Source organism: Schistocerca americana, chromosome X (assembly GCF_021461395.2).
Source record: "Schistocerca americana isolate TAMUIC-IGC-003095 chromosome X, iqSchAmer2.1, whole genome shotgun sequence".
Classification (NCBI taxonomy): domain Eukaryota; kingdom Metazoa; phylum Arthropoda; class Insecta; order Orthoptera; family Acrididae; genus Schistocerca; species Schistocerca americana.
Genome location: NC_060130.1, coordinates 386,502,535 through 386,617,359, shown reverse-complemented (window position 1 = coordinate 386,617,359; position 114,825 = coordinate 386,502,535). Strand labels below are relative to the sequence as shown.

Here is a 114,825-nt window from a genome sequence, read left to right as displayed (position 1 = left end):
ATTGCCATTAGGGAGATACCAAATTTCTGTGGTTGTCATCTAGGCACATGTATGTAATAATTATCACTGGTGCGTCTCAGTGGGCTTCACTTAATATTGACAATTTCTGGGTTTCACCCACACAAACAGACAATTAAATCCGCATTGGTTGAAAGTTGATACTTCTCTAACGCCCCTGAAGAGATCAAGTATCACATTCGAAGTTCTGATGTAGTTTTAGGAGATCTTTCCCATGCAGTCTTTGAATTACGAACCCAATATTCCTGCAAAACAGTTCACGTTCTCATTGCATCACACAATGTTACACAACTGACCTTTTCTTAGGAGCGTTCTCATTTTTATAAAGAATGCACGATATGGATTATCGTAGTTCGTATTTCGGTATCCTGTCGTGTGTTGTCCACTGCCGCGTGGTTTACTTGTTCTAGCGCTAGTGCGCTACAGTTTCGTTATACGCAGTGACCAGCTACAAATAAGCATTAGCCGCTTTTGTGACGAAAATAAAAGTGGGGCCTAATTACATCTTACACAGCTGTCTAACATCCACGCTGTATTGACTAGAAATGTGATAGTTGCCGGATGTGTGCGCTCGTGTGTGGGAAAGTGAAAGTAACGCAAAGAAAATGCGACATGACACGGAAAAGAAATATAGTATTGTGCTTGGGTGGTGCTCTATCGTTTTCAGCAGGGCTACATACATTCGAGTGATTTGTTTCAAATGAGTGAAACATCTGAAAAAATGACAGTTGCATGTGCTAAAGCTACGAAGCGGGTTATGCAGTACAGTGAAATAACTTAATATATAGTGTACGCGTTGCTCCAAGCATGGCTATTTACGATAATAAACACTGGCTACTGTCTCATATACGAAACTCCTTCATAATATCCGATGATACAGGTATGTAATCAGCAGCCTGTTTCTTTAGTATGAGTTCGCAATTATTGCGACAGAATAGGCAACGATTTTGCCCTCTAGCCTTTCGCTCCTGACTTTCGGGTACCGGCTTGGTTGTGAAATTTATATTGAAACTGAGTTCCTCTAAGTATGTTAAAAGTGGAAATGTCAGAGTATGCTATGTCTGAACATTGATCGATAAAATTTACTGCAAACAAATGTCTGAAGTATATGAAATTGCTGATTGTGTGACAAGCCATATGCACTGCTGTAAAGTTCAAAAATTCAACTTTTAAAGACGGTTGTACTTAATAACTGAAGGGAATGTTTCCAGTTTAATATCGTAATTATTTGTCATTCATAGTCCTGAAAAAGCAGCAGCCCAGGCAGATGAGGGAGAACAAAAAAAAGAAAAAAAAAAAAAAAACACCATTGTATGTAGTTAACGGTTGGTTTGCTGTGATGAGTTTACACAATTGTGTATGTTATACTACTTCCAAGTGTTTTTGTGTAATTAAAGTGCTGTGTAAATTAGTAAAAGAACACACAGTAGATATGACTTCATTGGTAGAGCGACTGTCATTTCAGTAAGAAGAAACTATGGGGAAGGGCAGTAATTTTGACTGATTCTTGAAGACAATTATATGTTGATGTTGAAATAGGAACCTTTATATTTGAATGTTGTTATCCATCCTTGGGCAATATAAATCGGGTGTATGAGTAAAATATGTACACCTAGTTTAAATACATAAAAATACATTGATACAAATTTTATTTTGTTGTGTAGATAATTTACCAAAGCAAATATTCGTCTAGGTAGGTAACATATGATTTTTGGCTAATCCTCAACAGTAATTTGAGATCTTTTTCAATAAATAGTCTTTTCCACAAGTACACAGCTCAAAAGTATACATATACAATGTGTACATATGATATAGATATTCATCAGTGGGCCTGTATACATACAATATTTCTTGAGTAGTATTAAATATTTGTATAGTTCCTATTTCTATTGTTCTCTGTGGGAGCTCTTGGCCATAACAATTTATTTTCTAACATTTACATTTGTCTAAATAATTTGCATGTCATTTTATGTAATTGTCAACAGTGTAATAGCCCTCATTTGATAAATAATTTTGCATATTTCCTAAAGGCATGCAGTTTTTTGTCTTTGGCCTGTTGTAGAAGGGTGTCATAAATTTATTCCACTGTATAAACTATTTTGGGTTTTAACTGTTTTTTTCATTTGAACATGATGACTGTAAGTGTTCCCACATTCATGTACTTGCTTGTTTGATGGGTACTGGTTATTGTTTTTACTTACATAAGTTTCTGATTTATAAATAAGGAACTGTGGGGATTCCCAAAATAATGAACAAGTCAGTGCAGTGATGAACTCTCCTCATTTTTGTTATGAATCCCCATAGCTGTTTTTACAATTTGGTTGAGCCTGTTTATCTAATGGAAAAGTGTGTGCATGGTTGAGCACAGATTTTTTTTTCTGTGTGCCTTGAACCCAGCCTTCACCTTTCAGTGATGAGAAGATTCACTAGGAACGACATGTGGTTTGGATTCCACATTTAACTTTAGGTCCTTTATCCCTTAAGATTACTGAGGTTGGTGAAGGACATGTAACACTCCGAAGTGGCATTCAGTTGAAAGAATTGCATCAGGCCACTGAGTCACACACAATTATTATTATTGTAACTTTATGATCGATTGGATGTTCTGAGCATTTATTCCCCCACAAGATTATGCCATAAGTCTCTGCAGCATACTGAAAAATGCAAGGTTGGGGGAGGGAGGAGGGGGGCGGGGCAGTTCCAAAATGTAACTTTTACCAAATGGACATCCGGGCTACTGCGTGACAGTGTCTTGTTGTCCCACCCCCCTCCAACCCCTGCAAACGTGGTTGTGGGGATGTGTTGATGGATTGACAGACTGATAGGCCCTATGTAGCATAGCCCAAGGTGTGCCTTAGAATGGAAGATGATAAATTTTTTTGTGTGTGAATTTGAAATAAAGGTTGCGGTAACAGACCTATAACATAGCCTGATGAATACATTTGCACCAGTTTAACGTACTTTTGGCTATAAAACTCCAAAATACATTTAGAAGCCATATACTAAAATTCTGACAAGTCTCGGAACTAGTATTTTGGTGCACATGGTGTATATATCTCGTACAGAAACCATGAAATCTTCAATATTTGGAGGGGGGGGGGGGGCAGGAGGTCTACTAAATAAGTCACTCTTGTATGCAAAAAGTGGGTATACATTGTTCTTGCACATGCGATGCTTCACACGGACTTTATTATTTGGAGTGTGTATCATACTGTTGCAATTTGCTTTCCCATTATTGTAATATATTCCTAGAAATTTTGATTTACATGCTATAACATCATCATTCTCTCTTTAATTGCTATTCTTTGACATTCTGTTTATATAGAAATTAATGCCGTTTTTTAGAGGCAGCTTATTGTTTTGTGTCCACCTGCACATTTGCATGAGTGAGTTTCATAGGCCGTAGGCTTAAATATGTCCATTAACTTGTTGTTGATCAGAATATTACTGTGATCAGCAAATAGTGTTATTTCTTTGTGCTTTACACTTAAAGTAAAATAGTTCAGGGTTACAACAGTGTTCTATAATGTGGTGCATTTTGCTTGAGAAATCTCGATCCATTGTACTCTTACTTTTTGGGTGTATATGAAATCATTTACTTCTTACTCCCCTTATTCCAAATGTTTTAATTCTGTTTAATACCTCTTTGTGGTCTACTGTGTCAAAGGCTCTGTCAGAGCAAGGAAGATGCCAGTTGCATGATAGCCTTTGCCCAGTGTCTCAAAAACATTCTTGAATTGAGATATTGATGATCCTACACTTTTCTTAGGCTTAAATCCAAACTTTTCTTTGCCTAGAAGATTGTTCTTCTTTAAAAAGCTAATGAGTATATTTTTCATCGTAGTTTCCAATACTATGAAATATGATATGAGTAATGAGATGGAAAATGATGTAATGTGATGGATCTACGTTTTTATACATTTTCTGGGTCACCTTTCTTATGAAGAAACACAACTTTAGCATGTTTTAGGAACGCTAGGAAGCAAGCTGTGGTGAAAGATTCATTCCTAATGTGCACCAAGGATTTGTTATAACATCTATACACCTTAACAAGTGCACAAACACATTAGCTAAATCTGCTGATGTGTTATGTTTAGCTTACACACAACATTGCCAAGCCAAGTTCTTCCATGGTGAAGATGTGCAAAAACATTAAGTTAGCTGTGTAGTTTAGTGTTACTACAGGCTGTAGTTTCACACACTTCCATTGTAGCTTAGTAATTATTGTGATGAAGGATTTGTTTACAAAATTTTCAAGTTTATTTTGATAACACATTGTGCTTCCATTATGCTTAATTCGTATGTCTACATGTGCTTTTAATTTGGGTTATTAAATTCTGCCTTCTGCAAAAAAATAATGTATTTCTGTTTACCCAAACATGTTTTGATACCCATGTGTCATCTGTGGATCTTGGTAACAAAAATTTTGTGTTTTGGTTTATTGCATTTTGTGGTCCATCTAGTAATGTCTCGAGCTGCTCCCATTTTGTTTTCAGCATTTTGTATAATTCTGTTGTTTACAGTCATTTTTGCAGTTATTAATATTTCCTTTTTTTTATATGTGAGAGAAGTTCAAGAAATTTGGATCTCAGTGGGTGTTTTTTGTGCTGTTGAAGTGCTTTGGCATTTAGGATTTTGAATGAGAAGTTCTCATTTGTGTTGGTTTCTAAAATCACACCTTCCCACATTTCATTGAATAAATGTTTAGCATATTCAAACCTTTTTTGTCTCGGAGAAAATACTTCCATATGTCAGCCATTTAGTTGCATTTCCTCCTGGTAGTTAAGGGTGGTAAGCTGCCTCGAGTGGCCTGACAGACCCAGGTTATGTATAACTGCATTGCAACTTTCTTTCTCTAGCCTACATCATTTAATATATGGTCAGTGATTAATGCAGTGCATTTGGTTATCTGTGGGGTGGTGTAAATCATTCAATAACAGTCTAGGATATTGAAGAAAGTGTTCCAAAATCAGCTGGATTTGTTGTGTTAATGTCTCCATAAACAAAAATTTTGCCCTTTCAATTAGCAATTATGTCCAGGATCTAGATTAATTTATCAATGAAATTACTGATATCAACACTAAGACAACAATAAATACATATTATTGTTAATATTTTTCTGAGATCTGCAGCTGGTATCTCATATTTTTCACTTATTGAAATTACAAGAACTAAGATTTCAGAATACTCTGCTTGATGTGACACCATGTAGAAGAAACATTTCTTACCTAATTGTAATATCATGTTATTGCATTATATTTGGGAGAAAGAAGGATAAGGCAAGTTTCACATTACACTGCTGTAATCAGATCCAAAGTAACTGTCTCCTTTGTAGTGGTAGAGGACCATCTTTCACTGTCATCTTAGCAAGAAATAAGTCACCATTCTCTCTCTCTCTCTCTCTCTCTCTCTCTCTCTCTCTCTCTCTCTCTCTCTCTCTCTCTCTCTCTCTCAGTGTAAAGTTTTTTTTGTTATTATGTATCTAGTTTAATATATGTGGACTCAAATCCATTTACACCTTATGTCAATAGTTAATGAATTACTCGTCATTTTAGGATACTTATCAGAAAGTAACTCGTGTGTCATATCTGGGTAAAGTAGCAACTCTTCCCATGTGCCTTGAAAATGAAACTTGAATGATTAATTTTGCTAACTGCTTTTATAAATTCCACAGAAAATAGATGGCTTGATATTTTGTATTCTGCAGCAAATGGAAATGGTAGGCCAAATTATTATAATGGCACAGGGATAAGCAGACACTGAAGCTATGTTATAGGTGCCCAAGTTTCTTTGCCAACATAATTTCACTTCTGTTCACACATAAAATGTGTAATTTTCTTTTCCAAGGTAGGAGACATATTTAGGTAACTAGGAAAAATGTTGTAAGCACATTTCGTTACTTCGCATCTGATAGCTTAAAATCTCATGTCAATTGAATCTTCTGTTGTTATTTGGTACAACAATTTCATATTTATAAATAAAAAGCACAAAACACGGATGTTCTATAGTATTTGACTTTTCCCTTACAGACAACAACAACAATAATGGAGGAGGATACAGTACTCCTGGACATGGTAGCATTTACTTTGTTTTTGCATCTCACTTTCCATGTATACTATCTTTTTCAGTAACCATGTATTGTCTGGTGATAGCATTGCAAGCTGAAAACTAGCTAAATAAATAAATACTGTAGAACATCCAAATATATGCTTATCATTTGTAAAAATTAATGTTTTATTACAAACTGTCAGTATTTTATAGTTAGAAAAAGAAAATTTAGTATTTTCTTAGTTTTATATGGTTTAAAAATGTAGTAGACCTGAAGTAATATTTAATGACATTACAATCCACTAAATAACAAAACATTCCTGACAGATTAAAATTGTGTATTGGATTGTGGCTTGAATCAGGACCCTGGCAAGTTATGGGCTAAGGGCAGTTTTCTTACTGACTAACATATCCAGACATGATGCACAATCTGCTAGTTCTATCTCCACTTTTCTCTTGTTACCAAATTTTAAGGAATCTCGCATCCACATGTTGTTGTACTATCCCTCCCAGGGTTAACCACAGAGCACTATGGGAGACCAATATTGTACTTAGTGCGCCTGACCTGCATATTGTTTACTTGGAGCATCAAATGAAATTCAAAGTGTGAGGTAATGAAGTCACACATATTGTTAAACATTAACAGCAACAACAAGAAATGGTAAACCGAGCGAGGTGGCGCAGTGGTTAGACACTGGACTCGCATTCGGGAGGACGACGATTCAATCCCGCGTCTGGCCATCCAGATTTAGGTTTTCCGTGATTTCCCTAAATCGGTCCAGGCAAATGCCGGGATGGTTCCTCTGAAAGGGCACGGCCGACTTCCTTCTCCATCCTTCCCTAATCCGATGAGACCAATGACCTCGCTGTCTGGTCTCCTTCCCCAAAACAACCCCTAACAAGAAATGGTGACTTGGAAAATTACTATCTTTAAATCATACATGGTGAGACAGCTAAGACATGCCATCCAAAATGTATGAAGAGTGAGCAAATATAGTGAGGTGCACCTTTTGCTCTGTTATAATGTACAATGTGACAAATTTGTTGATTTGCACAAGTGAATTGTAAGGTTCATAGCTGCTAAAATATGACAAGGATATTTCCTTAATTTTTTGGTAATTTTTTGGCATTTGAAAGAGTCTTCCAAGTGGACTTCAGTGACACAACATGTGAGGAACTTGATTGAATACTAACAAGATAACAGCACCCCAAACCAGTAGATCCCATAAGTGTCTGCCCTACCATTCTAAATGTTAGCAAACATTTGTTTCGGGTATTACACAGACACTTAAACATTGCAGTTTCAGATGGGGAGGGGGCAATTGTTTGGAAGGGGGGGGGTTGGTATGAGCTTTGGTTGTATAAGGTACTGGTAAAAGTTGGATCTGAACTGTCATATTTAAGACACTGCTAATCTTAGCTAAAATTGCGCTGTAACCATTACTGAAAGCTATGTGTACTCAATTAATTTTGCTTTGTGTTGCTCATTGTTTTCTTATTTTGAAATGAGTGAAGAGACTAATTCTAGTCCATGATGAGGTTTTAGTATGACCCTAACAACACCAGAAGGGGTTGATGATCTCTATGACCATTATGTATGTCTTGCCTTTGCAGGAGTACAGAACACAGACGTACGCTGTCAACCCTATGAGAGGGAGATAGGGCTTGTTGCCCTGCTCCACACGTCTCCCTTCCATTGGTCTTGGTTATCATTCAATTATATTGGCAGATGATTACCACAGTATAGTGTTTGCATTCTATGGTTTGTGTATTTATTGTTATGATTGTCATATGAAGTGGTCAGTATATTGACTTGTGCATTGAACACACTATAAATCGTTCCCAGGTAGACAATCGTGTAATTTAATTTCTGCTGGACAGGTGCATTTTATGCAACATTTCATGTAAGTAGGACTCATCATTGTTTCCTTGTATTACCCAGCAAAATTAACTGGTTATCAGGCCAGGGTGACAACACCATCATGTTTCTTGTAGTTTGGTCTCTTTATGCCCCAAACAAACCAACCAACCAACACATTTAAGCCCAAGATGGAAGGAGGGGAAGTAGTAATAGCATATACTCCAGTATTCTTGGAGGTGGAATGCTTTCACGTGCTACATGTCTGTAGTGAAGGAAGTGCCCATGTAGGTAAAGAACAGAAACAGCAAATACATTATCTCTCACCTTAGCTGCTCGCAATGCTTTGTGGCAGTATCCATAAAACTACTGTCCCTAGTGGTGTCACTATTCACCACAGCTATATCTGTTGATTTGTCATCTGCTGTTTCAGTCACCGGTAATAAATAATGCTTACTCTTTGTCCAAATCCATGCCAACTGATTTTATTATATTTTCCTTGTCTGTCAAAGTATCTGCCCTCTAGCCATAATTCACACATTTTCAGCATGATGCACAGTCTTTCTAGTCGTATAATGTCACAACTGTGAACGTAATGTCACAGCAGCAGAATCAAACTGTGCGTGTGTTCTAGAGATTAGAGTTTTCAGCTAGTAATGCCGAGATACTGTGTCTGGTTTGCAGTAACCACCTAAAATTTGTCTGTGCTGGAAAGGACAGGAAGTAAGTTTCCACAGCCCTATGAGACAAATGGAAAAGCTGCTTGGATATATAAGCAACAAAGTTGACACATAAGTTGCTGAAGTAGCATTTTACATTGAAAAGCTTGCACTAGGGCTAAATGGCACACGACAGTTAATTATTAGCAACAAAACTGTCAGCCATCATATTTTTGGGCTACAGAGCTAGATGCCTGACATATTATGACTATAGATCTTATTCTGTGCAAGACTGACTATGATCTAATTCTCCACAAGACTCCAGACCTGTTCTATAAGATTCAGGTCTGCGTGGTATGGCTCGAGCAGCAGGGGAACCGTTTTTGTGGAAAATTTTGTCAGTGGAATAAAGAGGGGAAGGTCGATGCTCCTTAATTAATGTCAGAAGTTTGGCAGTCCTTGCCTGTAAATGTTTTTAATTTTTCTCTGTCCATTTCTACACGATAGTCTGAAGTTTTCCTCTTATGGGCAGAACACGGAATGAAATTCTGTATCCGCAACAGTGATGTGTTGCTTGTTGTTTGACAGTACACTTCACATGGGTCACCTTGCAACATTTATTCACTGTATAGTGTGTATGAGTCCACAGTTCATCCAAATAAACTGCTGGCCACTTTCATTAATTTTCCAAAAAAAAAAAAAAAAAAAAAACCCTTAATGTAGTATATGTTTTCTTTGAGTGCGTTCTCTTGTCCACACATTATGACTTGTTCATTCTGTGCGACAAAAGGTTTGAAGCTTTTGCAAATTTGGTATTTCGTTGTATTGTTCATAATACTGCAGAAATTTCTGTATAATAACACATTTATCTATATCGTCAATGAAATGTTTATTGTGTGCATTTCATTTATTCTGCTTCGGAGCAGATAGGTCCTACTTGGATTTTGCTTCGCTCAGCATTTCCTCTCTCCTTCCATAATTTGCACACCATTGACTTACATTTGCCTGCACATCCTGTTGTCTTCTTTTCTGACACCATCACGCCTTTCTCCTTCTCATTCCGTCAGTGAAATTAACGACATTTACAAGAGATTCTCACAGCTTCCTGAGAAAGTATGTTACCTTATCCGTTTCCTTGATCACTTTTTGTGCTCACTCTGGGTGGAGAAATGAGTGGTAGTGTCAATTGGAACATGACTGTACCCCTTCGTACGAACCAAGTTAGTTCTCACAAGTTCATTATGCCGAGTAATGGATTGTGTGTATTTCTGTGTTGGTGAATTTTTGTGTGTAAACAGTGCTCTTCATATATTGTGGTGTGGCACAGAGAACATACGGTTACATTTTGATTTTGTGTGCCACTAATTTGGTCAATATGAAAATAGAGAATAGTGGTTTTGGAGTTATGGCACACCATGAGTGGTTTTTGTATAATGTATGCAGCTGAGTGGTGATAGGCTGAGGCAGAGTAATAAGAGTTTGGTACAATTTTTTCAGTTCAGGAGGAAAGTACATTTGGCTATCTGAAATAAATACTTATTAATTGCATTCACAGTGATTGCACCACAAGTCAACAATCATATAGTCAACTGCCTACATAGAGCATTGTTTTCAGTCAATAAGCTGTACATTTGAAAGGGACAAGGAGTGATAAATTAGTATGTATGTGACCAAGACCAGGCTGATGCTAACTTGGGGGTTTAGTAAAATTAAGCACTTTATCCAAACAGCAGCTCCCTGTGTGGTGTATCTGCCAGAACAATGCTACTTTGGTGTCAGTACAGCCTGTGGGTAAAGCAGAGGGTAGATTTTTGGTCAATCATGGAGGTAGCTCGCACTTGGAATCCCTTTATTTAAATTTGCAGGGCTACATAACAAGATTGTTGAATAATTACTGTGAACTTTTTGACTGGATGAATTATTATGTATGTCTGTGAGTGTGGTGCAGCATGAACAATACACTGGATGGTAGAAGGAGAACATATGTGGCATATGGGTAAAGGAAATGAAGCAAGAACCATCACAACATTTAATTTAAATAATGTGGAAGAAAGAAGACTGGGTGAAGGATTTGGGTCAAATCTAAGGAAAGAAGACAACATAGTGGGATATGCATAGAGAGAGAGAGAAAGAGAGAGAGTGTGTGTGTGTGTGTGTGTGTGTGTGTGTGTGTGTAGAGGTCTGGAGCTAGATGCATGGATAAGGTGCCTACCAGATGCAGAATCATTGCATCAAAATAGCAGCAATGGGAGGGATCGAAGTAGGCACTGGTGCAGAGAAGTAACATTTGACTAAGTAAACCAGTCATTGTTAGATTAATATCTAATACAACAAATTTGTACTTCTTTAAAATTGAAAGGTTTTGCCAACAATATGTTTAACTCTAAAAGAATTAAGGAAATTGAAGAAAATAATTGAGAAAAATCTGGAATTTCTAATGAGCCATGGGGAAGTGAGAGAGTAGGTATGTGCTGTAAATGTTGTGACGTTGGAGTAAAATGAGGAAGACAGTGCAGAGGGTAGTGTAGCTTCTGATGATACTGAAACAAATTTGCAGTGAAAATATATTGGTAATAGAGACCATGGAAAATAACAGTATGAAATTATTGTTGATTGCAGTGTGTGGAGAATTTAGAGAAAATTTTATTAAAGTTCACAGAGGCAGGAAGTTGTAAAGGGAATGTAGATAGTTTCACTAAAATTTATAGAGAGGAAGAGTACCAGATATTGACAAAGGGTAGCAGGAAATGAGCAGAAAGACAGAAGACATTCTCAGTCTGCATGAGAAGTAGTAACATGATCACAGCAAGGAAGTGACTAATGTAATGTCTCTTGTACCAGAAGAGGCGGAATGTTTGGATTTAAAAAGAAACAGAAAACCTAATGCGGTAGTTAACCATAAGTCCTTAAAACTAGATAAGGAAATTATAAATATTGAAAAGTCGCATGATGATTTAACTGTAAAACCTAATGGTGAAAATTCTGTCATCAAACAGTGAATGAGGTGCCTAACATGAAAGGTGCTATCAACCTGAGTTTAACAAATAAATAGATCAGAACAATAAATGTTTATGTTTAAGAAATTAATTGGTTAGTTATTTACATGTTCCATCATCCATAATTTCTAATTCTTGCCATGATATGGAATAAGTCAGTTTTACCATTCTAGTACTCATTCTCAGCAGAAAATATGGTAACCATTTACATAACACATTATTTTTTTATCCTCCAAATTTCAGGGTTTTTTAAGGAAGGAAAGAAGTAAATTGGAGAAAGCTGGTGGTGATGGTGAAGGCCGTTGTTTAAAGATGAGCAAATTACATAATTTGTTGACAAAGGGAATGTGTTCGCTAATTTGTTGCTTTGTGTATAAGGCTACTGAAGTATCACTGTATAGTGACAGCAGTTTACAAACTGATCACAATGTAGTAGATTGTTGTGAGGTAAAATACGATCCATGACAGAACAAGGCGATGGTAGTAAAATAGATATATGGGAAAATGCTGAGAAAGCTCTCCAGGTAAAGGTGAAACTTTAGGTGCATGTATGTAGAGTAAGATGCCCTGAGACTTCATTTTTTAGTGTGCATGCGTGTGCATGTGCGCACGCGCAACAAAGGTCTTAACAGCTGAAAGCTATAATTGTTAGACTCGATTTTGTTGTGGCTATTTTTGATTCAGCATCTCTGCTATATGATGAGTAGCAACTTTCCTTCTCATAAGAGGATGAGCATTGTTGTTGATGGCATAGTAAGGGATTTGTGGAGCAAAGTAATTTGACAAGAGGTATTTTGATGCAGCGAGTAGAACGTGTAGAGGAAAATAAAGGTATTTTGAGTATCGTTTATTTCAAAGTATGCATTGGTGGTAAAATTTGTAGATGTCTCTTTGTTGTTTGTAATGAGTGTCTTTGTGATGGTTTGTTTAGCATTGTAAATCCGCAGTTTTAGATAAAATATATGTTTTGTAATGTTATTTGGAACTTTATATTTCACAAAGACTTATTGATTGGCATGTGACCAGATCTGTGATTAGTAGCTGTAAAAGGTTAAGAAAAATGTACAGTATTTAAAATGAGATAAAATTAAATTGTTCCAATGAAATTGCATAGAAAATTTGAAAAAATAGATGCATTATAAAAAACTACCAAATCTGGTAAATGTTGTTTGACCAGAGAGTGCTGCCAATACGTTTAATTTGCAAAGTAACTTAGAAGATTTTACATGGCATTGAGTGGTGAAGTGAGTGATGTTTAAGTAGTCTGTGTAAGATTCTAATTTATTTTACTTATTTATCGAGTTCCTCCTCCAGGGGACTTCAGCTAGAAGTACATGGGTGGCATCTGCGAGGACCTGAGCTGAGCCTGACATTGCTTCCACTTACTTTTGTCAGGCTCCTTCTTTATCCCTCTCTGTCGGCCTCCCTTGGCCAACTCTTGCTTTTTCGACCCCAACGGTATTAGGTTTGAGGCCCGAGGGTGTCTTCCCAATTCCCTTATTCCTACTTCTAACCCAACTCCTGTGGGGAGCCCACTCCTTAATAAAAGCCAGCAATCCTGGAAGCTGTGAGGGTAACACCACAGATTGGATGAGAGGCCAGCACCCTCTCTTCGTAAAAAATTAAGCATGCTTCCAAGACCACAAGTAAGCCTCGGAACATTACTGACAAAAATAGATTATGTCAGTGGCAAAGAAACAGTATACGATTTGGAACGTGGAATGTAAGGAGTCTGTACAACACAGGAGCTGCAATCAGTGTTGTCAAAGAAATTCAGAGGTACGAACTAGACCTAGTTGCACTGCAAGAAATCCGGTGGGAGGATGCTGGCAACATTGATGTTGAAAACTGTACTATTCTTTATGGAGCCTGTGAACAAGGTCATCTGTTAGGCACTGGTTTTTGCATCAGTAAGACTTTGGCCACTAATGTTTCAGAGTTCGTTTCAGTCAGCCCAAGAATACCTGTTCTAACACTGGACGTAAAGCATATTAAGGCAGACTTTTGTGAACTGTCACGCTCCCACAGAGGAGAGCAAAAGTGAAGTGAAAGATGAGTTCTATGCACAGCTAGAGGCAGTGATGGATGCTATACCAAATGGTCACCTGAGGATCCTCCTTGGTGATATGAATACCAAGGTTGGGAAAGAACAAATATCAAGACACAACAGGAAGGCACAGTCTATACAACCTAAGCAATGACAATGGGGTTAGGTTCATCAGCTTCGCTACATCATTAGGGTTGTTCATATCCAGCACAAACTTCCAGCGGAAAAACGTACATAGAGGCCCTGGGTGTCACCAGATGGGAGAACTATAAATCAAATAGACCATGTTACCATTGATCTCAGAGCCAAGAGATGGGTGTTCGACATTAAGACAATGCGGGGTGCCGAAGGTGGGAATGATCATTTCCTGGTCAGAGGCCTTTTAAACATACAGTGTAAAGGAAGAACGGGTCCTAAGTTAAAAAGATTGGAAAGGTACCATGTGGAGAAACTAAAAGATGAAGCAACAAAGACCGGATACCAGGTGCAACTTAGCAACCACTTTGAAGCACTCAGTGAAATGGACGAGAATCAGGACCTTGAACTAATATGGAGAAACATCCAGAGCTCAGTTAGGGATAGAGCAAAGGAAACACTAATGGGAAACACAGTGGGAAAGATGATCTGGTTTGGAAAGGAATGTGCAGATGCCCTGTAAAGGAGGAAGGAAGCCAGGAGCAAGTTGCTGAAGGGGACAAATCTGGCACAGGGCAAAGCACAATTTGAGGAGATCCGAAAGACTACACAAGCAACTCTGAGAAGAGCAAAGAGGAAATACATAAGGGATATCATCATTGAAGCAGAAACAGACTTCAGAGGACCAAAGACTAAGGAAATGTTTCTGTAGGTGAAGTACCTCTGCAAATGTCACCAGGTCAAGCAGAAATTTGTCAAAGATTCCCATGATAAGATCCTGACGAACGATAGTGACATAGCTGAGAGATGGAAAGAGCACTTTTGGCAGCTGCTAAATTGTGATGAACCCGAACTGCAATTTGATTTCCAGTACCCAATTACAGCCAATGCAGATTATCCCCCACCTACTCTGGATGAGGTAAAAACCAGAATCAGACACCTTAAGCAGAATAAGAGTCCAGGTGAACATGGAATACAGGCTGAAATGATCCTGTCAAGAGGAGAAAAACTTGCAGAAAGAATACACCAACTGATACAGGCAATATGGACCAAAGAAGAACTAACAGCAGAATGGTAAACAGCTCTGATTTGTCCAATACATAAGAAGGGCGACAAACTGAAATGTGGCAACTATTGAGGAATCGTCCTCCTTAACATCTGCTATAAGATCCTGTCCAATTGACTCATACATAGAATTCAGACAGTGGCAGAATCGGTGATTGAGGAGTACCAGGGAGGTTTCTGGCCAGGACGGTCAACAGTAGATCACATATTCAGCTTCTGGCAGCTCACTGAGAAACTGGGTGAATATGGTAAAGATTTGCATAATTTATGTGTTGATTTTAAGAAGGCCTATAATTGCATACATCGCAAGAGCCTGCTCAGCTGTTTTAAGGGAGTTTGGCATGGTAGAGAAGCTCATCAATCTGATAAAGATCTGTCTGAGCGAAACACGTGCAAAGGTGAAGATGGTAAATCGCGTAACTGAGGAATTTGAAATTGTGACAGGACTCAGGCAAGGAGATGGGTTGTCCCCTATCCTGTTCAACTTTGCCCTTGAGAAGATTGTACATGAGACCTTTCAAGAGAATGAAGGGATTGAAATTGAAGGAAAGAGGCTGGCATACTTAGCCTATGCAGACATCTGTTTTCTCTGTAGGTCAGAAGAGGAGTTGGAGCAAATGTCCAAAGCACTAAGGAGGCTGCCAGCAGATTTGAGCTAAACATAAATGAAGCCAAGACAGAGTACCTCATTATGATGCGTGGTCATTGTCAGACTGCTGTTCATCTACAATCACTGGAGGTTGGGGACCAGTCCTGCAAGAGAGTGCATGAATTCAAATACCTAGGGGCACTTTTCACTGAGAACTCATCATGTGAGGCAGAGATCAGTACCAGAATTGAAGCAGGAAACCGATCTTACCACAGCCTAGCACAACTGCTTCGGTCCAGATATCTCTCCAGACATTTAAAGATTCGACTGTACAGAATCCTGATCCAGCCTGTTGTTCTATATGGTTGTGAGACATGGAGTATCCGTAAACAGGACTTCCATAAGCTCCTCATTTTTGAGAGAAAAGTGCTTCAGAAGCTCTTCGGTCCAGTTCTGGATGCAGATACAGGGGAATGGAGGATCAGATACAACCAAGAGCTTGAGGAACTATACCACCAGCCCAACATAGCAGGAACTGTCAAAGCCAAACAAATACAGTGGCCAGCCGTGTGGCCCGGATGGAGGATCACAAATGGCCTCGGAAGCTCCTGGATTTTACACCTACAGGGAAGAGACCCCCAGGGAGACCCAAGAAGCATTGGAGGGATGGCCTCCATGAAGATTTAAACCACCAACTATCAATAGATGTGAATAGATGGCGGATAGCTGCAATGGACAGAATACAGTACAGGAGGAAACTTGTAGAAGCTTGCGGTCCACTGGGTCTGATCATGTAGTAGTAGTAGTAGTAGTAGTAGTAGTATTTATCAAGTTCCATGGAACTGTACAACTCAAACCTACTTAATTATGGAATGATTCAGTGCATGGTTTACTGAGGGCTGATTAGAAAATTTATAAACAAAAGTATTAAATAATGAGTTAAACTCAAAAATAGAGCATCTATGAATAAATAACACATTACAGAGAAAAGCTGTAAACTACTGCAGTGAAATCCTGCACGTAATTGAAGGAGTGTGCCACAAAGCAAACCTGTCAACTTGGATTGGAGTACTTGAGGTTTATCACTTAGTGTTTTTTCCCCCACCAGTTCTGTTAGAAGCAGCTTAAGGAAATGTTATCCAAGTGTGTATTGTAATTTCCATCCAGTGTTAATTGAATGTGTATTGCTCTTTATTCTGAACAACTCAATATTGTCTACAACAAATCCCATCATGGAATATATAATTACAGGGATGATGGATTTAGGATTGTGACACACTTGAACAATGGCCTACATGAAGTTCATGAACTGACACCGCAAATCAGTCTGTTGATTAATGTGTGTTTAGCAGTGTGCTAAAATAATGTGTACATTCTAAAGTACATTAAAGACTATAGATACCAAAATATAAAGGTGTTGTATGGTGCTTATTGTTGAGTAGCTCATTGTGGCAATGTGGCAGGGTCAGTTGGCCACGGTATTTGAAAATTGTTTTCCCAAGAAAATAGTTAAACATAATTCCAAGAAAACATATAAAAAACCTTGGCTAACTAAAGGAATAAGAATATCTTGCAACCGTAAAAGAGAACTGTATCTAACAGCAAGAGGGAGTACTGACCCCGAAATTGTTCAATATTATAAAAACTATTGTGCGGTACTAAGAAAAGTTATTAAAAAGTCCAGAAGCATGTGTATCATGTCTGAGATCAGTAACTCTGATAATAAAATTAAAGCAATTTGGAATATTATTGAAAGGGAAACAGGCAATGAAGAGCACAGGAAGACTTTAGTGCCATAAAACTGAATGACAAGTGTACTAACAAACAATCAGAAATTGAAAATATTTTCAATAATGTTGTGGAGAAAATAGGATCTAGATCTTCACTACAAGAGGCAAGGCTACTAATAGAAGAGGCCATACCTGTGCAGTTTGAAACACCTGTAATTCCACCAACCTCTCCCTCTGAAATCAGTAAAACAATAAACTCACTGACAAGTAAAAGCTCTTACGGAATCAATGGCATTTCCAGCAAGGTACTTAAAGCTTGTTCCCCACAGATAAGTAGGATTCTCAGCCACGTACATAATAGCTCTTGGGAACAGGGTGTTTTCCCCAATAGACTGAAATATGCCATTGTAAAACCATTGCATAAAAAGGCGGTACATCGGATGTCAACAACTACCGCCCAATCACTCTTCTGACAGCTCTATCACAAAATATTTGAGAAAGTAATGTATTCAAGAGTAGCCTCCCATATTTGTAAAAATAAAGTACTAACAAAATGTCAGTTTGGTTATTAGAAAGGCTTTTCAACAGAAAATGCTATATACACTTTCACTGATCAAATATTAAATGCTCTGAATTGCTGGACATCACCCATTGGTATTTTTTGTGATCTCTCAAAGGCCTTTGATTGTGTAAATCGTGGAATTCTTTTAGATAAGCTAAATCATTATGGTTTGAGTGGGGCAGTGCACAAATGGTTTAATTCATACTTAACTGGAAGAATGCAGAAAGTTGAAATAAGTGGTTCATGTAATGTTAAAACAACAGCTGATTCCTCAACCTGGGGGCTATCAAGTACGGGGTCCCACAGGGTTCGGTCTTAGGTCCGTTACTGTTCTTGATATACATTAATGATTTACCATTCCACATTGATGAAGATGCAAAGTTAGTTCTTTTTGCTGATGACACAAGTATAGTAATAACATCCAAAAACCAAGAACTAAGTGATGTAATTGTAAATGATGTTTTTCACAAAATTATTAAGTGGTTCTCAGCAAACGGACTCTCTTTAAATTTTGATAAAACACAGTATATACAGTTCTGTACAGTAAATGGCACAACTCCAGTAATAAATATAGACTTTGAACAGAAGTCTGTAGCTAAGGTAGAATTTTCAAAATTTTTAGGTGTGTCCATTGATGAGAGGTTAAATTGGAAGCAACACATTGATGGTCTGCTGAAACGTCTGAGTTCAGCTACGTATGCTATTAGGGTTATTGCAAATTTCGGTGATAAGAATCTCAGTAAATTATCTTACTATGCCTACTTTCATTCACTGCTTTTGTATGGCATCATATTCTGGGGTAATTCATCGTTGAGTAGAAAAGTATTCATTGCTCAAGAACGTGTAATCAGATTAATTGCTGGAGCCCACCCACGGTCATCCTGCAGACATCTATTTAAGGATCTAGGGATCCTCACAGTAACCTCACAGGATATATATTCACTTATGAAATTTGTTGTTAATAATCCAACCCAGTTCAAAAGTGATAGCAGTGTGCATAGCTATAACACCAGGAGAAAGGATGATCTTCACTATGCAGGTTTAAATCTGACTTTGGCACAGAAAGGGGTAAATTATGCTGCCACAAAAGTCTTTGGTCACTTACCAAACAGCATCAAAAGCCTGACAGCTAGCCAACCAACATTTAAAAATAAATTAAAAGAATTTCTAGATGACAACTCCTACTCATTGGCTGAATTTTTAGATATAAATTAAGGGGGGGGGGGGGGGGGAGAGACTTAAACGTTAGTGTCATGCAATATTTTGTGTAATGTAATATCTTGTACAGACATCTTTTATTAACCTGACACGTTCCACATCATTACGAAGTGTCATATTCATTATCTATGGAACAAGTATTAATCTAATCTAGATGGAGCTAGAAACGAGTGATGCCAGTGGTTAATGACCTGTGGCTGTGATGTGTAAACAAAACTGCGTGAGCTTAGTAAGAGACTACTGGGAATATGAGAATTGTTTATGTAGAGATAAAACTGATAACTTATATGATTTTACAGATGTACTTCAAAATCAGGTTGTACAACAAATGTTTCAGTCTAATATATAATGCAATATGTTTTGTGTCAAACCTACATATGATGAACATTGAATTCATACAGAGAGGAATTTCCCAGTCTTAAACAGCCACCAAACCAAACGTAATCAGCTGAGAGGTGGCTTCAAGGGACGATGTACTGCAGCTGGAATGCAGTCAACCATAGCACCCTACACTAAAAGATGATTTAATTGTGCATTTTGTGATTCAATTAGCTACACGGGAAAGAATGAAGTAAACATTATGTTGTCCAGAGTGTTATCATGTAACAAATAGTTTGAGGTTGATGTGTGTGTATATATATATTTTGCAGTATCTATGGAATTCTGAATGACAACTATCAAACTAATACCTCATTATGTAAGTGTACTTAAAATGAGTAATTTTGATTTGCGTATATGAAATGTTACTTAAATGGTATTGTCTATTATGGCAGCCCCAAAATAAGTTAATTTGGAAGTTAGGTAGTGAAATGATTCCTTTGCAGAGGAATTTAGGATCATTGGAAGCTTGTTTAGTGTGAAGTAAAAGATTATATTTGTTGCTGTATTGGTGTGTTTTTGTGCACTGATATATATAAACAGTAGATTTCATATATCATGGTGTGGCATGGATATTATAAATATTAATTCAATTGTTCAGTTACTTAACTAGAAACAAGAAGTGTTAGTGGAATGCTTTTTTTTAGATTAGATTCCAATTGATCTGTAGTGAGGTGGTCCTCCAGGATGTAATTCCAATTGATCCGTAGTGAGGAGGTCCTCCAGGATGTAGAACATGCCAGAAAAACAATAATACATGACAAATATTTACAACTGAAACAAATAAACTAATGTACCTTCCACAGGTCCCAAGTGGAATGATCGTCTTTTTTTTTATTTTTATTTTTTTATTTTTTTAAATGAGCGCTGTATGAAAGAATCATTGTGCAAACACTCATTTACTAAGATCACATTAATGCACTGATTTTAAAATTAAAAAAAAAATGTTTTTATATAAGGTAATAAATATATAACTACTACAATACTTATTTACAATAAACACATTACTGCACTGAAATGGTGCAGAAGTTAGATCGTACTTTTTTTTACACGCGCGCGCGCGCACGCGCACTCACACACACACACACACACACACACACACACACACACACACAGAGAGAGACAGAGAGAGAGAGAGAGAGAGAGAGAGAGAGAGAATCTGTTGGTTCTACTGAGAAATTCATCAATGGAGTAGAAGGAGTTGACCATCAATGAATCCTTTAGGCTTCTCTTAAGCTGAATTTCATTGGTTTTTATGGCTGCTGGCAAGTTATTGAAAATGTATGTTCCTGAATAATGCACACCTTTTTGTACGAGAGTAAGTGACTTTAAATCGTTGTGAAGATTATTCTTATTTCTAGTATTGACTCCATGAATTGAGCTGTTCGTTAGAAAAAGTGATATATTTTTAATGACAAATTTCATTAAGGAATAAATATATTGGGAAGCAGTAGTTAGTATCCCTAGTTCCCTAAACAGGCTTCTGCAGGATGTTCTTGAGTTCACACCACATACTGCGCGTTTTTGTGCCCAGAAAACTTTAGCTTGGCTTGATGAATTACCCCAAAAAATAATCCCATATGACATCATGGAATGAAAGTAAGCATAGTATGCCAGCTTTTTCATTTTTATATCCCCCATTTCTGACACAATTCACATTGCAAATAGAGATTTGTTAAGACACTTCAACAGTTCTGTGGTGTGCTTCTCCCAGTTGAATTTATTATCAAGCTGTAATCCCAAGAATTTAACACTGTCCACTTCTTCTATCTGCTGGTCATGGTATGCTAGGCATGTACTCGTGGGACACCCTTTGCAAGTTCTGAACTGCGTGTAGTGTGTTTTATCAAACTTTAGTGACAAAGAATTGGCTAGGAACCAGTGATTAATGTCCACAAATATTTTATTAGCCGATCTTTCTAAGACTACACTTGACTTGCTGTTTATTGCAATGTTTGTATCATCAGCAAACAAAACAAGCTTGGCATCTAGTAATGTTACTGATGAAAGGTCATTGATATACACAAGAAAAAGTAAGGACCCTGAGATGGAACCTTGTGGGACTCCACATATAATTAGTTCCCAGTAGGATGATGCCTGATAGCTTAATACATGTCTCTTTCCTAATAACATCCTTTGTTTCCTGCCAGATATATAAGATTTGAATCATTTTGCAGTATTTCCTATTACACCATAATATTCTAATTTACTTAAAAGGATATTGTGATTTACACAGTCAAATACCTTTGACAGATCACAAAATATACCAGTTGCCTGCAGTTTTTTGTCTAATGAATTAAGTACATTTACACTGTAAGTGTAGATAGCCTTCTCAATATCAGAACTCTTTAGAAATCTGGACTGCAACTTTAGCAGTATGTCATTTGTGATAAGATGGTTATAAAGCCGATTGTACATTACCTTTTCTAAAATTTTTGAGAATGCTGGCAAAAGTGAAATTGGACAGAAATTTAATGCTATTTTTTTATTTCCCTTCTTAAACAGTTGCTTAACTTTAGCATATTTCAACCATTCAGGAAATATTCCACTGATAAATTACTAGTTACACAAATAGCTTAATATGTTACTTAATTTGGGATCACACTCTTTAATTAACTTTGTTGATGTTTCATCATACCCACTAGATGGTTTTGATTTTAAAGATTTTATGATGGACATTACTTCTGCTGGAGTAGTGAGGGTCAAATTCATATTATGGAAGTTGCTTGCAATGTCTGGTCTGAGGTATTCCATAACAGCATCTACAGAACCTGAGAACCCCATCTTTTCAGTGACAGTTATAAAATGTCTGATAAAAAGTTCTGCAACACTATACACATCTGTCACCAATGTATCATATACTCTTAATGCTATTTGTCCCTCTTCATGTCTGGTTCTACTGTCTCCTCCTTCACTATATCTCATATTGTCTTTATTTTGTTATATGATATGACTATCTTTTCCTTGTAATATATTTACTTTGATGTCCATATTACAGTCTTCATTATTTTGCAGTATTTCTTGTAATGTGCTGTAGCATCAACATCAGAACTGTTTCGGGTTGACAGATACAGTTTTCTTTTTGTTTTACAAGATACCCCTATTCCTGGAGTAATCCATGGCTTCTTTGCAGACTGCTCTAACCTTGGTTAGTTTTGGGATAAAACAGTGTTCAAATAAGGTAAGCACTTTATTAGCAAAAGTGTTATATTTTTCATTTGTGCCATGAGCACTGTAAACATCACTCAAGTGAATGTCTCTTAGGAGTGCCCTAAAATAATTAATTTTTGGCTTATTACACTTCTACTTATTACACTTCTACTCTTCAGTATTAACATTTAACAAAAGGAACTGCATGTCATGGTATGAGGGTTCATTGACTATTGGTTTTGTAATATAATTTTTTTTCATTGGACTTTCCTATAAAGATATTACTAATTGCTGTTGGTGAGCAATTGGCTACCCTAGTGGGAAACTTTACAGTGGGAATTAAGTTGAATGATAGTGTTACTCACGCAAATAAGTTCTTATTGGAGAGTCTTTAAGGAAATCTACATTGAAGTCACAAGCAACCACTATTTCTTTGTTTTGGGTTGTTAAATGGACCAGTACAGCTTCAAGGTGGTTTATGAACAGATTAAAGTTACCTGCAGGTGCTTGATATACACTTAATATTATGAAGGATTTTTTTGTGAAATTCTATTTCTGTTACACATGCTTCCATATGCTGTTCTATGCAAAATTTATGAATGCCTATGTTCTTAAATTTATGACAGTTCCTGATGAATGTGGCAACTCCTCCTTTCTCTATTTCTGCTCTAGAAAAGTGAGATGCTAAGCAAAATCCTGTAACACTTAAAAGTTCTGTACCAGTGGCCACATGATGTTCAGAGAGGCAGATTATGTCAGCTGAGTTTGAGGACTCTAATTCATCTATGCAGATAATTAATTCATTAATTTTATTTCTCAGTCCTCAAATATTTTGATGCAATAAAGATAGCTGCCACTTCGCATTGACTGAGTTAAAATTGGGTAAAGTTGAAAATTCTGCTGAGTGTTGAAAATTCTTAACCAGTAGCTGTTTATGCTGATGTGATAAGCTGGAATTATGTTTTCTTGGTTTCTTTCTCAAACTGAAGGTTTGTGTCAATCCTAACCTCTCTTAAAATTTGGTTTCTTTCTGTCCTCCCTACCCTGAAAAAGGGTGTTTTCTGAACCCTATAACCACTCGTATTTTATCACTCATGACAGTGCCTCCCCCCTTTAACTTTCCTGCTATTTTCCGAGCCAGTTTACCCTTCCCTTTCCTGTTGAGGTAAAGGCCATGCCTGGTATAATCCCACCTGTTGAGAGAATCAACAGGAACCACACCAATTGTTGACCCTGCACCCTACATAAGCAGCTGTTCCAACTCCAAATTAACTCGCTTGACAGAAGAATTCAAATGAGGTCAGTCATGGTGCCCAAGAACAGATACAAACTCAACACTACTATGCTTTGATGCTGATGCAATCTTTGCCAGGTCACACTCTATACTGAACCCAGGATCTCTCTTACCTGGCCCACCCACTGTAACTACTGTGTCTTCCTTAGTGAAATATTTGCAGAGTGATCCTAAATCCTCTGTCACCTGCTCCAGACCAGCACTAAGTTTAAAGAAATTGGTGATGTGGTATTCTGATCCTAGTTCATCCTGCAAAAGTTAGCCAACACCTCTTCCATGGGAGCTACCTAACAACAACACTTTCTTTCTCTTTACTGATTTCCCTACATTCTTACTTCTCAATTTGCTGCTGAAAGTTTGTTGTGGGAGACCTTGATGTATATATTCAGCTGTTTAGTTAAAAGGATTTCCTTCTTTACACACTGTACCACCTCAGTTTTTTGAAGTATACATGTTGTCTGAAGTGTAATTTTTTAGTGTAGATGACTGTGATAAGTGATTGGAGTGTAGTCTCATGTTGGTGTTGTCAAGGACTGTGAAAGTCTGAATAGGTTCACGAGGGTGAGGGTGAAATCTCTCCATCAGCTAATAGCCTATTCATTTGATTGGTCCCGTATATCATGGTCATATAATATTTGTATATATGATGGGGGATAAGTCAATATAATTAAGAAGTGGTGGATGACTTATGAAACAATGAGTGAACACTGCAATTTTCACAGTAATGAGATACTGTTTTATAAAGAACATTTATGCACTATATTAATCTGTGCTATGATTTGATTTACCAGAATTTAAGCAGTTAATGCAGTAATTGTTGTCTAAATGGTTAAATTAACAGAATTTGTTAACAGTTAACTCATAGGTGTAAGGAGAGTTCATTATTAATTCAAGCTACCTCGGGAGATGGATTATGTGTTACCACTGCCAAAATGTTAGTTGCATTTCTTTCATCAGTTGCTGTTCTTTTTCGTTGGTGTATTTTATTCTTCATACTTCTGATTTCATGGGAAAAAATTTACAATATTTGCAAAGACAAATGGAGGTCTTGGCACAGTCATGATATCCTTAAGCATACAACTGCACTGTTGCTCTAACACTTGACATTTTCCATAAACAAAAGCCATATCCACTTTTTGGAATGTCTATACCATTGTGAAAGTCTGAATAGGTTCACGAGCAATTTTCCTGATTGCTACAACAGCGGAGCACAGGCGGCTAGGCTTAATGCTCACAGATACACACAAAAATTGTATCAGAGTTACGTATATGCTTACATTTGATATAGTATGGCAGATATTTGTTGGTCCTCTTTTTCCTGATGAGGATCGTGCTATTATGATGTTACTATCTGATGGATTCTAGACTGATGATGTCCTGTTCAAGTCCTATTTAAAGTACCACAGAAAAAGTATATAGTTTCTTCAAACAAAAAAACAAAAGTAGGTTATCATCATTCAGCAACAACAAATTTTAAAAATAATTTTGAGAAAACAGCACCTTGATGCATTTACTCTGTACAAATATATTTGGGATGGCTGCTTACCCTGTACATATACCAAACTGCTTATATGGGTTGTGTAGCACAAGGATGCTTCTTTGTGTGTTGGAAAATCACAGGACGCTTGTTACCATGCCTTCTGTAAGCTGATCAAATTATTGATTGTCTAGCCTGACCTACTTTACTAGAGTGACTTCCCTTAGATTGGATGGAATGTGTGGATGAGCTTTGGTTGTGTATTGCCACACATTTCTGTATATGGGAATTTTAACTGCAACCTCGCAGTGCAGTTCTTTGATGGGAAAGTTGCTGACAATAAGCCAGTCCAGTTTTAGTGGAATAGAGATATCTGCAAATACACTCCTGGAAATTGAAATAAGAACACCGTGAATTCATTGTCCCAGGAAGGGGAAACTTTATTGACACATTCCTGGGGTCAGATACATCACATGATCACACTGACAGAACCACAGGCACATGGACACAGGCAACAGAGCATGCACAATGTCGGCACTAGTACAGTGTATATCCACCTTTCGCAGCAATGCAGGCTGCTATTCTCCCATGGAGACGATCGTAGAGATGCTGGATGTAGTCCTGTGGAACGGCTTGCCATGCCATTTCCACCTGGCGCCTCAGTTGGACCAGCGTTCGTGCTGTACGTGCAGACCGCGTGAGACGACGCTTCATCCAGTCCCAAACATGCTCAATGGGGGACAGATTCGAAGATCTTGCTGGCCAGGGTAGTTGACTTACACCTTCTAGAGCACGTTGAGTGGCACGGGATACATGCGGACGTGCATAGTCCTGTTGGAACAGCAAGTTCCCTTGCCGGTCTAGGAATGGTAGAACGATGGGTTCGATGACGGTTTGGATGTACCGTGCACTATTCAGTGTCCCCTCGACGATCACCAGTGGTGTACGGCCAGTGTAGGAGATCGCTCCCCACACCATGATGCCGGGTGTTGGCCCTGTGTGCCTCGGTCGTATGCAGTCCTGATTGTGGCGCTCACCTGCACGGCGCCAAACACGCATACGACCATCATTGGCACCAAGGCAGAAGCGACTCTCATCGCTGAAGACGACACGTCTCCATTCGTCCCTCCATTCACGCCTGTCGCGACACCACTGGAGGCGGGCTGCACGATGTTGGGGCGTGAGCGGAAGACGGCCTAACGGTGTGCGGGACCATAGCCCAGCTTCATGGAGACGGTTGCGAATGGTCCTCGCCGATACCCCAGGAGCAACAGTGTCCCTAATTTGCTGGGAAGTGGCGGTGCGGTCCCCTACGGCACTGCGTAGGATCCTACGGTCTTGGCGTGCATCCGTGCGTCGCTGCGGTCCGGTCCCAGGTCGACGGGCACGTGCACCTTCCGCCGACCACTGGCGACCACATCGATGTACTGTGGAGACCTCACGCCCCACGTGTTGAGCAATTCGGCGGTACGTCCACCCGGCCTCCCGCATACTCACTATACGCCCTCGCTCAAAGTCCGTCAACTGCACATACGGTTCACGTCCACGCTGTCGCAGCATGCTACCAGTGTTAAAGACTGCGATGGATCTCCGTATGCCATGGCAAACTGGCTGACACTGACGGCGGCGGTGCACAAATGCTGCGCAGCTAGCGCCATTCGACGGCCAACACCGCGGTTCCTGGTGTGTCCGCTGTGCCGTGCGTGTGATCATTGCTTGTACAGCCCTCTCGCAGTGTCCGGAGCAAGTATGGTGGGTCTGACACACCGGTGTCAATGTGTTCTTTTTTCCATTTCCAGGAGTGTACAATAATAGAAGGATAAATGGTCTGCATTTCCTAGTAGTGAATGTAACATTGCCACATCCTGTTATACAAAGAAAAAGCAGGCTGTTGGACCTTGGAGAAGGGGAAATAATGCTGTTACAAATTAAATTCATTACTCTCAGATGTCATACTTATATTAACTAAAAAGGCACCAGAAACTATAATTGTTTCTAATATGCTTTTACAGTGTGAATAAGATGCACCTCATAAAGCTCAAAATGTAATCTGAGTTCTCTGTCAAAATAAACATTCTATGTAATTTTTTTACACACACACACACACACACACACACACACACACACACACACACACACCACCACCACTACTACTACTACTGTTCTCTCTCTCTCTCTCTCTCTCTCTCTCTCTTGCTTACTCTCTCCAACAGCCCATGGTAAACAGCACGTGTTTAGCATAACTATATGTTTAGCAGCCTCAAGCATTATTCTGTTTCCTTATCATAGCTGGGCATAATAATTCAGTTAGGTCTTTTGTTAAATTAATAGTAAATTAACTTCAAAACATATGATCTGATAGATTAAGTTAAGGGAATTATTCCTTGCATCTTTCACTGCCATCTATTTTATGTTTAAAATCATTAATACAGTCACAGACAATTTCGAACATTTTGCATAACTTTTTTTCACTGGTGATCTGTGGTTCTCCTCCATCTGTGCTTAGTTAGGAGCATAGCTTCCCACTTAGTTACTCAGAGTTCGCTTTACTGATGGACATCTGTCGTTATTAATCATCTGTGTCTCTGAAGCATGTTGCGAGCACCATATAATTGTTGCTTCTGTCACCAGATTGATCTGGTGGTGATTGTAGACCATTAACAAAATCTCTAAAATTCCATTAAGTGGTGTGTGCAGTGTAACTGGTCTTGTCACAACAGTAGAAGCATTTCCAAACACAGGTTAAAGTTTTCACCTTAACAGCTCCTTATTTACAATACAGGAATTCTTACATAGAAATCAGTAAGTAGTTACAAACTGGTAAATCACCAGCATGTGCCCATGTAAGTACTTTTTAAACTTCGTGACTTCAGTCTTTTGTTCAACTGACATATTGCACTTAATGTTAATCAGAGATATGGATCTGTAGAATATGGAATTAACTACCCTAAACTGTCCCAAGCATTTTCGATGGGGTCCATGTATGAAGACATCCCAGACTATTATACTCCATAACTTTCAGGTTTGTAGAGGGAGATACATGTTCGAACGTATGCACATACCCACTTAAAAATTAGTTTCATAGCTAATACTTTTCCCGTAACAGAGAAACATTAAGTTCAGTGTGTTCGTTTCCAGTTCATAGTGCCACCAACTCAATGTGGTTCATTGTGTTTGATGGAAACAAGCACAGTAGTATGAAATGAGGGAGGGAGGGAGCTCAGAGAGATGTATGCAAGTTAACCAACCATAGATCTGCGACCCTTTTTCACAATTTGGTAACATATTTTCCTCAAATGGAAATCATATACCAGGATTTTTTTTTTTAGTTGTGTCCATTATTGATAAATATTTTCCTTTAAAACTATATTCGCTTCAGTGTAGCTCGTTTACTAGTTTATGCACCACCTACATTTAGCCTTGTGCTGAATGTGTATGCATGTGAATGAACAAGCAAGCACCTATAATAGCCTTTTATATAGTTGTCAAAACAGATCAGCTAACATATTTTCGTATGTCTTGGGAAGATGTTTGTTTGGCCTGTTTAGAATAAAAATGTTGACACTATTGCTTTCGGAGAGCAAAAATCCCCCCTTTAGGAATCTAAATTGTTTCTGCAAGAAGAGGTTTTCTGGTGTTGTGTTAGCTCTGTTCTTCTGTGAGATGCAGAAGGCAGTATATAAGAGAACACAGATGTCTGCTGTGTTGTTGACTTGTGTTCTGTTGCCTATTGAATAAAATAACAACTTATAGAATATTGATTTGACTGTAGATTTTGTAACAAGCGGAATTCATTTTGTAAAACATTGTTTTTATCTTAGTGGAAATGATAAGTATAATTGATATATAATTTTAAAAATACTTATTTGTGGGCATAACTGCATAATTGTTTCACATAATATGAGCAGTTTCAGCTGACATCAGTCATCTTCAGATCGTGATTTGCAGCAGTGGTATACTTGCATGCACAGTTAAAACACTTGCTTCTCATCATGATCTGCAGATGGTCAAAGTCATCTCAAACCAATTATTTTTGTGAGATATTCATTGACAGTGACAATAAACAAAAATTTCTAAAGTGGAATTCTATAAGTCATTATTAATAAGTATAAAATGGGTATATCACATGAGAGTTACTACACTACACATGGAGGCCATTTGTGGATGATGCTGTTGTATATAGCAAAGTAGAAACCCTAAAAAAATTGTAGCAAAATTCAGGAAGATCTGCAGATGTTTGACATACAGTTTGAGGACTGACAGATGACTTTCAACATGAACAAATGCAGCATAACATACAAAAATAGTGGAAAGTGCTATTATTCTTTGGTTACATAATTGATAATTAACCACTGGAAACAGTCATAACCATCAAATATCTGGAGTGATTTGAAACTGAAAGGCCACAAGGAACTAATTATAAGAAAGGCAGTCATCAGACTGAGGTTCATTGGAATAGTCTTATAAAAATTTAATTCATCCATGAAAAGAATATTGCTCAACAGTTTAAGAAGTGTCCAAAGTATGGTTAACAGAGGCACTCCAAACAAGCTGTGCATTTCACAAGTTTGTTTAGTAAGTGTGTGAGTGTCGTGAAGAGTGATGAGAGTATCTCTAGTGGCAGACACTAAAACAAAAGCATTGTGCTCCAGTGAGAGGTTTGTTTTTAAAAGTTCTTATTATGCGTTCCCAGAAGAGTAGTCAAGATACTACTATTTCCCACTTATGACTCTTGAAATGACCATGGTAGTAAAATCAGAAGACTAAATCAGTTTTTAAGTATTTGGGAGGAATGGTTATGTAAGATATTACCAACAGAGGTAAAGGCAAGACCAGCTACAGATAACAGGTGCTATTACAGCTTCCATAACATGTTGCAGTCCTCCAACATTTCAAGACAGTTGAAGTCAACAGTTTACAAAAGTGAGGGCAATGTATGAAAATGGTGCTTGGAAAATTAGGACCAATGCAGGACTGCATGTACTCAATAAAAGTCCACCAATCCCTGTGGATGTAAAGGCATGAAGGTTGCTTGTGCAGAGAGTGGAAGGACAGCAAGTGCTGAAGAAGGTGGTAACTGCAAAGCCAGAGGGTAGCTGCCCAGTGGGGTGACAAAGATGCAATGGCTTACGATGTAGAGACAGATTTGAGAAAGTTAGGAGTATGGAAGTGGGGAAGGCAGGCCAAGTCGAGAGAGGATTGGAGCAGGTAGGTGGTCGACAAGGCCCAGACCCATCATGGTCTGTAGTGCCAGAAAAGAAGAAAAAGAAGATGAAGAAGACCAAGGAGAAGTAGTAAAATCAGTGAAGTTTGAATTTATTTAGAGGCTTATTGGTAATTGTGCTTTCTGTAAACAATACACATTGGAAACAAGGAAAAATAAAACAGTACAAGGAAGGAGTTGACACATTATATGGGGGCTTGGAGAGTATAGACGTAGACATATTAATGTTCCACAGATCAGTTTATACTGTGGTGAAATTACAAAGAGAGATGGAGGATGACCCAAAACTACAGAAACATTTATTATTGACGTAGACAACTTAAATTAACGTACACCTACGGTAACTTCTTCATCAGTCAAAAAAGTTTTGAGACTGGATTAATTAAAAAAAAAAACAGAGGAGAGTTAATATGATGGTTTAATGCTTCAAGTGTTCTACATAGTCTCCTCCCACTTGAGTACAATGCACAGAATGTTAATGCAACAGTGTGAAATTGACTGAAAAATCCTTCTTTGGGACATTGTTCAACTCTGTGTTTGTGTGTTGGTGGGGAGGGGGTGGGGCACATTAGGGGTGATCAACCTAGAGTGACACTAAGGTATCACAAAATTCTGAAGCATGTTTGTCACAGTCAAAAGAGGTAGATTCCACCAAAAAGTTGCAAACAATTTTTATCTGTTTTTGAGTGTAGGTTGTGATGGAAGATTGAATTGTAGTTTAGCGTGAGGCATAGATTAGACTGAATGGTGACAATTTGGTTTTGAGCTGGTGAAGAGATGTCAAAGGCTTCAGTTAATCTGATTAGAAGTATTCTCAGTAAGTCAGTGAAACAGTTGGTCCCATGGTGCTGATGCACTTGTACGTATGCATTGATATCAGTTCAGTTTATATATATATATATATATATATATATATAAAAACTTGTTTTATGTATGTTAAGGAGGAATATTGTAATTTGTAATGCATTCAGTGTAAGCCAGAATAACCATCTATGAACATCACTGTGAGTTTCGAAATCTGACTCTAGCACAAAGATAAAAAAAAAAATACCTAGATTATTTCTTATGTATTTGCATGTTCGTAAAATAGAGAACATCTGAAGACATGACTCAGAATTTCTCTGCACTTCAGCAAATCGTGACAAGTCTTTCACTTACTGCCAAAAACTTCCCTCTGCTCAAGAAGTTCTGTACTGTATTTATGAACTATATAGTAAACAGATTTCTTTCTTTCTCCTGCAGTTACAGTTGTATTGGACTGTATTTACCTTTATCCCACTGAGCGAGGTGGCGCAGTGGTTAGCACACTGGACTCGCATTCAGGAGGACGACGGTTCAATCCCGTCTCCAGCCATCCTGATTTAGGTTTTCCGTGATTTCCCTAAGTCGTTTCAGGCAAATGCCGGGATGGTTCCTTTGAAAGGGCACATCCGATTTCCTTCCCAGTTCTTCCCTAACCTGAGCTTGCGCTCCGTCTCTAATGACCTCGTTGTCGACAGAACGTTAAACGCTAACCACCATCACCACCTTTATCCCAGTGTAAGATAGAAGTGTAGGTTTTGAAAGGAATTATGCGAGGGTTGCAGTTGTTACAGCTAATTCTTTCTGCTTGTTTTCAAGGGATAAGTGAAATGGCAATGCTTGGTGAAGATATTCCAAAAACCATGGCTGAACTGTCAAGGCTTGAGTGTTATCCAGGACTGGACATGAGTGATGAGGAAGATGATATGGATTCATTTGGACAGTCTTTCGACATCAAATCAGGTATGATGAGAACTTATTGATGTAACTGAAACAGTTGTATCAGCTGTCATGATAAAAATTTGCATGACCTACTGTAATAAATCGAACTGTATTGGCCGGCCGCGGTGGCTGTGCGGTTCTGGCACTGCAGTCCGGAACCGCGAGGCTGCTACGGTCGCAGGTTCGAATCCTGCCTCGGGCATGGGTGTGTGTGATGCCCTTAGGTTAGTTAGATTTAAGTAGTTCTAAGTTCTAGGGGACTTATGACCTAAGATGTTGAGTCCCATAGTGCTCAGATCAATTTTGAACTGTATTGTGTGAGTAACTACATCTAAACTAAGTTAGAACTGTACACATACAGTACAAATATTCTCTCACACATTGTTTTTAGACATTTAAGAAAATTTTGTGTCCAACAACATGTTTGCTTCTGAAATTGAGTTCACAGTCTATTAAGTGGAATACACCACATAGAGTTACTAGGTTTTATCCCCAAAGCTTACACTAACTGTTCTATCAGTTCCAGTTTACCATTATTTGAACTGAAAGTCTCATATGGCTTTGCAAAAATTAAGTGGAGTATTCTTTTAAACTTCCTAAGAACTTTGTGGTGCCTTGCAACTTTTCACATGTCAGAATCATAATTATAATAAACACAAGTTTCACAGATGAAACATAAGATCTTAGTTCATGGTGGTAATGGTAACAATTTACCCTTATAATCTACAAAGAAATAGTTTTGGTCTGCTTTTGTTTCCTCCATAATTTTATCATTTTACTTACAGTCCATGATATAACATTTGCTATACACAGACATGGTGTATTTTTTAGGTCAGGTGTATGACAACTTGCTCTGTCAGTTTCCGCTTCTGGTCACTTTTCCCAAGAGTAAATATATTTGGTTCTATGATGTTTCAACTTTGACATTGAGGGATATTTGTGTTTTGTTTAATTTTAGAGTTGATAAGCTTCTTCCATTCCTTGAATACAACAGATCTCTGTGTGAGTTTGTTTGCCAATGACTTTTGGCATATGAAATTGCTTGCTAAAAATTCATGACCTAAGTATAATTTTCTTAGTACTCTGCATATTCTGTTTGAGAGAATTTTCTTCCCAGCTATGACAATGATGTACTATAATGTGTAAAAATATCCAAACGATGTGAATTGCATTTTGCACGATTTGTATGCAACTCGCATAACATAACTGTCTTGCAGGTTCTTTGCTCTCTTGTCAATACAGTTGTTTGACTATACAAAATGGTTACTTCAAGAGGCCACACGAGATAACAGCTCTGTATGGCTATCATTCCAGATTCAAATATGACAAAAATTCAAATAGCAAAAGACACATTATTAGATGTGACACAACCATTACACATGTAAGCTCAAATTTATTGCATTAAATGACATTTCAAAATGTAAGTTTCAACTTAAAATTATATTATGAACATTTTTGTACTGCACTGGGACATGGCACTCCAATCCAGTAACTATTTTTCCTGTCAACTAAATGCAAAAGATCTTAAATATGATTTCAGTCACAAGTAACAAAGTGTGTGAAGGTTTAAACTTGAAATGACAAAGTATGAAGTTTTGTGTTGGGTGGAGATTTGAACCCACTGTGGTGTCACCGCCAGACGCCACACTTGCTAGGTGGTAGCCTTTAAATCGGCCGCGGTCCGTTAGTATACGTCGGACCCGCGTGGAGCCACTGTCAGTGATTGCAGACCGAGCGCCACCACACGGCAGGTCTAGAGAGACTTACTAGCACTCGCCCCAGTTGTACAGCCGACGTTAATAGCAATGGTTCACTGACAAATACACTCTCATTTGCCGAGACGATAGTTAGCATAGCCTTCAGCTACGTCATTTGCTACGACCTAGCAAGGCACCATTACCAGTTTATATTCAGTGTAATAATGTCTAAACAAGAGCGATGTTCTCCAATTGTGGATTAAAGTTAAGTAGTCCAAGAACTACGTTCTTTTCTTTATAGGATAATTACTTTACCTTGTTCCAGACCTCACGCCAATCTGCGTGAGCTTAACGCGTGCCTTTCGGCTACCTCCGAGTGGCTTGGCTGTCTTGCCATGCCACTACACCCACCATCTATCGTCCCTGACTTCTACTCAAGAATAGACATTAAAAATTGGTTTAGTTCACCAGTATCAATATGTACACATCAACTGGAAATAACATGACATAAAGTTCTGTGGTGACTGGGAGTCAAACCCTGGACTTATCATTCTCATTAACTAAACACAAAGAGATGTTGACTATTGAATTCTTTTTCACTAGTAAAGAAGAGTGATGTGTTTAAACCTAAGTTGATATGATCAGTGGAAGTCAAAACTGGTACCAACTGTTATTGTTGAAAATGCACAGAATTGTGTTAAAAATCATAACCATTTGTCACCTGTAGTTTGGTGTGCACATGCTACAACTTGAAATGACCTTGAATGACCTTTGTGCTAGATCAGGATTAAACCAAGACATGCATTTTTCATGGAGACCTTGAGGAATTTGGAATAATGGGGAAACAGTGGAATTGCAACATTTCAAAGGCATCAGACCTAGCAAAAGGAGAGATCTGAGTTTGAATCCCAGTCCAGCATCAATATTTTTAATATCTCAAGTTCAGATACAACAAGAAATAAGTGCCTGTTAACCTTACATGCCAAGTCACTCATTAATCAAAAGACTCGTGTAAGAAAGCAAACTTGTGACGTAGTTAGTTTCCACCTGGTGTAACTACCACTTCTGTCATGCTCGAACCTTGACTGGCTCTCCTAAGTAGATAGCACAGGGACATGTTTAATGTGGCTTTGGGACCATGGTGCAACTCTACATTCTTCAACTTCCATTATCAGAGGTGAAGAGGGTCTGTTTGTGCTTTGTAAAAATGTGTGAATCGAACCTGGACCATAGGCATGTGTAGCTAGAATCATTCCAACAGATCACCAGCCTACACAGAGAATTGGTTCCTGATTGTGTTGTGAAGAAGGATGCTCCACTTGGAAAGAGAATTCTTATACTCTGGACATTGACTACTGGCTGCTTGGTAAAGTCATTTCCTTGTTTGTCCACATCAGTATTCACTAGCTGTGTACCTAGTGTGCTTTTTTGACTTGATTCTTTAATCACTGATATGGTATCACGTAACAGCCAGCTACATGAACTGACAACATGGTAGGATGCAGAAATTTCTATTGGAAGTGTGGCTTTCCACTTGCGGTTGTGTGGTGATAGATGTATTTATGGTCCGCTCATAGCTATGGTGCACTGTAAACACAAAGACTAGCTATTGAGCACACTCTCATCTTTATGTTTTTAAACTGCATTTCATCTGATATAATTATATTGCTAAGGGCATAGTGACCTTTTCTCATGCAGCATATTATTTGAAGAGTATTAATGTATGTAATCCACCAAGGCAAATTTTACCTATAAAACTGGACAAGTGTGACTAGGACTTGCTTTTTGTGGAATCTGTTCAAACATAATTAAGTTTATACCTAATAATAATAATAATAATAATAATAATAATAATAATAATAATAATACCCTGTGGAGGCCCGGGAAAAGAATAGGCCTCCGGTAGGTTCTGCCAGTCGTAAAAGGTGACGAAAAGAACAAACCACTAATAGGGCTAACCCCCCTTTTAGTGTGATTAGTTGGTTCAGGACAGAACTAAAGAAGCCTCGGACAAGCGCCGTCATGGTCGGGGACGACGCTTGAACCCTATGCCCGCCCACAATGGTAACGACACTGCTAGCCAACTGGAAAATGATTTAAATCCAAATAGAGGTGTTTTGCAGGATATGCTTCCTGCAACCACCCTAGAAGGAAAACAAAGACAGAGGATGAGATGGTCAGATGAAGTTAATCGACACCTCATGTTCTGTTATTACCAAGCAACAAACCTAGGAACCAACACAACTGGATACAGATCACAAGTATACACAACATTTATTACCAGATACCCAGAATTAAAATTCTTAACAGAACGACGACTAGCTGATCAGATCCGTGTAATAATCAAAATAACAGGATACCCCAGTCAGAATTAGAAAACATCAAACAACAAGTACAACAAATACTGCAACAAAATAATGTGCAATCAGAAGAAGAAGAAAATACAGTAATGGACTCAAACATCCCAGAGCAAACAAACAAAGAACATCACGCATCAATTAAACAGTTAGAGGAAAACGAAATCTTAAGACAGCCACCAGAACAAGCACAAATAGAACACGAAGTGACACACATGTTAGATATAGAAGAAAAATTTCAGCTGACATATATAGAATACAAAGACACAAATACAGACATTAGACCATTCTTGCATAGACCGCCAAATAACCCACAAGTCGAAACAACAATAAAAACTATAAACACAATCGTACACAACAAAATAAATGAAAACACAACTATGGAAGAGTTACAACTGCTGGTTTATATAGGAGCACTCACTACACTAAATATACACACTAGGCAGAGATCAGAACCAACCAACACACAGAAGAAACCCACAAAACCAGCATGGCAACACAGGCTACAGATCAGAATAGAAAAACTGAGAAAAGACATCGGACAGCTAACACAATTTACAAGAAATGAAATGTCAGAAAAAAAAAACGAAAAAGGTTAGGTAAAATCTCACACCAAGAAGCGATAGAGCAGTTAGATGAAAAGAAGCAGAAATTACAAGCATTGGCCAAATGCCTTAGAAGATACAAAAAAAAAAAAAAAAAAAAAAAAAAAATGAAAATAGAAGGAAACAAAACCAAACATTCAACACAAACCAAAACAAATTTTACCAGACAATAGATAACACACACATTAAAACAGACAATCCACCAAACATAACAGACATGGAACACTTCTGGAGCAACATATGGTCAAATCCGGTACAACATAACAGGCATGCACGGTGGATACAAGCAGAAACAGATACGTACAAGATGATACCACAAATGCCTGAAGTGATAATTTTGCAACATGAAGTCACCCAAGCAATTAATTCTACTCACAATTGGAAAGCCCCTCGAAAAGATAAAATAGCAAATTTTTGGCTAAAGAAATTCACCTCAACACCTGCACATCAAACTAAATTATTTAACAGTTACATTGCAGCCCCATACACATTCCCTGATACACTTACACATGGAATAACTTATCTGAAACCTAAAGATCAAGCAGAAACAGCAAACCCAGCTAAATATCGCCCCATAACATGCCTACCAACAATATACAAAATATTAACTTCAGTCATTACACAGAAATTAATGACACATACAACACAGAACAAAATTATAAACAAATATTGGAAATATACTAAGTAGATCCGAAATTGATACAGTTCCTAAACATAGTAATGAAAAATTGGAAAACCACACTTAATATCCAAACAAATTGAAATAATGTCACATCACAGCCAATACAGATTAAGCGTGGAATATACCAAGGAGACTCATTAAGTCCTTTCTGGTTCTGCCTTGCTCTGAACCCACTATCCAACATACTAAATAATAAAAATTATGGATACAATATTACTGGAACATACCCACACAAAATCACACATTTGCTATACATGGATGATCTAAAACTACTGGCAGCAACAAATCAACAACTCAACCAATTACTAAAGATAACAGAAGTGTTCAGCAATGATATAAATATGGGTTTTGGAACAGACAAATGTAAGAAAAATAGCATAGTCAAGGGAAAACACACTAAACAAGAAGATTACATATTGGATAACCACAGCGACTGCATAGAAGCGATGGAAAAAACAGATGCCTATAAATATCTAGGATACAGACAAAAAATAGGAATAGATAATACAAATATTACAGAGGAACTAAAAGAAAAATATAGACAAAGACTAACAAAAATACTGAAAACAGAATTGACAGCAAGAAACAAGACAAAAGCTATAAATACTTATGTTATACCAATATTGACCTACTCATCTGGAGTAGTGAAATGGAGTAACACAGACCTAGAAGCACTCAATACACTTACACGATCACAATGCCACAAATATAGAATACATCACATACATTCAGCAACTGAAAGATTCACATTAAGCAGAAAGGAAGGTGGAAGGGGATTTATCGACATAAAAAACCTACATTATGGACAGGTAGACAATTTAAGAAAATTCTTTATAGAACGAGCAGAAACTAGCAAAATACACAAAGCAATCACTCATATAAATACATTGGCTACACCACTGCAATTTCATAACCACTTCTACAACCCTTTAGATCACATAACATCAACAGATACGAAGAAAGTAAATTGGAAAAAGAAAACACTACATGGCAAGCACCCGTATCATCTAACCCAGCCACACATCGATCAAGACGCATTCAACACATGGCTAAGAAAAGGCAATATATACAGTGAGACGGAAGGATTCATGATTGCAAAACAGGATCAAACAATAAACACCAGATATTACAGCAAGCATATTATTAAAGATCCCAATACCACAACAGATAAATGCAGACTTTGCAAACAACAAATAGAAACAGTAGATCACATCACAAGCGGATGTACAATACTAGCAAATACAGAATACCCCAGAAAACGTGAAAATGTAGCAAAAATAATACAACAACAGCTTCCCTTACAACATAAACTTATAAAACAACATGTTCCCACATACAAGTATGCACCACAAAATGTACTGGAGAATGATGAATACAAATTATACTGGAACAGAACCATTATAACAGATAAAAGAACACCACATAACAAACCTGACATCATACTCGCCAATAAAAAGAAGAAATTAACACAACTAATCGAAATATCCATACCCAATACAACAAATATACAAAAGAAAACAGGAGAAAAAATTGAAAAATACATCCAACTGGCTGAGGAAGTCAAGGACATGTGGCATCAGGATAAAGTTGACATTATACCAATTATACTATCAACTACATGAGTCATACCACACAATGTCCACCACTATATCAATGCGATACAGCTACATCCAAACTTATATATACAACTACAGAAATATGTAATTATTGACGCTTGTTCAATTACCCGAAAGTTCCTAAATGCAATGTAACATATACCGTACAGTTACAAGGAAGTCACGCTTGATCAAGGTCCGCGCCACCTTCCATTTTTAACCAGACATAACGTCTGAGACAAGAAAGAAATAATAATAATAAATGTGGCTCATTGCCCTGGTGAAAGTCTTTCTATTGGGTGCTGCTTTTTTTTTCATTAGTGTTTTTTTCCTCCCTCTCCTCATGAGGCGTTCCTTACACTCACCATAAGTGCCTTTTTCATCGTGGCTTTGTCACCCCTATTATACATGTTTCCATAACAGAAACGTCGTGAAAGAAGTAAGTAAATACTGTCTTCTTCGCATAAATAATAATTTCTTCGTTGTAGAGAGCAAAAAAATAAATGCGTACTACATGAGCAAAATGTTGTAGGTAGTGAGAAAGCAAATAAAAATCTATTCTTTGAGAATAAAAGGCAGTGTTCTTCATAAAATAATAAATATTTATTGAAAACAGAATTGATGATACTTTTTCAGCGTCACTTGCATGTCCCTCACCTACCCCAGTTATCAAGTCGGGCAGAGGGGACCTTCAGCTTTATGTGCAATCTTTACATCATTGAGAGGTGAATGTTAGGTGAAACCAAGAATTGATCCCGCCATCTTTCTCTTACCACACATGCTCTTTACTGCTAGACTATCAGGACTAACATCACTGTGCTTCCTTCATCTATAATATTTGATGATTGTGTTTGCAAGTGTCAAAATATGTGACATATACGGTTGTATCTTTTGACTGTGTTGACTTAGAAGCTTAAATTATTTTCACCTGCAAGGGACTGTAGACATCTTTGCAGAAGGCTGTGTTTTTTTAATTGCACTGAATTAGAACCTGTGAGTCCTCAAAATATAACTGTATGCGTCTAGTGGCACAAAAAAGATGTTTTGTGTTAATAACCACATCCCAGAGGTGTGTCCATCAGCACATGGCATTTGTTTCAACTGAGGCACCTTGCAGTTACAACATACAAAAAGTGACCTAGGAAACTGCAGCTAGTGCTGCTATTGTATGAGGTCACAATTTCTTTAATTTTCCATCTTTAAATCGATGGGGTACTAAATTGAAATTGTGGTACGAATTATGATGGTGAAGTTAAGATTTTCTTAATGATTTTTGATCTGGAAGCTTATAGCTCTGTAAGAGAAGATGTAAATAGCAGATAAAATGTGCAGCTCTCTTAAGAGGTTAGAATGTAGGGCCAACACAGTGTTCCTCTTCACAAATTGGCAAGGTACGACTTTGCTATTGACAGTGCTGCTAAGAGTCTGCTCTCACTGTGGAATTGTTGATTAACGGAGATAATGGGTAATGTTAAATGTGATATTAGTTACAGATTGTGTGTGGAATGATGTTCCTGGAATCAAATAATAAATGACACCCCAATGTTGCACCTTAAGTGAGAATCATTCAGACTACTTGTCGGGAATGACAATGAAATATCAATTGAATTTAGCAGGCAGCTCTGGATCACACTAGGAAGTAAACTGATGATCATGTAGTTGCCAAATGTATTTTACAATGTTGCCAGTTACCCTTTAGACTAGTGATAGCCAATGTGCTGGGCTGGCTAGCAGTTGTAAATCTCTCCTTTTGAAGATGCTGTGAAGACTGCTGCTACTGTATTGACTGGTAGCCAAAATATCTGAACCATAGCCCAATGAGTTCTATTTGCATTTCTGTAACTATGATTTTGATCTAAAGCATAGTTGCAAATAATGTGCATACTCACTGTCTGTAACTCAAACATCATAAATAAAGAGCATAGGGAATTATTTGGATGGCCCTACTCTTCAGTAGCTGCCATAGCTATTTTTGTTTTTTGTGTGTTATGTGTATTGTAGACTTGAATCTCATTCACCGCAGAAGATTAGTGTTATCATCACATGATTCAGTTAACATTATGAGTAAAAATTATTCTTTTTAATATTATTCACATAAAGCAGTTTTCCTTCAGCACATTTTCATTGGCACAATCTCTAACATGTAATAGCACAAATGAAAAGACAACATAACACTGGTTACAAAACACTAACATTCAAAAAGTATTTGATAAGATGCAAATAACACACAGTTTCATATCAGAAAAACAAGCAGTGCAAAGAAATCTTCCTTAATGGCCAAAACCCAGTAGTCAAAAATCAATGAAGAAAATGAAACAAGTTAATGAGACAGTGCAAGTTTGATAATGTTAGATAATGTGGGAGACTACATTGCTGATGGTTAACTTATTCTATATGTTTATCTGTTGTGTTCAATAAACTAATACAAAAACACTATAAAGTGAAGACTGTACTAATACAAATGAATTAAAATTTACCATGGTAACCTTACAACAGAAGTTTTCTATAATAAAACAAAGTACCTGCAACACAGTCATCCCCAAATTGTCACAAATTAGCAACATATTATGCACTTTTGGCATAAAATCTGTCTGTGACCGTGCAGTTCATGATAATACTGAAGTAGCATTACAGGACTACCCTGCAAGTATGGAAATGTAGCAGTGCATGCAGACACATAACAAAATACAGTTATGAAACTATTCAGTGCCCCAGTTAAGTCACTACAATTGTCTCTTCATAAAAAACTAAAAAATAGTTCAGCAGAAGCAGAAAAAGTAGCAACAGTGAGTGTATAAATCTGTAAGTTTTTCATTTTTAAATCTACTGGGTACCGAATCAGGGTACCAAAAAAAGTAAGAGGGAGAGGTTTTCTAAAGATTTCTTTATGATTGTTGATCTGCGTGACTGTAACTTTGTGACAGAAGTAGTACAAATAATGTCTTCCATGAGACTGACAGACAGCTACCACAGTCTTCCCTTTGATGGATGAACACTTCACCATTAAGGTAGCGGACAACTGTCCCATTGAGGTTTCCTTCGCCCTAGTGATGGACAAGATGGATAGCTTGCAATTTAAAAGACGAGAGTGGCTGTAGTTTCAACTTGGAATGAGTTTTTTGGACTCCAAAAACATAAATTTTCTAACTTTATGTCTCCTGCAAGTGAACATATTAAAAATATGTAATCAAAATGACAAGAAAATATAAGTTAAGTATAGAAGGATATTCTCTTCCCCACAGGAAGTAAGTTGGAGGTCACAGTGTTGCCATATATATTGTGGGAGATCATGTCTCTAGCTTGTGACAGCTAAACTGTATCTTGTGCATCTCCCAATAGCTTTTTAAAGACATGGAGCAGGCAGTTGCACAGATAACCAAATGAATAGGCCAAGGAATATTATTTACATTTCTGGAACCAGGGATCGAAGCTAAATCATAGTTATAAATAGTTTTCATATTCACCAACTGCAGCTGACACATTACAAATTAAGATTAGGGGAATTATTTGGGTGGCCCAATTCTTCAGTAGCTGTTTTAATTTTTTTTTAATCTTATGTGTACTGCAAACTGGAAAGTTCATTTGCTGGACACAACTCAACAGCAGCTGTTTGTGCATCATTATAGCTCGTACTTAATCTTGGACAGGTAAAAGCTGTTAAACTGTGTGTTAATTGCATGACACCCGACTACTCTTACACACTACACATGCACATTGTCATGGTTGGTAAATAAATTATGTACACTGCCTATTGTTTGTTTACGTGAATGTAAATTCCTGTTTGGCTAAGAATTATGGCTCCAAGTCTTAATACTGACAGTAGCTTTAGTGATAAGTAAACAAAGTTGTTGAATAACAGTTGAGATATTGAACTGAATTGACAGAGCACTGAATCACGTAAGTCAAAACAAGGCATCTGGAGTAGGCAACATTCCCTCATTTTTTTTGGACAAAATACCATGACAGAACTATTCTATTGGATATACAAGGTATACACTATAGGAAAATACCATCAGATGTCAATAACAACATAATAATTCCAATGCCACAGTAGGCAGTTACTGACTGACGAGCAAACTATTGGCCTAATAAGACATTATTCCAAAAAACTGACACAATTTATTTACAGATGTATCAAAGACAATAGCTAGAGAAAGCCAGGCTCAGGGAAGATCAGTTGGATTCCGAAGAAATGTAGGTAATACTGATCCTATATTAGAAAGCAGGTTGAAAAAAGGTAAACTTATGTTTCTAATGTTCTTCAATTTTAAGAAAACATTTGACGATCAACTGGAGTACACAATGATATTCTGTTGTCAGTAGTGATAAAATACAGGGAGCCTAAGGTTATTTACAACTTGTATAAAAAAACAAACTGTAGTTGAAGGGTAGCAGTTATTGAGAAGGCAGTGAGAAAGTGTTGTAGTCTAATCCCAATGTTATTCTACCCCCAGGAGGCCTACAGTCCTTTTGTGGGTACATGTGTGGCGCGCACGGGGCCCCGAGCTATTGCAGTCTCCTTTCCTTTCCAGGCTGCATTACCATCCCTGTTCCTCTCCCTCCCTATCCTTGATCCTTTGTACCTGCCCCTCTTTTCCCTCTTAGTGAACTTCTTTATGTCGACCTGGTATCCTCCTGGCTTTGTTTTGGTCTGTGCTATTGTTTAGTTTCCTGTTTCCATCTCCTTTTCATAATTTTTGGTCCCCTTGGGGTTTGACCGCTGTTTCCAAAATTTTCCGTTCAGTATGAGCCATTTGGGGATCCTACCAAGCTTCCATGGTGCAGATTCCTCTCCCTCTCCCCCTCCCCTCCCCTTTCCCTTTGCACCCTGCGCCCCCCCCCCCCCCCCCTCCTGCTAGGTCACCAGCACGGTAGCCAGTCTGTGTGGTGGAGCTGTTAAGTACCCACTTGGCTGAGCATCCTGAAACCACAGGGACCACACTACTAGTACCTGAGCTGTTAATGCCTCATGTATACCCAGGAGTTGATGCTCATCACTTTGGGGCACCAGAACTCTTGGCAATGGCCGCCAATGCCAGATGGCCCTTGCTGTGGCTGGGTGGCATCCATAGGGCGAGCCCCTGATCATAGTGAGTGGTACTAGGGTGGACACCTTGCGCATGAAGCGACAAAAGCTTCACCATCCTGGCCATTCTGTGGCCGTCTCTAAGAGTGGTAGCAGATGTGACACTCCTTCTTCTGATCCTTCGACCTTCCCCTCCCTGGCCACCCCCTGGGAGGAGGGTTAAGGTTGCCGGCTTGGGTTGAAACCTTTCCCTCGGTACCTGTCTCTCAGTACCAGGTTTGTACCAGGATGGATGACGGAAGTTTTGTCACGACTGAGCCTTTGTTTTTCATGGAGACACTTGAAGATAAGTATGGCAAAATGGAATCGATGCGTAAAATGTGGTCCGGTGCTTTGCTCATAAAGACATCTTCTGCTGCCCAATCTGATGCCCTGTGTGCTTGTGACCATCTTGGTGACATCCCAGTCTCTGTCACGCCCCACCAATCTTTGAACTCGGTACAGGACATTATTTTCCACCGAGATCTTCTTCTCCAAACTGACGAGCAACTCCATGCTAACCTCGAGTGGCGAGGGGTTCATTTTATTCGCCATGTCCAGCAAGGCCCTCCAAACAATCACACCACAATGGGTGCCTTTATCCTGGCCTTCGAGGGGGATGACCTCCCAGAGAAGGTCAAGGTCATGGTGTATCGGTGTGATGTAAAACCTTATATTCCACCACCAATGAGATGCTTTAAATGCTTATGGTTTGGACACGTCTTCCAGCTGCACCTCTGATCCCCTCTGTGGTGACTGTGGGTGTCCCCTCCATGAGGGGAGTGCCTGTGCTCCTCCGCCAGTGTGTGTAAATTGTCATGGAAAGTGTTCTGCATGCTCGCCTGCATGCTCGATGTTTGTGAAAGAAAGAAGGATTCAAGAGTACAAAACCTTAGATCGGCTCACCTACACTGAGACTCGACAAAAGTACGACTGGCTCCATCCTGTGTCTATGACTTTTACTGTTTCTTCAGTTACGTCCATTCCCCCTCCTACACCCTCCTCTTCCCAGCCCCACCCCATTTGTCCCATGCCTTCAGCCTCCTCCTCAGTCTCCCACTCCCCCTCCCTGTCAGTACCTCTACCCACCCCTCCGGCTGCTGCTCTCCCTCTCCCGTCGGAGAAGTACTCCCCTCCTTCGGCAACTGCCGGTACTGGAGCTCCCTCCTGGGACTCCTCTTCCCAGCACTCCCCTGAAAGGCAATCTGCTGCTCCCCATCAGCAGCGCGATCCGTGGCCAGTGGGCGCTGAGATTGCCCGGTGTAATTCCGTGCCCGCCCTCGCTGAAGTCTGCCCTTCTCTTCCTTCCCAAGAGAAGAAGCAAAAATGAAAGAATAAGGGCAAGGTCCCTCTGGTACCCCCTGAGGTGCAGCTTTCCCCTCCTCCAGTCAATGAACCAGCAGAGTCTGACCCCACCCATATGGATATTACCCATCCTTATCGGTGACGGATGGCGACTCGGGGACGTGACCGACTCTGATCCGTTCGCTTCCCATTTGGACTCCTGCTTGAGAATCCTCCAGTGGAATTGTAATGGATATTTGCATCACCTTCCAGAGTTGCAGCCCCTTCTTTCCTTCTACTCTGCCACTTGTATTGTGGTACAGGAGACCCATTTTGTCAGTTCTTACTCACCTGCCCTTCATGGGTTCCATGCTTTGTCGGAACCGAATTGGCTCCTTGTGGGCTCCTGGTGGTGTTTGCACCTTGGTCCACATGGACATTGTTAGTAAATGGGTTCCCCTCCATACCAGTCTGGAAGCCATTGCTGTTGAGGGTCCATGTGGCCACTCCAATCACAGTCTGTAATCTCCACCTCCCACCTGACAGGCCACCCACATCCCTTTCCATAACCACCCTTCTTCAACAATTCCCTTCTCCCTTCCTGCTACTAGGGGACTTTAATGCCCACAACCCTCTTTGAGGTAGTCATATGACTACTGCCCTGGGCAGGACAGTTGAAGCTGTTCTGGCAGGGCTTGACCTCTGTTTACTAAACACAGACACTCTCACATGATTTAGTATGGTACACACCACTTTCTCTACCACTGACTTCTCCATCTGCAGTCCCAGCCTTCTTCCCTCCATTCAGTGGGGTGTCAACGATGACTTATGTGACGGCGACCATTATCCGATTGTTTTGACCTTCCTTCAGTGTCTCTCATTCCGTCACCCTCTCAGGTGGGCCATCTCTAAGGCTGATTGGGGTGCCTTCTCCTCTGCTCCCATCTCCACTGTATTGCCACTCAACAGTGTTGGTGAATCTACACAGGCTTTGACTGCTGCCATCCTTTCAGCAATCCCTTCTTCCTCAGGTTCTGCCCCACCCCCCACTGGAAGATGGTCCGATCCCTTGGTGGACTCCGGAAATTGCTGCAGCCATAAAAGACTGCCGCCGTGCTGTTCAACACTTCAAGCGGCAGCCTTCTACTGCTCTTCTTCTGGTCTTTAAATGACTCCACACCCAGGCCCACTACCTAATCAAATTTCAGAAACAGATCTGCTGGGAACGATATGTAGCTGCCATAGGACCACACACCCCCCTCTTCACAAGTCTGGGTGAAACTCGGGCAAATTTTTGGCCACCATCCTCCCACCTGGGTTGTAGGAATTTCTGTGCATGGTGTTGTACTTACCAATCCGGACTTTGTAGCAAAAAATTTCGCTCAACACTTTGCTTAAGCTTCGGCATCGGCTCAGTATCTGCCCACGTTCCTTGTACTGAAAGAGCGCTCAGAACGACTGCCTTTGTCTTTTGTTTCTCACTGTTCAGAGCCATATAATGCCCCATTCACCGAGTGGGAATTTGCCAGCGCCCTGGACTTTGTCCTGACATGGTTTCTGGACCAGATTGGATACATAACCAAATGCTCTAACACTTATCGGTGGCTGGCCATCGTCGTATACTGACTCTCCCAGTGTCAGGAAAGCATTGTTGTTCCGGTGTTGAAGCCAGGGAAGCCACCTTTTCAGTTGGATAGCTACCATCCAATTAGCCTTACTGACATCCTCTGCAAGCTCCTTGAATGCATGGTGAGTTGGCGGCTGTTTTGGAGCCTTGAATCCCACAACCTTTTGCCATCGACTCAAAGGGGTTTTCACTGTGGCCACTCTACAGTGGATAACTTGGTCCACCTGGAGTCTGCTATCCGGTCAGCTTTTGCCCATCGGTAACACCTCCACAGTCTTCTTTGATCTGTATAAAGCCTATGACACTACCTGGCACCACCACATCCTCACCACCCTTCACGAATGGATCCTTCGTGGCACTTTGCCTGTTTTTATCCGTTCCTCTTTTGCCGCTCTTTTTGGATCAAAGTTCGCTCCTCCGACAGCACTCCCCATTGGCAAGAAAATGGGGTTGCACAGGGTTCCGTGCTGAGCGTCCCTCTCTTTCTCGTAGCCATTAATGGTCTGGTGACAGCTGTTGGATGGACAGTGTCCCCCTCTTTGTATGCTGACGATTTTTGTGTCTACATCACTTCCTCCATAATGGGTGCTGCAGAACACTATCTCCAGGGGGCAGTCTGCTGGGCGCACTCATGGGCTCTCTCCCATGGCTTTCAGTTTTCGCAAGCCAAGTTGTGTGACATGCATTTCTGCCATCACCGTACAGTCCATCCCCATCCGGAACTGTTCTTAGATGGCCAGCCCATCGAGGTGGTGGACACTCATCACTTCTTGGGTCTGGTCTTCGATGCCCGGTTGACATGGCTCCCTCATCTTCGCCAACTAAAGAGGATGTGCTGGTCCCATCTCAATGTTGTTAGGTGTCTGTGCAATACCACCTGGGGTACCGACCGCTCTGTTCTCCTGTGATTGTATCAAGCGTTAGTCCAGTTTCATTTAGACTATAGAAGTCCTGTCCATAGTTTTTAATCGCTTTCAACGTTGCAGATACTAGACCCCATCCACCACTGGTGCCTTCCAGACTAGCCCCGAATTTAGCCTTCTTGCAGAGGTGGGGATTCCACCACTGTGAGTTTTTCACCAACAACAGCTGATATCTTATGCACTCCGCATTCGCTGCACCCCAAAGCACCCTAATTATGGTCTCCTTTATCCAGACACGGAGATCACCCTACCACAGCGGCTTCCACGCTGTGGGCTTACCATGGCTGTCTGCATTCAGTTGCTCTTTTCTGAGCCCCAGCAATTCCATTTACCACCTCTTTTCTCCGCTCACGCACGTACCACTCCATGGTGCATCTCTCGGCCGCAGCTCTGTCTTGATCTGTCAATCGATTCAAAGGATTCTGTCCCTCCAGTGGCTCTTCGCCACCTGTTCTACTGTCTCCTTAGTTCTTTTCAGGGTTCAGGAGTGATCTATACCAATGACTCCATGGTTGCTGTTCGCACTGGTTTTGCTTACACCTATGTGCGATGTACGGAACTTCATTCCCTGCCAGATGGCTGTAGTGTCCTTACTGCAGAATTAGTAGCCATCTTGCGTGCACTGGACCATATCTGCTCCTGCTCAGGACTATGCTTCACTATCTGTAGTGACTCATTGAGCAGTTTGCACGCTATCAGCCAGTGCTTCCCCCGCCACCCATTGGTCATTGCTATCCAGGATTCCCTTTCTCTCCTTGCTCAACATGGATGCTCGGTGGTTTTCATTTGCACCCCAGGCCATGTTGGGATTCCTGGCAATGAACTTGCTGATCGTCTGGCTAAATTAGCTACTACCAGGCCATCTCTTGCTTTTTCACATTCCAGAAATAATCCTTTGCTCAGCATTACATCGTCAGGTTTTGGGCCTTTGGGATGCAGAATGGCACACTCTTTCTTCGCCAAACAAGCCCAGGGCAATTAAGGATTATACAACTCCATGGCAGTCCTCCTCCTGAGCCTCTCGTAAGGCCTCTTTTGTCCTGTGCCAGCCAACTTAGCCACCCTGTGACGGATTTTTAGCCTTTCAGACTCGCTACCCCTGGTGTTGGCTGACAATGCCTCAGCGATGGATCTCGTTTTACGTATAATTTGTGATGGGGGTTTTTATCACTTTATTTAAGGGAGGGATCTTGGACCTTATCGGTGAGTGGAGGGGCTGGCGGGCCCTCTTGCTCCCCCCCTTTGCCCTGACTGGATTGGCTTCAACTGGGTTTGGTGGTTCACCCTGGCCCTCTGCCTTCCCACTCCTTTCCTTATGGGGTCTGTTATGTCTTGAGCGTCTCACTTGTCTCCTGTGCTTCTTCCTTCATGCCCCTGTCATTAGTCACATTCTTTCCCTCACATTTTCTTCCGCCCTTTTCCTTCCTTCCCTGTCAATAGTTTATCAATTTATGGACATTGTAGTTCCCTCTTCTAATGTGGGATTTTATCAGTTTTAGTTAATCCAAGGTCGGAGGGACTGATGACTGCATAGTTTGGGCCCTTCTGCACTCAAGCAACCAGCCAACCGGCTGATGGTATTCTATCCACATATTGAGCAACCAGCCAAGAATGCCAGGGGGGAATTTGTAAAGGAAATTGAAATTTAGGGTAGAAAATAAAAACATTAGGTTTTGCCAATGGCATTGTAATTATGTTGCTAATGGAAAAAGACTTACATGAACAGCTGAATCGTACGATAGCATAATGAAAAAAGGTGGTATGATAAATAGCAACAGAATTAGAACAAGTACAATGAATTGTAGTCGAATTAAAGCAGGTGATACTGAGGGAATTAGATTAGGAAATAGGATACTTAAAGTAGTAGATAAGTTTTGTTACTTAGGCAGCATAAGAAGTGCAGATGCTGAAGCAGAGATGATAGAAAAAGCAGGGTAACATTTCTGAATATTAGAAACTAGTTTACGTCCAATATAAATTTAAATGTGGGAATGTCTTTTTGGAAGATATTTGTCCGAAGTGTAACCTGGAGTGAAAATGAAACGTGATTCAGACAAAAAGAAAATAGAAGCTTTTGAAGTGTGGGATTTCAGAAGAATGCTGAAGATCAGAAGGGTAGATCAGACAATGAGAAGCTATTGAATTGATTTAGGGAGGGAAGATAATTATTTCACAGCTTGACTAAAAGTTGATAGTAAATGTCCTGAGGTATCAAGGAATTGTACTTTGGTAATGAATGGAGTTGTTTGTGGGAAGGGGGAGCCAGAGAACAGTTGAGGAAGACTACAGTTTGAATATGGTAAGAAGGTCCAAGTGGCAGTAGGTTGGATCTGTTATGTAGAGGTAATGGATGTGTTGAATTAGCATACAGAACTGCATCAAACTAGTCTTCAGACTGGAGACCAGAACTGCAACAACATATACATAATTCTCTAATGAAGTGTTTTGTTTCCTTTGGTCTTGACTGATCTGATGCAGCTCATCATTCCTTCCTCTCCTTTGCCAACCTCTCCATTTGCAGCAAACATTTTCAGTTATGTGTTGCATGTATTTCAACATCTTTCTTCCCCTACAGGGCCCTCTACAGACCTCTCTAGTAACGTGGATGTTTTCTCCTACTATCTTAACACTTGTTCTGTCACCCTGTTTTGGTTATGGCGCCTTCCATGACCACCAGCGGCATATGTTGGCCACACAGAATGCCACCTCAAAACAGCAGGGAACCTCGACCTTGCTACACTCACTGTACAGTGTGTCTGAGGCATTCAGCCTGACCAGGTTGCCTCCAAACACGTTTCCAATGATTGTCTGGTTGAAGGCATATGCGGCACTCATAGGTGAAGAGAACGAGTTGCCAATCCTGAGTGTTCCATTTGGCATGTTGTTGGACCCATCTGTACCGTGCTGCATGGTGTCGTGGTTGCAAAGATGGACCTTTTCATGGATGTCGGAAGTGAAGTTGCGCATCATGCAGCCTATTTCACACAGTTTGAGTCATAACACGATGTCCTGTGGCTGCACAAAAAGTATTATTCAACATGGTGGTGTTGCTGTCAGGGTTCCTCCAAGCCATAATCGATAGATAGTGGTCGAGGCCCTAGCAACAGAAGCTGCCTTTTGGGGCGCCAAGGTGAGAGGGGTGCCAGAAGTGCCACAGCAGTGAGGTTCATGCACAGGACTATTACAGTCAGTAGTGGCCACTTGCAGTGCCCCGGGCTCCTAAATGCAGGATTTGTATATTGTGCATATTGCAGTTGGTAGCAAAAACTGACAAAACAGGGGGGGGGGGGGGGGGGGGGGGCTTTATGATAAGTCACTAGTGTGAAAAAGTTTTCTTGAATCGGGCCTGTGAGTTAACACAATAACTATAGCAAGGAACGAATTAAAGCAGACAGCAACACATTGCTAAGAAGAGAGAATTCCATGCAACAATGTTTGATGCATGTGTGTAACCAGCTCTGATTGACAGCTGTTAAAACACTCTCTTTGAGCTTTCAGAAGGCAGGCAATACTACTTTCAGAGCAGTTCAGACTCAGTCTGCATGTCATCAAGTAGAGAGTAGTATTTAATGGAGCAGTCTATTTTAACAATTACACTATGTTAATTCTCATATGAAGTTTACGATACCATATAGGTTTCCCTAGTATGAAAAATCAGGAACTAATTGTAAAGCAAACATTGCCAATTGCAAGCACTGCATAGAAACTTCACCCCAAACCCAGACTGAGGGACCTCTTACTGGTATTTTGGTTTCTCTTCATATGAAGTGCACTGCTTGTTGACACAGCCATTCATCAGATGCATTTCACTTTCACTGGCAAAGTGGTATCAGCTATTATATTTCAGTTAATAAAAGTACATGATACTATTCATTATTTTGCTTATTGCAGGGAGAATTGCTGTATCGTGTAATAAAGAAATATTTCCCACAATAGAGACAATATTGTCAGCATTTTATGTTCCTTTTTAAATGCGCTGACAACAGCTGCTTTTCCTTTCGTGTTAGCAGAAATACAAATCAGATTTGCTCCACACACACTCACAGGGCTCATTTCTTTGCGAGTTTTTGAGCCCACTTTGCTTCTTTGATTTTAAATCTTATGTCAGTGAAAGTATTCTTAAGAAAATTTGTTTGTAATTTCATAATAAGAAGAATAGTAAGTCACATTTCCTCATAATCTTTACAGGATAATGATGGTGAAGCTGGAAAATAAAAAGAACTGAATCGCGTCTGGTGAATAAGTTTCACAGTTCAGCGGAAAAAATAATTAAGACAGCTACTGAAGAGGAGGGCCATCTAAGTATTTGCCCTTGCTCTTTATTTATGATTTTTGAGCTACAGTTATTGAGGCTGGATATTATTTGTAGCTATGCATTAGGTCATCATTGGGCTATGCTTCAGAATTTCGGCTGCCAGTAAACATTGTAGCAGCCAGTGTCGCCACGTCTGCAATAGGCGAGCTTCACAAATGCTAGCTGGCTTAACACTCAGCTGAGCAAACATATTCCTCCTGTCACTAGTCTAATGGAGAGTTGGCAACATTGTAGAATACAGTTTGCAACCATGTGACATTGATTTACTCCCTGGTGTGGTTCAAAATTGGCCTGCTACATTCACTTGATATGTTGTTGTCATTTCCAATAAATAATCTGAAAGATTTCTTACTTATGGTGTAACACTGGCTTGTTATATTTATTATTTGATTCCAGGAGGTCTATTCCATGTTGAATCAATAACTAATCCCATATTAAACATTACTAATTATCTCTGTTAATCAACAATACCACAGTGAAATAGGTTTTAACAGTACTGGCTCACTATCTCAGTGATAAAGTGGCCACCTTGTGAAGGGGAATGCTGCGTTAACCCTTGGTTCTAGTTGCGCAAGAGGTCTAAACATTTTACATTTTGTCTGCTTTTTAAATCTTCTCCTTCTGACCTATAAGCTTCCAGATCAAAAACCATTAGAGAAGTCTTAATTTCACCATTTTAAGACTCGTTGCAGAAGTAGTAGTACAATAGGGGTTGCTTTCCAGCTAAGCTCCTGAACAGGTTCCTTTTTGAAATCAGCAGAGTGTAGAAGGATGTTCTTGTACAGTAGCAACACTAGTTGCAGTTTCCTAGGTTGCTTTTCGTATGTTGTGGCTGCAGGGACCTCTGTTGTTGAAACACATGCCAACTGCAATGGACACACCTCTGTGGTGCTGTTATTAACATAAAGCATCTTGTTTGTGCCACTAGATGTATAAAGTTATATTTTGTGGACTCGCGCTGACGTATGTTCCTGTGTTTTTTTAGGACCAACCATTATTTTCTTTTTATAAACGTAATCTGCAGTGGTTTGAATTCCCATCTGACCATCCTGATAATTATGTAGGTTTTCTGTCATTTCCGTAAATAAACTTTACTGATGATTATGAATGTTTCCTATTATTTCCTTAAATCAACTTTTTCGCCATTTGTTGCTCGTCTGTGTATCTGCCCAACTGTGGAGACCTCTTTTTCTCAGGAACAGGTAGAGGTATTGAGTTGGAATTTATTTCAAACACTAATGTCTAAGGTCCCTTATCAATGTAAAAAATTTAAAAGTTCCAATTCAATGCAATCAAGAGAGATGGCTGTCTGCAAAGATCCCTTTTTCTCAATAACAGGTAGAAGTATCGAGTTGAAATTGATGTTAGATACTAAGGTCTATGGTCCCTTAGGGGGGTGTCAATAATTTAAGCTTCTAAGTCAGTGCAGTCAAAATATATGGAAATATACGTCACATAGTTCGAAACTCACAAACTCACGCAACAAATTTAATAGCTGGAAGAATGTAGAGGTACGATGGTCCTGGTGGTCTAGCGGTAAAGAGCAATCTTGGAAGCTGAAAAGTCACACAGTCAATTCTCAGTTGAAACACCAATTTCTGAGACTTCGCTGTAACGTGGCCTTCACCTCTCAGTGATATAAGGAGTCCACACTAAACTGCAGATCCCCCTTGCCCGACTGGATAACTGGAGTTGGTGAGGGACACGCCAGTCACCAAAGTGCTGTTCAATAGAATCATCATCATCATCATCATCATCATCATCATCATTGTCATTATCTGTGGACATAATTAAGTTTGTATGGAATCCTTAGAATGTGAGTCCTTTCTGTACTTGTCGGGTTTCTTAGGTAAACTTTGAGCTGGTGGATTACGTACATCAATACTCTTCAAATTGTATGCTGCAGCAGTAAAGGTTAATACATGTTTACCTAAATAATTATATCAGACAAAATGTGGTTTAAAATCGTGAAGACTGAAGTTTGCTATACTGCTGGCCTAGACTGCATTATATTTACAAGTACACTACAAAATAGCTACATTAGCACAGAATCAAAAGTGTAAAGCAAATCTTCCTGCAGAAACTTTCGCATCCTGCCATGTTGCCAGTTCATGCAGCTGTCTGTTACGTGATTTCATTTCAGTGATTAAAAACTCTAGTTAAAAATATGCATTGGAAAAACAGCTAGTGAATATTGATGTGGACGAATAAGGATATGAATGTATCTTTATGAAATAATCATGAACCAGTTCTTCGTGTAGGGTGGTGTTATGTTGGAATGATTCTAGCAACATATGCCTAGGATCCAGATTCAATTCACACATCAGGCAACCATTTTTACAAAGCACACACACTCTGGTAATGGAAGTTGAAGAATGTAGGGTTGCACTGTGGTTGTAAAGCCCCATTAAACATGTCCCTGTGCTACCTACTTTAGGAGAGTCAGTCAAGGTTGGGACATGACAGAGGCAGTAATTGCACCAGGTGGAAAGTATGTCATGAGTTTGCTTTCTTACTAGTTTTTTTTATTAATGAGTGAAGTAAGGTCAACAGGCACTTATTTTTGTTGTATCTGAAGTTGAGATATTGAAAATATTGATGCTGGAGTGGGATTCAAACTGAGATTTCTCCTTTTGCTGGGTCTGGTGCCTTTGAAATGATGCAATTCTGTCATTTCAGTGGTTCCCCAAGATTCCAAACTCCTCGAGGTTTCCATGAAAAGTGCTTGTCTCTGTTCGAATCCTGATCTGGCATAAAGGTTTCCATCATGTCATCAAACTACAGGTGACAAATGGCTATGATTTTTAACACCTTTATCTGTGTTACAACAATAACAGTTGTTACCGGTTTTGCCTCCCAGTCAGACATTGAAGTTTTCATTGTATCATTTCAGGTTCAAACATGCCACTCTTAGTTACTAGTGAAAAAGAATTACATAGTAAATGTCTCTTTGTGTGTAGTCAGTGACAATGGTAGGTCCAGAGTTCTAATCCCAGTCATTACGGAACTTTATACAATGTTATTTCTTGTTCGGATATATGTACATCTCACTACTGGTGAAATAAACCAATTTTTAATGTCTATTCATGACTTGAAGTCAATTACGATCAGTACTGGGTTCAAATCTCAGTAGGTGAAAAACTTTTCATCTCGTCGTTTCAGTTTCATTCAGCTCGCTATGGATGCAAAATTATGATTTTTGACATTTGATTGTGCTTAGTTAATAATCTGATTAGATGCTGGATTTGTCTGCCCAAAACAAAATTTCATGCCTCGGTCATTTCAAGTTTAAACCTGTGCATATTTCATTACTCACGACAGAAACCATATTTAAGATCCTTTGTAGTTAGCTAACAGGAAAAATAATTACTGGATCAGAGTGCCAGATCCCAGTCCAGTGCAAAAAATTTTGTAATGTAATTTAAATAGACTTGCTTTTTGAAATGTCATTTACTGTAATAAATTTGAGTTTACAAGCATAATGGTTGTGTCACATCTAATAATGTGTTGGATAATAATAATAATAATGTGTTGGATAATTGTGATATTAATTTGTATCTGGAGTGATAACCATTCAAAGCAATTATATCTTGTGGCCTCTCGAAGTAATCATTTTGTATAGTCAAATGATTGTAGCGGAAAGAGAGCAGAGGACCTCCAAGACAGTTAAGTTACATAAGTTGCATATAAATTGGGTGAAATGCAGTTCAGGTCATTCGGATACATTTGAGCATGATAGTTCACTTAAGATGAACAGCATTATGCTGATACAGCAACTACAGCCAGAGTTGCCTTCACAGTTCTAAATGGAGTAAAGTTGCTAATATGTGACATGTGAAGAGCATCACTTATTTATCTGTAAAGAGAGAGAAAATGATGGCTAGTCAGGTTTTTGAAGCAATTGTACACTGAAGCGCAAAACAAACTGGTATGGGCATGCATATTCAAATGCAGAGATATGTAAACAGGCAGAATTCGGCACTGCAGTTGGCAATGCTTGTATGAGACAACAAGTGTCTGGTGCAGTTGTGAGATCGGTTGCTGCTGCTACAATGCCAGGTTGTCAAGATTTGAGTGAGTATGGACATGGTGATATATTCGGTGCATGAGCAATGGGACACAGCACCTCCGAGGTAGCAATGAAGTGGGGATTTTCCTGTATGACCATTTCACGAGTATACCGTGAATATGAGGAATCTGGTAAAACATCAAACCTCTGACATCACTGCCGTCTGAAAAAGATCCTGCAAGAACGGGACCAACGATAACTCAAGAGAATCGTTCACCATGACAGAAGTGCAACCCTTCTGCAAATTGCTCTAGATGGAGACAATCTCATAAATACATGGTCACTGATGTCAGCAGGGGACTGTTCAAGCTGGTGGAGGCTGTGTAATGGTGTGGGATGTGTGCAATTGGAGTGATGTGGGACCCCTGATACATCTAGTTATGACTCTGACAGGTGACATGTACGTAACCATCTTGTCTGATCACCTGCCTCCATTCATGTCCATTGTGCATTCTGACAGACTTGGCCAATTCCACCAGGACAATGCGACACCCCCACACATCCAAAATTGCTACATAGTTGCTCCAGGAACTCTCTTCTGGATTTAAACACTTGTGCTGCCCACCAAACTCTCCAGACATGAACATTATTGAGCATATCTGGGATGCCTTGCAACATACTGTTCAAAAGAGATCTCTACCCCCTTACACTCTTACGTATTCATAGACAGCCCTGCAGCATTCATGGTGCAGTTCCCTCCAGCTGTACTTCAGATGTTAGTCGAGTCAATGCCATGTCATGTTGCGACCCTTTTGGGTTCTCTTGGAGGCCCTATACGATATTAGTCAGGTGTACCAGTTCCTTTTGCTCTTCATTGTATATGGGGCAGTCAAATGAAACTGAACACCTGTCACAACAGGACCACAGGATGTTTCCATTCAAAAGTAATCATCACAAGCATTTAGACATTTGTCGCACTGATAGACAAGATAATCAATTCGTGTTTCATAGAATATGGGCAGCTGCTGGCAGACCCACAACCGCACTCACTCTTTCACTTCTTCATCCTACTGAAATCGATGTCTTAAGCTTAGCTTTCTTGAGGTCATGAAAGATGTGAAAATCGCATGGTGAAATATCCGGGCTGTATGAAGTATGTTGCAGTATTTCCCAACCAAATCACTTTTGTGTAGCCTTCATTCTGTTGACAGTGTGGGCATTATCATCCAACAGGATGATTCTGTCCAACAGCACTCCTGGGCATTTTGATTTTATGGTGCATCATAGTTTCTGCAAAGTGTTTTCATAGCACTGTGCATTGATTGTGGTTCTACACTCAATGAACTCAACAAGCAGAGGGCCCCTGCAGTCAAAGGAGGTGGTCATAAGAGTCTTACTGTAACTTGTGTGAACAACTTTGGATTTCTTTGATGGGAGAGAATTGGGAAGTTTACACTATTGGATTTGCCATTTGCTCTTGGACTGTGAGAATTATGTTGGATGGAATCATTGTGTTGCATGATGACACCCACCCCCACACTGCCAATTGGACAAAGGCTATGCATGAGTAATTTGGTTGGGAAACACTGCAATATTGTCTGTACAGCCCAGATATTTCCCAGATCTTTCACTGTGTGATTTTCACATCTGTGACAAAAACACATGGACATCGGCTCCAGTTGGACGAGGAAGTGCAAGAGTGGGTATGATTGTGGCTCTGTCAGTGGCCAACCACATTCTACTTAACAGGAATTGATCATCTCGTCTCCCAGTGTGATAAATGTCTTACCATGTGTGGTGATTATTCTTGAATGGAACCTTTACATGGCCCTGTTGTGGTGAGTGCTTGGTTTTCATTTGACTGCCACTATATCATTGCCAAAACTGACTTCTACAGGCAATCTTCTCTGATGGCCTGTTGTTATATACTTAACGGGTTTTACTGGAAATGCATCTACATTCACTGAAAATGTTTGAAGAATCCCTGCTTGCTTCCCTTTTTAAGTAATATATATTTATATTTTATTTAATGGTGTAATTTTTTTAAGATTATTTTTGTTTGTGACAGTCTTGTGATTTTCACATTCACTAGCTTAACAAATTCTGAAGTTCTTTGAAATAAAAAAATGTTAAATTGTAACATTTTTGAGCCGTTATATTTGCAGATGAGATATAAAGCCTGAATTTTTTAAGTATTTCCTATGTTGCTTGTAACAAGTTTTACAGTTCATAAAAACTAAATACACCTAATTTTCAGATATTGGGTTTGGAATTCATCGGCAGCGCTCGAACACGGCGCAGCACTTAGAGAGAATGAATCAGGAGAGGAAAAGGGCTGCAGGAATAAAGCACATTAAGTGGGAATCAAACCCAAATGTGTTATCAAGTATGTTTTGTTTTTAAGTGCTTCTAATTAATTCATAATTAATAAGTTAGTGGAGAAGAATATATAGTATGAAATGTAACTTATTTTAAATTTTATAAGTAAAGAGATTGTCATCAGTAACTTCACAAATTGAAGCAGCTAGATCTTAGTCAATATGACAATAAGCCGTTTAAGAGTGATGTGCAGCTTTTGGAATAAACGAGGCTAATAGAAAAGTAGGAGAAGAGAAACATGAAAGCAGCAGTGGGATTAAATCAGCTGTAACTTTGTCAAAAAAAGTTGGCAGAGAAGTCTGCTCTGTGACTGGTGAATGGGTATGTTTAAGTGAGCAAGATAAACTTGGTAACTTTCTGTTGTCACTCCGTTACAAATCGTAGTGTAGTACCTACTAAAATAATATATTGTTAGTATTTATTTTGTTAGTAAAATCATGTGAATAGCCACTGTTAAAACATTTATTGGGAGTAGTAATTGTGTTTCAGTTCTTCGGCCATTGTGATGGTTACTTCGCACTAGTGCTAATGCCCTGCTTAGTACAAGTACATTTACATTGTATTGTTAATTAGAGTTACAGTACTGAGTATTGTTGTGTTTACTCAACTATAAGACAAGGTATTTTCCCCTTAATTCATAATATAAAAAATATGGGAATAGCACAACTTGTGAAACAGCTATTGAAGTGGCATATATTGTGCTCACCAGTGTTTCCTGCCACTGGATTGTCATCTCTTCTTTTAGCCATAAATTGGTGATGACCATTTATGTGGTTGATGTGCTGCTAAGAAGCAGTCCCCTCATTGCCCAGTATCAACCCCAACTTGATCAACTTAACCACATCCTTTGCCAAAGCTTCAACTACCTATCAAGATGCCCTAAAACAAGGAACATCCTACTCACAGTTCTTCCCGCCTTTTGCCAAATGGAATTTTGTCATCTACCTAAATTTCAAAATATTGTGTAATCCACCCTTATGCCACAACTATTCCCAACCCTTTGCCAGATGTGTCATAGCTTTGTGGAAGACTCAGTTGATGGATGTGTTCTGTGCACCCACACAGCAAATCTTATTTCACTTCAAGTCCCGTCACAGGTATATTCTATCCAATCAGAGGTAGGACCGTCTGTGAAAGGGGTCATGTTGTATGTCACCTCTGCTGCAATGTCTGCACTGCCTTTCATATAATGGTGACCACTAACCAGCTATCTATCCTGTAGTATTGGATTAAACAACATTATTAGTTATAAATGTTGAAGGTTTGGCAGCAGTATGTCTTACACACTTTAAACCATTCACAATTAGATACTGTCAACAGAGTCTCCCACTATCAGCCATTTTTACAAGTTACTTTGTTTACAGCAGCAGTAGTAAATGGAATATTCTAAAGGAAGGAAGGGAGGAAAGAACATTGGGGTATAACATCCTGCTGGCAACAAGGTTATTAGAGATGGAGCACAAGCTTGGATTGTGGGAGTATAGGGAAAGAAATTGACTATGCTCTTAAAAGGAACATCCTGGCATTTGCCCTAAGAGATTTTGGGCGCTGAAGACCTCGACGTTGAGCGCCCATAAGCCCCAGCACACACACCTAAGAGATTTGCAGAAATTGTGGAAAACCTAAGTGTCCATGACCGAACAGGGATTTGAACCATTCCCCCCCTTCCCTGCCACCCCAAATAAGAGTTAAGAATCCTACCACTGGGCCACCTCACTCAGTTAAGACAAAAAAAGTCTCATTGAACTGTTATAAATCATCTCAGATATACAACTAGGGAAATTATTCTTATAATGAATAATATCAGTGACCTGATATTTTTAGCAGATGGTGCTGTAGTGTTATGGTTACATGCTGTAACTGTGTGGAAGGAACATCATGTGATACAGTAAAACCCCATTTTTAAGTTCCCGCATTTTATGTTTTCCTACTTTTTATATTCATTTTTGTCAGTCCCAGCAGAAGTCCTATTCTCCCAAAACAATTCCATGTTATAACATATCCTGCATTTTAAGTTTTCTTTGATGTTATCATGACCCTTAACTGCTTAATACCTGAATAAATTTCGAGCTGAAAGATAAAAATCACAAATCGTGGTGCTTTAGAGGTACCCAATGCACTCATGAGACCGCAGCACTTACCAGAAGTTTTGGTAGCTTCATGTTGAATCAGCACCTACCAGCAGTGGTGCTCAAAAACAGTTGTATTATATTCCTGTTCAAAGTCAGCCTTGGAAGAAAGCAGAAAACATAGACTATACACGAAGTTATTGATGATGTAACGTAGTGTTAGTGCAGTAAGCAAGATTTTAATTGTAGGTGTGTTGGGTTGTGGCCACCTTTGTTATAGGCTTGCAGTGTTTGGAAGGGTGGAAAAATGTGTTGAGTCACTGCCTTAATGATAATCATGATCCGATGACACTGGCTTTAGTAGCAACCACTCTTCTGCTCATTGTTTTGTATTACAATGGCTTTAATTTAATTTCACAGTCATTTATACAAATAAATACCACTTTTGAAGACAGCAGTCTCTATGATGGACTTTCATGAATCAGTGTTACTTCCACCTGAAATATACTAATCCGTAGTAGGCATGCAGTCTTCGTTTGGAATGACCTGATGTCACATGTAAAAATTCGTGCACAAGATACTCCATAAAATAATGGCAATTTCCTAGGACATCCCTGAGCAGAGTGACCTTGTCAGCAACAAGCTATAGATTTTGTGCCTATTGTTCTCTGTTAATGAAGACTGCCAGCTTTAGTGTTTTTACCAATATTGTGTTAAAAGTTTTATTTAGCGTAATTTATAATGATTATCAATACTTAGTCTCAGAGTAGAAAGTAAATATCTTTTTAACATGCATTCATGAAGGACATTATTTACACCATTGGACATGATCAGAATGAGGAGGAAAACGAGGAAAACCCACTTGCACATTTTCGTGTGTCAGTACTTAGCCACAACTGTGTTTGTGATTATAATGAAGGCAGTGACTGAGTGTTAACACACACAAACATGCATTTTCTTCTCCTTACTTTCATTCTATTATGTTATATGGGATCATATTCTGGGGCAACTTGTCAAACTGAGCAAAAGTTTTTAGTGTATAAAAGACTCATTGTGGTATAAATTCAAGAACATCATTAGAAACCTGTCCAAGGAACTTGTTATTCTAACCATTGCTTCTCAGTATATTTATTCCTTAATGAAATTTTAAAAACTTGGTGTCAGATAAAGCACAGTTTAAACAAAGTTTGAAAGACTATTTGATTGGCAACTCCTTCTACTCTGTAGGTGAATATCTTAACAGAGACTGTTAGATCAGTTTAAGTAAAAATGTCAGTTAGATCTCAGTTGTGGCAGCACTTGGTCAGAATAGTCAAGATTAGGTATTTTGTGGATGGTAAATTTAGCATAGCCTTCAGCTACGTCATTTGCTACGACCTAGCAAGGCGCCATTATCAATTGCTATTTATCTTGTGATGCATGTACCATCAGACCGATGTTCACAAATTATGGATTAAAGTTAAATATTCCAGCAGCTACGTACTTTTCTTGCAAGTATAATTACTTTACCTGTTCCAGACCTCACACCATCCTGCGTGAGCTTTACGCGTGCTTTTCGGCTACCTCCTAGTGGCTTGGCTGTCTTGCCAAGTCACAACAAAATTTATTAAAAGTGCATAACTGTTTCATTTTGACAGTGTATTAATTCCGTAAATATTTGCAGGTCCAGTTTACTGTAATGTATTGACACATTTTGACAAACTCCTGATAAATTATCAGGATAGTGAGTATTATATTCAAATATTTTATGTTTTTTATGTTATACTCTCAGTATAACTTGGTCCACACCCACAAGAATCATCTCATTTTTGGGTATTTGGAATGAAAACTGAATCAATCTTCATTCCGATGTCCAGTGGTGTAAACAAAAGACTTTTGTGAAGCCACATTAAAAAGATATTCATGTTCTAATTTGAGACTTATTATTGATAATCATTATACAGTCATGGTAAATACAACTTGTAAGACAGTGTTGGTTAAAATGCTATTTTTGGCAGTCTTTGTAAACAGAGGACAATAAGCATGAAATCTTACAGCTTGTTGCCGACAAGGAAGTCACTCAGCTCAGGGATGTCCTGGGCAAAAATTGTCATTGTGTTATGGAGCATCTTGTGGAGGAATATTTACGGGTGACATGCAGTCATACCAACCTAAGACTGCACGCCTAGTACGGATTAGTGTACTTCATGCAAAAGTAACAATGTTTCGTGAAAGCCCATTATAGAGACAACTGTCTCCAAAAGCGGTGTTTATTTGTATAAATGACTGTGAAATTAAATTAAAGCTGAGCAGAAGGAAGGTTGCTACTAGAGTCATTACCGTCAGATCGTTTTAAGTTGCTGCAATTAAAAACAGAAGACAGTCAACAGGAGATGTTCTGATTGTGCCAACAGGTCACGAAAAGAAATAGGCAAGGAGTCTTCTTATTGCTAAAAATAAACATGATTATTGCTTATTTACTTAAGAATTCTGAAACAAAATTCGCCATAAGATTAAACTTTACTAACAGTAGTCAGTAAAGTCTAACTTTTCCATATAGTGACTGCTTCTTTGACTGAATAAGGGAGCTATAATACTAACAATGATCCAGAAAAAAAATAGTACTGTACTAGTAACAATAAGCAAACAAACACCAGTGTAATAGCCATGTTCTGTAGTAACTTGAATCAGTGCCTATAAGTAAATGATGATAAAAGATAGGAAATGTATTTCTGTGGAAGAAAAAAATGATGATTCTACAATGCATAGATTTTAATGTTGGATCATGGGTTTAATTAGCAAAGGACCTAGGACTTTCCGTTTCCACCCTGAATGTGATTGTGAGAAATCAGCTTAACATTGATGCCAATGCGGGACAGTCTGGTTCTGTAGCAAAAAAAGCATAAATACATTCAGCCATCAGCATATGATTATTTGGATAAACTCGTTGCTGAGTGGTTTGTTATCACTAGAGCATCAGGAATTTCACTTGGTGGAGGGACCGATGGCCTTTGTAGTCTGGTCCCTTCGACCCCCACAAACCGGCTATCCACTTGGTGGCAACTTAGTGAGAGAAAAGGCGCATCAGTTTGCTGTAAAAATGGGTATCACCAATTTCACAGCATTGAATGTTTGGATCAGTCAATTTAAAACTCATCATAACATTGTTTACAACCAACTGCATGATGAAAGCGTAAGTATTGGAAGTGGAACTGTGGACCAATGGAAAAAGAACTGAAAATATTATGATTTAAAAGATATTTTTAATGTTGACAAAACTGATCTTTTATATAAAATATTACCAGGTAAGACCTTATATTTTAAAGGTGAAAAAATCCATGGTGGGAAACTGAGTGATCCGATGATAACTGTTTTACTTAGGGCTAGTGATGATGGGTCTGAAAAATTATCTTCTTTAGTAATTGGTAAATTTAAAAAGCCAAGGTGATTAAAAAATGTGGTAACTTTGCCAATTAATTCTATTCCCAACAGCACTGCATGGATGACCAGTTCCATCTTCGCACTCATTTCATGCAGGTCCAGGCATGCACTGGATACTAAAATGGGGGCGCAAAAAAAAGGGGGGGGGGGAATAATGGTGCTACTTGGCAGATGTACAGCACATCCTGACAGTCTGCAGCTCAGAAATATTAAGTTAGTGTTCCTGCCTCCTAATTGCACAAGGGAGCTTCAACTGTGAAATGTGGGAATCATCCATTCGTTTACATGGAAATATATAAGGAAGCTTGTCCAGAAGGCTGTATTTATGCACAATAATGGCAAGGATCTAAAATCTATGACCATATCACTTTTGGATTGGATGCTATGCATTATAAAGCCAAAGTGTGAATGGATGTGGACTCCTTTAATTGTTTGTGACTGTTTCATGAAATCAGGATTTAAGGTCACAGAAAACACACAGGAAACACTGGAAGAAGATTTGTCTAAGATGATTTGTCTGAGCATACAAATTTTTCTGTGATATGTCTATTGTCTTCATTTCAAGAATATGTCAGTGTTGATGCTTCAGTCATCACTTCAGGGATGCTAACAGTAGATAAAATCATTACGAAACACTTTGAAGAATCAGAGAGAGAGGTGATTGGTGAAGAGGATGATTGAGGTGGTGGCAGAGAACCAGTTGTGTCAAGCAGCAGACAAGGTGTGGAAGCTATTAACATTTGAGGTAGTACACTGGTATTGTACCTGTTGTAGCCGCGAGTGACAGCCAGCGGTGCATGGCAGAGAAAGGAGACATGAAGCCACCAAGCAGGGGAGCTGCTGGAGGTATCGCTAACAACGAACAGACAGGATAGGTGAACAAGGAGGGGATGACAGACACTACGGTCAACCAGTACACAACATGAGGCAAGCAAGCCAGAACTGAGGCGATAAACATGATGATAAAGCAACAACGCAGGAACACTCCAAACAACAACAGTATGTATCTCAACACTCTCAACACATGGAACTGGATTGCAGTACGGCCGAGATGCACATGTGAACTACGGCGCATAACAGACTGCTGGGATAGCACCGTGTGGCTGCCTAGATACATGAATGTGGAAATGCAATTGGCCGTGGACTTCACATGGTATGGAGTGTGGTGCACTGGCACGGCGAGGCTTGCGACGCAAGCGTGCTCGAGCACAGAGACTCACTAGTGGGTATCCAGGTCCGTACCGTATGGTGCGCATTCAACTTCCCCTGGGCCAACACCAAATCCCTCCCCTCCCCCCATCCAAAACCTGTACATAGGGGGTGGTAATGCCCCGGATGGTGCCGTGGTGGGCGGAAGGAGGAATGGAGGGAGACCCTGTGTCATCAACTACCATTGGTTGGTTGGGAGGGCAGTCCATGGAATCCATCAAAACGGCACCAGAGGGCAGGGCATCGCATGTCGCCTCGGATCCTTGTGGATACAGAAAGGAGTGCCAGTGTACGTGCAGGGAGCTAGCGGCCGTCGACAGTGGGGCCAACTCGAAGACCTTGTGCACACCAGGAGGCGGCAGGGGATTGGGGGAAGTGAGGTGCCACGAAGGGGTACGAGGCCACAGTTGGCTATGGTGGGGGCACTCGAGCCCCTTATGTGCCTGTACTGACGTCACAAGCTGCCTGTGGGTCACAACTACTGTGATGGGAGTCGAAGCAGCCTTGCCCCCATATGAGGGGGCCCACATGGCCACGTCAAGGGTGTAGCGGTGAGAGGCTTGGAAGCGCGGCTTGGAAGGTGATGGCATCAGCAGGTGGAGCAGGGTCTTTGGTTGCCGCTGATGGAAGAGTTCGGCTGGACTATGACCATCAATCGGCATGGTGTAATAAGTGCTCAGGAATAAGGTGAGGGCCGACATGGCGACAGAGGATTGAACTGCTGTTTTCAGCTGTTGTTTAAACGTCCTGACCAGTTGTTTTGCTGTGCCATTGGAGGACAGATGCAATGGATGGGAGTGGATGTGTTTGATACCATTGGTCTCACAGAATGCTTGGAAGGAGGCTGCTGTCAGTTGGGGGCCAAGGTATGAGGCAGTCCTTCGATGGTGAGAACGTGAGCCAAGGCCGTGAGTGTAGCATCAGCCATGGTGAACGCCATGCGCACCACATACAGGTATCTGGAGTATGCATCCACAATGAGCAACCACATCAATCCCAAGAATGGGCCCGCAAAATCAAGACGGATGTGGTCCCGAGGCTGGCAAAGTGTGGGCTAGGGTGCAAATGATTGCAAATGGCTGGCCTGGTGACGTTCACACATAGTGCACCCACAGACCAAGCATTCAGTGTTGCTATCGATGCCTGGCCAATAAACGTGCTGGTGTGCCAATGCCTTCATATGGGAAATCCCCCAGTGTCCATGGTGTAGCAAGCATAGAACACAGTGGTGCAAATCTGGTGGGATGATCACCTGATGGGTGCACCCTCTGCGGCCAACAGAAGGACACCTGCCACAACCAAGAGCTTGTGTGAGAGGTGCCGCCAGGGACTGAATTCAGTTTTCAAACGGCGAGTCAGATAGGTGGGACAATCATGGGTCACATAGTGGAGAACCTGACCCAGGATGGGAGTCCTGGCGTGACCTGTGCAACCGTGATGGGAAATCCATCCAGTGTATCTTGGCGGGCCATATCATTGTGAAAGCAGAGGACTTCCTGCTGGTCAAACTTGGGATCAAGGCCCAAGGGAAAACTCGACAAGGCATCGGTGTTGGAGTGTTGAAAGGTGGGCTTACATCGGATAACGTAAGTGTAATTGCTTAAGAACAACACCCAGTGCTGAAGACATTGAGCAGTTTGCTCTGGGAGGTGTGTGTGGGAGAGGGGGGCGGGGGGAGGGGGGGGGGGCAAAACATGGTAATCAAAGGCTTGTGATCAGTGAGGAGAGTGAACTTTGTCCCAGCCAGGTAGATGTGAAACTTTTGAACGGCAAACACAACTGCAAGAGACTCTTTCTCAATCTGAGAATAGTTCCTCTGTGCTGGGGATAGCATCTTGGATGCATGCACAATGTGCTGTTCTGAGCCATCCAGGACTGTCCCAATACCACAGGTCAAAGCAGAGAGGACTCTACTGCTGCCACCTGTGGCTTCGCCATGAGGCGTTTGTTTGCCGCTTGTGTGATTTCAAAGGAGTGGGCTATGCACAGACTGTCTTCCAGCAAGGGGATATTGAGTTTCAGCACAGCCGTGCGGCCTCTGGACCAGGTGCCAGTTGAGCGACAATATTGCGAATCAAGGGCATCTCGTGCTGTGACTTTGTCCAGCAGCAACTACAAGGATTGCTGTAAGGCTTCTAACTGTCACTGCTGCTGCTGCTGCTGCTGCTGCTGCTGCATGAACTACTCCAGGAGACAGACCAATTTAGCCTCCATGCTACCCACCCTTTTACCTCATCGCCAGTGTTATAGCTGTGAGCAACCAGCGAACAGTGTGCAGGCGAGAATGGAGACGCAAAGCCACCAGGCAGGGGAGCAGCTGGAGGTATCACTAACAATGAACAGACAAGACAGATGATGTAGTAGGGGACGACAGACACTAAGACTGACCAGGACACAACACAAGGCAAGCAAGAACTGAGGTGATTAACATGGCAAGACAACACTGCAGGAACACTCCAAATGACGACAGTATGTATCTCAGTGCACAGAACTGGAACACAGTACAGCCGAGCTGCACGTGCGAACTACGGTGAATACCAGACTGCCGGGGTAGTGCCACACGGCCGCTTAAATACATGACCGTGGGAAACGCGATTGGCTGTGGACTTCACTTGGTACGGAGAGTGGCACATTTGCACAGTGAGGTTCGTGGCACAGGCGCGCGCCAGAGCACACAGACCCCTAGTGGGTATCCAGGTCCGTACCCTCTGGCATGCATTCAACTTCCTCACCTTCCAACACCAGAGTATCAGGAGGTGATAAATTTGTTTGATGCTTTGTATACTGTGGAGAGACAAGTAGAGCTAATTGTTTTTAGACTCAAACAAAAACAATTCATTATTTCAGATTTTTTTTAAATAGGAAAAATTTTAATTGTTTGAATGTCATATTTTGAACAATGTAAAGAGAATTATAGAAAAGTAATTTATTCATTTTCACTTGCTGTGTTTCCTTTGCTTTCCTGTATTTTACACTTTCCTGTGTTTTACACTATTGGTAGTCTGTCACTGAAAAGTGTAGGAAGGGGGTTTTACTGTAGTTAAATGCCAGAATTATTTCTTGGTCTTTTGTGTACTATGTATCCTGTTACTGAAGGAAAAATTGGTGAGCCTGTGAAAGTTTACTGTAGCAGCAAAGATTTTTAAGTGCTGACAAAGAGGATACAGGTATAAGTGTAAAATTGGGATAGGATTTTTGATTTGACAAAGCTTTTGTAATGTCACATTAGACATAACTATGGAACATTAGTACAAAACCAAGTAGAATGTTGAATTTGAAACTGCTTGTTCTGGAAGGATTTAAGTTCCTTAGTTGTAATACACTATGTGTTTGAACAAATCATCTTAATTTTGGTTGAATTTATTCCTTCTGCAGGTGAAGAGAGAGCAGCCCTTTTTGAAAGAAAGGATTTTCGAAGGAGGAATACCATTCCTAGTGGCAAAATCCAGTCTCTGTTAGCTGATCAATTGGAGAAGTATCCCAATCTGCCACCAAATCCTTTCCAAGACTATGCCAAATATGATGGAACAGTAAGTTCTTCCAATCTATGCCTAGTTAAAAATACTTTATTTAGAATTGTTATACTGTTTTGGGAATTTGTTAATTCATAAATGTGAAGTATGTAAATGAACTGTGTTAAGACATAAATTCAATATCTTACTTCAACAGAATCACCAGAAAATAACATTAAAAGAGTTAAAATTAAACAGTGACACAGTCTCACAGTGCATGCATTACTCATTAATCAGCTAGTCAGTTAATTCAATATTCCCTTAACATAAATAATCACTACCTCTATCAAAATTATGTGCAATTCAGATTATTCTCTGAGAGATAATCAGGACTGATTGATGTGTTTCCTGTTTATGAAAAGAAGACGATACTGGATGAAATTAATGTCCCTCACAAAAGAAAATGTTTGTTTGAAAAGCAGAAAGTTGCAGAAAACCTGACTGACTACAAACCTCCCAAAGCAACAGATTCGAGATTCTGTTGCTAATGAGACAGGCATAGTTTTAAAAACTGAAAACTAAATTGCATTTAATGGAAAAAGAAGTGTGAGCAACAAAATTAGTAATAAAAATTCGGCAATAACTCTTGAAGGAGATTCAGACAGTCCAATGTGTCGGTATAGGAAATACACTCAGGTGACAAAAAGTCATTCAATAGCGATATTCACATATACAGATGATCGTAATATCATGTGAAAAGGTTTCCGACGTGATTATGACCACATGATGGGAATTAACAGACTTTAAACACGGAATAGTAATTGGAGCCAAATTCATGGGACATCCCATTTTTGAAATCATTAAGGAATTCAACATTTAGAGATCCACAGTTTCAAGAGTGTGCTGAACATACCAAATTTAAGGCATCATTCTCACCACAGACAACACAGTGGCTGACGCCCTTCACTTATGACCAAAAGCAGCGGCATTTGCGTAGAGTTGTGAATATCAACAAAAACATTGCATGAAATAATTGCAGGAATCAATATGGGACATATGACAAATGTGTCTGTTCAGACATTGCAGCGAAATTTGGCATTAATGGGCTTGGCAACTGAGGACCTACACAACTGCTTTTGCTTACAGCATGACATCACCTGCACGACCTCTCGTGGGCTGATTACCATATTGGTTGGAAACTAGACAAATAGAAAACCATTGCCTGATCAGATAAGTCCCAATTTCTGTTGGTAAGAGCTGACAGTAGGATTAGAGTGTAGCACAGACCCCATGAAGCCATGGAACCAGATTGTCAACAAGTCACTGTGGCTCCATAATGATGTGGGCTGTGTTGATATGGAATGGATTGGGTCGTGTGGTCCAACTGAACTAATCATTGACAGGAAATGGTTAAGTCTGGATACTTGGAGACCATTTGGAACCATTGGTGGATTTCATGTTCCCAAACAACAATGAAATTTTTATGGATGACAATGTGTCACATCACCAGGTCACAATTGTTTGCGATTGGTTTGAAGAACATTCTGGACAATTCGAGCAAACGATTTGGCTACCCAGATTGCCCAACGTGAATCCCATTGAATTGAAAGATCAATTTGTGCACAAAATCCTGCACCAGTGACACTTTTGTAACTGTGGATGGGTGTAGAAGGAGCATGGCTCAATATTCTGCAGGGTACTTCTAACAACTTTTTGAATCCATGCCACAAGTTGGTGCACTGTGTCAGGCAAAAGGAAGTCCAACATGATACAAGAAGTATCCCATGACTTCTTTTTTTTGTCACCTCAGTGTAAATTGCTGTTGGTGAAACCTGCAACACCATGGAAGGGCTCTTGAAACTGTTATGAAACTTAAATGGTATTGTATGCAAGGGTTTGAAGGTGAGCCACATTATTGGCACATTTTTAACACTGGTATGTGTGGGTGGTATAGTACTAGATAGGCATGTATGCAGTACTCTGTGTTAAAGTCTGGCCACCTCGCTTTATGCTGAAGCTTATTAGTCACACCCTTAATGCTGGATCATTGCCCTGTTTTTCAAAAGGTTTTCCATCTGGCTGAGGATTATATGAGATGGATTTTCTTCTTACAAGCCATGTACCAGAGAATCGCTGTATTAATCTGTGTTAGTTGACTCTTATGGACATTCTATGCACGTGGTTGTGCTTTCCTTTTATGGAAAATAAAAATGTATTACAATTGTAGTGGGTGTTATCAATCATGAATGATATTTAAACACTTGTGGATATCTCATCGAGAGAAACATCATTATCACAGTCAGTATTTCCTTTAGTATTTTTGAGCTGCTGTAAGTTTTTGAATGTTATGGACCAAGTTAGAGATTTTACCTGTCTGCTAGGTTGACTGCTGGTGGATGAATTGTTACGTATCCTTACCATACAGTCTGTCTTCTTGTTGAGAAGGCTTGAAAATTCAGGTCAGCTGTGGGTAAACATTGTGTTATTGAAATATGGCACTAGAAGGGTGACAGTTGAGGGAGGAGTGTGTAGGATTCATAGAATGCCATTTGGGCCTGAGACTTTGAAAAACATAGCATCTAGTTTTGTTGAAATTAGCATTTTTTGTGTAAACAATTAGACAGATAAATTTAAAAGACTGTAAACTCTCCTTGTTAGTAGTGTGTATTTTCGTTTTGTAACAATATAATGAAAAGACTGTCATACTATTAGCTTTCAGCCAACAAGACCTTTGTCAATATTAGACAACATGGGCGCGCGCGCGTACACACACACACACACACACACACACACACACACACACACACACACACACACATGACCAGTCTCTGGCAGCTGGAGCCAGACTGCTAGCTGCAGGGCATTATGGGAGAGGCAACTGTGTGGGTATAAGGAGGAGGCTGGGGTGAGGAGAGTGAAGTGCTGCTGGGATTGTGCAGGGATGAGTTGGGGAGTGGGGCAGCTAGATGATGCAGTCGGGAAGTTAGACAAGGGACAGAGGAGGGGGGGGGGGGGGGAGAGAGAGAGAGAGAGAGAGAGAGAGAGAGAGAGAGAGAGAGAGAGAGAGAGAGAGAGAGGGGGGGGGGGGGTGAAAGGGAGGAGGGGGGGTGAGGGGGTAGCAGAAATGGAGAGAAGTAAAAAGACTGGGTGCATTGGTGGAATAGTGGAATAGAGAGCTGTGTAGTGCTCGAATAGGAACAGTGAAAGGGCTAGACGGGTAAGGACAATGACTAACGAAGGTTGAGACCAGGAGGCAGTTGGGAGTTGGTTTGTTAAATACTATTGTTTCGTCACTTCTTTTAAGAAAGAAATCAAACTGACATCTTAAAATTATAATACTGGCAAATTTGAAAGTGATTCTAGTTACAGATGTTTTAAGTGTACTCTGTAAATGAGGAATAGCTTGTGCGAGTTCTGTATAAGCAGGGCCAGTTGAACAGTTTTGCACAGAAATGACTACCACGTGACATCCTCCCCTATTTTCCCTCATACATTTTCAGCCATGCCAGTTTTTGCTAGTAATTTTGATAAGCACTGTATAAAAGTCTTGCACTTGAGTGCTCAGGGTGCCCCTCTGAACTTTGCACTCCAAATGGCCGCTGTTAATTATGATAAGTCTTGTCTAGAAATTTTACAGTTATGGCTTTCCAACCTGCAGCTTATGTCACTTGTGCCTTAACTTGCACTGTGCATAAGTAGACTTGCAAAATTTTCACATTTGCTGGCATGTATTGAACAAGATACATCAGTAACGATTAAATTTTTGTACGTTAACACTAAGGTAAATCTACCACAGTGGTGCAGCACCTGATACATATGACACATAAGATGAGATGATACTGTAAGAAAAACACTTGATAGTGGGAATAATTACTGGAAATCTCTCGTGCATAACATAGATTAAATAAAAATTGCAATTAGCACCAGCAAATATACATACATTAAAAAATTTTGAAATAGACTACAGAGTGGATGTGTCAACTGTACATCCAGAATACATGCTTTTTATTCATTGCAAGAGTACATTATTTTACAGGCCTTTTATGCTGAATTGTAGTGCAGTGTGTGACAAGAGTTGGTTAAATGTGAGAAACTAATATGGTGCAGTAAAAATCCAGAACCTGATTTCAAAAGGTACCTGCACTTAACGAATGTTTCCTTCTGTTCTGGTGCAACTGTCACAAGAACAATGACCCCTCTCACCTAATGATGCTTTCCTTGTATTAAGCTGACAGATCTTTTATCATTATAAAATCATCCTGGAACAAACACATTACTGATACTGGTTAATGTACTTGTCTATAGACATTTATCTTTCTGGCTTCTAGATTAGTCTGTGTGAGTGTAATTGTTTGGAAATGTTTTGCCAATGTGACTAATTTGATGTTTTTTCAGAATGTTTTCGGTGTGAAATTAAATTATTGCCTTTTTGTCAGTCTCAAGTCCTGAATGTCTATTAATAACTGTCTCATTTTTCTCTCTGCAGGCTCAGGTTGGGATGTCCAAAAGATCGTATGGTATCTTTTTAACTATGTTACCAGAAGAGCAAAGGAATTATCCAATGCATGTTGTTGTACTGGCAAATGCAAAAGTGCAAGACCTTATTGGGCTGATATGCTGGAAAGTGACACAAGAATATGGCGTGAACAAGCTGAAGTATGTCTTACATTAACAGATGTAGAATGTTAATTTTGCATTGCAAATTGTTTTACAGAACCTTTTGTCAGCAATTTTTTTAGTTGTGCAGGTAGCATGCTATGTTCAAATAGACGTAGGTGTCTGACTTTGTATCTTAATGCCACATGGTGCTTCAGAGCAGATAATGTTTCAACATTTTCTCTTAGAGCTCAAGCATTCAAGGCAAGAGTAACCTCCAGCTACCATAGCAGTGTTTCTTTGTACACCGTGTTAAGTCCTTTTTTATGTACTTCTATGAAGAACTGCACGGTACCTGTATATTTGTCTGTCTTGAATAGTGTTTATTAAGGTTTTTCAAAGTATTTTTCAAGGATTAGTGTCACATGAGCTGATTTTGTTGCACAGCGATAGCCAGAAACAGTGTTGCAGCAGTATGTAGATTATAGACACTATTTTGGTTAATGTTATATTCCTTGTGTAGATGAAATGTAGGTTAAAGATGGACAGGGACTGCACTTCTTGTGTATGGAGGTAGGGGGAATGCCCTCGAGATCTCTGATATTTGCAGCACCTTCCAGTGCACTCAACCTTGCCAGTCCACATACACCAGAGTGTGAATTGAGAGTTGTGATGGAGTTGTGAATCTGTGGGCAGACAGTGAAAGTGACACTGATTGCATAATTTTCCACTCTAACAGGTTCCATGGCCTGGTTATCATTGAAAATACTTCTGAAGCAGGGTGATACATATTGTGATCTTGTGTTTTGGGTCTGGAGCTGATCTTCCTGAAAGGTCTGGACAGGCACAAAGGGTGGGTTTGCTGGTCATTGGAAGGTTTAGCATTGGGTTGTTGATGGGGACCACTGGGAAAATAAAAGGCAGGTCAGGAAAGTTGGCCAGTATCAACTTTGTGTGCTTGCCATGCAGTCTAATCAGAGATGTGGAAGCAGTTATGGATCTCACTGGGTGCAACCAGCTCATTTCAGTTCATATGATATCTGCTGCCCATATTCAGAGCCCATTCTACAGTTTCTACAATAGCTCACTACACTGATGAAGACAGCTGACCTTGCATGCAGGGTGGAAGCTGAGGTAGTGGTTTGCAGCTTTGTTCCCAGAACTGTCTTTTTATGACTGAAAGAACATAGACGCAGTCCCTGACATGCTTATTACACAAACACCATGAAAATAGAAGTCCAATTCACAAGCCAAAGTCCATTCCAATAAACAGTGTCCAGTTAGTTTGGCCAAGTGTAGGCAGTGAATGATAGACTATACCAAAATGTTAGTACAGAATTCAAAGTGCTGTCATAACTTTCGATCGCTGGCATAGGTAACAGCATAGAGAAGTGAGATGAACTGACTGCAGTGGTCTGTGTGCTCATTTAAATAAGGCCGCGCATAGTGTCTGCACCTGCGTGAGTACAGTGGTAGTGCTGTGGCTAGTGTTTTGTTGTTGTTAATCTCTTTGGTGGATCGACCAAGGTAGCCATAGCAGGACATGGTGCTGCCACTTCTTGGATTTTTTGCTTTTCATATCTGGCTACGATGTAAAGTGGCAGTCATTGCAGATTGTGGTCCTCTGGTTTGGAGCCAAGTTCAGGATTTAGACCAGTGGTTTAAATAATTCAGAGACAATCTTTTCTACATATTTCTTGAGCTATACTGTCAAGTGGGGAATTGTGGACCCCTCATAATAGGTCGTATGTGCATTCCACACAGAAAGCAGCTGTAGAGATGTTGGGTTTTACAACCATACTGGTGAGGTGGGGAGCCATTTTTCTGTGTCATGATCGTGTCCACTGCTCCCTACCCAGGCATTTTGGGTTCAAATAGCAGTCGTGAGAAAGATGCCAAAAGATGGGTAGTACTTTTCTTATAGTATTTCAAATATGTTTACCAGAGAAGAATAAGTGACCATGTCTTGCAGGCATCTTCAGCGCTCCCTCTCTGGCTCATGTAAAGTGAGGTTGTACTGTAACACTTGGCAGTCCTGGGCTTGGTGGTAGCTGATACACTACTGCCCTTAGCTGAGCTGGAGCTGAATCAGCAGCAGCAGAAATGACTGGTGGTCAAGGGCTCTCAACTCACCTTATGCTGCAGTCTGTGGCCAAAGCACTGGGGCAGAGTAAAGTTATGAACCATCAGGTAAAAGTGACAGCTGACGATGAAGGGTGGCTGCCCAGTGGGTGCTGGACAGATGGAGGGTTCAATCGTCGGCACAATTGGACAGTGTGTGGTTTCCATCTGATTACTGTGGCTGCTGGGTCAGTGCCCATGTGGCTCGATGCACATGTCTAAATGACACCTCAGAGACCATTTGTTTGGCTGCAGCTGGCAGTAGTTCCACAACAATGACGCAATGCTGAAGTGACACCCTGTGTCTCTGGTTGCTGCAGGGTCATTGTAATATGAATGACAGCTAGTGGTCAGGTGTTGTCATCATCTGTGAAGTAATTCACACAGTACGTGCTAAAAAATGTTTTGCGCCTGGTTGTAAAATGGACCAAAGACATGGAAACAGCTATTTGGGATTGCTGAAGAGCTGTGCAATATCTCGGGAGATATCCTTCACGGACTCCCCTGCTCACTTTCAAGAGAATTCACAGTAAGACTCAACATCTAATTAAATGCAGAAAGAAGGAATACTATGTCACCTCCCTGGGAATGTACACCTCTTCATCCCAGATGCAGACAAAATTTTGTATTCTTCTGGGCCACCAGAGGTCAGCAACTGTTCCAAGTCTTTTCCTTTAGACTGGTTTTTTTACTGATGTTTTTGATCTTGGTGAACGCCTTGTGAAATACTTTGCAACAATGCTGGCATACTCTTCTTAACTGGTTGCCTTTTGAATGCATAAACAATAAGTTCAAAGGAGTTTATAGGTGTCTTTTTATTTTATTTTATTTTTATTTTTATTTTATTTTATTTTATTTTATTTTTTTTTTTTTGCATTGTCAAGATAGTATTATCATCCCAATCTTTAAACCAAGCAAAAACCTGCGCCCATTCCATTTAAAGCTACTGATTGATTAGCCACACCAGTGTGCCCTGAAAACTGCTTGAAAGGAAGGTCACTTATCGGTTGTGGTAGGTCCTTGAATCTATCTGTCTCTGGCCATCCAGATTTAGGTTTTCTGGGATTTCCCTGAATCACACCAGGCAAATGACAGGACAGTTCCTTGGAAAGGTTCCTTCTCCATCCTTAAGAAAACAATCTGAGCTAATACTCAGTCTCTAATGATCCCATTTACAACTGGACATTAAATCCTAATCTTCATTACTTCGAATCTTGGGACATTTCCTCCACCTATCATGGTGATTTCTGGGGGGATAATCCCAACTGACCATCTGGTTAGGATTGAAACTGCAATCTGACAGCTGTTTTGACCTACATAAGGCATACACCACCACTTGTTACCATCACATTTAGCGTACCTGTCATGACTGGGGTTTTGAGGCTGCCTACCAATTTTTATTCATCAGTTTTTATCACAGTGGTTGTTTTGGATTAGAGTTGGTACTACACTCAGTTCCTCATGGATCCGAGAGAATGGTATCCTGCAGTGCTCCATGCTGAGTTGTTACACTCTTCCTCATTGCCCTCGATGGGCTACTGGTTACCCTCATTCTACATGTTGGCAACTTTAGCATTTGATAAAGCTCTCACTCTGTAGTCTTGACTGAAGACCAGCTCTGAGATGCCATCCAGAGGGGCTCCAATTGGAATCTTTCCTGTGGTTTCCCCTGCAAAAACACGAGTCATGCATTTCTGTCATACCTCGGTCCAGCTTGATCCAGAACTCTACTTTGGTACCCACTGCTTGGACATTATTGTGCAGTCCCAGTTTTTTTTGGTCCCTTGATCCTACCTCTTTTGTCAGCTGTCTTTGTCATCTCCTTGTTACTCTTGTATCGCCTTCTGCCACAGCCTGTTTCCCATTTTAGGGGTAGCAGTTAGTTGAATAGTGTGTTGTGTTCCCTTCTTCAATGCCTTGACTATAATGGATTGGGGTTGGAATAGTTGTGAGAACGATGGCTCCTGTTGCATACAGAGTTGCAGCGATCACTCACCTGTTCCCACTCACTGGCTGCCTTGACCATTTCTCTCACTTTGTTTTATTATTGATAGGTCAAGTGATGTCCATTACCACCAGAAGGCATTCTTTACTCTGTAACTGTCATTGCTCTTAACCAGGTTGGTGAGGTGGTTGGATACGGTTGGGGTTTCTCTTGACACAGATGAGCTGTGGGAGGCCCCTTGTCTGCTGTTCCTGAACCAGTCCATACATTTTTACTTCTTAAATTATTTCTCAGCTCGGGCATCACTATTGCCTTCGGTGCCTTGATTTTGCCACTCAAACATACTTTCATTATCTGATCACATTTCTGATGGTCATCACTGGCACCAGATTAACTACTTCTTGACTGAGAGGCTGATGACTCTGCTGTTTAGTCCGTGAACCCTCCAGCTGATGAATGAATGAATTATGAATGAATGAACAAACAAACGAATGAACTTGTTTGACCACACTAGAAGTGTTTATGCCACAAAACCATTGTGTGATATGATTGTGCTTTGTTGTCATACAGTTACACCAACTCAGAATGGGTTATTGGAGCATTGTTCTCTTTAGGATGTAGAAAACAAAATATTGCATGATACTGCACTTCATCACTGGTCTGCACTATTTTGCTTTGGCTCTTGATGTGGCTTGGTATGGTACTGTGGTACAGGAATTTCAGTGATTACCAAGACTGGATATATGTACCTATGAACAAACTAAAAATTAATTATATAACTTAATTTTTTTTGTGGGAGTGATAGTTAAAAATTTGTTACTAGATATGATAGAGGAGATCCATAGGAGAGCAATGCATCTCTCCTCAGGTTCATCTAGTAAACTAAAAAGTGTCACAGACGATAGTAATTCAACTCTAGTGGCAGAGATTACAAAATAGGTTGTTGTGCATCAGAGCATAGTTTATTTTTAAAGTTTGTAGAGTTTCCATCCCTAGTAGAATCAACCAATATATTGCCTTCTCGTACACGTCTCACGAAAGGACCATGAAGGTAAAAATTAGAGAGAGTTGAGCTCACACAGAGGCTAACCAATAGTCGTTCTTTCTGCACACCATTTGCAACTGGAACATTAAATGGGGAAGTGCTGTTGTTACACAAAGTGCACTCCACCGCATACAATAAGGTGGCTTGTGGAGTAAAGATGTATGTATAGGTGCACCTGTAATGTAACCTGTATTGCAGATTATGACATGAAGGAGATTGGTAGTAATTTAAATAGAGATTAATGTAAACTATTTGCAGGAAATTAATACTTTTCCTCTTAACAGGGACAATGTTGCTTACTATGGCCTTTATATTGCTGAAGATGATGGAGAAGTTGATTGGTACTTCCCTTGTATTGATCCACGAGAGACTGTTGGAAAGTTTACATTTGCATACTTGGCCCTTGTTGAACTCAAAGAAGCAGTGAAGCAAGTAGACAACTCCAAAGATGAGAGGTGAGTGACATTTACACTGGATGTAATTTCACAGAGAAATCTGAAATAAGATATTATGATTAAATCTATGTTGGAACAACAAAACTTAACGCTTCTGTTACTCAACAGAAGAAAATCCAGGGACTGAATGAGCTATGCTGAGTAAAGATTCTGCCAGTAGTTTGGTACCATATGTTTCATGGGTAGATGCGTAATTCATGCTGTGTGAAGTAATGCAAGAAAAAAAAATTGTGGTAGAAAAGTGGATGTCATCATAGATAATAGCATGTCCACTTTTTGACAAGCAATTTCAATCATGATTATTGAAAGTCTATATTTAAAACTGATACAGCTTTCCACTTTCTTTCAAACAAAGAATGATTTGTTGCTTGAGGCTGAGAATTAAGCTTTGTGTAGAAGACTATTATGTAGGTCCTTTTTCACATGGGTAATAACTGATATCATTTCTGTTGAAAGAACAGTGCATGCCTCGGACAGTATAAGTAATGTTATCAAAAGATATGATATACCTTTACCAGTTACATATTATTTGAGAAAATGTGATAAGATTGTAAACTTGCATTATGGTTCTATTTTTGTTTCTTTTGCCTCTGTAAACAGAATTGTAAATTTTGTTTTGTTTGGATCAGCAAATCTGCACAAGTATCTGTTTACATGGAATTGCATAAAGACCAAATTTTTGTTAGCATGTGCAACTATTTCTCATTAATGTAATTAACTTATTCTTCTAAAATCATTATTTCCCATGACTGGAAACCGCTGCACTTCCGGTGGAATTATAATTTCCAGAGTATGGTGTAATGGATGCTTTAGGTTTTTTATTTTATTTTATTTTTTTTCTTTTTTTTTTTTCTTTCTCCAATGGGGTGACTGTAGTGACATGGGAGCTGGGGAAGTAAATGAGGCTCTTCAACAATTTTACGATAAGAGATAGGAAGAAAATGGAACAGGGGGGAGAGCTGTTGACCTTCAGATTGAACTAGGTATGAGTAGGAAAGATCTGGGTGTGTTTAAGAGACTGAAGGTTAAACAGAGGTGGGAAGTGATAACAGGCAGTAGAAGGTGTAGACATAGGACTTCTTCTTACAGCTTTGTGGTAAATGTGGAAAAATAAGTTTTACCTTTTCCTGCAGTTGGAAATTGGTGAGCCTCAGATAGATGCAGGTGTAGAGGACATCAAACTTTCAGCAAGAAATCGAAAAGTAAGTGATGTTCACATAAGAAGGGTGCTCTGTGATGCATTCTGCATAGAGAGAGGTGGAGAATACTTTGCAGTCTTGTCTGTGTGCAATTTGTCTCTGTCCCACTGCACATGCTTCAGCTGTTGCCCACCATGGCAACTGGCAACACTGGGGTAAGTGCTGTACTGGACCACTGATACTGCTTCTGACTCTCTCTTGTAGAATTTATGTACTCATAAAACTACATCATTTATTACCATAATACTTGTCATGTTTGCTTAAGGCCACCCATAATGAACACTATAATGGCTAAGTAACATCACCAAATGCAAAAGCAGAGAAAAAGCAAAGCTCTGTACTGTGGCCCTGATGGAACAGTTGGAGTGAACTAACTGCCGTGTCATCCTCTGGATGTGGTATGGAGCAGTGTGGGGGGTCAGCACACCACTCTCCCAGCTGTTGTCAGCTTCCTTGACCTTGGAGCTGTTACTTCTCATTCAAGTAGCTCCTCAATTGGCCTCACAAGACTGAGTGCACCCTGTACCAGTTCTCGCCCACCAAGGAAAAATCCGTGACAGTACTTGGAATTGAGCCCAGATCCTTAGTATAGCCACCAGACACATTAACCACTGAGATACAGATGCAGACTCACCATACTCAGGCTTGTACCAAAATCAACAATAAAAGTTCTATGTGCACATGGAAGTGCACGATACAGGCTGATGTGGCAGAATGGTGCTGTCGACTGGAGTGTCATGTGGTACACTGATCCTTGCCACTGTGCATTGCCTCACCACCTGCTGTCTTGATGTGCACACCACTGTAGTGGAAAATTTTCAACACTCTGTTGCTAACACTTGATTAATTACACCTTGCATTAGTGGTCCACGCAGATTTCTAAAAGGGGAGGAACAAAGGTTTAATTACTACTCAGGGTTATAGCATAAACACTCTTTTGCACTGTAAAATTATGCAAGTACATAAAATGTACAATGGGGAAAGGCAAAGGAAGTGAGTGTGAGAGACTGAGAGACTCAAAAGTTGACTTACAGGCAATGCCAAAAGACAGGTAACAGGTAGTGGCTTTATTGCTCTGACGGTATGGTTCAAATGGCTCTGAGCACTATGGGACTCAACTGCTGAGGTCATAAGACCCCTAGAACTTAGAACTACCTAACTAACCTAAGGATGACACATACATCCATGCCCGAGGCAGGATTCGAACCTGCGACCGTAGAGATCGCGCGGTTCCAGACTGTATCGCCTAGAACCGCTTGGCCACTCCGGCCGGCTTCTGACGGTATGGTGAGCATCATTGTCTAATAATGCATTTTCACATCTTGGGCTCCTTTTTGCATGGTGAAGTTTTCTTGACATTGCTGTTCTTCCATTGTCTTGTTGATGACACTCAACAGCATTCTTAGACCCAGGCACAGTGAGCTCATAATTTGCAATGTCTTTCTGATATGCTGGTGGTTGTGGCGTGTGTCCTGTGGGTGAACTCTTTCCTGTACACCAGTGGTTACTAGATGTGACCCTGGTGACTGCAGTGCACAGGAAAGCTTCAGTGTTGTCCAGTAGTGGTACTGCTGCTCCTGCTGAAAACTGACAGTGCTGTTGATGTGAGCTCCTCTAGGCAGTGATGCGGAAAGTGTCAGATCTGCCACATGGTGCTACTAGCTCTTAGTTTGTCAAAGTGAGATTGCTCTCCAGCTGTGTCAGTTGTCCATATATGGCAATGATATTTATTGGTTTTTGAGTCAGTCAGCCTTCCATCTGCAGGCAGACTCTAGTTCCATAGCCTTAAAATCAACTACACAGGCATAGCTTTCTTGTGTCAATGAACAGCGTGGAGTGACATTGTTCTTCACATAATGGAGCGATTCTCATTCTTCAGGTATCACGTACAAATTACATTACTGTCCAGCTGTGACTGTAAACTGTGGCAAAGCTGGATAACCTTCTGGTTGCAGTTGTACCCCATATGTTATCCTGTTGGCTAATTTTGAGCAGCATATTTGCAAAAATGATTGTCATGGATAACTTTGTGAGTTTACCTCCTTCATACTGCTCTTCATTCAAAATCTTGCTGTCTTGAAAGTGCCCATGTGCTAACTGGTGTAAGCAATGCAGTTGGTTCTTTAGTTATCTGGTGTAGCTATGATATCTGAATTGCTGTTCAGTAGGTTCTGTCTGCAATTCCATTGGAGGGTTGCATTTTCATCTGTAGAATGACTCTTGAGATGTGCGCTTTCAGGTAATACACAATGTAATATTGAGCACAAAAGCAGTATTTAAAATAGAATGGTTTGACATGTGCTCGATGTGTTCCTTCAAGTGATCCATTCCTTACTGCACAGTGTGTTTGTGAATGTATTCTGTTCCCATGTAGTCATTAAAATGTGGTATACATGGTTTTGTTGAGGAAATAACTTCCTTTCTCATGGGACATTGTAGAGGGTATTTAATATCTCAGAATAATTCTTACCACTAGAACATAGACTATTATGTCAGCATTCTGCTGTGGTATGGGTCCCCAGTGGTGTACATATACTGAAAGGTGATGAATTGATTTCCATATTCAGTGAGCAGTAGTAGTTCAGAACGTCAATCAGTATTAGATTGTTTGTCAAATACATGCCCAGATTTACTAACAAAAATGAGTATTATTTGCACACTTGATTGTGTACTCTTGTTCTACTAGTAACTCTCACAAAGTAGTTTTAATATGTTATGTCTGCAGTCTGTATCTCATAAATGAACAGAGCTGACTGCAGGATCTGTGTTCATTTCTACAGACTAAATTTTTGTTCTGTAAGGCGGTCATATGGCAGTATTAAATTAGTTTCATAATGCCACAACTGAGTGACATCAGTCAAATAGATCTATAATTAAGTGGATATTTCCAGTAACCCATTCTGAAAACAGGAATGAGCTGCATGTTTTTCTAATTGCTGAGAATGCTTCATTGCTCCAGCAGCTTACAGTGAACAGCTACTAGAAGGGAAGCTAGTTCTTTTACATAATTTGTATCTAATTGTATGGGTATCACATTGGGGCCAGCTGCCTTTATTCTTTTGAGTGATTCTAGTTTATTTTCTATTCTGCAATCATTTACGTAAATATCTGACATTTCAGCATTTGTGCAATGACTGAAAAGGGGAACTGTTGTACAATGTTCCACAGTGAAACAATTTTGGAAAAGTTCAGTATTTTGATTCTCTCTCCATTTCAGTGACAGTACAATTACTGAGAGCCTGTGTAGATGCTTTTTTATCAATTTACTGCTTCTTGTAACACACTGGCTTTTCAGGAATTTCTTGTTGAATAGTCAATGAACTGACAAAATCGTCAACGCAGGTATTGAGTGATTGTACTTCCTAAGAAATGTTCGTATCACGTTCATTAAATGCTTCTTGCATTGGTCTCTTTTGACTCATTTCAACTTTTTTTTTTAGTTGTTCTTTGCCAGCAATGCTATTATTACTTCATTGAAATCTATGATGAAGCTCTCTTTGCTTTTGTAGCAATTTCCTAAGATGTCTTTTTCCCTCCTTCACAACCTTGTTTGGCACATGCATGTCTATAGCATATTGTACAATACTTTGGAGTTTTATCCATTTGTGCTCCACATTTTTATCCACATTGATGAGTGTTTGGTCTTGACTGCTCGGGTAATCTTCATGGTCACTGATTTCCTTTCCTACTTTAATGAAATTAAAAAGTTGGGCTGTCTTAGTTACCAAGAGATCTTGGATGTTGCTACCATGGAGTTGGTTCTCTAACTGTGAAAAGTGATTTTCAGAAAGAACATTCAGGACAGTCTCACAAATTCCTGTGCCTAACATCCGTTTTAATCATATTAGTCTCCCATTCTAGAAGTGGCTAATTGAAATCTGTCCCCATCACTATAACACTATCAGGAAATCTAAGCACAATATTTTCCAAGTTTTTCTGAGAATATTGTCTCTTAAGACATATGGTCTATAAAAGCATCTAGTTACCATTTTAGACTTGGCTGTATGCTTATCTTCACACAGAATGTTTCACATTTGGAATCCTAATAACAACATTAGGTAGTATAGAGTAGTATAGAGTTCTGTACAGCATTACATACACACCATGGCAGTGCTAGTGTCAAGCCTATATGGGTGATTGCCCTTTATTTGTTATTAATGTGGGTGAACTATTCCTCCCTCTAATTATGGCATATAAGTCATCAACAAGCCTATGGAGAGGATCCTCCAACCGAAAAATTTCCCATATACATGCCACACATACTCTACCACCCAAATACCTATTTCCTGCATGCAGTACACACCTGATGTGTTGAGAGGGGCGCTCCTATGCTCCATCTGAAAGCATAAAGAAACCTACATCAGAAATAATTACAGAATTAACTGTGCCTCTCTTTCAAGCCCTCCAATGGGCTCCAAAAAGGGGGACTGCAATTGCTTCTGGATACATTGCAGCAAAGCAATGCTTTCTGGAGTCATCAGTTCATCTAGCAATGTAGAGCAATTGAGGATGGCCTGTGAACACAGGTGGCAGATGTAATTTCTACCAACATGAGCTGCAGTTTGCAGCTGGCTGCACCCGATGTGTTCAGTAAATGTTAACGGAGCTTTCTCCACATCACAGATAGACACATCCCTCTCAAATAAACACACAAATTGTGTATTGACCTTCTTTTCTAACCTGACAGCTATTTCCCTGAAAGGGCTTTGCAGGCAGTGCAGTCACAGGCTTAGCAGACAAAGATTTCTTTGCAGGTTCAGATCTGGTGTCAGCTGTGGGTAGCACCTTGTATCTGTCACTAAAGTTTAGAGGACAGCTGTGTGGCCAGTATGCACTTCTGCTTTCTGCCCAGAGCATAAGGAACTCACAACTGTTTAGCATTCATCTAGATTGAGGACTAACTGGTCAGGATATGCATATCAGAAGGCACAAAGACATCAGGGAATTCTGTCAGCACAAAAGGTGGCCTGAAGTTGGTGCAATCGAGGCCATCAGCCTAAAGTCTGTAGTGTGTGCATGATAGCCAGTGTAGCTTCTAGCTGTCTCTGAACAGCAGCCAATTCTTCTTGCATCCATATTTAAGCAGTAAGGTCCCTATCCATCTCTCACTATGTAGAGCCATAGTGATATTTCTCCATTAACAAGACATGCTGTTTCTTCTGGCAAGTACAGTCCTAGGTGTATTTCACACTTATGTTCTACTCTTTCTCTGCAGGTAGAGCTCATGATGTTTATTCTAAAAGATTTTTCTGCATGAAGCCACATTGTTGTTGCTATCTTCATGTGCCTTCTCTTGAGAGTACTTCATGTATAACTCTTTCAGCTTGCATTAGGCACTTCAGTGTGTAACTGTGATTCCAGCTTGTGTCAGCAGTGCATCCCAGCATTTGCTTTACAGCCATTGTCCATATATTGTACAACTCCAAACATCTGTGAGATCCTGCATTCTGTTTGTAATGGCAGGTTACATTCCCTCATTTGAAACATGCCATTGACAGGGTCACTTATTATGAAGAATTAAGAAGCCCTCCGGTACTAGAATTCCAACATGGGGCAGGACAGTATCCTATCTTACAATGTGTAAAGGCTACTTTGCTATGGTACAACTGTTTGCTTGCAAGTACAGTTTGGTAATTCCATGCAATGTGAATATTATCTGAAATTCCTTTTATTTGTACCTCTTTAACTGTAATCAACTTCACTTCTTTAAACTCTGCTTTTGTTATCAGGCTAAACTGTGCACCACAAATGAAAAAAAAATTAAGTGCTCCTGTTCTGTTCTTCGGGCAGGTGATCACAATAAACTCATTCTCCCAGTCTACTATCTAAGTGCTTCTTTCTCTTGTGCAAATGGACTACAGGGTTGCTCTGTTAAACAGTTACCAAGTGTTGAGTTTCCTTGTTTTTGTGAATCTACATTTCTTTACGATTTATTGATTTACTGTTGCTTCACTACATGCTCTTCTTTCTTCTCCTTCTCCCCTCCCCCCACCCCCAAACCCCACCCACACCCCCTACCACCTACCCCTCACACTGCCAAGCTTCTGCTGGGATTTAGTCTTACTCAGTCACACAGCACTGTGTGCTCTTGTACATTACATTTTATACATGTAACCAGAGTTACGGACTCTTGTGTTGTCCATTTCCATGGTAATCCTGCATGTCTGTTGGTTCTAGATGTTTTGAAGTGGTGCTGGAATTCACTTCTCTTCTCAGCACATTGTGGAATACCCTCAGTTCACCTGCTTCTACTGTACACTGTTCATCAGAGACTTCACTAGCTTCAGAGTGACTGATCTTTGTAATTGAATCTTGCATGTGCCCCCCTTCTCCCCCCCCCCCCCCCCCCCCCCCCACACACACACACACACACACACACACACACACAAACCCAGATGTACACACCTATAGGGACACTTATTGTCTGAGTGATTGCTTAGTTTGATAGAAGTGGTAGAGTAGAGGAAAGGAACATACTAAATGGAGAGCGAAATGTGTAGCTGGCAGTAAGGGAGTGGAGTGGGGTGGGGTGGGGTGGGTTATTGGAAGATATGAGAGGAAAGACAGATGGCTCTCAATATCTGCAGCAAAATGTTGACCGGAAAAGGTGGCAGTCATAAAAGAGAGCTGGTGGTAAGGTAAATAAAAGTTCTGGATGCAGGATCAGTGGTGTGGAAAACAATACAACCAAAAAGGAAAACAGTAAGGGATTCAGAAGGGGACCAGGGGAGTTTAAGGCCAAAAGGATTGCAAGAATTAAAGTTATGCTGAAATGGTGGGTACCATGTGTATAGTTAAGTTGGGGAAGGGAGGAGGTAGGAAACTAAATGGCATGGGTACTGAAGCAGCTGTTGAAATTATTGATGCTGTGGTGTGCAGCATGTTCAGTAATTGGGTGGTAGAGTTTTTAGTCAGATATAGTGTATCAGTCATCATTACTGTAGAGAGAAATACTGTAATTTCCATCTGCACACAGGATGCTGCACATCAGTTGCAGCACCCCATCTATACAGTATTGCTGTACTCCCAATCTCATTGGCTTAAATATCCACTCCTCCCAGTCCGACTCCTCTTCCCACCTTCACCCTCCATCTGACTTCTACCTGTCCTGCCTTTTTAACATTACACCTCCCTTATCCAGACTTTGCACCCACCACTTCCCTCTGTTTCTCTCTCCCACATATGCATTTCCCTCAACAACAAACTCCCAAGAAACACCCCCACCCCCCTCCCCATCCCAGTGCTTTAAGAAAATGTTTTCTTCATTTATCAAACATCCTGTGATGATGATTCAAAAGAGAATTTTTCTCTGCTTGTCTTTGTCATGCACTCTTTTAGTTGACAGTTCATAAATACTATGAATGGCAAATGAGTGACTGCTTTAACAGGAGAGAATTGTTAGGTTGTTAGCCCTTCTGTGTTGATACAAACACAAGAAAAGTTCTTTTAAGTATTTAAAGTGTGTTTCTTTCTCTTGTCTGTTTATTTAAACAAGTTGTTTCAATAAAATTGTGCTCAAAATTGTCTTGTTATTAACATTAAAATATTCATTATTGATTGCAGATTGATATTACACCAGGTTGGTAATTCTTGTGAAAGAATTAAAACTTAACTTATTATGCAACTGTGCACATGGAATATTTTAAGGTGTATAGGATATTGTTTAATGAGGGTTATAGTGATTTATGAATGATTAATGTTTCAGGTATTCTGCTGAAATTTCAGGAACCACAGAGAGTGGGACAAGGCCTAAAGGTTGGTAATATTTTGATTATTTGTTTAGAATATCTAAGTCACGAGGAGGAGGATAACATTTTTGAACACTCCTCTCCTGTCCCCTGGTGTGTGTGTGTGTGTGTGTGTGTGTGTGTGTGTGTGTGTGTGTGTGTGTGTTAGGGGGAATTACAATTATTTCATTATTAACAACTGTTGTATTATATTGTTCGCCTTACCAGCATATTGGTATTGTTTCTAATCTGTATATATGAATAGTCAATCTTACAGTGTATGTTTAGTATATTTTCTTCATTATCCAGTAGTAGAGTTGTAAAAATCGACAGTGTTCTTTGTATTGTAGTCACCTAACAGTAAATTCTCTTGAGGTGGTTTTGTGCCTGATACACTTTGTGCACATAAGAGAAATGATCTTTATTTATGCAGATATTCATGGCAATTTTGCTAGTTTTATTGCCTGTTTCTGATCTGTACCCATCCATTTGACAGGTATGAGACACATCTCTTGTAATAAAGAACTTACTGGTTATAAACATCCCAAGTGAATGACCTCGTGGTAGTATCCAGTAGGCAGAACGTATTTGTGACTATATCTGGGGTCCACTTATGAAAGAAATCCTCAAGAGAGTAGTAGTCCCTTTTAGCCTCTGACTACTTCTCTGAAATCCAAAATGGATATGCAGATATTGTTTCTCAAATTTCTATCGTGGGCCACATTGATTTTTTTGTCTTTTTTAATTTTGTTGTTGTTATGTTTAGTTCAGTATAGAGAGATCCATTTATGGCTGTTCCTTTGTTTAGACAAAGGAAGGATAATATTCATCAACTCTATAGCATTTGTAATCTACACGTGCCCTGTCGGTGGTGGTAAATGGAAAGTGCTGTCCAGAAATCTCTCTGCAGTGACAGGGTTTAGGTCTTATGAACTTTGGGTTTCAATAAGTGAGAACTGATCAGCACTGCTAACTCACAAACTCTAATCATCCTGGAACACCTTCAGAACTGCACTGCAGAGAGGAAAGTGTGTGTAATCTTTGAGGAAGATAAATCCATTAAGCAAATTGAAATCTGTTTGAGTAACATGTCTGATCCAGTCAGTTGTCCCTCTTTAGATTTTTATTCTCTACCCCAAATGAAGGAAAGATTAAAGAACAAACTTTTATGATAAATGGCTTTTTTAAAACAGTGGAGGAACTTAGTTTTTATAGAAGAAAGATAGCTGTTTTTTTGTCGACAGTAGATACATTTCTGACATATCACTGCTTCTGCCCTTTGAGGACAAAACCTTCAGTGAAATGGTGATCTCTTTATGGACAGGACCAGTGGTTCCCTGGCTGTCAGTCTGAATGACAAATGCCACTCTGCTCCCATTCCTCTAACTGATCTTTTAGCAATTCCAGTGTTACACAGTGTAACATTTAATTTGCTCCTCTAGAAACCTTTGACAGAGAGGCTTTGATTGCAAATATCCCCAAAATTTTCATAACTCTTTTTGGGCTATACATTAAGCAGTGTCCATTACTGTTGGATGTTGATGCACAGGGGAGACATTCCTATTCAGACAATACTGAGAATGCTATCTCCTGTTCTACCATCCTTTCCTTAAGATAACCTGTGATGCTCATTTGAAGCATAATATCTTTGGTACCTCCACAAATGAAGCTTCTGGGGAAACATTCTGATTGGGTACAGTCTTTAATTCTGGATGACTTTTCATATATCGTAGCAGTGAATTTGTTAGACAAAATTAACAAAAAAGTGGTGTCTCCCAAATACCTGCTTTCATTTTCACTCTTTAATTGCAACTGACATGATATTTCAGCAGTTATTGATAAATCACCTTCAGTATGGAGTCAGTTAAATGCACATTGTTTTTGGATGTTTTGCTGTTTTTTTTTTGTTGTTATTATTATTATTATTATTATTTTTTACTGTTCTGCCAATCTTGTAACACCTACCACCCCTTTACAACTGTAGGGCAACTGGGTATGTTGCAGAAACCAAGATAATTTATTACTTGTTTAAACTGATTACAATATATTGGCCTAGCAAGACTGCAGTCCTTCTTATTCCAACAGGGAAGATATTTGAATATTATGGTTCCCATTTACAGCTCATATAGGTTCTCCATATGAGAAAGATTTCTTCCCTTTATGCTTGGTGCAATTTTTTTAAAATTAGCAAACAAAGAAACATTACACGGGGAATAATTTGTGTGTGTGTGTGTGTGTGTGTGTGTGTGTGTGTGTGTGTGTGGGTGCGTGGGTGCGTAGGTGGGTGGATGGGTGGGGGGGCAGGGAGAGGGGGGGGGGGGGAGGGGGCTGTTTGCATGTTGCTGCTTCACCATTACCAAACACAAATGGGTCCTTTCTTGATTATCAGTTCTTTCTTCAAAAGGAACCTCAGTTTGTCATCCTGACTCAGTTTTATGCTTGTTCAAAGAACTTTAAATTTATTTGTTCAGTTATGGTTTTGTGTGCTGGCATCCATATGAACGCCCTTAAATTTACTTCGTATCTGGTCATAAGCTCTCATTTTAAAATAAACATGTTTTATGACTGCATAATATTTTATCCATTTTGTAGTTCTGAATAGCATGTTACATTGACAACTTAAGATAGCTGTCAACATATAACTACCCTTTACTTTTGTCTGAAAGTTGGAAAAAATGTGCTATGAATATCACATGTACAAACAGCTATGCCATTCACAAAAATTTCTCACTATTTCATTGACATTCATACCGAGCGAGGTGGCGCAGTGGTTAGCACACTGGACTCACATTCGGGAGGACGACAGTTCAATCCTGCGTCCGGCCATCCTGATTTAGGTTTTCCGTGATTTCCCTAAATCGCTCCAGGCAAATGCCAGGATGGTTCCTTTGAAAGGGCACGGGCGACTTCCTTCCCTAATCCGATGAGACCGATGACCTCGCTGTTTGGTCTCTTTCCCCCAAACAACCCAACCCCATTGACATTCATCAGATTTTGCAATCCATTTCCACACTTTCAAATGATGAATACAGTTCTCTGTTTTAAAAATCAGTGAGGTTTCTTCTTCTCACTTTTGATGAAAAGCTTACTGATTGGTAACCAAATCGCATAATGCAGCAAAATTTTGCATGCTGAGGCTAAAGTGTCAATGCTTGCCACACGGTGGCAGCTGCTTATAGTGCGTCAAGTTTATGGCGTGCTGTGTGTTCCACACATGCTTTGTTCCATTACCTTTGCTTGTGCTGTATCAACTAGCATTTAACATCAAAAGTATTTGAGATCCACAAGAAAACAGATCATAGTGGCACTTGGTGCAACAAGATGCAGCTCATGATTTTCATACTGTGGAAGGTTGGAAATTGTTACCAATGTGTTCAGATCCTCAAGTGGTGGAGAGTCCTGCCAATTTTCTGGTCCCCTTCTATTATATCTCAAAATACATGGTTTTGACTGTTCTATCTGATGCACACATTGCATAAAATTTATTTTAAATAATGCGGTTTCTCAAGCAAATAGTGTTAACAAGCATCAATCTTATTAACATCTGAAAGTGACAGCACTTGTTCATGCCCTAATTTCATCTAATTATTTGTGAAACTCGATAGGTAATGTTGCACGATACCTCACGCTAACCTCCCTCACCTTGCATGCTCTGTCGCAGCTAGCAAACCGCTACTGCTCTTACTACTGTCGCAGAGGTTTTTTTTTCCCTTGGCGCTGGCCTTGGCACTTTTTTTTCCTCTGCTCTTACAACCGCTACCCTTCGATCGTTTTCGACCACTTCTATCTCCTGATGGACCATGTTAATGAGTAGTCTTACCCAGACACATGGATAACATCACAGCCTGCATCCTGTGACGCCTGATTCAAAACTAACATGCATACGGAGGTGACAGTAGAACTTTTGTGTTGGTCACCACGTTGGTGCGGGCGTGGAGGGGCCCCATCCTTTGTTGTTGTGAAACTCGTGCTAGGTGGAGACTCCGGCGACTACTATGTTGTAGCAAGAAATTTACAATCTTGGTGTTCCTTTACTACAATTGGCAGACTTGCCAATGCCAGAAACAGAAAGTATTGGTAACAGTATCAAAATATAATATTATATGTTGATTAATAAAACATCAAAGCATAATAGAGAGCTGCAGAGACAGATTCAAAAGGGAAGTAGTGGATTGTGAAAATCATTTTGAGGATGGTATGACTCCCTAGACTTCACTGTCGTAGTAACTGTACTTCATAGAACTGCATCGATAAACCTACGATACACAGATTTGGGAGAGAAACAGTTCAAATCCCTGTCTGGCCATCCAGATTTTGGTTTTCCATAATTTCCCTAAATCAGTTAAGACAAGTGCCAGGATTGTTTTTTTGAAAAAAGCACAGCCAATTTCCTTTCCCCATCCTTCCCTAATCTGAGCCAGTGCTTGGTCTGTAATGATCTCATTGTTGACAGGACATTAAATTTTAATCTTTCTTCCTTCCTTCAATAAATGGAGTTAACTGACATTTCAAAGTGCAGCATAAAGGCTAGCTACTACGCGTTCAAAAAAGTCACTTGGTATCAACAGATAAAAAGAAGTTGAGTGTCATTATTTGAATCCAGGTTGAAATTATTGCTTTCTGCTAATTTAAATTATGTACCATATTATTGAAAACTATATTTTAATATATCTTTTGGGGCACTCTGCTCCAGAACCTTTAACTATGGGCTGCCACTGGTCCAGATTTAATTACTGTTATCAGCTGTGTGAGTAGAGGTTTTCTGTCTTGCATAATAGAGAGACTCAGTATTATTCTAGATTTACTGGGAAACAGAACGAAATGTGGACCAAACTACATTTTTAAATCTGTTTTATCATCGTAAGGCATAATCAAAGTGTACACTGATGGATGTATGCAAAGGCAAATGGAAAATGTTGGACAACATAATATACTCACATACAGCGACTGGGAAGCAATAAAAAGAAATGAAACTGCATAAAAATAAATTGAATATAATCTACAAAGAGAAATAAAAAACAACAGCATCGTATTTTTGTGGTTGATTTTTACATTTACTCAAATCACCTATAGGGTCAGTTTGGTTAAAAGGCATTCTACTCACACACACAACGATGTTTATTCGCAGCACGAGATACATCTACAAGATGTTTCTGGAACAGTGTAAGCTAGATTAGGTCTGTATTCTCAAGCAAAGTCTGGTCCAAGTCATGCCAGAGTTCCATATATTAAAGCTATAGTTCACCATAATAACACTATAGCCAGTACAGTAACACTCACAGTGCGCATTTCATTACCTGCCTCATAACACATGGAGAACAGATAGTGAAACTGGCCCTGCACCAGCTTATATACTGAAATCTGGCATAATCCTGTCAGTGGGTGTGTGTGGGGATCAGCAATAGTTGAGTAGTGACACCACATCCATCAAAGGTAATGTTGCACCAACTACTCTGTTTCTGTGGTAATGTTGGATAGTGCCAATACAGTCTGTGGTATTCGAAATGCAGGTCTGCAACTTGGAGATGTACATTTCATTGCCAGAAATGGCTACATGGTTTCTATAACACTGGAAGAGACCATATTTTTTCACAATATAGGGGTGTGATCTTATTTTGTGGTGTAGTGTTTGTGATTTATTATATGTGTATTTTGCTGGCTAAGTTAGTCAGCAGAGGTTATTTATCTGTTAAGAAAAATGTTAATGTTAGTGAGGGGACCAAGTTTGTGCAATGACATAACATTAAAAAAGTAAAGGATTGAAACTAGAGGTAGAAATATCAAAATGAATGCAATGCTGAACTTCATCAGGCAACAACACTCAAGAGTTAATATGAAATTGTGTGTATGCTATTTCCTTATTGAAATAAAGGCTTGCATGCAGATAATAGTGTGGATAATGTGATAGGGGTTGGCGTATATGACTTAGTCTTTTCGTGCTTTTATTCTGCATGCTGACTATCCAGTCACCCTAAAGTTGTTCCAGCAAGTTCCCTGAATCACTTGGTGGTTTCTTAAACAAGGCCATAACTGATTTCTTTCCTTTTTCTCCTCCTCATTATCATCTAACCAAAAATTGTGCATCACTGCTAATGGAGTCACTATTTATGTCCTTGAATATATTTTTCTTTTGCCATGCATAATCAAATGAAGTTAACACATAAAAAAGCACCTGTTTCATGACTTGAGATGGAGCTTCACATGACAACATCAACATTATGTTTCACTAACATCTGCTTAAGTGGTTGGGGGTTTATTTTCACAGGAAATGTGTAGGCACTATGATGGGCAGGAAAATAAGAAATACAGTTTACAACAGAATGTGATTTCACTACACCTTCACATGGAATCTTCTAATAAATTTCTCTTCTTCTTCTGCCTTTGTCCAACATCAGCACAGAGTCGACATGATTATTAATGGCTTCGCATGGTTAATTTAAGTGGTGGCTGGATGCCCTGCCTGTTGCCACCCAGTTACTCCCCAGTGATGGAATATCTGTACCTCAACTGTCTGCAAATAGTGTTATTCATGTTAAAGTGAGTGGAAGTTTTGTAAATGTTTGTGAATCATGTAACTGAGGCAGGACTTTGGTACCAGGCTGGTATTCACGTAGTGAGATTTGGGAAATCATGTTGGCCTTCACACTGACGCTCATCATTAATCTTCCAGGCAGATTTGATCTGGGGCCAGCACACTTCCCTGGTGCGAAAGTGACATTTTAACACAAATGGCTATCCGGCTGGGTCTCGTGATACATCTGTTTGGACATTTAAAAATGTTGTACATTACTTTCTGTTAATGTGTAGACCTTTAAATAATTCCTTTTATCATAGATCTGGTCACCTGTGTTTTTGTTCCTTTGATTATTATAGACTTAAAGTTTTATCTACTTTTAATATTTAAAGTGGACCACTGGCAATGTTTTGTAGGTATATAAAAAAATCTCATGAATGAATTTTCCAATTAAGATAAAAAATTAAAATAATTACAACAGCTTCTGCAGAAGAGGACCGTTCAAGCCTCCTGCTTATAAAATTACGATGTAGATTACCATCAATACACCTCAACATTATTTCTGGCTGTGCTTTATCTTCTGGCCGTAGTTACAATAAAGCTCACTGGGATATTTATTTAGCTTTTTTATTTTATTTTATTTTATTTTAGCACTTAGCCACCCTGCATATCTGAAGGCTGACTAAGCAGTTTCTGTAGCAGTGTGATGTGTCCAGATCCATTCAAGCAGTGTATTGTATTAGTTGTGAAATGCATTGTTAATGCTGCTTGTGTTGATCAGACTTTGCTACATCACAGGCAATATTTGGTAACTCCATAATCATTCACTGGTTCATGGGTGTGGCACTTGTAATGACCGATTCGTCAAGGGGTGCCAGGAAAAAAGCCTAGGTATGAATATTAACAGTAAAGCCTGGTAACTTAGATGGCGAGACAGTGGGAGTAGCATTCATCAGTTCAGTAGGAGGTCATACACCTTAAGAAACCATTGGTTTCACACTCGCTGATTGTGAACTGAATACAAAAGTGGGGCACAATCTGTAAGCAAGCAGCTCCAAATGCAGACTTTATAGGTCACCATATGTCAAACAAGACAGAGTTCCAACCAGCAGTGAAGTTTGACCCACCCAGTGCCTTAGATGACCAGCAGGCAACACCAGAAACTGTGCGAGTTGAGAATTATACTCTGTTAAGTTTGTCACTAAAAAGTAATTGTATAACTTTCCTGTATATGCCTGATCTGCCTCAGAATGGGTCCAACATCTGACGTCTGTTTATATGTTGTAACCCGATGTGGGTCACAACATACTTACTTTGAAGCTCATGGCCAGTTGAGAGGTGGTGCGGGATTTGAGGTCACCCATCTCCGGCCTGCATGCATGTGTAAGGAATGAGGTGGCGATTGGCTCAAGCTAAAAAAGAGTGTGTGGAACGGCAAAGAAATAGTCTTAAGGTGGTTTGAAGAATGCTCTGCCAGTCACTTAAAGGTGAATTGCAGAGTAATCATGTAGATGTAGATTATTAACCAGTTACAAGAACAAACAGCCACATGACTCTCACACTACTGTATTTGGGATAGTGTACAAGCAGAACTATATGGTATTTCATACTGCAAATCATGGAACGGATCCAGTTTTTATGTCTCTCATTGGTCCCTTAGGTTTAGTTGCATGTTGGAATGGAAGTGACAAACAGAAACAGATATGTGTATGCAGATGTACAAAAGAAACCACTAAACACAGTCCAGAGGTACATACAGGCAAGTTTTACAAATCCTTTTTAGTCTACAAGCTGAATTGAGCATATTTCTTAACTCACTTAGTTTCTGCTGTTGGCTGTTGCTCATCCGAGGTGCTGGCTGGGTGAAACTTTGCTGTAATTTGGAACTCTGCCTTGCTTGACATTTGATGGCCTCAATGTACTGCATTTGGAGCTGTATGACTGACACATGAATGTGTCGCTTTTTTGCGTTCAATTCTCAATCAGTGAGCATGAAATCATTGGTCTCTTAATGCGTGTGACCTCCTACTGAACTGATGAAAGTGACTAGCACTGTGCCTCTTTCTAAGTTATCAGGGTTTACTGTTACTTTTCATACCTAGGTGATTTTTTTTAAATTTTTCGGGCAGCCCTTCATGATTCGGTCGTTACACATTTCTTGATATCTTCTTGTCATCTTGAAGATATAATCTATATGAAAGCTAAAGAGCACTGTTGACGAGGGAAGTGGCCTTTCCTGGAAGAATGGTATAACTGTTGTACAGGGTGACTAAGAATCCGTTTCCATCTAGCAGTGCGCAGTGGGTGTTGCTTCATAAAACAGGGACTTACTTCCTTGCTCTTGAGTTTGTAGATTGACTATATGTTCTGAATAATTCTCACTTGAAGTTTAAGTGAATTTAATTTTGTGTGTGTGTGTGTGTGTGTGTGTGTGTGTGTGTGTGTGTGAGTGTGAGTGTGGTTTTTTTTTGGGGGGGGGGGGAGGGTTGAGTGTATGCTCAGGTGTGTGTTTGTTTTATTATTATTTTAATAATAACTGATTGGATATTAGAAACTACATTTTTGCTACTTATTTCATTGATTATTTATTTTTGCTTACTGGGTTTTGGGTTATTATACTAAACAATGGGCTAATGAACTGAAACCTTGGTTGCAAAAATAGATGGTCAAACAAGTGGAAAATAATGTGTTTTTTCCATGTAATAATGTTTTTCTGAGTATCCATAATGAATTGTCAACAGTCAAATGATTTCTTGGAGAAAATGTTTATAGTGACAGTATTATGAGAATTTTTTACAATAATGCATCATCATTACACACATTTATTCAAGATACTTCATACTCTTTCCAAAACAAGCACCATGTCTGTTCAATATATATGGGACAGAACAGCCCCTTCTCTTTTATAACACAAAGTCATTCAATGCAAAAGTTACAACAGCTTTCATTTTTCATGTTGCAAGCTATCTACCTTCCAACTACAAATATGGTTATGTGAGAGTTTTTAATTTGGCAAAGGCTCATTCACTTAAAGATAATGTGTTCATCTTCTGAACAGGATGCTGCTTCAGAAGTTAGTTCAGTTTTTTCTTGTGAATGGTCAGTTTGATGAACTGTTGTGTGGCATTGAACAATTTATTAATTGAGTTTCTTGTGTATACTCTACCACCATCATCTTTCCAAATTTTCATCGTAGTTCTGAAATACTACGTTCTACTTGTCTATGTCATGAGATCACATGTGGCCACCATTCATATCAAGGTCAATAGAGCATTGTATTTTCCTTTTTTGTGATGTTTTGTGCAAGCTTCATTTGCAGTTAATTTTACTTTTATTAATATAAAATTTTATAATAAGGATCTAATTAATTTATATTTTCATGTAAATTTTAATAAGTGTGATAGATTATATACTTCAGTATCACTCTTCATGTATGTTAGACTTGTTGCTCAAAACTATTTGTATTAGGTTGGTGCATAAGTTCATAGCTGTTTTGTTTGTTGGTACTCCTGCTGCTATGGGTTTATTTTTGACTGTCATTTTTTATTTGTAGAGTGACATTGCTATTTTAGAGTACATGTTGTCATTTGAAGATAGTTAGTGGCGGTACGGCCACTAGAAAATGGAGTGTCACATGGAGAAACCACAACATTTCCAACGTATTTTTCTGTTTGAGTTCACTAGAGGTATGACAGCAGTGGAGATAGCAAAAATCATTTGCACCCTGTATGGGGATAATGCCACTGGACAGAGCATGGCAAGAAACTGGTTTTCCCATTTTAAGGAGAATTGTTTTGATGTTAGTGACACTCTGTGTTCAGAAAGACCTTTGGGGTTTGAGGAGTATCACTTAAATGCATTAATCCACAATGATCAACATCAGTATACTCAAGAACTTGAAAATGTGATGAACTTTGATCCTTCCACCATTGTGCGACATTTGTATGCAATGGGGAGGAATGTTCAAGAATTGGGTGTATGAGTACTGCACGCTCTAAGCCAAAATCACAAAAATCAATGGGTGGTCGTATGTGCATCTCTGCTTGCTCATCATCAATGGGTTTGTGAACAACACTGACCATTTCTATCTTATTTCATTACTTGTGACAAGAAATGGTTGTTTATGCTAGCAAAAGGAAAAGAAAGGAATGGCAGGGCCCAAACAAAGCAGCAGCTCCTCATACCAAGACTTATGGCTAAAGACCTGTGCACAAATGATGATGTCACACATCTGGTGGAAGAGCGATGTCGTGATGTACTACAAATTGCTTCCCTGTGGTGTAACCGTCACTGTCAATAGCCGAGATATCTTGCAGAAATTGAAGACTGTGTGAAGCACTGCTACTCCACGATAATATCTGCCCGCATTCTGCTAGACTGACAAAAAACACTGTACATAATTTGGGTTGAGAAATCATTCCACACCCACCTTATTCACCTGATGTATCACCCTCAGTGTTTCATTTTTTCCACTCTGTCTCATACAACATTTCAAGAGGAAAATGCACTTTAAATGTGGCTTGGTGAGTTCTTCACCTGAAAACCACGAGATTTCGAAAGTCGTGGAACTGAAAAGTAACTCCAGCATTTGCGGACTGTTGTAAATAGTGGAGATTATTATTGATGATGAAAGTCTGTGTTATGTGTATGTGTTGTGTTTATTAAACTTATGGAAAAATGCTATGAACTTATGTACCATCCCAATAGCTTAAAGAATGGGCAGTTAAGGATAAAATCTAGTCGAATATCTATTGTTAGTCCAACTTTTGTTGTCATACTGCTCAAGAGTCTAACAATAATTTTGTTTTCAAAAAATTAAAATGTAGCACTGAATTTTCGGACCTATTATAGGATTCTTTCAAGTGGCCTATGTGTTTAGGTAATTTTCTTTTATTTATGAGTCACTGGATAGTAATTAATTTGAAGTTCTCTGTTTTCTAGTATTGTCACAAGATGCTGAAGATTGTCAGAGAATGAGAAACCATATGACAGCTATGGAAGCACCATTGTATCAATCATATCGTTTGTACATCATCAACAAACTGACAAAAACAGAAATACTTCTAGGTATGTTTGTCTTTGTTAACATGTTGTCCATATAACTAATAATCTCTTACAGAGTTATACAGCCTGGGAAAGTTCCATCCATAAGCTCACAGTTGATTTGTTATGAATACTTGTTAAAACTGGTATAGCTTTTTAATAATTTTCAGATTTTTATCATCTTGTTTCAGTACCATCCATCCATAGGTCAGTAGGTGCACAACTTAAACTAAGTCATAGGATTTTGTTTGAACCTACGTTTATTTACAAAATTGTGTATAATTTTATTGGAACTAATTATGTTGTTGCTGTTCATTTACAGTTTTGTCCTCTTTGTATCATATAATGTTAAGCTAAATGTTATCTGTTTAAAATGGTGCTATAGTAGCAGGCTCTTTCTAACAGTTGACACGCTATTTCAAAAGTTCAGTCTTCCACTTTCTGAAGCAGTTTATAGTTATGCCAGAGTTATATAAACCCACTCAATGATCCTGACATGGCCCCCCTTCTAACAGCCGTGTACCGCAAGTCTCTAGAGGAACGGAGGGTTCCAAATGATTGGAAAAGAGCACAGATAGTCCCAGTCTTCAAGAAGGGTCGTCGAGCAGATGCGCAAAACTATAGACCTATATCTCTGACGTCGATCTGTTGTAGAATTTTAGAACATGTTTTTTGCTCGAGTATCATGTCGTTTCTTTATTTGTTCATGAGACCCAGAAAATATTAGATACAGGCTCCCAGGTAGATGCTATTTTTCTTGACTTCCGGAAGGCGTTCGATACAGTTCTGCACTGTCGCCTGATAAAGTAAGAGCCTACGGAATATCAGACCAGCTGTGTGGCTGGATTGAAGAGTTTTTAGCAAACAGAACACAGCATGTTGTTATCAATGGAGAGACGTCTACAGACGTTTAAGTAACATCTGGCGTGCCACAGGGGAGTGTTATGGGACCATTGATTTCACAGTATATATAAATGACCTAGTAGATAGTGTCGGAAGTTCCATGCGGCTTTTCGGGGATGATGCTGTAGTATACAGAGAAGTTGCAGCATTAGAAAATTGTAGCAAAATGCAGGAAGATCTGCAGCAGATAGGCGCTTGGTGCAGGGAGTGGCAACTGACCCTTAACATAGACAAATGTAATGTATTGCGAATACATAGAAAGAAGGATCCTTTATTGTATGATTATATGATAGCGGAACAAACACTGGTAGCAGTTACTTCTGTAAAATATCTGGGAGTATGCGTGCGGAGCGATTTGAAGTGGAATGATCATATAAAATTAATTGTTGGTAAGGCGGGTACCAGGTTGAGATTCATTGGGAGAGTGCTTAGAAAATGTAGTCCATCAATAAAGGAGGTGGCTTACAAAACACTCGTTCGACCTATACTTGAGTATTGCTCATCAGTGTGGGATCTGTACCAGATCGGTTTGACGGAGGACCGAGCGAGGTGGCGCAGTGGTTAGCACACTGGACTCGCATTCGGAAGGACGACGGTTCAATCCCGCGTCCGGCCATCCTGATTTAGGTTTTCCGTGATTTCCCTAAATCTCTCCAGGCAAATGCCGGGATGGTTCCTTTGAAAGGGCACGGCCGACTTCCTTACCTAATCCGATGAGACCGATGACCTCGCTGTTTGGTCTCTTCCCCCAAACAACCAACCAACCAACCGGTTTGACGGAGGAGATAGAGAAGATCCAAAGAAGAGCGGCGCGTTTCGTCACAGGGTTATTTGGTAACCGTGATAGCGTTACGGAAATGTTTAATAAACTCAAGTGGCAGACTCTGCAAGAGAGGCGCTCTGCATCGCGGTGTAGCTTGCTTGCCAGATTTCGAGAGGGTGCGTTTCTGGATGAGGTATCGAATATATTGCTTCCCCCTACTTATACCTCCCGAGGAGACCACGAATGTAAAATTAGAGAGATTAGAGCGCGCACGGAGGCTTTCAGACAGTCGTTCTTCCCGCGAACCATACGCGACTGGAACAGGAAAGGGAGGTAATGACAGTGGCACGTAAAGTGCCCTCCGCCACACACCGTTGGGTGGCGTGCGGAGTATAAATGTAGATGTAGATGTAGATGTATCGAGTCATATCTTACATTGGATTCCCTTAGTAGTCAGTCTTCTTCAGGAAATAAGCAAACTAAACTCAGAACCATTGTGCCCGAAAGACCACGCAATATAATTTGTGGAAATTTTGTGCAAGATATGAAAAGTTTTCAGGCACACTGGCACGAGTATTCTTGTTATATATTTCATACAGAGATTGTCTGTTTTTGCCATTGTGCTACTAGGTTAGGGAAGTTTCATAGTGTAGTTCCGGCGTGCAATGTACATTTAACACTTAGCGTTCCATTGTTGAATCTCTGCTTGAACTTCGTGTGCCATATGCCATGCACTATGCTTGCAGATTAGGAATGTAGATGTACATGAGGTCTGAGCTAGAGCAGCTGGATAGTGTACATATTTGTTAATGAGTATATATTCATCAATGAGTAACAAATACGCTGTGAGACTCAAAGTACCATTTCGTTACTGCCTGAAAAATTTAATTACTCGCGTATAATCTCCCTGCACACAGTTTTTCAGTTTGGGTTGAGTTGGTAGTTTTCATATACCTCTCATTCGTTATCTTGGCTGATTTGGAGTGATGGAAACATTTTATCACTTGCTCATCTTTTTCCCCAAATGCAGTTAGTGCTAACTCAGTAGTTTTTGCATACCTCCAATTTCTTCTGCTCAGTGGCCAAAATCAGAAGTGACTTGAAGTACCATATGCATTTTGTCACTCACCATGTTTTCTTTCCTGCATACGGTATGTGTCTGGATCAGGCCAAGTTGACACTGTCAGTAAGTCTCTTTTTTTTAATTCCATTCTTCATCAAAAATACTGTTCCATGCACTACAGTTTCTGTGATATGGCAGATTGCTGGCTTTTTGATAACCCACAGCATTAAATGGAGGTTTTCACATGCTACAGCAAGTGGCCACAACACTGTAAGTGCTGTTTGCCAATCATATCTCTCTGTGCCTTGTGAATTGGAGGTTGGCCACCATATGGCAGACAGCCATTTCTGCCTACATTGGACAAGTGGCTATCTTCACACCAAGTGATAAAGCTGTACACTAAGCAGTTTGCTCTTACACTTGTATTATTTATTTTGTGCATGGTGCTTTTGTGAAAGAATGGATGTTGAAACAGACACAGAGGAATTAATTACTTTAACACAGGAATGGCTGTTGCTCTGTGATGACTACAGTCGTACTCAAAGATCCCAATACCATGGTTATTGCCTAGAGAGAAGTATGTACGGTTCTTAATGAAAAATTTGAGGCTCTAGATACAGGGAAAAGTCCATGCATTGAGTACTTCAGTAAAAGATTTCAATGAGGATACTTACATCACTTTCCAAATCAGAGTACTGAAACACGAAACATTAAAAAGCAAAATCACTTGCCAAGTCAACCAGATCAGAATGCCAACATATTTACAACAGTAGCAACCTTTTCTGAAAGGACAAGTCCCACAGCATTTTTCACAAAATGTATATTAACTTAACAATCAGGAGCTAGAGGGAACTAGTGATACCATCAGCCTATTCATGATACACATGCTTCTGCACCTATTTCTTCTGCAGGTCCTTGTTTTCCCAGTGGATTTAATATGCCATAATGGTTTCCGAACTTGTAATTTTTTCATTTAAGGTCATAATCCTTTCAATACTGTAACAGCTTTGTTGATGAAGCTGCTTATTTGATTGTAATCGCCAGAATTTCAATAGGCTGGATACGATTCATCGTGGAATTTTGCAGTTGTACATAATTCTGCAACCAACAATGCAGCTTGTTGAAACTTAAAACAGTCATCAAGTAGAAATTAAAAAAAAAAAAAAAAAAAAACTTGTCCTTGTTACACTATAGTTATTCAAACTGGAGCTATAAAGCATTGAACAATTCTCAGTTTCAACGAGCTAGACTAACCCAGTGGATTCTCTGGTGCTACTATCAATAAAGAATATACAAATCAAGTAAATTCTTATGATTCATCTTCATTGAGCTGACAGCAGAGACAGGAAAAACTCGTTTTATATTATGACCACATTCAGTATAATTTTTTGCCACATTTGATGTTACTTTTATGATATTAGTTGTTACTTTTGATGAATTAATTGCTATTTTTGCCATATTTCATGTTATCTTTTGCCACATTTGGTGTCTCTTTTTTGCCAAAGTTGTTTTTTTGCCAGATTCAATGTTTTTTTGTCAAATTCATGTCTTATTTGCCAGATTCAGTTCATTTTTTGACAGACTCAGTTCATTTTTGTCAAATTTGGCATTCTTTTTGCTAAATTTGGTGCTCGTTTTGCCAGTTCCCATGGTTTTTTGGCATTTTTGATGTGTTTTTTCCCAAATTCGGTGTTACTTTTTTTCAAAGTTTGGTAATTTTTTTTCTAAAATTCAATGTTCTTTTCTGACATTTGTTGTTCTGTTTTGTCAAATTCGGTTATAAATTTTGCCGATTTCTGTGCTACATATGCCGTCACGTCAAATTTTTTATTACATGGGAAATGAACTGTCATTTTAAGATTATACACAAGCCACAAGCTGGAGCAGACCAAAAGTCAAAAAGCAATTTTAATATTCAGTAACTATCAGTTTCGAATATTAGTAAACTGCTGGTCATGGATTTATTAACATTTTATTGGAAAAATTACAAATTTCACAATATGTGATAAAAATTGCTGCTTTCATATTATTTCAGTAAGAACTGTTAATTTAGTCTCTCTCTCTCTCTCTCTCTCTCTCTCTCTCTCTCTCTCTCTCTCTCTCTCTCTCTCTCTCTCTCTTTTTTTTTTTTTTTTTTTTTTTTTTTTTTTTTTTTTTTTTTTTTTTTTTTTTTTTTTTTTTTTTACTATCGTTACCAAAAAATTTTCCCGCGCTTGCAATCAGCTATGATTGTTGCAACAGATAGCTGTGTAACACAGAAGCCAACAGCTGTTCTGCAGTTAATAGCGTCTGCCACCAAACTGTAATAGCGGATGGTACTAACACTTTTAGCTTACATCCTTCTATTCATGAATGGAGAAAGATTAAAAAATTTTCAAACATTACATACATTTTATTCAGAGTAATTGTCTAAAACAAGAGGAATTCATTATGAAGCTAAGATATTTTTAGTGACCCCCAACAGAGATGGGTACCGTAACAGGCAATTCCTGCCTAATACCTGAAGAGAAGATGAAGACATTTTTAGTGAATCCTTTTTTTAAATCGAGTGAAGTGTGTTGCAGTATTAATACTGTGTGAAATGAAAAACTTAAGTTTTCTTCATATAAACATTAAGACCTATATTAAAACACTAACTTGGTTATCAGATTTAGCAAACTCTCATTTACACAATAATGTTTTTACAGCAACGAACTCGGACAACTCCATTCCTAGCTGCTGTATCTGACCCATAGCTAGAACATCTAAAACCTCTACAATAGACATGGCACATCTTACAGAATATGAAATAGGCCAAGCCCTGTGAATTCAAATGCTGTGTGCAAGTAGTAGATGGTGTGAGTAACTTGAGTGGGAACTGTATGTTGCTGAGATCAGTTAGTTAGATCTGCCTATGTTTCTTACAGTGTGTTAAGTTCAATTGTAAAATTAAATTGTGATCCAAACTGAATGGTGAGATTAGCTCTACAATTGTGTATTGTACTATTCATATGAGTCTACATTACTGATAGTGTAGTACATTTTCTCATTATGTTGTGCTGTCATTTTGGAGAGAAAAAGCAGTGTGGCCTTTTCAGAGGAGAACCAAGAAATAAAGCAAAGTGCTATTTGTTTTGACAATCATACTCTTCCAGAGAAGGGTCCACAAGAAATTTCAGGAAACATCTATACGTAGTGGCAGTCAGTAACAAAAGTAACAAGTAACAAATACTTTGTAACAGATACACGTCTCATCACTATCAAATGAATACAGTAAAAAATTTAGTTGTTAATTTTTATTGCTCTAGTCTAAACCATATGATATTTACTAGTCCAGATGGTATGATCGTATGTGTTGCAAAATTCTTTCTTACATGTTAAGGTGACTTTTGTGTAAGGAAAATAAAGTTTGTATGTTCACCTACATTGGGTTTTGCCTAAGCAATGGTAATGAAGTGTAAATGATTACTTGGCAGCTTTTCTCGGCTGACAGACAGTCTGAGGACAAATGTCATTTACATGGATTCATAAAGCTAACAGTTTACTAAAAAAAATACCAAGGTTTTTGGGATATTCAAAATAGTTCAGTTATTTAGGCCACACAGTTTTTCATAACCTGTAAATTCTATTAGTTTTTTGAGAATAAATTCACTATTTCATGCTTGTTACAACTGTCATGTATTATGTTCCATTTTGTTTCTCACTTCAACTGTAGTTAACATCATTGATGTTTCCAGAATGAAATTTTAACTCTGTAGCGGAGTGTGCTCTGATACGAAACTTCCTGGCAGATTAAAACTGTGTGCCACACTGAGACTCGAACTCGAGACCTTTGCCTTTCATGGATAAGTGCTCTACCGAGAAAGGCAAAGGTCCCGAATTTGAGTCTCGGTCCGGCACACAGTTTTAATCTGCCAGGAAGTTTCTTCATTGATGTTTATCTTACAGTAATGCTGTTTTCGACTTTGTTACATGTTTATTAGTGAGCATAACCTCAGAAAAAATTTGAGACTTAACACTCATATTTGAAAAGTCTGTAAATGTTATCCCAGGTTTTTCTTTTGTAATTTATACAAACCACTTTCTTGGCCATTGTGGCATAAGAGATTAAAGGGAACTTTCAATACTAGGATCATACCAGATTGTGAAATATAATATGAGTGAGACTAATTTAATGTCAATTATTTGGTGTTCAGATGTACATTGTATCAGTAAGAATGTAACCCCCTGTTAATGGCATTCTCAGACTCTGAATGCTGTTCATAAGCAGCTGCAAATATCTTAGATTGCTGTCAGTTGTTTAGAAACTGCTTTGAATGGCCTGTTGTGCAAAGTGGTGAGAGACATGTGCTAGAGATACCAAAGGCACCTTAAGTACTATCCTCTATAGTGGATATAGTCTCCTGTGAGGAAGTACAGGATCTGTCACCACACATCCACTTGACTGTGAGTAGTGTTTCAGTGGTAGACTAAGTGGTCCTGTAAAGGGGAGGTACAGACCAAGCAGAACTCAAGGTATTACACCCATTCTCCTATCAAACAAATGAGACATGTCACCTGTTGAGAAACCTGGTGCGTCTTGTGTCAACGGGAGCCAAACACAAAAGGGTAGGAGTCTGTTAATTGTCATCAGTTTAAACATATGACTAATAACCATACCCCTTACGGAAATGGTATCAAGATACAGAAGGGATCATCTTGTGCGTCCTGTGTATGTGGTTGGAGGTCCCATTCGACATGTGAAAGAGGCTGGTCTGGCAACTATCGAGGGAACAGCGTGCAAACAACTGGATATGGCTGTGCATGTCGGAATGAACGATGCTGTCACCTCGAGTCTGAAGTCGTACTTGTAGCTTTCCAGTGGTTGGTAGAGAGGGTTGAGATGATCTGCTTTGCTCACAGAGTTTCAGTTAAGCTCACAACCTGCAGTAATGTCCCCAGAGCTGATGATAAAAATCTGAAAATTATGAAAAAACTATATCAGTTTTAACAGGTATGCATAACAAATCAACTGAACCCAGTAGAAGGCTCGAAACAGAAACTTCGAAGGTTCTGTGACGAGCTAGGCTGTGACTGCCTGGACTTGCACCATAATGTTGATAACTGAAGGGTACTCTTATATGAGTTGCGGGTGCACTAAACATCAAAGTCTGTTACCCTGGTGTCTGATTGAGTGTGGATTGCATACGAGGGTTTTTTAGCATATGCGACATTTCATCAATTCCAAGTAATGATAGTTGTATGAGACCCAAAAGTATTAGGGTAGTTTTCAAAGAAATGCTCTTACCAATGAAACAGTTAAAATCCGAGTAATGAAACACAAAAGCATCTGCAACAATGTCCCAGTGTTGCAAGCACTCCAAAAAGACAGTGGAGCTCATACAATACTAGGTATAAAAAATGGCCAAAACGCCAATAATGACACTGGTGAGAATTTTTGGGGTAAGTTTAAGAGTATATTGAAAAGCTAGGATAATGGAAAAAGAAGGTGGCGTACACCAACAGAAGTAAGACGATCAAGACACCAAGAAGGAATTGTGCAAATAAACAAAAGTTGGTAGGCGTTTTTCTACATCTGAAAGATGATGTCTCTTCAAATTTTGTGCCAGTTGCATAAGGGTGGTACTACTAGTGCGACTATGAGGATGCAAATCAGGTTTGCTTTAAATAAAAGCTGTAATAGTTGTGAGCATTAAGTTAGCTTTGAGATTGGACACGGTGAGTTAATGTTAGTCAAGAATGCTTTTAAGGTGACAAATAATGCCATTATCGACACCTCACAGAGTTTGAACAAGGTGATGTAATAGGGCCGCAAGAAGCTGGATGTTCCTTCTGCAGTACTGCAGAGAGACTTGGCACGAATGTAACCACTGTACATGTGTGCTGGTAGTGGTTGTCAAGGAAATGTACGGTTGCAAGAAGACTGGCCACTGGATGGCCGTGTGACACTACTGAGAGAGAAGACCATTGTCTTCAGTGTGTGGCTCTGGCACATCGTACTTCATATGCAGCAGCAGTTGGCATCACAGTGACACAACAAATCAAGTACTTCAAGGACAGCTCCGAGCCAGCTGCCCTGTAGTGTACATTCCACTGACCACAAACTACCGTCACTTGTGATTTCAGTGATGATGGGCAAGAGCTCATTGGAGGGCAGGGTGGAGGTCTGATGTGTTTACTTATGAAAGCTGGTTCTGTGTTGGTGCCAATGATGGCCTTGTATTGGTTAGGAGAAGGCCAGTTGAGAGCCTGCAACCAACCTGTCTGCATGCTAAGACACACTGGACCTATATCTGGGACTATGTTCTGGTGCACAATTTTCTGTGGCAGCAGGAGCACTCTGGTGGTTCTCAAAAACCCTGACTGCAAATTTTTACATCAATCTAGTGATTCAAACTGTTGTGATGATGTATATGAACAGCATTCCAGGGAGCATTTTCCAGCAGGATAACGCTAACCCGTGTACTGTTGTGTAACCCGACATGCTCTACAAAGTGTCAACGTGTTGCCTCGGCCTGTTCAATCACCAAATCTGTCACCAGTTGAGCGCACATGGGAAATCGTCAGATGACAACTCCAGCGTCATCCACAACCGGCATTAACCCTTCCTGTACTGACCAATCGAGTGCGTCAAGCATGGAATGCATTCACTTAAACTGATATCCAGAATCTGTACAACACAATGCACGCACATTCGCATTCTCACAGTCAACATTCTAGTGGTTACACCAGTTTTTTAAAATGTACCAGCATTTCGCATTTGCAATATCTCGTGCTTACGTTAACCCGTGATCTTACAGTGCAAATCACTTAAATATGTTGCCTAGACAAAAGTATTTGCAAAATTTCATTACTCTACATTAATTATTTTTTTGATATTGTGATTTTTTGCCCATCAGTGTATTTGTTACAGTAAACACAAAACTCAAATTCACAAAGATAGAAATTGAAACTGCATGTGATATTGTTTGGCTAAGATTCAGTATCAAGGTTGGTCACCCACTTCTCCACCCTCAGATGTAAGCAAAAGTTTTAAAGAAAATCTCATTTCGCTAGCACGAATGTTGCCCAATCGTGCTATCATTGAAGACTTCAATATCCAACAGTCAGTTGGGAAAATTATGGCTTTTTAAGGTGGTGGTCCTGACAAGAGATAAAACACTACTAAATGCACTCGTTCCGGAGCCTACTTGTCGTGGAAATGTATTAAACCTAATGGCAACAAATAGAGCTGAGCTCCTTGAGAATGTCCATATTGAAACTGCCATCAGGCAGTTAGAGCATCAGTGATTAGTAAAGTCCAAAGGACAGCTGAAACAAGTAGGAAGATTTACATGGGTTGTAAGTTAGAATAAGAGGCAGTCATGTCACATCTCCAAGAGGACTCAAAATATTTACTTCTGGGCAGGAGCATATAGAATCTTGGCTCAAGTTTAAAAAAATAGTTGACAGTACACTAGACAGATATGTACATAGCAGAAAAGTTCATGATGGGAGGAATAAAATCACTGTAAAGAAATTTGTAAAGAAACAGTGTCTTTTCTGTGATAGATTTAAAACAAAGCATAGGACCATAGGTAGAATTATGTGAATGAAATTTATTTGGCTCTCAGCAGTGCATGAATCCTACGATGGCTACCATAACAGAATATTTTTGAAACATCACTCACAAAACCCAAATAAATTCTAGTCATGTGTAAATGCTGTAAGTAGTGCCAAAGTTAGTGTCCACATGTGTGGATGATATAGGAACTGAAACTGAGGGTAACAAAGTAAAAGCAGAAAAACTGAATTCAGTTTTCAGATATTCCTTTATTAAGGAAGATACAGATTTACTGTTGCACTTAACTTCTTGCACCACTGCAAAGATGATAACTATAGACATTAGTGAGAGTGGTGTTGAGAAACAGCTAAAATAGCTAATATTAAACAAGACTCCAGGCCCGATAGGATCCTGACAAGTATCTTTACAGGATCTGCAGCTCAGTTAGCTCCATTTAAACATAATATACCATAGATCCCTTTAACAAAAACTGTGCCCTGTGGTTGGAAAGTAGTACAGGCCACTTGTGTCTTCAAAAAGGGTAATAGATGTGGTCCTTAAAACTACTGTCCACTCTCATTGATGTCCATATGTTGTAGAATCGTATAATTTACAATAAGCTCAAAAACAATGAGGCGCCTTGAAGTGAGCTCTTCCATACCACTCAGCATGGATCCAGAAAACATCCATTATGCAAAACCCAACATGTGCTTATCTCACATGATGTCCTGACTGCCATGAATCAAGAAAGCAGATGAGTATCTCTTGAATTCCAAAAATCATTTGACTTGCTATCTCACCAGTGTTTATTAACAAAAGTATGGAGAAGTAATTTCAGGCTTTCCCCAGGAAAGTGTGTTGGGGCCCTAGTTCTTCATGTTGTATATTAGTGACTTGGCAGAAAATATTAACAAACACCTCAAACTTTTCACAGATGACGAAATTATCTATAATGAAATAATGTTTGATAGAAACTGCATAAATATTCAGTCAAATCATGATGAGTTCAATGTAATGAAAATATTGGGAACTTGCTTTAAATTTTCAGAAATGTATAGCAGTGCACTTTTCAAAATGAAGAATAGTAGTATCCTATGTCTAAAATGCCAATGATTCACAGTTGAACTCACTCAACTCAGACAAATATCTGGGTGTGGCAATTTGTAGGGATATGAAATAAAAAATGTAAAAAATAAACAAACAGTGCCTGCTACTGGCAGAGGTAGAGTATTTAATAATAGAACAGTTAAAAGTTTTGATGTTTGTTGAAATTTTTATCTGATATAAGAATCTGTGAAGTAGCAGTCTGCTTCAGTTACAAATGATTGCTGCTAAACCATACTTTGATCAGCATCATCTAATGTGATTTATTTATGGTTGGAAGTTTTGTTTACTGCTGTAACATCTCAGTGCACATTGTTTTCTTGCACAAAACCATATATAATTCTTCAATGCAATATTAAATAAGAAGTTGAGTAAGGGCTTTTAAACAAGAAACTTCTTTTATACAATTATTTGTCTTGAATCAAATGCTTTTTTGTGTGACTACTTAAAGACTGTAACTATAGATTTGAAGAAAAATGAGATGTCTGTCACTCACAATGTGGATGTGTAGTAATATATACCTTTGTGAACTACCACTGGCATGAGACTGTTAGTAGGCATTGGCTTTTTTACAATGCACAGAATATCTGTCTGTATAATTGCATTATGAAGTTAGTAGCAATACTTTATTTGTGATTTTGAGATTACATGTATGTGCAACTGAAAAAATGCAGTTTGTATTTAACAAAATCCTCTTCATTGCAATTCATTTCTCTAAATAATCAGTGTTAATGGAGATAGTATTTTTGCATCATCTAGTAACTAATATACAGTAGTTTGTTTTGTAGCAATAGTTTCAACTGGTGTTATAATATATGTAAAAATCTTCTGCTGTGATCTCCTATCAAGAGCAAAAATAAATTTATTGTATGCTTTTATCACAGGAATATCTGGAGAGAAAGTAGAGATTGACCCAGTTGTACAGCAGAAAGTGGCATCAAAATTCTGGGGGCGACAGAAAGCTGTAAGCTATGACATGGACAATGTAGCTGCTTGTGACCTCACAGACACAAAATCCGGTGGCCGTGCAACATTTCGTCTTGTATATCATCATGCACCATCAGCTGAGCAAAATCAGCCTGCAGCAGCCAGTTATAAGCACCATGATTTTGAAGCTGATCATGCAACAGCTGATGAAATTGTGCAGAAAGTCAATCATATTTTGGAATTAAGATCTAGTGTACGGAGAAAAGAATACCTCACTTTGCGGGAAAGGAAGTCTCACAGGCGGAAGAGTTTCCATCTTGGACCAAGATGATTACTAGAGTTAGTACTTAGGTATTTTGGTTATACAGATAAGTTATGTCTTCAGTCTTGTTTAGCTGTTAATCATTCCTAAGTACCCATGGAACGAGACAGTTACTGTTAGGATAATCTGATGAGTATTATGTTGTAATGTTCCTTTGGAAGTTCTCTTCCTTTTAACAAGTATAGTATTTTCATGAATGTGCCTGTTGACTCAGTCAAGTACTAAATACTACTGGTTCTGGACCACACATTTTGTGCATTATGGACATAAATCTGCTATAAAATGTGTGATGCGGTTTTTCAGCTTTTTCCAGTGTACTTCATGTTGAAATAGTTCATGGGTGAACTATTTTGATATTAATAAGTATTTGTAAAATATGTAAAGAGTGAAATATTGTTACCTGGATAAAGGGACCTTGTGTGATTATTTTGAAACATTTTGTTGTTGTTTTACTATTTAATGTGACACAGTACTTAAATCCATCAGTATACCATAGATAAGAGTTTTGCTTTGTCTAATTTGTTTTAGAATTAGCAACTGTGTTTGCTGACAATGCTTAAATTTGAGATTTTTCGAAATACAGTACAGTTTTCTTTGAGTAGAGCTGCTGTTCGCTGGCTGAGTTTGTTATCTAATTTCAATGTGTCCTTGAAGAACTTGAATATGTGATGATATTTTTTTAATATTTGAACTTCAAGTTTTAAGTGGGAGGGGAAGCAGTAAAATGTTTGTATATTTGCTAGGCAAATAATATGTCTATTTATTGGTAATTATATATGTAACTGTTAACATTGAAAGGAATGTTTTAAAGGACATTATGAGCATGATGCAAATTTTACTTGTGTAGTATAATGTACTATTCAGTTTTAGGGCTTAATACTCTATGATCACAAAATTATCTAGTAACAAATACATGTAATTATTTCATCTTAGCTGCTTTGTGAGTCCTGTTGCAGGAACTTTTAAGAGTGTTGTGTTTAAAGGAACTATGTGTGAAATTTGGAATACCCATGACTTACAGATATTGCTAGTCCCTCCCATTTTATTAAGTTTGTATTATATGAAATATTATAAGTATAATTTTTTGCTACTGCTGTTATAGTTGTTAATACTGTGTGTTAATGTTAATGTTGTTGTGTTCAGAGAGTTTTGTATACAATTTTAACTGTTACTAAAGTCATTAATTTATTTATATATATGTATTTGTTTATTGAAAATGCAGAAAATACAAATTATTAATTAATATCCGTAACAGTGCCTAAACAATCAGAAACTGTAATGCACTGAGAAGATTAATGGTGTAAGGAAAGTACCAGTTGCAGGGGAAAGTTACTCTTTAGGTTGGCGAGACGTAGTATGCCAGGCTAATGGCAGACAAATCAATGAAATCTGTTCTTGCAGTGTAAGTGTACTTCATTTGTTTGTTTATTTTACTCTAAATTGTTTTACATTTTTAAGAGATGTGTTAAATGAAAAGAGATTTTATATTGTTTCACAATGTACTTATTGCATAAACTAACATCAGTTGATTGCAATTGTTCAGTGTGGTTGTCATAAACTTAGTGCTTCTATGCCAGCTTCACATAATAATCACATGTATGCTGCAGGAAATAAAATTTTCCAATCCAGTATACATTTATTTAGAATAACTTCTTCATCATGTTTCTGCTTTTAATTGTTTTGTTCGGTAACCCACAAGATATGAAAATCTGATTCTAAGAGATCTGGTGAGTGTATGAGCAGAGGGAACATGATAAACTGAAACAACTAATGCCAGTTAACTCCGTTGTTATAACACTACCAACATCTTGTTTTGGAGAAACATTTTACTGTCATCATACCGAATATTTCTTTAGAAGTACCAGGTTTTGTAAGTGATGCTAAACACACTGCACCTTTTCCTCTCTCGCATTCGGGAGGACGACGGTTCAATCCTGTCTCTGGCCATCCTGATTTAGGTTTTCCGTGATTTCCCTAAATCGTTTCAGGCGAATGCTGAGATTGTTCCTTTGAAAGGGCACGGCCGATTTCTGTCCCAATCCTTCCCTAACCCGAGCTTGCGCTCTGTCTCTAATGACCTCGTTGTCGACGGGACGTTAAACACTAACCACCACCACCACCACCACCACCACCACCACCACCACAACCACCACCTTTTTCTCTTATAGCATGACCTCGTGTGCAGCCAGAAAAAAGTTAATATGGTTTGGTCTACTGATGATACTGTCATATTATCATCACCATCATCATAATCATTATCTAGCTATCTCTTAATATCAGAAACAGTCTAGTGTGAAAATGTTTAATCTTTCATCTAATACAAAGGGCAAGTATGGATAGGTTTTGATTAAGTTAAGGAAAATATGGCCTATGCAATCTTTTTGAAACAAACTGAATTGGATGGTGTAATGGCTGAGCTAACATTGTTGTCAAATAATGATCGATCCTCCTTAACAGTGAGTTAATTGTTTTCCTGTATCATTTTGTCAGAAGTTCTTTCCCAGATTATGACGTGGGAAGTTTTCAGTATTAGGATCAGCTTTCAAACTCGGTGCTTTCTTTTTCATTTCTTTACCTGTTGTCACACAGTTCCTCATCTGCAACTCAGTCATTTTTCATTATTTCACATTTACATTTATTAATTTGCAGCAATTACAATCCTTCATGTGTCCAAAGTTGTTTCTTCTCCAATATGAG

General features: G+C 39.3%; 1 protein-coding gene across 1 annotated transcript; it reads left to right on the top strand.

Annotated features, from left to right (window-relative positions):
• Positions 1-231: 231 nt before the first annotated feature.
• LOC124555804 (target of rapamycin complex 2 subunit MAPKAP1) lies at positions 232-113,759 on the top strand. The gene is made up of 9 exons (XM_047129864.1): positions 232-898; positions 32,069-32,212; positions 58,608-58,736; positions 68,803-68,957; positions 73,366-73,535; positions 78,871-79,041; positions 87,946-87,995; positions 99,423-99,548; positions 111,764-113,759. The coding sequence occupies exons 1-9, from the start codon at positions 826-828 to the stop codon at positions 112,135-112,137; spliced, it is 1,392 nt and encodes a 463-aa protein (XP_046985820.1). The 5' UTR covers positions 232-825; the 3' UTR covers positions 112,138-113,759.
• Positions 113,760-114,825: the final 1,066 nt, after the last annotated feature.

Coding starts and splice junctions, on each gene's coding strand:
- LOC124555804 (XM_047129864.1), top strand. CDS start 826: ATGGCTATTTACGATAATAAACACTGGCTACTGTCTCATATACGAAAC. Junction 899..32,068: donor CATAATATCCGATGATACAG/GTATGTAATCAG, acceptor CTTGTTTTCAAG/GGATAAGTGAAATGGCAATG. Junction 99,549..111,763: donor AAAAACAGAAATACTTCTAG/GTATGTTTGTCT, acceptor CTTTTATCACAG/GAATATCTGGAGAGAAAGTA.